A 144179-nucleotide genomic window follows, 5' to 3' on the forward strand; every position below is an offset into this window, starting at 1 on the left:
TTAAGTAGTCCAGTGTACCCAGGAATGCGCAAAACAAAACTATATGAAAATTGTGCAGTTCTCAAAGGTAAACCTTGATGTTCAAACAAAGCACAGTGTGTTGGGTACAATGAACTATTGATAATAATACATTTATATTGTATCAGTGAGTTTATGATTGTTTAGTGTGTGTGTGTGTGTGTGTGTGTGTGTGTGTGTGTGTGTGTGTGTGTGTGTGTGTGTGTGTGTGTGTGTGTGTGTGTGTGTGTGTGTGTGTGTGTGTGTGTGTGTGTGTGTGTTTAAAATTTTAACCCTAATTGGATGGAGGCCTCCTGTGTTTTCTGTCTGTCTCTGCCTGCACTGTAAATTATTTGTTATCATTGACTTCTTGAAGAAAAAAAAGGTGTATACTTTCCCTGAGGGGTCTTGCAGCAGTACAAATCCATGGTAGATATCACCTGCAATAAAAAAATAAAGTCAGGGGGTAAAGGGGATGAATTAACTTGAGTGTAGCCGAAAAGAAAATATTGAATCTATCAACATTTTCAGAATCATACAAACTTGAATATTTTTCCAAAAATGTTCCACTATGTTATTCTATGTTAGAGTCAATAGTCCAGTGCAACACTGAGGGTACTTTAGATGTACAGTAGACCACCCAGCTGCCAGATAGCCTGGTCCTTCTTCAAATGCTGGATGAAATGATGGAAATACCTGACTGAAAAGCTGATAATTATTATGTTCACTTAATGTGGAGAAATGAATAAAAAAACTAAAGTAGGACTGTTTCAAAACACTCCCCCTTCTGCCTTCCTCTCTACCTCCCCCCTACCTGAACCAGGCTCTGCTTTTTGCTCTCAACTCAAACCAAGGTTTGTTTGTACCCCCTCCAAAAAAAAAAAATCTATCTCTCTGTTGAGCCTATCCTTTCCTCTCTTATATTCTCTGTTCCCCCCGCCTCTCTCTCTAACTGAACCAGGCGCTGCTTCTCACCGACTACCAAAATCAAGGTTTGTATATCCTCCCAATCTACTTCTGTCTATCCTATCCTTTCCTCTCCTCTATCCCTCCACCCCAACCGGTCTGCAGAAAAGCCGCCACTCTGGTTTCTGCAAAGGTTTCTTCCTGTTAAAAGAGAGTTTTTTCCCCCTTTCCACAGGCGCAAATAAATGTGCTTGCTCATGTGGATTTGTTGGATTTTTCTATTTTCTGTGTTAAAAGCGCCTCGAAGTGATTGTGTTGTATTTGGTGCTATATAAATAAAGTTGAATTGAATTGAATGCATTTTATGCACGTAATGTGCATTTAAAAATGTTAACTGTTTTAATACAACACAAAAGCAGAACAGACAGCGTCACGAAACTGAAAGTGAAACAGAACATTTGTTCTCAACTACTGTCACATTTCAGTGGAAGTACTGTAAAATATTCATAAATACAAACTACACTTTCAAATAATTAGCTACTCAAAGTATCAGCTATTCATTAACTGCAGCCATTTGAATAATTAATGGCATTCATTTAACCAAAAACATGTATTTCTCAAGCAATGCAGAGCTTACAAATTAGTGGATAGTGCGCTGTTTCGTGAACAATTGTAACTACCAAGCAGAGTTTTACAACGTATTGGCCACACACTCCAGATTAGATTAAATGAATATTCATAGAAAGTTTGGGCTTCTTTTAAAAACTTTAAGATTTGTTGCTTCTGTTTGGAATTACAACAGGTGGAAAGGGTCCCCCCCCATTCGACCATCCATCCATCCATCCATCCATCCATCCATCCATCCATCCATCCATCCATCCATCCATTCATCTAACCATCCATCCATTGATAGCTTGTTAAAAGGTGACCGCACGCGATACTGGTGAAATAAATTAAACATCAATGGCACACACTTTAATATGTGCCACTTTAAGGATTTATTCACATAAAATACCTTTATTTATTTTTTTGGTCTAATAAACGACAAAAAAAGAGAAATTATAAATACAAATAAACAAAACACTGCTGGACCCCAAACGCTTTTATTGTCGTTTGTCGGTGAGACGGTATATTATTGTGAAGTGACGCACACGGATGTTGTGTCCCCCCTTCTCCAGTGCGCGTTGACACCGGATCATCCAGCAGATCCCCACAGAGCAGCCTCGACTGCCGTATTCAGACATCCAGCTCCCCTCAGTTCCTGTTTCCGCCGCAGCCTTCCTTCCACTCAGTTTTTCTGGAGCAACACACCGGGCTGCCGCCGCTGCGTCAGACGCAGCCTCCTGCAGCCGCGCGCGGACGCACGCCTCGGGGAAGCCGGCGCCGCCGCCTCAAGGTGGGTGATGACTACAACCGCTTTCTTTTGGCATGGCGGAAATGTGGAAGCGGGCACACTGGGGTGGGGGGGTGGGTGAGAGGGGCTCCCAAGCCCCCGCTACATCCCGGCCTGTTGACTGCGTCGCTGGTGAGATGACGGCGAGCACATAGCGGTCACGGTCGGTGGGAATATCCGGCCCCGTTATACGAGCGTCTCCTCTCAGGGATGCTCCGGCTGCTCCTCGGTGCGTTGCATTCGTTACCCCGCGCGTCCCTCCTTTTGTTGCTGTATGCGGGTTGAATGAGAGGTGGTGGTGGTGGGGGAGGCAAGTGCTCAAAACAAATGGCTCGTGAGTAGTTGGCTTGAAACCTGTTTTCGTGCGCTGTTAAGTGTGAGTGAACGTGCTGTTTAATTGAAATGCATCAACAGAGCTAGGAGCGATGTAGCCGCCGACATGCTAGCTGTCTGCCTGTTGTTGTGCGTCCGTCGGTGGCCGTGCGCGAGTTCATGCCCGCGAGGGGGATGCGTTTGACCTCCAGCCGCGCGACGCACGGCAAGAAAGGAAGACGCACGACGTTGTGGAGGGTCTTGACAAGTGCGTTTTTTCCATGTGACGGACAAAACCAGCTGTGTGGTGTGTGTGTGTGTGTGTGTGTGTGTGTGTGTGTGTGTGTGTGTGTGTGTGTGTGTGTGTGTGTGTGTGTGTGTGTGTGTTATAATAATAATCATCACCATAGCCTGAGTGAGTTTGTTTTCAGCATGTGGAAGTGTGGTTAGCGTGGCAATAAGGCCTGTAATGTGTGCCTCATCATGTCAGAGGCAGCCAGAGGGGTGACTTGTGTGTTTCCTCGTCCCCTCCTGTCTGCCTCTTGTCTCCTTTGCTCTCCTCCCTCACACAGACACTTTATTAAGGTGATGGTGATACAGGGCAGCTCTGGTTGGTGGTTTACTCCCCCCCAACCCCCACCCCACAACCACCCTGCTTTGTTCCACGGGTCAAAGTGTCCTTGAGCAAGAGGTTGCGCACCTTGCTATTAGTGTATGTGTGAATATGAAAGGGTCAAACGGTGTTGATGGTTAGCACTTTTGCCTGACCGTGCGATAACTCCCAGTTACATTTTCTCCAGGTACTTTTGGTTTTTCCACACTTCAACGTGTGTTTGAGGCTACTTGGTGACTCTAAAGTGGCCGAACGCGACTGTGACCGTCTCTGTGTTACCTCTGTGTTGGACCGACAACCTGACCGTCGTCTACTCTGTTTTTTTGCCGACAGTCAGCTGAGACCGGCTCAAGCATCCCGTGACTCTAAATTGAATATAGTGGTTTACCCCCTTTTATTGGGTAACTCATTTTGCATATGGGCTGCCTTTGCTTGGTTTGTAGAGCAGGTTGTCTCTCAATCGGAAAGTTCCAAGTTCAAACCAACCCATCTGTCTATAAGTTGAAGTGTTCTTGAGCATGCTCTAAATTGCTCCCAATGGATTTGAGCACCTGGCGTAACAACTGCCTCCACTGGTGTGTTGTGAATGGCTGACTGTTGCATATGAGTGAAATCCTTTTATTATTTATCTTACCCGTTTCTTCCAAACTGCACCTGTTAGCTTGATCACAAATACATAAAACGTGTTTAACTGTTCTGCTAATCATCTAAACAGGATGATAGGGTCGCTGTTATGTTTCATCCTCTTGCTCTGGCAAAGCATCTTCTCCATACCATCATTTCACCCAATGCATGCATTTAATTTGACGGTATGGAAAACCGTGATGGAGCAAAGCATTGTTCACTTTACTCCTGTGCAGGTTTTGAAACGCATGCACATTTTTTAGTAAATCATACATTTAGCAAATGATTTATCATAGTAGGACTTATGTTTCCCCGACAGGACTGTAGCCAATCTACTAAAGAAATCTATCAAGGAACCAAATCACATTTAGAGGCTGTTTATACTAAAAGTTAGTATTGATGTGTGATTTTTGGCAAGATAAGGCTTCACATAATTTTCTAACATTTATGATTTCCAGGTCAGTGTTTAGTACGGACTCCAAATGATTGAAATAGCTTTAGAATATATATTGAATCCCCGATAAAGGGTTAAATCCAAAAGTAGGTAAAGCAGTCACAGTCAGTTTGTTTTAAGTGTGTGGAGGTGTGGTTAACATGTAAATAAGACCTCTAATGTGTGCTTCATCACAACCAAGACAGTCAGGGGGAGCCAGAGGGGTGACTTATGTTTCCCTCTCCTCTCCTCTCGTCTCTCGTCTCTCGTCTCTCACACGGACACTTTACAAAGCTGATGGCAACCCAGATGACATGGCAGCACATGCACAAAGAATGTGGTTTTGTGTTCACTGAAGCTCAACTGATTGAGTCTGGCATCAGCACTGGTAAAAAAAAGGCCTGAGGTTCAACTCCCAGCAGGGGCACCTATTAGAAGATATATGCCTTCATAGGGACATGGAGGAACCACCACTAACCAAATGCCTCAGAGATTAATGTACGGCTCAAACTCTCAGTATATGTATGGGTGTAACATTTTTTATGATCTGTGGAGTGAAGCTAAAATCAAAGCTATTGGAGAAACTTTATGTGATAAGACTGTTTTTAAAATTATTTAATATGGCAAGTTCAGAGGAAAATAAATACAATATCTTATTGAGCTGCTATGAAATCGATGTGATATGGGCGAAGTATGGCTTTTTTTTAATGCTTAATGTCTGGGGCTGATATTAGAAGGTGTAATTCAACTCAGTAAAGCACACTGTCATTGCTCTTTCTTTGACGGCTTATTGTCTGCCTATAAATTATTAGCTTATACTGTTGTCTTATGCCACTATTATACCAGAGTTTCGATCCATTTGCAGCCAATATCCATTGTGCTCTCATTTGAATTGTAGGTGCTGACGGCGGAGAAACGCGACACCTATGGACAACTAATGCATCATTAATGTTATCTAATAAAGTCAGCCTTGGTAACTGGGAGCAGATTGATTGAGTTAGTCGCCCTAATCCATTCATGAATAAGTAAACAGCCATGTGTGTATATATATTGTGGCGACAGCAGTCTATGCCATGGCAGGGGAGCTCGGGCTTGGATTCCAGTGGAAGCGACTTTGCTCCTTCAGACAGACGCATGGTTAAATCTGAACTGCTTCAAGCTGTCAGGGGCCAATTATTTTACATAAAGCAAAAGTGACTCATGCCTTGGCAACAATTTGCTTTGATCTGGGCTTTGCCATTTTTGGACTGAATAGGCATAGCCATGGGTGGATCCATTTATATTGGCCAACAGCAAATCATTTACATTAGAGTAGATTATTCAAGGCTGTGTAATTTTTGATGAAGCACTTAAATCAAACTGTAGTGGTGACACGCAACCTTTCAAATTTGCTTAGCAGGTTGAAAGTTCTCTTTTTTTAATGGAATGATATTTCTGTGTTGTAGCAGGATTGGATAACTGTTGTATTTACCGCCATGTCGCTACTAAAACACATGATACTGCATTTATAATAGAGGAGAGCATGCTTTCTAGATAAGTAGTACTCCCTCCCTCTCCTTCTGTCCCTCCCTTCCTGCTTCGGCTGATCTATTTTCTCTTGCCCCCCTTCTTTCCCTCTCTCTGTCTCTGTCCCTGTCCCTGTCTCTGTCTCTGTCTCTCTCTCTCTCTCTGCCCTTTGCGCTTCCACCTTCCCATTCCTCATGCCACTGTCTGTCTTCATTTTTGACTAATGAGTTCATTAAACATATTAGTGTTGCTCTGCCACAGAGGTTAAATGTGGTGCAGTGAGCAAAAATGGGCGGTGACTCACTTAAGTTTTATCTGTATTTAACATTTATGCATTTGCCACGTGAACAACGTGGTTACTCTTTCTGGTTTCGTGCAGGGAGCTACTTGGCTACTGCCAAGTGGAGTTTTATTTAAAGTAGCATTCGGATTTGTTTTCCATTTCAATTCTGTCTGCAATACCAGCCTGTCACCTGCACAGCAAGCACCTCTGTTTGCATGAAAAGCCATTCTAATTTCAAGCATCACAGTATTTTGGCACAGTGTACAGTGTGTGTATAATGCTTGATATTGGCTTCAGTGTGCTCTGTATACATCCCCTTTCCCCCTGGTTGTCCCAGATATATCCTCCCCCTCTCCCCCCCAAAAATGTCAGACAGATGAGAAAAGAAGGTTGAATAGAGCTATTGAGGAAACCAACACATTTTGAAGACATGTTCCCAGTTTTGACAAAAAAAAAAACAACCCCAAAAAAACAAACAAAAACAAAGAACGACGAAGTGAAAAGGCAATGCAATACACGGCAATGCTTGTAGCGAGTTGCAGCAACAATGTTCGGCTCATCTGGAAGCATTGTTTTGTTGGTTGCTGTTAATCTCTGTGCCCGGTATCCCGGGGTTTTTGACAATGTACTGTGAATAGAGCAGAACCCATAGAACCCTTGAAAAGAAGATTTTTAGCTTTGTTGTTTGTACTTTGAGGAAAGGGAAGACTGAAATGGTTATGTAAAGATATGCAGGCACACACCCTATTTCCAGTCTTATTAGAGACTCGGGCTGTCAACACGAGAAAGGACGAAGAAGAGCTGGTTGGTGAAAACGGTTCATCGAGCAATCATTGTATGACCAGTGTTGGCATTTGGCTGGCATTTTTCACGTGAGACTGGTAGTGTTTGTTTTATGTCTCCTTTATACTCGGGGCTTGTGAAAGCACCTATGTAGACATGTGAAAACTGTTATAAACCAGTTAAGATTGTAATGAACTTGCGTAGAACAGAATGCCTACGTAATGTCTTGTGCAGAAGTGGAGGGACCGGCGCGAGAACCGACTGCGTGTCAAGAGAGTGGCGCACATGTCGTCTGTACTTTTTCCGTGCACCTGCAGAATGCAGTCTTTCTAAAGGGCAAAATCTGTAGGAAGAGACCTTTCTACATCACTCCTCTCCTGCTGTCATCATGCTGGAGGGCCATTATTATCTGTATTGTAAGACAGAGTGTCTGTCTAGTGATTGTACGAGCCAATCACAGGGCGAGAGAGGGGCAGGTTTCCATGGAGAAAAGCGGACCAGCCCGTGAGGCTGCCGAAGCTCAGTTTGAGCACACTAGCCTGATCCAGGCTGATAGTGTTCTCCAGCAGCAGAGAAAGAAAAGGGCTCCATAAGGCTCGTCCGGCTGTCTGCCTGTTGAAATGTCTCGCTGTTTGTCTACCTGTCTTACTCGGTTGAATGTCTAAAGACAGGGAGGAATCAGGGGCATTCTCAATAGGAATTCAGCCAGACAGGCACAATAGGCGCTTGGCCCGACAGCCATGTGGCTTCAGATTGGATTTGTGTAGTAGCTGGATCACATAAAGCCTTTGCTGCCACCGTGCTCAGTGGGTTTGGGGGATGTTTTTAATGTGTATTGGGTGTAGGTCGAGGGGTATCCCTGAGCGTACCCCTTCCCAATCCTGTTGTTGTGACCCGTCAGAAATCCTGACCTGGACTCCCCCAGCTTTTTTCGGTCCTGCAGGGAGGCTGCCCAGCCTGTAGGATGTGTACACGTATGTGCACACTCGTCCGTGCGAGCTTGCTCTTGCTGTATCTTGGGGAGTTATTGCTGCTGCACTCTGAGCAGGGAAGTGGATCTTACGACATTTCTTCTTGGCTCATTGGAGCTGTCCAGAAATAGGCATGTACCGATCCACGTGCAACATTTAAATTCCCTCCTTCCTGTTTTTTTTTTTTTTCTTTCTTTCCAGTATAGCAGCACTAAGCTACCGCTTGTTGCACAATCTCCTGTGTGCCTCTGCATTAATTTGTGTGTCTTTCTATTTTTCTCTTTCTATATACATCTATATATACATGTGTGTATTTATTAAAGTTTTGTATTTCTAAAGCATAACATGACAGCGAGAAGAATGCAAGATTGGAGCACTCTTCCTGCAAGAGGAACTGAATTCTTATGACAGTTAGAATTTTTAGCTCCTCAGAAGTTGCTCAGGGATTCACTATTGGACACAAACAGCCCCTCCAAACCACCCACCTCCCCAAAATCCCCTGGTGCTTAGTGCCCATGGCCCCTCAAACAGCCTTGTTAGCCCCTCTGAGTCTGCAGCTCAGACCTGGATCAGAGCAGGCATGGAGGGCTGGAGGGATTCAGGGACGCTGCTAAAAATTCTCAGTCGCCTGACAAGATACTGTGCTGTGTGGATCTAATGCACCCTACAGCGTATGACTTAAAACAGGATCTAAACCTACTTTGGTCTCTGAGGAGTCTCTTTCTAGTATGGGAAGCCTCCTGAAAGCATATCCACGGACGGGTGGGACAGAGATATTGGAGTGTAGAAGAAGCAGATGGATGTGGAGGGAAAATTAGAAGAAAAGAGAGAGGTAGTAATTGGGACAGCTGCGCAGCTTGAGGCACAGGCACTCAGATCACCCACACCGCTCCCACCCTTCCCTCTAAACCCCCCACTATTCTCCCCAACCCAAAAAAGATGAAAAAGTGAGCCAAAAAGCCAGATGCTGGACATTAGGATCACAGTGACAATGGCCCAAATTCATACTGCAGCCAGAACGCAGAATGCACAGGCCCAGAAAGACACGCGCACAGAAACGGAACACAACAAGACTATGAGCTCTTCTGACAGAATGGGTGCATTTCCCACACTCGGGTAAAAAGGTTGTGTGACAGGCTTGCCTCTGCATTGGTATTTGTGAATATTATTCAGTTTTCAACCACAAATGAAAATTCCCAGCAGCCATTACACACACGCACACGCACACGCACACACACACACACACACACACACACAGGAGTGCTGCTGAATGTCCTCTGTTTAGCCCGTGGTATCTAATCCAGTACAGACCAGTGCTGGGTGGCCTGCCTGTGACCCCCCACACAGGCCCAGAGAGGGCTCTTCCCCAGACCTCTGAGAAAGTGTTACCTGGACTGTGATTAAAGGCGTGCATTATCTCCCTTACTGGGAGGTGAAGGGGGTATTATTGTCACCGGTGCCAGCTCCTCTTCCTACAGGGGTTGTTTGGCCTGGCCGGGGCAGTGTTAGCTCAACTATTGATCCTCAAGGGGTAAATTTATCTCAGTGACCTCCACTGAGAGGCCAGATCGAGAGGGCAACTGCTCTACTTTGACACGTAGCTGGAGGGGATTCAGTGTTTCGCTTAGCGCTTAAGCCCCTTCTATGTCAGTGCCAGGTTCAGGAGAGGTGAGGTGGATGTGGCCATCTCCATTTCTATCAGAGAATTCACTGTAAGTGTCTTTGCAGTGTGTATTACGACGGCTGTTGGTGTAGGGCGGCGGGTGAGGGGATTGTGAGGGATCGGGGAGGCTTGGCCTGATTGGATTTGCGTTATAGGAGCTCTGTCACCTGGCGCAGCATGATGTTCTGGTAGACAGCAGGGTAGCAATCAGACAGCAGTCACACTGTGAATATGCTGCAAAATCTGCATCAAGGCACTACAGATAGAAGCATTCACCGTAAAGAGAAATGTCTCAATAAACGTCCTGATACCACGTACCCAATCCGGTATGAAGCCGACTAAATGAAGATGCTATCGGATCAGATGTTTCTCTTTTTGACAAGCCCGTTTGACGAAGCCAGTTGTAAATTTCAGGTATCAACCCCTCTGCTTCAAACAACACTAAACGATGACTTGCAGAAATCCTTTGATGAGTAGCCTCTGAGGACTGGAGTACAATGCAAGCGAAATTCATTTTGTTTTCTGACTGAAGTCCAACAAACTCTGGGATGCCTGCTATCTTTTTCCACCCACATATAGACCGATTAACCCAGCTGAATAAAACAGCTCGTTCCATCGAGCTTGTCAGGCCTTTTCTCTCGGGGTTGTTGAAAAGCACTCTGGGAAATATAGGAAATCACTTGGTGGAGTTGAACTTGATGAGGAACTCTGAAAGAAAGCGGGTCCAACAAAATAGTAATTATAAAAAAAAATCACAGAATAACTCCTGGAATGTATTGTTCATCACATATTGATAATTTTCAACCGCGTGAGAGGATCCGAGGGTGGATTATCTCACAGCTCCACTTTAGATGCATTTAATTGAGGACATCAGCAAACGATCACGGCGATATTTTACAGAGAGGGACTTGAATATTAACTTGGTATCTGGGAAGCATGCTGTTCATTTTTAACTATCAACATATATGATTGGCTTAAGTTCCTTGACCTTTTCATACAAACTCTGATCTCCCAACTTAATTTTCTTTCACACGCCTCAGAATTAGTTTTGATTCAATTTATAGACTGAACTTTTCTCTTTGCGTTATACTCAACAAATGAGCAATGCTGTTGCGACCTTGGGATGTAAAATTGTGTTAGTCGTCATGAGATTCTAAAGTATAAAAACATTTTCATTTCGTAAAATTGCTTTCCAAGGATTTTTTTTTTTTCCCCTAAGGCAAATGCAGAAAGAATTAAAAGTGACATCTTATTTATAATGGATGGACTAAATAAAGCAGAATCTTAACACTGTTGTGTCGTAGGAATTAGGCTGCAATCATCCAAATAAGTAACCTCAAAAGAAGTTAAAAAGTTGATGGTTTTTAGGGACGAGTATTTGTTTGGATGTCTGGAATAAGGGTGATGTTAACACAAGCTCATTCGACTTTGATGTTTTATTCATCAACATAAAATATGTCAGTAAATACCCCAGTCATGGCTTTTCAGGCTTTTATGTCTCCAAAGGAAGTTGGTAACAAGTGGCTGAATTAGACTACGGAGGCTATCAAGGACATGACCAAGAATCTAGTTGTCCTCCTTTACGGTCTTGTATTTATAGTTGCACTCCGTCAAACTTGAAACACTTTTCAGCCTGTAAAAATTTCAGGCTCACAGATAAGAAACATTTAATGAAAGAGATAAGCACGCCAACAAGTCTGAAGCATGATAGTGGTGTCGCTCCATTCACTGCTGCTCTTCAAATTAATTCTAGAGTCAATTGTTCAGAAATAGGATTATGTAACTCATATTGACACAATGTTCTCTGAAATAACAGCCTTTTGCATTTCACTTGATCCTAACATTGCAAGACATGGTGATTTAGCACATTGAGTTGTGAACCAAAATGTAAAATTGATACATTTTAGTCGGCCACTTTCATGCCAATTTTTTGCCATTTTTACGCAAACGTCCCGACGACTGATTGAGCCTTCTGTTTCCATGACGACTGCCATTTTTCCATGACTATGGGAGCACCATGTTAGTGTGGTGATCAACCATGCAAAGGGAAATATCAATGAAGCACCAAATTCTCGTTTGGCTCAGAGTTGTTGCTATTTTGTGATGATATGCTCTTGGAATAATCCACCATGCATCATGGTCCCATAGTCTTTGAGTGTTTTTATAATCATTATACAAATAATATGTATTATTGTGATTGTGATTATTATTTTTATTTTAACTTCGACTTGTGGAGATTCTGAAGTAGTAGGGTGCACACCAACTACCCCAACAGCTTTTGTTTTGCAATCTATATATTGTCCATGCGAATACGAATAGAATTGCAATACGTTGTGCTGCCCTATTGCACTCGCTCTGAAAAATCAATGTGCTTTGTTGAGTTAACCAGAATGACACTAACTTTAGACACCATCCCCGGACCACTGAATATACTCAACACAACTCTGTGTCTGGTAGCTGAAAATATTGTGTTGTCATTCACAATCTCTTCCTCCCAGACCGATGATCTCTAAATGAACTAAGAGAGCCTCCCCAGCTAATAACCCTGAATCACATGTGTGATATCACCAACAGTTGTTATAATAGATCATGCATTTTTGTGCTTCAACCTAATATTTGCAGTGCTTCGACATTGTTTTTGCGAATATTGAGTTTGATGGCTATTTTTGTTTTCATGTTTTTTTTTTTTGTTCGCTATACATCTCACACAGAGGGAAATGTTTGTATGTTTATTATGCAAACTGAACGATCAGGAGGGGTGTGAAGCAGCAGATTACACAGGGATCCTAACAGGGGTTGGTATTAATATATACCGTGCAATTTGCTTATCTAAAGACAAAAGAAAGTAATGTTGAGCTCAATCTGCAAAATGGGTACAAAGTTGCACGTCAGCATGTTTTGACATGTCTTGCAGCAGTGGTGCATTTGCACAATTGTTTGAAGTTATTTTAATTTAATAGATGTGACTTGAAACACTTCCAGATACTTTTCCTTTTGGAATATAGACGGAAATATCTCTCATCTGAGTGCCGCATTATGTCCAACCTCTTGTTGCTTAATGGCAGCGCTGCACATTTAAGAGATCTGAGTGCCAGAAAAGTCTCATTCCCAATGTTTAAGTTATTGACTGAGGTATAAAATGAATTTATATTGTTCAGGGTGCAGGCTTGGCATTAAAGATATTGCATTCTTTGATACTGCAATATCGATACGAATCCCCATCCCTTTTACAGTGCAGATAGCAGCGTTTTGCTCGTTGCCAGTGCTGTTCTTATAAATAATTAGCATGTCTTGTGGAAAGTAGCATGTATTACCCTCAAAACAACACAGACCTCATTGGCTGTGGGCGGTTTTCCATCACAAGGGGACAAATTGATTTCAGTTCCACATTCTGAAAATTAATAATTGCAGATGTGAAAATGCTTCTTGTGACTACAGTAACCATAATGGTGAAGATAAATTGACCTACATATTATGTGCAGAACTGTGTTAAAGTTGAACATTGTGTTGTTTAGATGTCATCCTTGCTGTCATGTTACACATTACAACAGTTGCTTCTTAAACAATGTGAAAGTAATGAACTTTTTTCAGTGTCTGCTGAGTGCAGTGCACAAGTCTGCAAAATCTGAGTGTGATTTTCCCCATTTTATGTGTGCAAAGCTTTAACCGTCGGCCACAGAATATATTCTCTTTCCACATTGAGCTACTCACTAGTACAGCTGAGGGTTAAGTGTTGTGTAGTGCACATTCAGAACCGTGGCTGAAAAAGGGACTTGAAAAGGTGAAACAGTATGGGTGCTTAGTTCGGTCTATCAAGCACCCTATTACACGCGTATACAGCTATGAAATCATTTTCACCACCTTTTTTCATCGCGCTATTAGGTCATCTATCTGATATCTCTCCGATAACTGCTCAGATGCATTTGTTTCCCTTCCGTACAGAACAGCAAACGATCAGCAAAACCGTGTTTGAGAAACCGTAACATCAGCTGTTGTGTTTTCAATGAACACATGGTTTATTCAGTTCCCACAGCCGGGTTACTGTCCAGTTACTGCTGACAGGATGTGGCATGCGTACTAATCATTACGATTCGCTCCAGGACTTCCACAGCATGACCATCTAAACACATAGACAATAATTATCAAGTGTGTCACACATTTGTAACATGCCCTCTCGATATTGCCACAAAAAAAAAAAAATCTGAAGTTTTCATGGACAGAGGAGGCACACTTACTCATTGCATATTCCTTACAATTCTTTAGCTATTTAATTCAGGTCGATTTAGTCACGAGATGTTTAAGGCCTATTTTACTGTAATTCATGACAAGTTTGAACAACGAAAAAAATATATCCATATTTGTGTTCTCTCTGTTTTTTGTTATTGGGTCTAAAATCTGGAAGAATACACTTGCAGGGTCTGCAATTCCTGGAAAACAGAGATACTGTGAGTTTGTGTTTCTGTGAGAAACACAGTTTACCTCTGATACCCTGAAAAAGGCTAAAATGCCTTGTGATACTCGATGTTTTCCTCCCCTCTCATCCTTTGGCTTGTCCTTCCTCAGGTTCCCGTCTGCTTAATTTTTTTTTTTCCTTTGGCTTTTGCTGGAGAGTAGGTCATGGGGTTAAAAAAAATCACATTGCAGCGGTAACATTTTGCTCTTCTACTTCAGCGGGGTAAGACTGTGAACCCTGCAGGACCTCTTGTCAAAATCCAACACCTGAGCTTAGCTTCCAGCCGGGTTCACGGGGCGTCCTTGCCTCTCCACATCAGCACTTTCTGCTTCGCGTGTCTTGCTCGCCCCTCAGTCCTCCTTCAGCATTTGCGAGAGTGGCAGCTGTGGCATTCACCTATGGCCAAACCCTTGGTGAAACAGCGTGAGACCATTTCCATCTGACGTGCCTGTCATGTAGCCCTGGGAGTATTACATCGTGTGGCGTTACCCCCTCTTTGTTCGTTCTTTTCATGCCGTCATTGCACCACCACCCTCGCCGCAGCCCTATTGCTCCTTGCTGCCACTGCAATCAATGCAGAATGGACATTAAAGGGCTCCTTTGGCAACACGTTCCTCAGTTTTAGCTGTGGTCTGGGAGAGCAATAACAACATGCCAGTCAGATATAAGAGTCCCCTAATAGGACTTGGATGAGATGACGCAGCAGTCCAAGGCCCATTTTGCTGTTGGAGCGAGCAGACAGATGGGCGTAGAAGAGGAATGGGAGCAAATGATGGAAGTGCATTCACCCCCCCCCTAAACATTCCTTATGGAAACAGCTGGAAGATTTGTCAGGGGATGTGGGAAACTGGGTGGAGGTAGTCTAAATCGGTGGCGTGTATTCTGTCTGTCTGTGTCGGAGGCCCACAGCTAGTTTTGACAAGTACGGAGGAGAAGCTTGTGTGATGCCAGCCACACTACCGAGTTTTCAAATATGCATCCGTAAAATAGCTGTGTGACAAGCTGCTCCAGAAACCGAAAACAGACGGGGGGAAGAAAAAAAAAACCAAAAAGTTTCCGTTGATCCCGTGACAACAGAATTTAATTTGGCACTTCCAAAGAGCTTTAAACACACGGCGAGGGCTTTGCCTCCTCACTTTGATTTGCGGAGTAAATGAAGGATTATTATAGATGTTATAGTGTTATGGCCGTCTGCCAACTCTTGATGTTGAAACAAAAAAGTAAAATAGTGCAACCACCCAAAGATCTGTGCTGTCACTTTGGAAAGTGAATGAGACAAGTCATCATCCTGTGTTCCACACAACAAAGACACAATATAGAACATGCTATCGGGGCCAAGGGAGCCACTTTAAAAACTACACTTGCTATGGCGTTAAGGAGGGGCCAAACCATGATTAAACTTTGTTCTGCTTAGTATTAATATACCTCTCAATAAAACGTACTCTGTCACATCGTTTTCACAACTTTTAGTTTGAACTCTCACTCTGCATCAGTCAGTTTCTTGTATTTCTCAGTTTGGTGTTAAAAGAACAATAAAATTAAATCTTGAAATGCAGCATTATGTTGTCCATGAACTGAGTCCAGAACTTTACCTTTGACTTCAGTAGCTAAATACTAAGATGTCTGTTGGTCCATCCATTTTCTATACCTCTTTTTCCAACTTAGGGCACTGGAGTCAATCCTCGCTGGCACTGGACTAAGAAAAAACACAATTCGGGTGACATTTTAAAGTCTGAAAGTAAATTAAAACATGTTTTTAAACTGTGGTATTTCACCAGTATAAACAAAACCACACTCAAAGAAAACAACTGGGGGGGGGACATTCTTAACATGAGGGAAGAATGCAAACATTAAACCTCTGTTCACATCTGGCTACAGCCTTACTTTCTGTATCACTTTTTTTGTATTTTAACCAGAAGCTGAAATTCATCATATGGTAACTATTGTTAACTCTACTTGCTAACCACAAACTACATAATTAAACAAAAGTAAAGTATCTGCTGTGAAGATCAAGGTAAAGCAGTGGTATTGCTTGCATCACGTTCAGTAAATTCATTATTATTATTTTTTTTTAAAGGGCTGGTAAAGTGGCACACATTAAAAAACTCAGACTGCTGCAAAGAGCTAATGCATAAAGTGCACTTGTTTCTGCTAAACGTACTATTGATATTATTGAGCCTTCAGCACTGATTCAGCCTTGACTAAGTACTTAATAAGTACGCAAATGTCCACTTTTTGTTAAAAACCCTACATTCTGCCTCAGGCTGTCTCTCTTTTTTTTTCTATAAGGTGACATTTTTGCAAAGTGACCTCACGAGTTTGATTTGCCAACACATTAGAGACAGGTGAGCGGAAGAAATAAGGATCATTCTTAAAAGGAAAGCAATGTTATTTTTCCCTCGATTCATAACTTGCCATTGACCTGACGCCGGGCAGAGTGTGTGTCTGCTCAGATGGCTGGGTGGCGTCTCCAGTTGTGAGTTGATGACACACTTGCCATCGAACGAATTCATCAGAGTGGTTAAATCTTTGCTGCATGGAGAGGTTCCGCCGTGGCCAAGGTCAAGTTGTAAAGGTGTCATGTCGTATGATGGCTTACCCCTTTTGTTTGAATGTTGACATAACCACTTGATTGAAATTACAACCCAAAAAAAAGGCCCTCTGTGCTTTGCCTCTTCTCCGTTCACGGCGGCATCATCCGTCTCACTCGGTCTTTGCTCTCCTCTGGCAATTGGTGCCCTAATTGAGGCACTCTTGAGCCATGTTTATCACCGTGGCAACGTTGCCTTGCAGATAATCATTGTCTTGTGGATTAGCATAACAACAGAGAAGAGGCTTTGCTTTAATTCCACTAACACTGGACCAAGCTCCTTTGTGTCGGTTCGCCTGCCGGGCTTGTCTTAACTGGGATTAGGATCATGGGCCCCCACATTGCGCTATTTCCCCTTCCTTCACTCTTGTGTGAACCCTCCGCCTGCCCTTGGATGATTCTCACAGGCCAAATGAAATACTCATGATTTTCACCCGATCATTGTATTATGAGCCCAACCCGAGGGTTAAATTCTTTCCACTTGCCGCTTTCAGACTTCACATAGCTCTTTGCAGGGCACTCACTAAAATACATGGGAATCAAAGTATTCTATTCTCAGGTGTTGTTGGATCATATTTCAAGAACCAAAATCACACGTTTCATATATTATACAGCTTTGAAACGATGTATATGGTATAAATTTCTTCTTGGATATTTTTCATCATTTTGTCAAACTATACTTGACTGAGTACTTCGGTTCAACTTTAGTATTTACTGTACGTACTTAATGACAATGAAAAGTCGTTGTCATTGATATACACTGTCTGTCAATCACTTCCATTTAGCGACATATAGAAGTAAATAGATTGTTGTCATCGGAAAACTCGCAAGATAGCATTCATGTCGCACTGAGTTGAGCATTGAAGAAAGAATACAAAGCTGAATGAAATAACTTGTGTTAAGAAAATAAATGGCTCAAGAGGGAGAGAAGTTCAAATCCTGTGTAATGTTCCACCTCTAGACACCTGACTAATTGCTGCATGCAGTGGGCGAGCTATTCGGACAGCCAGCCAGTTTCGTAAAGTTAAAAAAAAAAAAAAAAAAGGAAAAGAATCATTGGACACGGTTCTCGGAAGATAGGAGGCTTTTTATGCATTCAGATGATCCAAGAGCACTTATTTAAATGCACACTGATGCTTTCATCTTTATTGCAAATCATAAACTAAGAGGTTCCCTAAAACTTGGAAGAATATTCCACACTACTTGGTGAAATCGTGTGCACGTAGCATTACCATAGCAGCGTTGGACGAGCAGGCAAGAGCTGCCTGGCTGGTTTTATGAGAGGTGAGTCACAATCGGTAGCAAGTGGGCGGTTGGTGGCGGGAGGAGGGAAGAGGAGGCAGGCGTGTAGCAGTGGCGTGCTACGCTGTCCTATCCTGATCCGTCAGTGCAGTGCAGAAGGGGCTCCCATGGGAGACTGGGTGTAACCACTTGTCTTTTCCTGCAAGAGGAGGGGAACTGGCGAGCATACAGGCGGAGGGGGGGGGGGGGGAGACATGGGGTGGGAGAAGGGGGCAGTAGAGGGCCAGTGGCTGACCCTGCAAGCACACAAGATTAAGAGGAATAATGAAAAGGGGTCTTGGCAGTGCTTCGCTAATACGCGTGGTAATTTACAGACACTCGGAAAAGAAATGTCAGTAACGTGTGGGTGGGTACATTAAAAATGTGTGTGTAAGAGAGGGAGATATACAGAGAGTGACACACACACACACACACACACACACACACGTACACACAACATCAACAATCTCCATGGAGGATTCCTGTGGTAAAGCATTCTCCCCCTCTCAAGCAAACAAGTGGTGAGGCGTGGAAAAGGAATTTCAGGCCCTTTTAAAAAGATGACCGCACCATTGCGAGGGGGCTCCTTTGAACGATTAGCAGAGTCTATATGCTTCTGCCACACGCAGACAAGAACATGCACACACACACACACACACACGCACACGCCTCTTTGTCCCATTTATTTTGTGGGATGGTGGTTTTACACTTATTCCTGTGGCTAACATTATCTAAGTATGTTATCCTCTGCCAGGAGTTTTTTTCCACGCTGATTTGCTGTGTTAAAGACTACCAACCCACCAGCCAGAAGTGTTTAATTCAGTTTAACTTGCCCTGTCACTACTTGGCAGCGTAACATAGCCAGCAGCTCTGGATAACATTTCTCGGATTTAATCTAAGGGGCTTGCCGTGGACTCTTTGTCATCATCCTACGACCCGTGTTTGAATGTGATTTTTATGTTGTCATTTCAAATTTTTTTTTTTTTTTATCAAGTGTAATGATATGATGGACTCCAAATACTCGACACTGCAGGCCGTTTGTGTTCTCCTCACATGCAGTTGCTGTTTACAAGCGGGCTCGTGGTGTGAGACAGGCTGCTGGAGCAGGTGACATCTGTGACCCAGCACAACAGTGCTGGGCGCTGGACACATGCTCCCTTCCTCATAGGCTAGTGGCACCCTTTTTGCCTCATTGGGCACATGCCCGCACACAATTTTAGTTAAATTGAATGTCGTTTTTTGCATACCTTTTAGGATACAAAGGGCCTGATTTACATTGATCCCAAATGAAGCGTGCTAAATTTGCAAGGGTGCGCAAAGAGCTTGTGTCTTCGGTTTGCGTGTGTTTTTTTTGGACGATCAACTCAAAATAATACTGTGATTAACAATGTTGCCAAATGAGAGTATTTTAATAAAGGCTGGTTTTGTTTGGGGTTTTGCATCCGTCATGCTCACTCGAGATCTACAAGTGTAGGAATAGATTTGTTTTGATGAAGTTATCTTATGTTGTTGGAATTTCACAAACTAATGGATATTTACCAAAAAAATAAATTGATTTAAAAAGGAGCATGTCAATACTGATGTATCCGCTCCAGCACTCCATAACCCTGAACTGGATAAGTGGGACAGAAGATGGATGGATGGATAAATACTGATATATTATTTTTTATCACTTGTGGAGTTTGCATCTTCAAACTAGGTTTCCGACAGGTTTCCTATGACAAATCTACTTGATAACCCCAAGTTGCTTGATGTGGGAGTGTGTAGTGTTCTCTCTCTCCGTACACCCTGCTTCTACCCTTCCCTAGCTATGATCGTTTCCAGCACCCTGCAAGCCTGAGTTGAATGACATGGATGGGATGGATGGAGAAAATCGCACATATTTATTCATTTGTTCAAAGTACAAACTTTAGTCTTCAGAATGAAGCTTAAGTTGTTGTTATTCACCTGCCTGAGCATATGTTACTATGATGTTGACCGCTCAGTGCTTTCTTTACATGTGTGAAGTCAATGACTGTAGATTCTTCAGTTAAAATGAACTTCAAACTCCTGTTTTTTTATTTTTTTATTATTATTTTATTTTAAGCACAGGCATGTTGCCTGAAATTCAGCCACCAATGCAGCCTCTTTATCTCTGTCCTACTACATTTAAAACTGCTCAGCATGTGGTGCGTGATTCATTTCCAGCTGATGAGAAAACGCCTCGTAAGACAATACCAGCAGACTTTCCTCCTTAAGGCTGAGCTGATTTGAAATTGGTTAACTCCAAACGCAATCATCAATATTATGTGTTGCACATGACATTGTGCACGAGGATTGATGTTGTAGCATCTACTTCAATTATTTGCGCAGTCTGTTCGACACGCCCAATATTTCATTTTTAGTGAAGCCAACTGAATAAATGGATAAGCTCTCAATTTACACCTTTCAGTTTGTTCAGCAGGCATCTGTTTTTGTCTTTTTTTTTTCTTTTTAACGCACACTAGCCTTAAGTAAATCAGGCCCACGAATGGGCCGCTCTCCCCTCGGACAGTCTTTTTTTTCCCCCCTATTACAGTCACTCTAGAGATTTTATTCTTGTCTTCATGTTCGACGGTTGACCTACACTCTCCGAGCTGCTAACAGTTACTCTGAACGTGACAGACTGCCAAACATCAGGATCATCAGCTTACAGAAAGTGACCTCTTGTTATGCACAGCTAAGAGGAGCTGATACGAGCTCAGCGTTTCTTTCTCACACAAAACACGGAGCGAAACGCCTCGTCTCACAAACCCGGGAACGGCGGCTTCTCTGTGCTCCTTGCCGATAAAATAACGGCACACACATTCAGACTACCGCACCTACTGCATGTGCATTCCCCCAAATTGGAACTTTTTGGCAGCTGAACAAAAATGCCAATCAGATGATTGATCGTGCTTGCAGAGCTATTAACCCATTACATTTGCCGAGACTTTAGCGGCTTGATAATTGAAGTGTTAATTAAAAGAAGGGCCCTGGTTTCCCACTTTGGGGTCTCCCTTCTCACTAAGACAAAGACGTTTATGTTCAGTAAAAAGCGGGAAATCAGCACTGCATTCATTCTTTCTGTTCACAATTTCTCAATCCCAAACATCAGCCGTGGGAGGAGCTTACCAAAGCCCTTAAAATAATTTTATTTGCTGCACAGTAATCAAATGCAATCACTCTTTGTGGTTAATATCTTCCACCAGGTATTAACGGCTTCATTGCTATTGGTTTGGAAGGAACCATCAGCAACCCATAATCACAGACGTGTTTTGTTGACCGAGGGTCTCGCACAGGGCGGGCACAACTGATCATTTAGTCAATGGTGCACTTTATTCTGAGACAACTCCCATTCGTATATCACGTTCAACAAAGCACAATCAGATGGAAACGGTTATCTTGAGGCTTTGCAATTAAACTGTCTGTCAGGCTGTGGCGAGCGAATTACAACCACACGTTCACAAAATGGTCCAATAATAGTATATTTGGCCTTTTTGGGCAGATTATTGATTGCACTTTGTACAGGGGGCTAAATTATCATACAAATACGATAATTACACACCTACAGCTGGCAATGCAACTCAGAATGGACCACATGCAGGCTTTTGTCATTAGAAGCGCTCCAGTCTTGCAAACAGTCAAGAAGTATTACTTTTTAATTTTCTTTTTATGCAGCGCTACCCCTACACGTCGCCTATTCCTTCTCCTCCCCTCTCCCTGAAGGAATTGGTTTTTTTTTTCTCTCTCTCTCTCTTGGTTTCTCGTTCCTTTCTGATAAAGCAGACTCCCTCTCTCTGATGTCTCTTATCTCCTCTCATCTCCTGCAGCAAAGACAGTCTGTTTGTTTTAGGCTTCCTTCTCTTTTTTTTTTTCTCTCATTTTTTCCCATCCACACTTGTCAGGTGACGCCCAGCGCCTCAACCCAGTACGTAATAGATCAGAATTGTCAGAATTGCTAAATGCTGTGCCGGCCGGGCTCCTGACCCCCGCTGTTTTATCAAATCATATCATCTAATGTAGCCGGATCCACACCTTCTCCTTCCGAGAGAGGTATAGATTTGTTGCTTTGTATCTTTGGCAGTGCGCTGCAGTGCTCTGCTTGCTTACTGCCGCTGACAGTGCGTCCAGTGCAGGCTTCGCTTGGCTGCATCAGGGTAATGCTGCTGGCTAGCGCAGATCCAGCAAACAAACAACATATATTATATTGGAGGCAAGGAGAGTGGTTATATAGCCAAGGGGCCACTGTGGGTTTGTTTGTATGCACACAAGCGTGATTTTATACATTATTGTGTTAGTGTGTGTATTGACCTACCGTGCAGGCTGCACTACAAGAGGCAATTGAGCCAGACTGTCTCAGACCTGCTGCAAGCGGGCTTAGGGCAGTGCTGCAATAACATCAAAGTCAAACTTGCCAGAAGTAGGAACCGGTCAAACAGAAGCAAAGCTGAAACATTTGTGTCCACTTTTTACGTGCAGCATGGATTTTTTTTTTTTGTTTGTTTGTTTGTTTGTAGTCTATCGGCCAGGATCGGGCAATTCATTCTTCCAATTGGGCAACATGAAAAACAAAGGCTGCCGAAGCACAAATTGACTTCAGGTCTGTTCATTAAAAAATAACAAATTTTGTGTTTGTTTGTTTTTACACAGTTCTTGCTCTGCAGCAGTTTTGAATTTTCTCTGCTTGTGTGTCTGGCGATTCAACTGTCAACCGTATTTTTCCATGGAAAAAGTTTGTTGCTTTAACTTTGGCTTTGAGTTCATTAAAAAAGGACTTAAAATGTACTGAGATGTGGATTTTCTCTCAACATGGATACATTCTGCTTTAATCAGTTATATTTATTTTTTTAAGATAACAAGTTTGAGGGATAACAATTATTAGCTCTGCTGGGCGAGGTTTCTCCAAGCACACACTACATACACTGAAAGAAATACAAAGTACAAACATTAAAAATAGGCCTGCTCAAAAGCTAAAAAAATATATTTATCGTAGGAATGCCCACTCTGTTGATCGTGTGAGGAGATGATTTACTGTTCTAAAATGTTTTTGGCTAAAATGTTTTCATGGTACTGGATTTTTGTTCGCCGTATTGTTTGAGTTCAGAGCTGTGGCCAAATCCGATACATAATATATGTTTAAAATATTCTAAAGTTTGTTAGCCAAGTGTCTGCACCCCTTGATTCAGGCCCTGTTTACACAAAAAAGTTTCAGAAAAGTTCAAACGCAACAACGTTTTGAAAACAATGTCCGTTTACACGGAAACATCCAAAACGCTGAAAATGATGAGGATAATTTTCATGTTGGGCCACGACTGGGTGCTGTTTTTTTTGGTTTTTTTGGGGGGTAGAGAACAATATACGTTAACAATGGGAGTACATGGACTATGGACGGATGACCAAATTCAATTTCAGTTAGTCCTCAAGCTTAGTTTTTAGTCTCTTAAATGTAACACGGTATATATTTCCACTCATTTGTGTCATAGCCGATTTACAAATAAATAAATCCTCGTAGTTTTCTGACATGAATTTGGAATAAGTATAGAAGTGGAGATAAAGGCTGGACTTTGAAAATTGCTAATGAATTTAGCAGCTTTCAATTACATTTTGTTGAGCTTTGCAATGTTGGTCAGGAAAAAAAAATGCAATAAGAAGACATTTCCTGAAGCTCTGAAGAATAACCTTCTTATTTGTCTTTTCAGCACTACTGCTGAGCTGGATAAAGCTCAAGTGCAGTTCCTTTTTTTTTTTTTTTTTCCATTTTTACTTTAGTTGCAGCATTGGAGAGAATTGTGGGGGGGAAAGCAGAGCTGCATGAGTCGCTGTGTGGAGTAAGGGTTGGCCGTGAAGGTGAAGATGCCCTTTTAACGAGCTAAGCAAATAATGCCTCCTAATAATTAGTGGGGGGAAAAAAGCTGACTGCAGGATGTTTGGAAATACGATGAAAGCTCTGGACCTGTAAAGCTTTGCAAAGCAAAGCAACATTTTTCAATTATTAATAATGAGGACATATAGACTATATCCAGTCAGTAATTCAGTGTAGGACATAGTAGGTAAATCAAAAGGCTCCACGCAAGTTACTCTAAACATGTTCCATATTTTATGTGTTTAAATGTTTAATCTTATACTTAAAACAATTATTTTCTCTCTCATTTTCCTGCTTTGCCCTTGACTGCGGGATACAAGCTGAATGTTAAAATACCTCATTTGTTGGTGAATGTTACCACGATGTACACTTCATGTTTTGTTTTCTGTGATCTTCAGTGGATAGTTAAAGTTTTGAGATATCCAGCCAGCCCTGCTTTCATATAAATGACGTGCACACTGAAGACTCCGACAGACTGAATGATTTTACTTTTATAAGTTTATTATTATAACAGTTGCTTTGACTGCACAATGTTGCTTTCCACTAAGAGGTGACAACAAATCCAATATATTTCAATATTCACCAGAAGCTTTTTTTTAAAGTTTTTCCTTCATTGTCCCCCGTCGATGCCTTCGGGAAAAGAACCTGACAGCAGTTGTGACACCATTTATATACTAGAAAAACTTGGACTACTGTTTAAGGCGGTGCCAAGTTCCACTCAGTTCTGCCCAATATCATCTCTTCTTAAAAAGATATTTATTGTATTTCCTCCACATGAGTCAAGTTCATGTACTTATTTTCATGTTTCGACTGATAATCGGGATTGAAATTACAATCTTCCAGCACAGAAAAAGTTCCGCCCACAATCATCATCATATGTACCCTGAAACTAAAGCCGATAAGCCGACATTTTCAAAAACGAAAAGCAAATAAATTTGAACAAGTATCTAATATCAGCTAATTTGAACTTGATTCTTAATTCTTCAATAACCCTCACAAGCTGATCAGGGCTGCATGGGGTCCACTGTGGTCTGCTCAGATGGCCTCTTCTGTCTGCAAGAATCCACTGAACGCACTTGGCCATATCCGCTTTCAATCCAATTCCATTTCATGGCCCCCTGAGTTCTAAAATGTATTTGGAAATGTCTTCATTTTGTCAAACGAAAGTTTTGTTTTGTCAACCTGGACTTCGCCCACTTCCAGCGACACTCGCACTTCTTCCGTAATCTTATTTGTCATTCCTTCCTGGGTTTTCACTGGCACGTGAACATGAAAAGCTGCAGCCATGTGATTAATATCAAAGGAACAGCAGTTCTGTTGAGAGATGCCCCCGTCAATATGATCTGACACACTTACAATATCTAATTTTCTCTCCATCTGTCACTGCCCCTCATGCTTCTTTTATTTCTCACTCCACTTTCTTTCCAATAGGCTGTTATATAAACACAGCCGGCTGACAGATATGTAGAGTTTTATTAAATCTTTGCGCCCTCTCGATAACTCCAATACTCCTTGTTCTCAATCCATCTGTCTTTCTTGCATCCAAGCGCCTGCAGACAGACGTTGGCTTGAGCTCAGGTGTGTGCATGAGGCGGCAGTCTGCGATCGCTGTTCGGTCCTCGGCTCCCACCAGCCCTCCAGATGGCCGCGGTGTCGGCGCCGCACCTTTCGCTCGCACGACACCCGGTTACATCCGTCCAACTCCCGCCCACATCCCCCTCTCTCCCTTTAACCAAGCGCGTCATTACCAATGAAATGAGATATGTCCCACACAGTATTTCTCATTAGCGTCAGTCTTGTCGCGATTACAATTTTTGGATCTCTGGCTTCCTCTTCCAAAGTGAATCGCAAAAGAGGAAGAAGAAGAAGAAGAAAAAAAAAACGCTCTGAAAAGGTCATGGCTCCAATAACACTTGCATTACAGAGAGCAGATTTTTGGTCCAAGGCCAACATGCCGCAAGCCAGTAGACTCGCGATAAAGTAGCTCTTTATGCCACTACCCATTGCAGTTTACTCCAGATTCCACTTAACTGTATGAACAGATATCTTTTGTAGTCTTGGATTACATGAAAGTAGTAGACTGTGGGATGACCTATAAGGAAACTTAACTGAATGGCCTTTCTCCTGAAAACACACAGTCCACTGTGAAAAACGTATTAACAGATTTTCTCTGTTCATTTTTGCCATTATCAATCAAATGTTGCATGTTCCTCACTAACAATTTAACCTTTGTGTCTTCACACATTTAAAATAACAGTATTGCAAAGTATCAGCGTGCTCTTTGGCAAACTTGGTCTGTGCCGATTGATCCTTTTTGAAAGCAGTAGTTTCTTCATATGTATACTATAGCTATTTACTGTGTAGCATATGGCAAACTCATAAGCATAGATCCCAACCTATTACAATAATTAATTCTAGCCTTTAGCTCATGTCTCTGCATGTAGTTGCCCCTCTCGGCAAACTGTTTCCTGCCTTTAGAGTAACCTCTTAAGAGCTTGCTCCTAGAAGAAACAGCTAACATTAGAGTCCTCTCAATTTGTGCATAGCGTTTCAAAATGTGAATAAGGGTAGTGAAGTAAAAAAAAAGAAAAAAGAAAGAAAAAGTTTGAGTGGTTTCTATTGGTGAAATTAGTTCTCCACCTGGCTCACATCTCCTTCCTCTGATTGAACCTCCTGACTCCAATTAGCTCTTTTCAGAGTCGTTAGCCGGAGGGTTCAGTTTATGTGTCCCATCAGCATGTCGTGTTGAAAGCTTAATGGCTGCGTTAGATAAATACATGGAACGTTATCATTGTCTGTGCGCAAGTACGATCTGCGTTTGTGTAATTTGGACTTAAATGCAGATCGAACCCTGAAACTACATTTTATGAAACGGGACAAGATTCATTGAAATCATTGATTATTGAAAAGTTCTCTCTAATTAATATAGCCCACTGATAGATACAGGCACAGAATGCAATGCTTTTTAGTATGTAAACATGGCTCACACTACCGGTTTTTACATGTTTTATTCACTCAGGCATGCAGACATAATTAAATCTTAAATTTACCTGTCGATCCTATCGATAGTAACGATATGAATTTGTTTGTTACACTGACGATGTTCCTTACAATAGGTGACACCCTGGTTTATTTAGCGATTAATCCCTTCACACCTCATCCAGCCCAGATGCAAAACAGGAAACCACTACGATCAGCCTCTGAGTGCAGGAGGTTTTGTTGCGGAAAGACCCACCAGACACTTAGTGTATTTATGTGGCGAGAGAAGAAAAAATGAAAGAGCTTTCATACACTGTTTATAGATTGAATTGTGCTGGATGTGTCAGAAACATAAAATAGAAAAAAAAAACCACCTGTATTTTTTTTTTTTTTTTTTTTAACATATCATTAAATTATTCAGTGAAAGTCTGCAGAGGACGTGTGCTCTTGCTTTTGCGATGCCCTGTTTCACATTCAAGCAGCAGCTCCAAATCGCTGGGGGAGCCCCGCATTTGTTTCCATCTCCGGCACAGAGCGGGCCGGACAGCCTTTTGCTTTGCTCGTGGGTACAGGCGGGTGATGGGGGCAGCGGCGAAAAGGTTACTCGGCCCCAGTCGCGGTCTTCCCGGTCACACTGTCATCTCTTTGACTTGTTGCTGGATTTCATTTTTCTACAGGTCACTTGCTCAGGTTGGAATTCTTTTTTCTACCATCATGCCTTTCACTCATTATTGCTACAAGGCTCAGCTATTCAAACGACGTATTGCCGTTTGGCTCTCCGCACTCAGCAGCACACTTTTTCATCACCGTGCCCCATTCGCTACATGCTCCTCTGTGTTAATACATTCCTCCTTTCACCCCCTGGTGAATTCCTCTGTGCTGTATATATAAACTCCCATTTGTTGTCCCTATCATGATCATCTCTCCCGCTGCCCCTCTCCGCCTCCTCTTTTTCCTTCCCCTCCCTTCCAATCTTTTTTCCCCTCTTCACCATGTGCTCTGCGTATCCCTCCTTCCCTCGCTGCCCCTCCGCCCTCTCTTGGCATCGCTGTCTCTCCCTGCCTGCCTCCATCTTCACTGCAGGGTTGAATCATCCCCGTTTCTGCTTGCCTTGTCACGTTTGGCCTCCGTGCGCGTCCGTCCAGGCCTCATCACGCGGTGATGGCGCGAGCTGGGCTGACATCTCGCCGCAGTGCTACGGGCTTCTGATGTCTGTGACGCTCGCACTGACCTGTCCCTCACTCCAAAGCACTGACATCATCAAAACGGGACCCATTTCTGCCCTCAGGGTTATTAATCGCAGTGCATGGTATGAGCCATTTTCATCTTTGCCATTTCTAGATTAAAACAGGAAAGAGACGAGGCAGCTTCATATCTTTACCCCCTCCCCCCCCCCCCCCCCCCCCCACTACAATCAAAGACGTGCTCTGGCAGGCTGCAGATTTTTAGACCTTTTCATGTAGTTCCTATCCTCCTGCCGTCTCCTCGCTTGCCATTCTCTGGCTGTTGTCGACGAGAGGGACCACATCAGCACTATTCTCTTCAGAGCTTTTTCCCTCACAAGGGAGTCACTACTTCCCCGCGCACTCCCGCTTCAAACGACACACCTCAGATCATACCCGTGCATATGCTCGCATGCACACGAACACTCGGAATGGATGAACAGCCATCTCGGATGCAAAAGTGCACACAAATGAAAGACCCAGCATCCTCCTTGGTGGAAAATTGAGTCACGGCCCTTCTGCTCACGTAAACTGACAGGCAAGCCAAGCGAAAAATGGAATCAAAATGTCCCTATATTGGGGGGGGGGGGGGGGGGGGGAGCAGTGGCTCGGTGTGATTCCATAACAAGCACATGCAAATGAAGTCAAACCAACCTAAGGCTCATTAAATGAAATGCTGGAGTGAGGACAAAGCTACGATACCACTGTAATCTTGCACATTCATACTCGGCGCTCCTCCCCAATGTGGAGTGGAGGGATGCGGCGATGCTGGCCGACGCCATGTGACCGTGCTTCGTGGCTACATGAGGTTGTGCAGACTCTGAGCGTGGCGCCATATAAGGTGATTGCATATTCGGATTTGTAATTTGACTTATGTCAAACTCATTTTGACCCTGAGTGTGAACTTGAGCTTACTCCTCGCGGCTGAGATATTGTTGCATTTTCATGTCTGATGCACTCTCCACTTACGGTCTCGGGAGCAACATTCCCATGCCCACAAATATGCTTTGGTGTGAAATAAAATGCATGAACAGTAACTCACTCACATTTTCCGGCACATAAGAAAAAAAAAAAAAAAAAGCAACATTCTGAAAACTAGTGAGCAGGAAGAAGAATATCATTTGACATTTTTAAAGGCCCTTAAAGTTCAGGTCACAGCATAAAACGCACAAGGTGACATTTAATATTTTGTGTAATTTCTGCAAGGAGGTTAAATACAGCTGCAGATGGCTTAAATTGCTCTTTTACTTAAGAATTGCTGGTTAGGAAAATCACTTAATGTTTAAAGTCCTATACTATTTTAGTATTACGGTAGGTAATCCATAATTGAACTTGATGATACATTGTAGACAAACCACAAATGCCCATTAAATTATAACAGAAATATACTGATTACAATGCGATGCAACAGAAATTTCTGGCACCGATTCTCATGTCATAATTTATCATTATGGAATGAAGCTCCGATTTTTTTATTGGCACAAAACGTTTATTGAAAAGGGTCTTGTAACCAAATAAAAATTAGAGTTACTGACCAAAACATTGTGTGACGTGGTGAATTAATTTCCATCGTCATAAAACACTTGACAAGACGTTCTTTGTTGGCACATTGCTGCTTTTCAGCGTACGCAACGACCACCTGTGGATCATTGGAATAGTCTGAACCAGTTGGCAAGGACGATGTGTTTAGATTTTTCCGTGCCTTCATAAGATATATACAGACAATGAAACTAATTACAAAGTGTCTTCCAGACGCATCTGGCTCTGGCCCGAACGGAATCTGACGGTGCCAATATCCATCTGGTGGATCAGTTTGGCTGTGTTTATCTTTGTGTCTTTTGAGAGAATGAGAATTGTCTTAATATTTCAAAAACCAGAAAAAACTACACTTTCCCATACAATAGATGGTCAAATCTCTTACTGAGCCGTTGTCCATTGACACAAACCATATGTGGTTTACCTGTGCTCGATGATACCTTGTTTTTTAGTGTTGTCAGTATTGGAAATACAAAATCTTCCCTTAGGACTATTAAAGCCTCTACATAAACTTAATGCCAGAGACTTTGGAAGAACCTTGCGCATCAGTAATCAACAGCTAAGAACTAGCACATCATAGAAGAATCGGGTTGTTTGCTTCCTAAGAATAATAAATAAAGAGCTGCACAGAAAGTGAGCGTAGCAGCCGATAATGTAACGACCAATGAATAATGTTCGATAAAGTAAAGTTTTTTCATTATTAGCTGGTTATTACATTATTTTTTAGTGGCATGAAACCAATCCTCTGAAAATGTCATTACCCTGGTCAATGGTGTTCTAATACATTATTGGGGGAATACATAATTTTTCTGTACAGTTTTTGTGCAGTTGGCTTCTCAGTAGTAAGTGACACATTTCATAGTCATATTCATTAATTGAGGTTGCCCACTATGCGGTACTCTGTCTGCTACGGTTATGAATGTATTTTTAATATTACACGGATTGCAAATTATTGTTCATGAGACTTAAAATGTTCAAAGCTATTGGCCATTATCACATTAATGGTCGCAGATAGCTCCCTTAAGTCGCAGTTATAAGCTAAAAAGGTCAGAGCATGTTGGACAAGGACTGATTAACATTTTTTATGATACAGATATAGCGCAATACTCCAAAACTATGATGTTGCACTCACCAACGACTGCAATAAATATGACCTCATTAGGCCGAGTTGCCGGAAGATGGAGCCAATTCCAGGCAAGGTTAATGTACGCCCTGGACAACAGGCAAAGCTTCAGTTAACTATTAATCCTTTAACAAACGTGTCCTGAGCGTTGTAGGAAAAATCATTACAAACAAAATCATGCAAATTTCGTCCAACATGGCCTCCAGCAAGCATGTTCCAATGAGCAACATGATTGCTGTAAGCAAACAACGCTGCAACAAAAGAATAAATAGAATCATCCAGGTCTGAAGGCAAAAACACAATCAGTCCTAAAGGGATGCGTATGCTTTTTTGCTTCGAGACGACATATTTTTAGACTGGTGCATTGTATTGCATTCTTTACACTGTCACTCTCTCTCGCTTTAGATTCTGCAGCTTTACATTGTTCCATCCCTTTACTCCCATCTTGTCACTGCTGACAGGATGAGTACTGCCTGCAAGCTTCTCCTGAACTTGACATTCTCACGGAAAAGGGGGCAAGAACACTCGCTCTTTGCATATTTTGTGGTTTGTTTTTATTCTGCAGCCATAAAATCTAAATTATTCAGTAATTGTACTAGTACTTAGAGTATTTTTTTTTTATGTCTGACTGAGTTTGATATCAATAGTGAATAATGTGAAATGGTTTTTAATTGTAAAACCGGTCCTCGAAGGCACTTTGGAGGTAAACCAATGTGCCGTGCCTTGTTTCCCGAATTGCCTTTATTTTTCACAAACCTTTGCGGTGCTGTTTTGAAATGTATTCCTGATAATCAATACCTGTGCTCCGATTGGCCCTGGATTTGACCCGTATACTAAGGATAACAAACACTTGAGAGCGGGTTGGCGAGAGACACAGTCGGGATTAGACGCCTCTGCCTATCTTTGTGATCCTGAGCCGGCCGAGCGGTTCGTTGGAACGGCGGAGTAAGAGGAGAGCTCATTTAGATCAGGCCAAGCTGATCTAAATGAGCTGATGCCCAAAGTGATGGGCTTGAGGATCTCTAAACCAGACTGAGGCTGTGACAGAACGATTTTATTAGTGCCAGAGCCTCTGCTATAGAGTCCAATCAAGGTTCCCCACATATTGGCACCCACGAAGACCAACTCACTCTCTCTCTCTCTCTCTCTCACTCTTTCACCCTCTTTTGCTAACACACACACATACACACACTCACTCGTGCAACCATCCCAGCAATGAGACAGGCGGGCTAAAGCGTAGGCACTGATGGCTTCACTGCCTCAATTGATAGGTGCTTAGAGAGGAGTGAAAAAGGAGCGCTTGAAGTTACCGGGCCAGCGAGACCGAGCGTGAGAGTGATGGAGCGGCGGGTCGTCTCTGTCGATGACTCTCTGATAGCCGGAGCTTAGCGCCACTTCTGCTCAACATGCAAAGCCATTACATTAACCCACATGCTGCCCAGCTGTTTCCATTAAATGCTTCAGCCCTGAGAATCTCTTTAGCTGTCACCCTAATAAAGCTCTCTCACTTCCAGATGCTGGATTATACCGGTAAAAAGTGGCATCATATTTTAGGAACATTAGGCATTTCGCCAGTGTTGGTATCCCTGCGAGTCACTTGGAGGGCAACGATGAAATTAGTTTATAGTCATGAATTGCCAACATTAGAGGAAACCAATATTCCATAAATATCTATCTCTACAAGGAACTGGCATGGCTTTCTGGTGACAGAATGTGATCGTGAATCTACAGTTGCTGCTGTGTGACAGACTTGGCAAGGCACAGAGCAGTGTCTGTCACAGTCCTGTGTCTGTTTGTGCCATCGTTTAAATGTTTACCTCCCAAATACCCATCTGAAATGTAATCAGCAATGTGTGCATTGATTGTAAGCCTGTTTGGTGGTGTGATTGACTCAAACGTTGGACAAACAGCAGAGTGCCTGCAAGCCCTTCCCTTAGATAAAAAAAGGACAAATGCTGAATGGAGCTGTGTCTCCCTGATCTGTCCTTGACCTCACGAGTTGGGCAGACGGTGAGAAAACAGTATCGCGCAGAGTAGCGATGGATTGCTTTGTGAATTAGGTGCGTGATAAAGGCATTAAAAGCCAAGAGAAATTCTGTAACAGCTACTTGAGTTAAATAGTTTTTTGATTACGCTCCTCATTCCTGCAACATTAAAGTCATTTTCTTGCATTTGTCCTCTTTAATGAGGTGTTAGGTGCTCGGTTTACTTGTTTTTCACTGTCAGCGCGGACCATATCAGATGCATAATTACATTTCTGCATGAATGTGGCCTGACAGGAGAGGGAGTTATCGGTAACCACAAAATGTTTTGCTTGAGAGGAATTAAGGGAAATATCAAATGTAAAACAAGCTTGAGGGCCGTGGCTCAGTTGGTAGAGCAGGATGTCTTCCTGGCAAGACACTGAACCACATATTACTCCCAATGGAGGTCGAACACCTTACAACACAGCTGTAGCCTTTGGCGTGTGAGCAACACTGTAAACCACTTTAAGACTTCTGAAGGGGTGATAATGCATTGTAGAGAAGAAAAGTCCATTCACCCCTTTTTTTTTTTTTTTAAATAAAAGGTGACATCCACCAGCAAGTTTCTGACTGGAAAGTCAAGGTTTGAATCCCCCGAATTCCACTAAGGGTTGCTTCAGGAAGTGCATCTGGTGTCAAACTCTGTCAAAGATTGAGATTGCGATCCACTATGGTGACCCCCCCCCCAAGAGCAGGACCCTAAAAACGTATTACCAGGATCATCTGAAGCATTTGAAATAAAAGAAAGAAATTGATCAATAAAACTGACTTCTTTCATTCCATTACATGCATGGGAAATAATTTTCAATTAATCATGACGGCAATGTGATGAAACGATTTAAATTAATCTGAAGTTACTCTTTTCCTGTGTGTTTTCACTTCATTTTATCTGTACAATTGTTATTGATCTGATATCAAGCTTTCTTTGTCCTTGTGACTTTTTTCTGTTTTGTTTTTTTTGCTATCAATCCTTGACATGTCTTCAAAAGGCTACTGAAAATAATGGGTCTCAGATTTTATTCTACATAGCATGTTTTTTCGGTGGACGGTCGGCGAGTGATCATGTGATCAATCAGTCTCATTAAATGAGCTGTTCCATGTGTAGTTGCTTGTGTGTGTGTGTGTGTGTGTGTGTGTGTGTGTGTGTGTGTGTGTGTGTGTGTGTGTGTGTGTGTGTGTGTGTGTGTGTGTGTGTGTGTGTGTGTGTGTGTGTGTGTGTGTGTGTGTGTGTGTGTGTGTGTGTGTGTGTGTGTGTGTGTGTGTGTGTGTGTGTGTGTGTGTGTGTGTGTGTGTGTGTGTGTGTTTGCATGTGCGAGCGAGCATGGAGTGGCTGCCGGACATGTAACATCCAACGTAGCCGTTTGATTTAGAGCTGCCTTCAGAGCGTGGGGCTTTGAGCAGTTAGGAATGAAAGCAGATCAGGTTTTGCTCCATCAGTAGTGCGGTGGCAAGCGGGGTAATGAATTCCAGGAGGCTGAGCATGCTAACGAGTTCATTATTCCAGCTTGGTTTGGAAGTAATTACCATTTTGCATCCAAAGCCATTCAAGACAGGGCTGCTCTTGTCAAATTAAGGCACGTGTGACTTCAGATAAATATTTGCATAAGCATGAATGCGCAACGTGCGTCTTTGCGGCAACCGGGAAATGCTGTGGCCATGCTGGATTTTCTTCTTTTTTTTTTTTTTTTACTTTAATGGGATTGCTGATATACAAATGGATGTTGCACCTGAGCTCCTGAGGGTTAATGATCTGCTGAAGTAAGCATCTCCAGACGCTTGGACATGAACTTAAGATCCCCTTGCTGCTGCTTACGTGCTATAAATTTTCTTCCTCAGGCTTTTGGTCTGTCATGTTCACATCATCGCTTGAGATTGACTACTGTATGATCCTAATAAGCAGCCGTGCATGAAGCCCACATCAGATAAGCAGACTCATTTAGGTCTCAGAAGAATATTAATTATTAAAAAAAAAAAGGAAGAAGAAAGAACATACGCCTCTGGTTGTCTATGTTCTCAGGGTTCACAGTCACATTGGTGGTGAGTCTGAATGCATCCACCATAAACTTCAGAAGTCTCGAATGCTTCATTAAATCTTTTTTTTTTTTTTACAGACCAAGTCCAATCAATTTCACGTAAAAGATGAATTCAAATACATCCCAACAGGCATATGGAAGCTGATTGATTCTCTAAAATGTCAGCATTTTCACTTTCTTTTGCAAAAATGTGAAGCCTTTATCGATGCTTTATTGCTAAAACGGGTGTGTTTGAACATTTATCATGATTTTCACACTACTCTCAATTTCAGTTCCCCTGTGAGTCCCTCGTCACTGTGGGATGCCCAAGAGATTCAGCCAAAAATGTTTGATGGCTTGTTCTTTTCACATTTGTAATTCATAACACTAAATTAATCATTTGTGTCTTTTAACTCGTAATGGATTCCTTCAAATGAATGATTTGTAACCTGAAATTGGTAGCATTTTGGTGTCTCAAACGCATTATTAAGCGTAACGTATAAGCATATTTAATTATGCATGACACAAAGCAGTATTGCACCAAAGAACTGTGATTGTGTTTGATTATTTCGCGGTACGATCCCATCTATCTTCCGTCGATGTGGTCAGGTGGGGGTTATGGGCCGTGGATCCACAATGATGACTCGTGGACTTTGGGACTCACAAGGTGAAATTTTAGGTGTTTGTGTTGCTTTTTTTTAATGTGCTTGTAGCACTTTGAGATTTTTTTTTAATGAAAAGTGCATTAGAACTCAAATGTAGTATTATTATTATTAGTAGTAGTAGTAGTAGTAGTATAGTAGAATATATTAGTAGTAGTATAATATTAGCAGGTAACATGTGAAGCATCCTGAGCCTATATGTCGGTTCTGCAGTCAGGGCTCCACAAGCAGAAAAACATGTCAGTTCAGCATCTGTTGAGAATTGTATATTGCTCCACTTGACTGTGTTTATTGTCAACATTGACTGGATACTCCCATAAAAATGGCAACAGTACAATTTGTCAATTTACAGATATATGTGCAATGTCGCTGTCTGTAGCACGAGATACATTCTGTCTGCAATGAGACACAAACGTAGCCTGGAAATGATGCATCATCACAATGTTGGCTATGTGTATTGTGAGTCCCCACCCAGTGGCATTTCTCACAGAGGCCCTTTGTTGTCTTGAATAAATAGACACATTACGAGGCGTCCAGAGCGGAGCCCACGCTCCTGGCTCGCCACAGGCACACGTTCAGTCTTCAAGGAAAAATATGCTCACTGCCTTAGCATTTAGACTGGCACTCCGCAAGTCAGTTGAAAAATGACTCAAACTTTAATGTCAATGTAAAAACCTGAAGTGATTCTGGGAATCAAAACCACCAGTATGATAAACATTAATGCATTTGAAGCGGTGAAATACGGCCCAGTATTTTACAACCACTGCTTAGAAATGAATCCAATTGAGTGGAGTAGCATAGGCAGTGGAACAAGTGGTTGCAACGTAAAAGTAGGGGAAAAAAAACAATCATCTGAAGGATGATTTGCGTAATAAACCAACTTAATCATCATTAATAATATTGTTCATGAGCTGTATAGGTTTTAACTTTACACACATGACTATTTGGACTCACGATTGCTCAAACTCATGGGAACTTTCCGACGGTAATTTTTCGAGTTTCCGGCTCTGTGAACTATACGTGAAAGGATTGCTATTGCAACAACACATCATCAGGGGAAAAAGTGACTTGTCTCACAGTGGTCTGAATCCATCCCGGGTTCCGTATTCATGGGTGAACATTCCAACGCTTCATGAATTCTGCTTCACAATGATGGGAAGAACTGACATTGAAGGATCAAAGAGTGACGCCGCTGTGAACCACAAGCCAGTTATCTCTGTGGTGACTGGCTTGACTCTACTCTAGACCCCAAAAGTCAAAAGGATCGTGAGGCTCCGCTTTCAGTCTGTATTCATACTGAAAATCAAGATCAAAAAAAGCTTTTGCCCTTCTGCTCTACGAGAGGCTTCTGTCCTCCCTGAGCAAGGTGAGCTCGAGGTGCGTTACCGTTTGACTGGCGTACCGCCTCACTCAAGCTCCCCATCTGCCACTGTCCCCAATTTGTCTTGTTTATTTTGGCCTGAAAGATGTAAAGGTCACTTTAAAATGGCTGTGGCTTTAATCACACACTTAGCAGGTCATCTGTACTGTTCTGTTTACACCCAGCACATTAACTTGGTTGAAGTGGTTATTAACACACTTCTAATTAATACAGCTGCCCTGAAATGGCCCTGGTGTCTCTGCAGCTGTTGAGCAGTGTCGACATGACGCAGGCCGGCGCTTTTTCATGTGAAGTGCATACTGTTGTTTGTGCACAACTGGGATTTGTAAAACTTCACATCACAAAGATATCTTTTTTTACCCCCTCTCTTCCAGCTATGTGAAACTTGGAAAGAAATAATATTTTAGTTGATTTCTGCAGGGTGAATTTTTTTTTTAGTTGCCTGGCAACAGTTTTTGACATCCGACAGGAAATCTCAAGTAAAGGAGATGGTGGGGAAAAAAGGCAGTGGGTTTGGTGTGTGCCTGTTTCAAAACACAAACATGAGTGGATCAGAATAAGTTGTATGAACAAAATGGCTATTTCCCCAGGCCTGAAGTGGCCATGTTGTTTGGACAAATTGGCCTACATGCAGGACACTTGTTTACAAAACCAATGCCATTTGAGTAGCTTGGCCCCACTATTATTCCGGCGCAACATATTCAAACACCCAAAAGTCCTTTTCTTAAAGTTGTAACTTTTCATTTTTCCGGTGATGCTTCTTCAGTACATTTAGCTGCTTTGATTGATTTTTATCTTCAGCCCATATACCTTTGGTACGAAAGCTGTGTTAAACTCCCCCAGCAGCTTCTGCTGTCCATGTTTACAATCTCCCACCTCGCCTGTTTTTCTCTCTCCCTTCATCTTCCTTGGCTTGTTGTAGCCATTACCTCTCTCAGCCCTCTGGCACTCATGAAGAACTTCATGACACTGATGCAGAATTTTCTGAACATGGTTCCCCATCCGAGCCTATTTTCTTTGTCTGATCGGGAGTTTGGGTATTTATAATCTCGAGGCACCGGCTAATGGTATTTGCAGAGCAAAATAAGATTAGCGCGTGTTTTCCGTAATGGCTTTGACTGCGTGGCATTGCTCGCGGCCCTGTCTTGAATGGTGGAAGGATGGCTCTAATTTGGGCTAATGGGTGACTCAGCCGTCATCATCATCATGTCCCTCAGTCGGCTGTGGATGTCTGGTGAGCCATGGGTGCAGACGAGCCACCTTTATGCACAGGGAACAACACGATACATCAAGTCAGTGACACATGGAGCCAACGCTGACATTTGTGGAGTCGGAGCCACTGAGGGTGCGGGGGGGTGGGTAGGTGGGGGTGAAGCTTGCTCAGCTATAGGTGAACAAACACAGAGGAAGAGGTTAATCAGTGGCCAAGATAATCGAATCATTTTGTCATCAGATTAGATTAAAGCTTTGAACTCTCCCTCGGGCAATCATCGGGGGAGATAGCTACAGCGCTGCAGGTATCAAATAACTGTGAAAGGATTACGCGTGGTAAGTGACTGCTTTAGCTCAAACCAAACTCTAAAATAGAGGCATCGGGAGAATCACTGTGGACAGTACAAAACAAAGCAATTGCAGGTTTGACAGGGATAGTGGCCTTGTGTGCTTGATGCAGATTGTGGAGGGTGGGGGTGGTGGGGGGGTGTCCAACATCATGCTTGTCCCTGGTGGGGCATCTGAGGGAGGCCAGGCATGAATACTGCAGCACCTAGTTTACATTCCACAGGGTTTGCTAAGCCTCACCAACCTATGCTCTGCGTACACACACACGCACGCACGCACGCACGCACGCACGCACGCACGCACGCACGCACGCACGCACGCACGCACGCACGCACGCACGCACGCACGCACGCACGCACGCACACACACACACACACACACACACACACACACACACACACACACACACATATAAAATGCCTGCATTATCTGTGTAACATTTGTCTTTTGTCCTCCATCTCCCTTCCAATCGCCCAAATTCTTCTCATTCATTCGTTCTTCCTACTTGTTCCACATTAACATTGTAGGCAGATAGCAAACTATAGTGCGCTACCTAACCACCACCCCCTTCTATCTCAGTGTCGCCATGGCAACAGCGTCACTTTACTTCATTGCGATGGAGTGTGGAGGAAGGGCAGGTGATGGGAGGTTGCAGCATGGGGGAGTCGATCCCCGGAGAGAAGCACACCAGTTTACAACTGTACCGAGCAGTGAGGCCAGCCCAAACCCCGACCCCCCCAGAGACCCATTACCGGGGGTCAGAACTCTGGTCTCCAGGCGGCTGCGTTGTGCAGGGCTCCGTGTGCAACCCGCAAAAATCAGCCGCGTGACCTGACTACATATTGGGCTGGTGTGGTGAGTCGTGGGCATGTCTGGAGTGGAAGGCGGTGACTACTGTCGTCTGTGTATCATCAGTATATGAGCCACCGAAATAACAAGCAGGTTCACTCCAGCTGTCTGCAGCTTCTGTATTTCTCCACATATCGATTCAAACTGTGCAGCTGTTTCAGGTAAATGACCAGCACCTCAAAGACATTTTGGTTATACGTTAGATTTGATTGCCGTGATGCTCAAGAAGAGTATTTATGGCTGGCATTCCTTTAAGGATTTGATTACATTTTCTTAAACTTTCTTTTGATCCATTAAAGTGTCTTATTGAACTGCAGTAATCATGATAAATTGTGCTGAAAATGAAAGATGCAGTGGGTGGACATAATCACATCAACCCTTGTTGCTGTGATACGCTTGAATAAATACCCTGGCAATGAATGCTACTGTAACTTTAGTTTTGTTTTGTTGTCACAATGTCACATCCTCTGGCATATTGTATGGTGTTAGAGCAGTGTTTTAATGTAAACGTTCCCAACTTGACAATATAATCCTGCACAAAGACAGTTAAGTGCAGCTTCTCCAATTTCTATTAAACACCACTCTGACACTGCGAACAGAGAATGCTATGTAACTATTAAGTAATGTGTTTTTAGTAGGGATGCACCGATACACTTTTTTTTCCGAAAATCAGTGGTGTATGAGTGCTTGCATTTGAGTGCTCACCGATACTGAGTGCTTAGGCCGTGACACACATTTATTTTGTGTCTGTGTGAGTGTCTGTTTGTACATAAAAGTAGCTGGCAAATAAATGCAACGCAAGTGTTAAGAAACGGAAACGAAAGTCCCGTATCCTGCTTTCCACCGGCTGTGAGGCAAGGGAGTTAACTGGCCCGGAGTAGAAGTTGGTCTCCCCTGCGTCTTCCGACGGTCTGGAGACCAGAGCAGGAAGGGTTAACACTCTGTCATAAACTGAGCACTAACTTTAAAAAAAGTGCTTTCAATAAAACTGTGTCAGAAACTGCAGGGTTTCCTCTACATTCATTTAGGAGTGGCAGGCCACCCGGAGTGGGGTGCGCTTGGCGGAACAGAGCTTTGAGGAAGCTGCGCGCTCCTCACTTGCCACCCACGCCTTGCAGTGAAGTGCCGTAAACCACGTGCTGCTGTAAAGTGGTATCGGCGTCATGGTATTGGTGGCAATTTTATGAGTACGAGTACTCGTGCTTGGTATTGAACTGATACTGGTATCGATATCAATGCTTCCCCAGTTTTTAGGATGATGATGCTTTTTTTTTTTAGTCTGTTCTTCAGGACCCTGGAGAACACTCGCAAAGCATAAAAAATGTCAGCACACCTTTAAACATTAGCCTGTCTATTAAGGAATACTTTGAAGCTGCTAATCACAGTCTTCAAATACTGAATGCTGCTGAATCTGAGGCACTTTGCATTGTTCTGTACTCTGAATGTCAGCATAATTTTAACAGACTGCTGACTCATGGTTGCATGGACGAGGGGTTCTCCACCTTTTAGTGTTTTCCCTTGCACAAAGTGGCCCGGATCCCATTTAAATACAGCATTAACACTCATTTCAACTGATCAGGGTCTTAGTTGGATTATTCAATAACTAAATCAAGTCCAATTAGGTTAACAAGTTAAAAGCGTGCATAATTAATGATACAATACACTGTGATGATCTCGAAAACTACACTTGCCAAAATCAACACATGCTACAACACCACTTCCCACAATGCACTCGTCATTGAAAGTGGCAGGCTAAGTAGCACTCTGCCTTGCAAAGCCCTACTTTTTGTCAGGGTTATACTTTCACCTTTGAGGAGAGGGTGGCATCACTTTCATTGTCTTTTTTTTATTTTTTTTTAATTCTCCATCACTTAAGTTAAATGTTTACATCTGGCTTCTTCTGCTGCTGCTTATTGAAGCATGTTTAACAACTGAGTGTTGCGTAACTGCCCCAACTGGTTGGAAGCAACATTGCAGCCCTTATGGCCCACTGGAGTAGAGCCCCCCAGTTGAGAATCACTGGCCTAAACATCCAGGCGAGACAGCTGTACCAGGGTGTGCCACCATGTTGAGGTCAAGCAAAGTTGAGATAGATATTTTACACAGCATTGCTGAGGAAATGTACAAATATTCGGGTGCTGGTTTCACCTCCTGTTTGGAGACTGCTCCTGATTTGGCACTATTATCAGTTCAGTGCCAGTTTGTTTTAATCACAGCCTCCACAAGATGCTGTGACGTTCCTGACTGTGTGGTATGTTTGTTTCACAAAGCTGGCAATGATGAGTTGGGAATAGTGAAGTACATTTGCATGACCAAGTTGTGTAATGCCAGTGTCATTAGATTAGAATAGAGTGAGGGACTTTCATGCCTGAGCAAAGATGTTCTGACTCAATGAAATGTCAACAAAAGCTCTGCCAAAATACAGCCTCCTTCAGTAAAGGCACACAAGAGGAAATTGATGAAAACAGGTGTCAGGCAAGTGGTGGGCTGAGGAGTTAAGAGTATTTTACAAACCATTAATAAACACATCCCACGCCTCAATCCCCCTTCATTGAAAGTGACAGCCAACTATTGAGAAATGCTTCACATAGCAGATGTTAGAAGGCTTTTTAACACAAGCAAGTGTGTCTGTGTTTGTGTGATGTACATTTTTATGGGCATGCATGAATCTGATGTACGAGTCCCTCTTTTACACTGCCTCGCCTCAGTCCCTGATGGAAGCACTGGAATCAAATCAAATCGATTCAGACTCATTTATGCCCCCACCCTCTAAGGAGCTTCCCTGATGTCCAAAGCAAAAAATATAAGATGACATTATGGTAGTGTGTAGACATAAGCCAGTGGGAAGCAGACTAATTTAGAATGCATGCACATTATACAAACGCTCAAGACACGCTCTACATAAAGATAATTCAAAGCTGTGGCATGTGACAGGTCTTGTACATAATGTCCCTAGCTCTCTACCCCTGTAGTCCCACAGTGCCTAGTTGAAAGGACCTGTAACCCAGCGTGTACAACTTTTTCTCTCCCCCCCCCCCCCCCCCCCAGGAGACAGCCTGTAATGAGAAAGCACCATTATGGGTCCAGCAGGAGCTTGCGCCTCTGTGCTGCCTCTGCTACTACCACAGTTACCCATGAGGTCTTTCTCTTTGTTAGTTAAGGGGAAGAGCATCCGCAGACGTCCCTTGCTCTCTGCTTGTTAGCCAGCAGTAATGACTAGGCTGTAGGGAGCCAGGCAACCAGGCCAAGATGCTGGCAGCCCGTTCTCCTCTGCTGGCCCTCAGCTCACCGACAGGAAGGGGAACAGAAGCAGACACCACAGAGGACACACTGGGAGGATCAGATCCGACAGACTGAGGGAGAAATAGGGGAGAGTTGTGGGGAGGAGATTTTTTTTTTTTTTTTTTTGTACCTCCAGACAGACTGAAACCAAACCAGACTATTACCGACACGCACACAAGCACACAGATCCAGCCAGATCTTTGCCTCTTCACAGACATGGCTTTTCAGTGTCGTTAGCCAAGCAAAGCTAAATCAATCTGTACTATTTCTATGTACAAAGTGAGTCTCGTAGGTTTCTGTGATTTTGAGGATTGTCCTATTTAAAGGGATGTGATGAGAATTAGGAACTCGTAACTAGCAATTTTGTAGAACAATCAAATAAGGCAAACTATAATCTCAAAATACCCCCAAAAAAACAACGTCTGCCTGTGGTGTTTCAGAGCATGAAGGCAATTTGAAAGCGCATTTCACAGTTAAGTTCTTTCTATGATCTCATGAACAGCAGTTTCCAGATGGTGTACGTTTACCCATGATAACTGATCTATACACAGTTGTATCCTGTTTGCTGTGACAGAGAGATATTATGTCATTTTATTGTGTTTGCATTCCACTTCAGCTGATCAGTGATTATAAGTTTCACACACGTTATATGGCAGTGCAGCAGTAATAACATTATAAGAGTGTCCGTCCCTGTGTCTATTGCAGGGGTGGGCAATCCTGGTCCTCGAGGGCCGCAGCCCTGCACGTTTTAGATGTCTCCTCACATCAATACAGCTGACAGCAATTAGTGGCTCCTTGTCAAGCTTTCTGCAGAGCCTCATCATGATAACAGGTGTGTTTGAGCAGGGAAACATCTAAAACATGCGGGGCTGCGGCCCTCGAGGACCAGGATTGCCCACCCCTGGTCTATTGCATGATCACTGGAAAAGCAGCAAAAGTATTTTATTTAAAACAATTGTAGTATTTGAATTCAATGTTGCAATGAATGGAATGGAGCTGAATCTCGAGCTATGAAATGTAGTTGGGTCTTGTATTTTAGTTTGCACCATTTACGATAAAACTGCCGATGCAGCTTGAGGGGTGGATTAGCTGTTGAGGGAGGAGGGATCCCGTTGCTTAGCTTGGCTCGTATCGATAGGTAGTGGCAGGAAAGGAGTCAAGATCCAGGGCAAAAGACCTGGGAGGAATATACAAAGACCCTCTCAGGCAGGACTTATTTTAACACGTTGTACATCAAATAAAGCAACATGCTGTGAGTGTGGTAGCGAGGCTTCTTATCTTTATTATTATCATTATTTCACAATCTTGTGCCTCACCTCAGGGCTATAGTCTCTATCTTCTCTTATGGTGGATTGCAGATTGAATGCCACATTGTGTAAAGCTTCATAAATAACATCTGCAGCAGTGGCGACCAGGCACTCCCTCAGTGCCTTGTTTTCCTGCCAAGTCCGCCTGTGCTCTCTCTCATCTGCTCAGGCCATCATCTCTGCTTCCCCTTCCTTGCCTTTTCTTCTGCCTTCGGGAAGACTAATCTTTCATATGGACTGTTCACTTTGCACAAGTTTGCCTGGTTCTCCATTGCGGATGTACTTGAATGGAACTGAGCTGAACTGACTGCAATTCCAAAGCACAATAGGCGGTGCATTATTGATCATGTTTGAGATCTAACCTTGGTGCGCAGACGCACCTTTCTCCCCGCACCCCTCTACCACCGCATAATTTCTGCAGAAAACAAACAAAAAAAAAATCTAATGGAAAGTTGGCGAACTGTAACAGATTCCCAATAACTTCTTGATTCAGCATTCAAGTTCAGCTCCTTTTTGTTTACCCAGTGGTGGATTCCTGCTCTGTGCCTGTCAGAGGTCAGCAAAGCAGGCAGCGAGAAATTGAGAGAAAGTCTGTACCAGAGCGTAAAGGGAGCACTCCGTTATAAATAGATGTCATCAATCAGGGGAATGTCCTTCTTTTGGCATGCGTCAGTCCTAGAGGGAGAAATGCATATTCGATCTCAAACAATGAGTGTCAGTCACACCGCTTTCACCAGACACATGACAGATGTGCACAGGGCCTTGTTACACACTCAAAGAATAGGAGCTGCAAGCAAGTATTGCGACTGTGTGAAAGTCCAATCAGTGCACAGGGGATATGAATAAGCAACAGACATGCACCCTTCCAGGAGAAAGATTGATGGACTTCCCCGTGTTATGTAGACGAGCATCAGCACTGATGTTTAAGACAAGTGACATGATGCACATGTAACATAAATATGGCACTCCCATCACGTCTGATGTGCAACACGGCTGATTTGTCGCTTCCCCCGATTGCCACCAAGAAGAGCGTCAAGAGTCCCCGTCCCTGTGGGTTATCTCCCGTCTCATCCCCGCGACTGTAAGAGAGGCAGCGTGTTGTTGGTGTATTATTGAAAGAAGGATGCAGCTGCTCCCAGTTGGATCACAGTGTTCTGCCAGCAGTGGAAGAAGTGTTTAGTCTCTCTCTTCACTTTCGGCTCTTACAAAGTCACGTTGTGTAAACTCCTGCTCTGGCTTTGCCGTGTACTAATAAGGCCTCAGCGGTGCCTGCACTGGATAGAGAGGGGTTGGATTAAAAAAAAAAAAAAAAAAGTGCTTCTGTTTGCAGCAACGCATGAATTTGTTTCCGTATTCTCCTGCGGGAGAGACAGAGTAGTAAAAGGAAAGGATTGTGTCTGTAGGTGTGATTTCATCAGCTCAGCAGAGCCTGGCGTATGGTATTGAGGTTTTTGTTTTTTTCATTCCTCTGTTTGTTAATGTGATTTAAGCAACAAGTCCTGCTCAGTGGAGAGCAGAGGGGAGAAGGTGGCATTTTCTAACAGTTTGTTAATAGGGGTCAGGGTAGACGGTAGTTTCTTTTAATCACATTTCGAAAATGTCATTTCCAAGAGGTCAGGAAGGGATTTTTTATATTGACTCTTGTCTTTTTTTTTCTTCTTTTTTTTTAACTGTCCTCGAGAGGAATGCAGAGTTTAGCTATTTAGGGCCATGCACGAAAGAATACACTGAAAAGCTGGTTATGAAAAGCCACAGAAGAAATGTTTTCACTGAAGCCTGTAATTGTCAACAACAACAACCACCAATGGTATATCCAGTTCAAGTCTGGACTGAGCGTAGTAAATGTGAAGAGTGTCTCCAGTAGAGAAGAAACGGTTTTTGTCTGACAGGATTGTTTTATTGTAACACCAGAATAAACTATTCTTGAACCAGTCAAAGGAAATCATGCCAAGAGGCACTGCACTTCGGTAAAAAACAACCCATCCGCATGAGGAACCACACATGGAAACTGTTACACAATCTGTACATTAACTACAAAAGACTTACAAACAGGTCACATGGAGTGGAAGAAGCAATCAAACGGAAGCTGATGGGCTGTGCAGACACACACGCCAGACGCAGAGCCGGATTGGAAGAGACAGAGGAGAAGTCACACGGACGAGTGTGGACCCGAAGCAGAAAACACAACCTGACGGGGACGAGGACTTCTGTCAATACGGCTTGTGTTGTTATGTGTGCAGGGTGCTGTGGTGGAAAGACGGTGGGGGTGGCTCTGGCATCCGCATAACCTTGTTTTAAAGAAAACTGGATGGAAACCGATATCAATTGAGGGAAAACATTGGTTTGACTCTCCACAAATTGAATCTTCCCTTGGATATCGTTTCGGAGCTATCACACATTCTTCTCACTCATTCTTCTCACTCCTCTGTAATCGGCGGCTGTACACTGTTAACTCTAAGCCTCCCGAATCCCAATATTGCTCAGTAATTTCTCATCATTAAGTGAGGGTAAAAGTATTTTAACATTTTCAAACAATCTTGACCTAAAGCAAAGCAATTAAATAGAAAATTCTGTGCAAGCTTACTCAAAGTCTGTTCAAGGCGGGTCCCAATGGGTTTGGGTTTAAATGTCAAGCTTGGGGAGGGGGTGAAAAAAAAAAAAATCTGTGAAGATGAGGAAGAGGAAATGCAGTGAAGAGGAAGTCTGCAACTGGAATAAAGCAGGAGGGAGTGAAGCAGAGTTAAAACGAGGACAGTAGCACGGCCACAAAGATGCAGTCAGGCAGGGGCAAGGCTCAAAAACACCCACCTCAACTTGTCAATTATTAATTCCGTAGTCTGCTTGAACACTTATTCATGCCGGTTGACAGTCCACTGCAAGGCCAATAAGGAAAGACCAATACATGCAGCTGTGAGCAATTTTGAGCTCTCATTTCATCTTGCATGCATGTCTTCTGAGGGATGGAGGAAACCTGGTTGACATTTAACGAGAACTTGTCACCGAAAAAAGCCAGAAAGGAAAGTTGCTTGGATGCCTTGCTTGGAGGTGACATCTGGACTCGCATACAACTTGATACTTTAACCACAGTTCAGCTCAGGATGTCGCTCACAGCTGTGTTGTGTACGGAAGTTGCACACAAGTATCACTGTAGTATCCTTCAACTCTCAGGCCATTTGGAAAACAAGGAGCCTCTTGTCTGCTGCTTGAATAAGACACTGTGAAGCTCATGGAAATTGCATATTCTTTCTTTATGAGTCGAGACCTATGAAGAATTGGACACAATGTTTTTGAACATTAATCAAAACCAGTACAGAAATTAAAGTTCTCAACTACGAGTTCTTTTACAAACCTCTTCACAGAGCGAAGCTACAACATTTGCAGCATGAGATTGCATATTACTCTCCTTATACAGTGGAGTATACCTCATAACCCTCGATATACCGAGTGACCTTCTATAGCTGCAAACACTCCACTCTGTTATTTAGCCTTTAGATTTTCAGTCAAACTCGTATACCTTACAGTTTGAGTGCTTCCCGGGCTTTTGTGCATCAAATCTTAAAATTACCACAATGTAACGTGGCAGTTTGAAGAACTAACGCGACGTAATCAAATGTGCAACATTGAATCTGGTTTCATGAATGTCCGTGGGTGTTTCATGCAAAAGTTTTAGAAACACACAAACCAATTAATGGCCACAAAAACAAACTGCCGAATAAAGCTGAAATTGCCCTGTGGTGAAAGAGTCGGCATCCAGAGGGAGCGAGCAGTCAGCCAGCAGAAAGCAACACATATCACAGAAAACTCGTCACATGACGCATGGTCTTCCAGAACTGCAAACAATCCATTTTGTTATTCAGCAAATGTGCATCGACTGGAAAGTCCAGCTTGTACACCTTCTCGATTTTTGTTTCTGAAATTGAACGATTTTGTACGCTTAACCTTAAAATGACCCTGGAAAGGCTTGTTCAGGTGTGCAATACTTAATTTGGCCTCATGGAATGAAGTTCTTGCTTGGATGCCTTCACTCTTTATGCTTCTTCGGTTTTTTTATCACTCCCTTAATAGACATCCCTGAAGCTTGTTTTCGGACGCCGGTGAGACTAAGCATTCCAAGTCTGATTGAAATCACTGTAATGTTAGTTGGGATTTACTGTACATCAGTGTAGTTCAGAATTGAGAGCTTTTCAGATTAGAGGTGAAACTTCTTCAAAGCTCGTCGTCCAGTTTTGAGAAAAAGAATCTGTATTAGTAGTATAAAACAAATGAATGCCCTCACAGTTGATAATTGACCTCATATTCAACATTTGGCTGCTCCAGCAGTCACTCTAATCGGTCACACCCACCCCTCTGCTCACAGTCATGCACACACTCACAAATCATTTGCGGTCCGATGCAAAGTGTTCGCACACTGTTGGGGTCAAATTGGGGTTCAGTGTCTTGCCTTGATTCGGGCCGAGACGTGGGATCAAACCGCCAACGTTGGGATTGAAAACTGACCCGCTCTACCTACAACTGTGCAAGAATTTCTTTGAAGTACTTGACATTTGTAAATGTTTAAATCTGCGCTTTTGTTTTTAGGGGAAAGCATTTGTTTGGGGGGGGGGCTTGGGAAAAAAAGTCAAGTAAGTTATCCCACCGTCACAATTCTTTTCCAGTTTTCAGATGTTTTCCTCTCCCGTCCAGGACAAAGCCCGACTTTGCGGCGAAAGATAAGATGGAAAAATACGCCACTTGTCACTGCTGAAGTGTTTTTGCAGCGCGGGGATTTAGGGTCACAGAGCAAAGCAGCTAAGAGTTGAAGACATGGGAATGGAGGTAATGTAGCAGAGAGCGATGAATCGGTGGGAGCTGTGTGTTACTGCTGTTTATAGAACTCCTTCTCTGTATTAGTCAGGACTTGGGCCCCTCTGGGAGCACTCTTCATCTCCCTGGCTGTCTTTGTGTCTGCAGTCCCCATCTTTCTTCTGATTACGACCTCCCTGGGTCCCACTTTTCCTACCACACTCCCTTTTGTATCTTCCCTCTCTATCTTTCTTCGTAATGCTTTTTATTTTGCTGTCCTTTCTTGCTCGAGCTGTTTTACTTCTCATTCTTACTTGTTTGAAGTCTCTCCTCCTTTGTCTATTTTTGTCCTTTCCACGCTCTTCCTGGCTTGGAGGAAACTCTTTGACTTGTGGGTGTGGGTCTGCACTCGCCCCTGAGCCAGGGTTTAATAGGAGTTAAGCGCTGACCGTAAATTCGGCCGCAGAAGATGAGCGAGCTACAAAACGTTCAGGGGTGGCATGTACTGCTTATTGTGCTGGAAATGTGGCTTATTGCACAGGAGACCACAGAGCCGCCTCCTTGTTGTCGTCAATCTTGACTTTTATTGGGAGATTGCAGGAGAAGATCAGAACAAATTTTCTCACTGTCCTCCTGTGTGACCGGCGTCCCTCTCACCACTGGTTTCAACCTCAGACATACATTCTTCTCTCCAGTTCCCGCTGCAGCGCAATTACATATTGTCTCACTTTACTTTCCCTTTCACCCGAGCTGTGCTTACACATGAGGCCATTTCACTGTCACTTTTGATAGTTAATCACAAGGAGTTTCATTGGTTCTCTTACTTCTTGGTTTATGACCAGAAAAGCCCTGTTTGAATATCGTCTTCTTGTTCTTCCTGTCCTTCCTGTCCTTCGTGTTCTTGTTCTTCTTCATCTTCATCTTCTTCATCCTCATTTCAAATTCCACTGTGATTGTGTATGGCAAGAATTGTGATCACAATACGAGCTTGCCCAGTTCCAAGTATCATTTCAAAGCTTTGATTGTAATCTGAGCAAAATCCATATCCAGTGGATCCAGGCGTATCACATTGTGCGTCACCACGTATTCAGATGATAAAAATCACAGTTTAGCAGTGTAACTGTAGCTCTCTCTCTCTCTCTCTCTCTCTCTCTCTCTCTCTCTCTCTCTCTCTCTCCCCCTCCCTCCCCCCTACTCAGGCCACTGATTTTCTTCTATTATCCCCTCCTTTCACTGTCTTTTCTCATGTGTATTCAGCTACTCATTAGACCACTTTAAAGTGACTGAATGAAGGCTGGCATCCTCTGCATGGGGTCACGACAGCCCCCCCAACGGCCTCCAGCTCTTTAGCCCGTCCCAGCCACCCCAGGCTGTGAAAGGTCAGCTGTCATTGGGACTCATTATGGGGAACAGACAGTGGAAGTGTGTGTGTGTGTGTGTGTGTGTGTGTGTGTGTGTGTGTGTGTGTGTGTGTGTGTGTGTGTGTGTGTGTGTGTGTGTGTGTGTGTGTGTGTGTGTGTGTGTGTGTGTGTGTGTGTGTGTGTGTGTGTGTGTGCGCGCAATATAGCTCAAGGTAAAAGGATAATGCAGACCTTGAACTTCACTGTAATGTTGGTTGCAAATAATTATGGCTGCGGTTCAGCATCCAGGAGCTCTCCTTCAAGGAGGACTGTCTCGGTGACAAATTTGCAATTTCTCTGTAAATCAGCCATCTCTCAATAAACACACCCGCAAACTCGCACTAATACTCAAAATCCTCTCGGCTCCAGGCATGATGCATGCGGCTGCATGAGTGGCATTGACTCCTGCCCCTTTACCGTCTCTCTCAAGCACACAACACATCATTGCAGAGCCGGTTCATCACCCTCCCTGACACAGTGAATTTACAGTCCTGTCCTTGACCACGCTGGAGCCCACGAGATCCACCTTCACTCCCCAGGAGACAGATTGGCTTAGCAGGTGGGGCCCAGGTCCAAATGTTTTATTTGGATGAAAAATGTCATAAAACAGTGCAACGATTGGCGCATTTTACTGCCAATCATATGTCCCTCCCTTCCAATTAAAATCTTGTTTGCATAAAAGCTACCGAAAACGAGCCGCACTTGACCAACCCTGCTGGGCCAACGAGGTGTGTGTGTGTGTGTGTGTGTGTGTGACTGTGTGTGTGTGCGTTTGCGTGCAGGTGCCCATCGTTGTGTCACTGTGTGTGTGCGTGTGTCCTGTCAGCGAATTCTCCACAGCGATAACCTTGAAGGCTGTGTGCTTAGCTGTGATACTGAATGCCAAGCTGCAGCGGGCTCGGCGGTCACATGGCTGGAACTTCTCAGACCTTTAGCCACTTCAGGGAGACTTAATCCCAAAGTTGAGATGAAGTGGGCAGCCTTCAGTGCTTGTGTGGGGGCACTGCTCGAGATAGTTGGTGCTCTAAAAACGAATTGGTGTCTGTCAGTGAATACCACAGACATTTTTGAATAGAGGATATAAAATGTTTTACTCTGTGCTCACCTAAATTCCTACTAAACCTACTAAGTTCTGATATTGCTTTTTCAAGCTGATAATATTGGAAGATTTTTTTTAGACATAGTGGCAGAACCAATGACTGTTAGTTGGGCATGTGGCAAAAAGTGTAATCTGGCCTTTATTGTGATTACTTTTTTTTTTCGTGCAATTTTTAAGTATCATATGTTCTCCAAGTTGCCTTTCAGTTGAATACAGTCAATAGCTTTATTCATCCATCTTTTTTTTATAGCTTTATCTTTTATAGCAAAGCCGTAATGGCTCAGACGAGGGCACCTTGGAAGGGTTCCCCGTCCATCACAAAAAAAAATGCAGAAAGACTCTCCCAACAGTTTTTGGACAGTGGGATAAAACCAGAGCTGGTGCAAATCAACATTTGCGCACATTTGGAAAACATGCAAACAAATATCATCACTGAACTCGTACCATGGACATTTCCGTGAGGCGAGAACACGACCCGACTCTCCACCTTGTTTAGTGACTCAGTAATCTGAATATGGGAGGGAAATAGATTACAGCACAAGACAATTGCTTCTTCTGGGATTTCTTATATATGCTAGCATGAAGGCTTTCATACTGCACTTGTCTCGTAGTAATTAGCATTTATGCAATAGTAAAAGATATTTTGGTCATGCAGAGGTGCTGGATTTCCACTTGTTTGAAAGGCTTGATGTACTTGAAATGCAAATTACATATTTATCTGAGACCTAACAACTGTTATTTATCTATTCTTCTCTTTCAACAATGTCTCTCTGTGCAAAGAGCCATAATTTACCTCAGTGCAGCCTCGCGACTTCAGTCAATGTGAGACTATAAGATCGTTTTTACCACATTTCAGTTATCTATCTCATTACATGATTGTCTAAGTGCTGTTTTGAAAGACCACTGCAATAATTAGAATCATGGTTCACGCCAAGTCCTGGTTTTTTTTTTCTTCTTTTTGAAGAGGATTTCATCAATTTAACTTGTGCAAAATTGCTTTCTCCATATATGGTCACGTAAATTTATCACAATCGATCTTTATAAACCAGCCATGTGTAATTTTTCTGTAATGGTTGAATTTAAAGTTACTGAGGGCACGACCTAGTCTAGTTTATATCAGCTACGTGCCTTTCCTTGTGTATCTGTACATTTACCATTGGCATCAGGCCATTTTCTCTTTCGGCTCTGTTCCCCCCCTTTGTCACCATGCCAGGCTTACTCTCTACCTTTTAGTCTAACTTAATGGACTCCTGCACATTCCGCTTGGAAATGTTGTGGGGTAAACAGCAGCTCATGAAATATTCACCATTCTTGTGTGTGTGTGTGTGTGTCTGTGTGTGTGTGTGTGTGTGTGTGTGTGCGTGCGTGCGTGTGCGCGTGCGCGTGTGCGTGCAGTCAGCTGGGTGACTCTCACCCACACCCACTCACACATGCATATGAACACACCAGGGGCACCCCGAAATGCTAACAGTGTCTCCGCATCTCGGCTAGAAGCCAGCAGAGCACAGAGGGTGGGAGTACTTTGCTGCTGAGTGAGTCAGACATTTACAGTGTTCATATTAGTGGGGAAAAAAAAACAAAAAAAACTTGCAGTCAGACTTGAGCATAATGTTTTTCTTGCCAATGACAGTAAAAAAATTGGAATGGACATTTAAGGTTGCAATCTTCTCGTCACAACGTGTGTCGTTTCCCCTGTTGCTGCTGCTTTTTTTGGAGTAAAAAAATATCACAATGCATTTTCAAATGCTATTGTCTTCCCGAGTTTTCTTTTTTTATTTGGTTGCTTTGTTTCATACACGATTTAAAATGCATCACTCCAAAGCACTAGTGCAATCCATCCCATGGGAACAGGAGACCCGGGGGATAGAAGGTCGCCAGATTGAACCTTCAGAGCAGCTGAGAAAATAACCAGAAAAGCTGCTTGCAGTGGCCATTTGCAGGAAAAACTGAGAAAATAAAAGGCTGCAACAAAGGCTTTCTCTCAAGAACAGCTTGCTCAGCAACTCTCCATGGATAAATAATGGTTAAAAATTGCTAGCAGTGTTGGTGTTGATGTTTCTCTTGCTGCATTTCTAAAGTCCAAACACCTGCAAGATGAAGCCCGCATTGTGCCGGTGAGCATTTAAGGAGAATTAAACGTCTCAAACCTGTGATATGCTTGGATGCAAAATTCAAAATTGCATTGAACTCCTTGACAGTATCAGAACTCATCCAGTATATCCGGTATTCAATCATAGAACAGATTTAACTTCATCTGTCAAGCAGATATTTCTGCATCTCAGCTATGAATGTAAAAGCAGTTTTTCTTAATTTTTTCCACTTAGCCTATGCATTTGTCCCTGATCCCTTTTCTGGCTTCTTGCTTTCTGGAAACATGTCATATGCTAAAATAGCCTGACACGTACAGCTTCTTCATGCATATTTCCCCTTAAAGTGGTTGGTTCCCACCAACACAGACAAATACAATCTGCACTTACATACATGAGAAGTGACAGTTTGGAGCTTCAGTATCTCACAAAACTGAGATAATTAACCAAATAGTGAATTATATCTTTTCATGAGACAACATTGAATCAATGGCACTTTGATACAATGTAAAGTAGTTGACTGTACCGGTGTATGATCATGTAACTTTCCTGTCCCCTCAGAGTCACTCAACAGACAGCCTTTAATGTCTAAACCACTGGTGTGAAAATGTCCAAATTGAGCCCAATTTGCCATTTTCCCTCCTTGGTGTCATGCGAGTCATTAGTGGTACAAGGTACCAGGTGTGAATGGGGAGCAGGTGTGTTAAATCCGGTGTTATCGCTCTCACCCTATTATGCTGGCCACGAGAAGTTCAACATGGCACCTAATGGCAACGAATTCTCTGGGGACCTGGAAACAAAGAATCGTGCTTCATGAAGATGACTGAGGTGCAGCACGGTGGCCAAGAACATACAACAGGGTGATCCGCTTCCTTCAGAAACTGGGCCGCAAAGAAGTTTTCCCAACATGATAATGACCCCAAATCCCCCTCCAAGACGCCCACTGCCTTGCTAAAGAAGCTGAGGTTGAAGGTGATAGGAGTGGCCACTCATGTCTCCAGACCTAAAGCCTATTGAGCATTTGCGAAGCGTTCTCAAATGGAACTTGAAGGTGCACAAGGTCTCTAACGTCCACCAGCTCTGTGATGTCATCCTGGAGGAGTGAAAGAGGAATCCCGTGGCAATCTCGGAAGCTCTGGAGAACTCCGGGCCCACGTTTCTATTTAGGAGCGTACTCACTTCTCTCGCCAGTGGTTTAGACATCAATGGCTGTGTCGAGTTATTTTGAGGGGACAGTAAGTTTACATATATACAAGTTGTGCACCGACTACTTCACATTGTATCAAAGTGTCATTTCTTTGGTATTGTTCCATGAAAAGATATTGAATATTTGCCGAAATGTGAGCGGTGTGCTCACTTTGGTGAGATGCTGCATTTGACATCGGTGGCAGTCGTTTCCAGTCGTTCTCGAACTGCAGTGGCGGAGACGCTGTAATGGAAACCTCGCCCAGCTGATTTCCATGCATAATTCACAGCAGTGGACCTCATTGTGGCACTTATTGTCTGGAGACCGGAAGCGGCTGATAGATGACCTCTGCCACGGCCTAAAGAATCACCAGCACGACTGGAAACGGGTCACCCCTGCTGACCCCCTCAGGCTCCTGCATGTATCTGTGGCACAGGGACAGTTTGTGACGGTGCCGGCAGTCCAGCCCGCAGTACCACATGTGCCACACCGGCGTTTACCGTGAAGGGCATAGACAATGTTTTCACACGGCAAATATGTAGTTGGTGCAGACAAGAGGCCAACTTCTTTTTTTTTTTTTTTTTTTCTTCTCATTCATAAAATAGCGCAACTGCACATTCAAAGGGAAGGAGTCAGATATTACATTTTGTCCAAGAGTCTAAGACCTGGCAATCATGTTTCCATTTTTACTTGGAGGATGAAGGAGGATGGGCTGCGGGCAGAAAGTGGAATAAGAAGCACTATATGGCTGACGTCTTTAAAACCCTACCCTCAGCATATCTGTCAAACAGTTCAACTTAGAACTGATTTGGCCACTGCAGGGAACCTTTATTTATTCAAGTGACATTATTCTAATTTCTATTATTTATGTAGCTGTCTGTTTGACTCAGAGGTAGATGTGAGAGGTTTGAGAAAATCCTAAATTCTTCTGGGATTGGCTCAGTTCAGTTATATTTCTGGTAAAATATCACAGTCCCTGATCCTCATCAGTGGGATAGATTCTTGTGGAATGTCATAGTGTTGTCACATTTTCTCTTTAATCCCGCTTCATTCTGCGGACACAACAGTGAGTGGATGTCTATTCACTCTTTTGATCATAAGACATCTTATCCCCAGTTGTCTCTAACTGCGTTATGTCCATTGCCTCTTTGTCCTAGCCATGGTTACGCTGAAATACAATTTTTAAAGCTATTGACCGGATTGATACTATTCATATCGTGCAATACAAACAATCATACTGGACTATTTTTCCCTCATGATTTTGCTGTCAATGTATCATTGACACTTTTATTGAACCACACACAGTGTACTCTTACTAATGTAACCTGATTATCTCGCACTTCTCTACAACCTGGATTCAAGCTGTAACTTGCACAAAAAGGTTAATTTTCTTCTACTATTATTGGTGCGAGACTGTATAACAATTTAGTCTAAAGTGTGAGGTCCGTAAATCCTGCTGCGAGTTCCCAAAATGAATTATACTTTTGGCCTTTAGCGTAGCTAATGTGTTCCGTGTGCTTTGTTTTCATGTAATATATGCAATATATCAGACCAGCAGAGATGGGCACTCCGGGTCCTTTTGGGCTGCAGCCCTGCATGGTTTCCACCTGCCCATGCTTTAATACATCTGATTGAAATGAGTGGCTAATTATCAGGCTTTCAGCAGAGCTTTAATGTGGCATATTAGATTAAGGTGTATTTGAGCAGAAAGACATTAAGAATATGCAGAACTGTGGTCCTCTAGGAACAGAAGTGCCGTTCTCTGCTCTATAGTGTCAGACTGTTTATACAATTTTTTTTTTTTTTTTACAATATGTAGCCCAGGTGGGCTGAAGCTGTTAAGTTATAACATGAAAACCTTTTAATAATGGTACATTCATATACGTCTCTCTGTGTAATTGAAGAGCTGAAAAATACAATGACACGTCATAGAAAAACCCTTGTGTTGTGGCATCGAATGACTCAACTTCTAGATTTAGTTGGAAAAGTGCCTGGAAAATCTGAAAACCTTGTTATGAATGTATTTCTCTTCAGACTAATGTTTGCAAAAGGCTGACACTTCTCAGGCTGCACAATTTCTGCAACCTTAGCATGCATGCTATAAATATAGGTTTGTCACTATGTCTAGGTGTTGACCTCATGTGCGAAGCGATGAGTATTTGGTTTGTCCAAAAGTAGATTCCACAAATTCACAATTTTAAATAATCACATTTGTTGACAACGTGGTGATTTTATTGCACTATTTACAGTTACTAATCATTCAGTTATGTTTTTCTTTACATCAATATCTTTTTTTCTGTAGCATTAATAAGAAAACCCCGTTGGTCTTTTATCAACGCGTTGAACAACAGTCAACTGACCTTTTGACGCTTCACTTTGGCAAACGTTTATGAGGGGGACGGTGTAACGGTTGAGGGTCGAGCTATTGCCATTACTTCAGGTTTGTTTAGCAAAAGGACAAGAATGTGAGTGCAAAGTGTAAACTGCGCAAGCAGCTGCGTCTGTGTGCTCTTGCAATCGTCAGAAGTCGTCTGTTAATGTTTTTTTTTCTAAATTTCCTTTTCATCAGATACAAAATTCTGCTAATTATTGTTACCTGTGAGTTGCATGAAAACATATAATGTCAATTGTGTTAAATCTTTGAGTATTAACTCCACGGTATCACAGCTGTTATATGGACTTTATAATTTTTTTTAAATAATTTGCCTTTCTTACGGTATTTTTTTTTCTCCTCTGTAAATCTGAAAAAAATGCCCCACTTTTTCAAAGTTCTGTTAATATTCCACGAGTAGACCCTTATGTTAGTTTAACTTGGTGTACAAGAAGAATGAGCTTCATATTTTCTCATGTCCAACTTGGCACCAGTTGGCTGTCCCATCCAGCGGCTTTATATTTAGTGTTTTGGTCTACTGCACACAAACCTCATTATGGTTCCTCCAACACAGTGACAAGGGCGCATGCAGTCTGGCTTTTAGTAAAGTCCCAGTCGTGCATTAGCTGGTGAAGTGCTATCCTCTCGCACTTCTTACTTTTCATAATAAAACACAGCTCAGCACATCCTTGTGCTGCATGCATAAGTAGGCGCCACCCTGGTGTCAGCCTAGGTTTGTCACAACAGGAACACTCCGCTCGAAAGGGATGTCTGCACAGATTTAAGTAATCCCACATCGTTCAGTATGGGATGAAGTCGAATCATTTGCACTTTCATTGTTTTGGGGATCTCAGCTGCTGCATCCTGGGCATCCTGGGAAACCTGTTCCAGTGAAGCATGAACAGCCTCTGTGGTATTGCAGCATGGCACCATCTATGTCCTACATATCAACTATGCTGCTATGGTAAACATGGTGGGATACTGGTAACCTAATTCTGTGCTGCCAGGCAAACCCCAGCAGGAACATTTTTTTCTCTGTCTTGAACGCTTGCGGGAAGAAACACCAGAGACACTGCGACATGTCAATCAAACCCATCCCAACCAGCGCCATGTGCAGAAACTCTGAGACGCTTGGCGTCGTTCCAGCATGCAGTGGTACACACTTGCAGATGATGGCACGCACACATACGCATTGACGACACACACGCATATATCTGCCAGTCTTCATCCCATCACAGGAGTAGTCTCGGTTGCGCGGCAGGCCTTTGTTGGGGGAGTTGACAGTGAAGGTTGCTTCATAAACCCGGCACGCGTCCATCACCATCTCCCCCACTGCTCCAGGATGAAGGGAAGTGATGATCCAGGGATTTTTACTTCCTTCTGCTCCATTAACTCACTGTATCACCTTGACAATGTTGCATCCTGTCGCACAAGCTTCCGGGATGGTGGCGGTGGGCGCTGGGGGAAGAGGGTAAATGCTCGGGGAGAACTTTGTGGGATTTAACTGGCTCCAAAAAAAATCCATTAACTGCCGGGCTTAGTCGAGCTGTAACTACCAGGGAGTTGGAAGTTGTTGGAAGTGGGCTGTCCTGGGCTGTGGATGGTGATGCTGTGTTGAGTTTTGAAGATATAAATCCTTGTGTACTAAATTCTGAAGGGCGTGTAAACAGGCGCTGAGAGACTTGAGTGTCCAGGACTCGTGTACGTGTGTGTGTGTGTATGTGTGTGTGTGTGTGTGTGTGTGTGTGCGCTCTGCTATAGCAGGACCAACAATGAAAGATGAACACCTCTGTCCTGCCTCGACAGCAATGCAGCACAGCGGAGGGAGTGCACATCACTATGTAAATGCAAATTGCAGCGTCATGCTGATCAGTCTTCTAGGTTGCTGAGACAGGGTTGTTTCGGGGCCACTCAGCAGCGTCTTGGCTGTCGGTGCGTCTGCCCTCCTTTGTGCTCTTTGTTTCTGCACTCTCCTTATATGTCTCTTGCTCTGCTCTCCTCTTCAGCAGTATTTTGATTGTCAAGATGGCTTGCTTGGCTAGCACTTCAAGTGTTTCTTTTTTTTTTCTTTTTCTTTTTTCCTTTTTATATACAGTAGTTCATTTCTGACCAACATTCTGACAGTATTTGCAAATCAAACTTGCAACAGACTCAACTAACTCCCACGTCTTCATTTCTTTCCACAGGATGCACGTTGAATGAAAGAATCCTCTGGGACTGGAAGTACACAAACGGCAGAGTTGGATAAACTCGTCAACACAAGCCTGCATGAAGGAGAGACGAGTCCAGTGAGGGAGGCAAAACACAGGCCGTTGAGGGTGGTCGCCATGCTTTAGCACGCAGGGACGCCTGGTTGATCCACTGGAGAAACCCCCCCACCCCCACCCCCCCACCCCCCCTCCGCCTGGAGCACACCTTCATCGGCAACATCGACGCATCACTCCCTCATCTGTCATTCAACCATCCCCGCAGAGATGCCGATGCCAAGGCTGGCGCTGTGGCACTTGTGGTGACGGGGCACAGAGTGTGCGTGCGCATCCGGCAGGGAGGTCGGTGGCTGTACGGGCACACCAAGAGGCACTTTTGGGTCGGCGTGGTTGAGCCATGCGGCCGTGGGCTGGTTCATGGCGTTGGATTACCCTGGTGCTGTTGGCCTGGGGCACGCTCCTCTTCTACATTGGCGGTCACTTGGTGAGGGACAGCGAGCATCCGGAGCGGTCCAGCCGGGAACTCTCCAAAATCCTGGCGAAGCTGGAACGACTCAAGCAACAGAATGAAGACCTGCGACGCATGGCAGAATCACTCAGGTAACAACACACTGGATGTTTTAACGAATTGACTTACTTTTGTGCTGCAGTGACAACTAAACTATCTGGGTTTTTTTTTTATCATTGTATCACCAACAGTCTTTCTTTGTTATAGTCTGCTTTATTACGAGGCATATTCTTATCTTGGCTCTGGAGTTACGACCACAAGACTTAAGGGGCTTTTGTGATCATCCTCTTGAGTGAGATAGCAAAAATAATTTGCACTTCTGAGTTTTATTAGAATATTGGAATATTCTATCACTGTTATTGTACACCTTAGTGTCCAAGTGAGAGATTGTTTCTCCACACATCAGTGTTTATATTGTCAGAGAAATTAAACTTAAAAGTCAGCTAATTCAGCCTGAAAGAAAATAAAGACCAAACATCAAAAGGAGCTGGTGCGTCATTGGTATGAGCTGACACCTCCACAGTATGAACAAATCTGTGGACTCTTTATGAGCACACTTGTCTACTTTGCTCCATTGTGAGCGAGTGTCCCCATAGAGATAAAGCCCAGCAAAATGCTACAAATCCAACAATCCCTCAGGACAACGCGAGTGATCCTCCATAGCTGCAAATAATCCACTTTGTGTCACAATGAAGGAATCACCATCAGGAGAGTAGTATGGGCAGCTTCCAGCCTATTTCATACCTCTGGTCTGTCCTCATGCAAGCAGAGCAATAGTATACTGCCATGATCAGTTCTACCGCAAAATATGCTGCATTCTGTTCTATTTTGTCTGGATAATTCATCGCCTTTATGTTGAACATTGCCAGTGAAGGCGTTCCTAAAGTGTGTCCTGATGTTTTTAATCCCTGCACATATTCGCAGTCTTTTCCTGGAAAGCATCGTTATTTCTGTTGTCTTCCAAGTTCTGTCATCTCTGTTCATATTGCTGGTCACATGAGCTGACCCTGCTCAAACCTGCCCCCCACTGGTCATCAGTGAAATTATTCTGTTTGCTCCATATCTGGAAACTCCCTGGAAACGTAATAACTATACACGTAATGAGTGCAGAAAATGGGCATCGGCTCCGTCTGTATCCCTCTGAAATTTGCATTGAGCATATTTGGGCTTTAAGACTGTTGTTGGTATAGTCTCAGCCTTTGAAGATACATGAGAGAGCATTCATTCATAGTTGCATGACCATTTCTGAATATTTCCTTATGAATGAGTTCATCGAGGGTGCTGCTACTTGATGTGCTTCAATGTTATAGGTCATCCTGAGGCTAGTTGTTGTTCCATCCAAATGTGAGTGTGTCAGTAAAATATATATTCGTTTTTCATTAACTGTTAAAGCGTTTTTGCAGTTGAGAAACGACTTGCCTGCCTGAAGGAGACAACTTCTACATTTAAAACAGTTGTTTGATGTAATGTCTGTTTCTTAAGTCCAGATTTCAGTATAGCCTCTATCCTGCTTTGTAGTCCAAGTCTTTTCCCAATGGCGAGAATGTGGCAATGAGATGACTGTTATTTTGCAAAATTTTAATCAGCATCTGATTTAATCACTATCATGAGTGTGTGGTGATTAGTTAAACAAATGCAAAGTTTCATTAGGTTATGCGAAGTTCCATTCGGTTTGTCAGCCTTCTTTTCCAGAAGCAGATCAAATGTGGCAGAGTCTGCATGTGACACAGACTTATGGTCTGTCACACACCTCACCAGATTTTGTTGTGTTATTTCTGAAGGCAATAGCAAACTGTACGGGCCCATTAACCACACAGCATCTTTCACACATTGGAGCCTTGTGTAATGGAGAGACAGATGGTTCTGCGCTTATCTCCACATAAACACATAAACACTGCCTGTAAATGTGTGTGTGTGAGTGTGCATGCATGTGCAGGGGGGGGGGGGTGTTGGTAGTGTGTTGTGGTGTGTGCCATATTAACAGGAAACTTCAGATGTTGCCATCCCTGCTCTGCTGTGATATTCCGATTCACTTTGATGCGCGGCCCCTCAGAGCGGAGAAACATAAAAAACGCACAGGCACACGTTGCTTCAGACAGCTGGTCCCTGATTAAATCCCTTGCTTTTGTAATTATTCAGAATTGGCTCAAAAACAAAGGTGGAATTCATGGCATAAAAAACAAGTGCAGTTTTCAGTCGACCAGTGTCCAGATGGGTCCCCGACACACTGCACGCTTGTTGCTTGTTATTGAGTTTGGTTGCCGATGTGGGACTGAGGCCTGCACAGTTGTTTACTGGGGCAGTGCTACAGTGCCTTCTCGAGTCCTTCTAAGCTCCAGCTAAGTATCCGGCGCAGCAAGCCAAAAGCAGACAACTGGCTCTCCGAGGTTAAGCTTCATGAGCTATCGACAGCGACAGGGGTTTGTTCGTCTTCTGTTCAATTCTGTATCTTTGTGCGCACATCTGTGGGTGCCTCGGTGCATCCGTGTGTGTCTTCTTTCCTGCAAGGAACATAAACCGGATTGAAAACCAGCCAGTGGGGTCTTAGTTCAAGAATACACGCCCATATTAAATCAATGGGTTTTTAGATTAAGACGAGCTGCATGAATCCTCTGCAGAAAATGAATGCAAGTTAGTGTGTTTGTGTGTGTGTGTGTGTGCGATACAGGTCCAGAGACTTACAACATCTCAACCTGTCATGCCTCTTATTCTGATATTAGAGCCCTAATGGACACAAACTGGCTGTTACTGAGGTCCCCGTTACTCCTGCTATGGGCCCTTCCTCGTCTGGTTGTTCTCTTCTCCTGTTCCTTGTTTCACTCTTTCCTCACCCCTCCGTCATCCTCCCCCTTCCGCCTCCTTCCACTACCAAACTGCTGACAGAGGCACGGCAGAGAGCCAGACTCCAGCCGGCAGGTTGTCACAGTATGACTGACTATGTAACAAGTCACAAGCTCACTGATCGACTAGCTCAAAGCATGCCTAACCCAATTCACCAGCTTACATGGAGTGCAGATTTAGACTGAGAACATGAATCTCCAAATGTTGTGCAAGGAGCACGACCACGAGACACGCTGAGATTGTATAAATGAAGAAGCACCTCAACATTCCCGTTGTGCATTTTTTTTTCTTCATACAAGACACCTCATACAAATTTAAACCCATAAAACTGACATTACTGCATATTGTGTTGATTTCATACACTGTAGAACGCTTCTGCATTGTAACTCACTTTATAGTTCTCGGTAGATTTTAAAGGTCTGCACGGCGCCGTAGTAGTTAGCATTCCTGTCTCACAGCGAGAATATCCCCAATTCAAGTCTGGGCTTTGGGGGGGGGCGGGGTTCTGTGCAGAGTTCGCATGTACTCCCTGTGTGCGTTTGTGTTTTAACAGTACTGTGGTCTAACAATCCAAAACATACGTTTGAGCTTAAATGCTGTTTGCCCAGCGATATACGCATTGACCCATAGTTAAGTGTTCTAGATCATATAAGGACAGATGAATGGACCTGGTTTGACCTGGTCAGTCTCGGTAGCACTCGGTCAGGGGTGTCCAGCGTGTCTGTATCAGCTTCATGATAGAGGGTTATCAAAAGGTGGAGTTATAATATTGATCTTCTTGATAACAAATCCAAAGATTTGCAGTGACTATGTTGTTACGTGCGTCATCATTTTTTCAACTAGTTTTGGTGAACTGTCAATTTTAGAGAGCACTTTCAACAATTCATCAATCAATCAACAGTTGGATTCAACAGGGTGTCACGTGGCCAGCCGACAGATCCGGTCCAGTGATTTGGCTATGCAAAGTGATCCGAAGTGGATTGAGTGACAGGCGGCACGCCAACCTACCAATCACCCAGAAGCATTAACGAGAGGTGAGCTCGGGGTCGAGTTGCTCACTCCGTCTGGCTCCGCCCTCTCTGCAGCTGTCGCTCACCTCGGGCAAGAAGCCACCGCTCCTGTGGAGACAATGACACGCGCCAGCCTGATGGTGTGACATCGGCGAGAGCGCGGGGTGAGAGTGACAGCTGGGCTGAGCGATGAGGACCTGATCGATCCCACAGGCATGCCAGCGGTGGGACGCGGGGGGGGCGGAGGGGACGATGCAGAGCAGCCGAAGAGGATGGGAGCATGATGGATGGTGCAAGGCCGGCACTAAGTAAAAAGCAGCAAGAAGGAAATGAAAAATGAGGAATGGGGAGATGAGAAGCGTTACAGAGACCACGGTCATTGCCTTAATCTGGTTTATATGTTATTTCTGGCCACCTCGGCGCCAATGCGATGAGATGTTTTCCGTTGTACAATACCAGCAAAACCTAAAGCGATAAAAAGCACTTTGTTTTGATTTTTTTTTTTTTTTTTTTTTTAACACTTTATTCATGGACCCTGAATGAATCTTGCAACTTCGAGCAGAGAGAGAGACTCATTTGCATCGGCGTACATTGTGGCCCAGATGGAGGACAGATAGTTAAGAGGGCAATATTGAGACAAATTGAATTCTATAATTCAGCGAAATTGCCTTGTAACGGTCTGGATCATTGACCATTAGCACTCTACTGCTCACCTTCTCTGTATCCTTGTGTTTCTTAGGTGGTACTCATGTCTGTTCAATAAATGTATTTCACGTGCGAGAGTCAAAGTTTAGGAATTCACACTTTTGGGGTTTATTTGCCTTATTTGCTATTACTTTGTAACTCTTTTTCCCCGGTTACTAATTGCAGTATCTAAACTGATTGTGTCAATCATGCAGTACAGTTTTGACATTGTGTCTGGCCTTGTGTCAGATATTGACATTAAATACAATACTGTTTAGTGTGTACACTCAAGTTCAAGCTATTCCAGGGTGAGCTTTGTGAGCCAAATTTGTGCTTGGGGCATAATTAAAGTTTAGATGTGGCTGAAATGGTTATTTCATGTAGAGACATATCATTTGGGTGTATATAATAAGGGCTCACAATCAGTCTATACAGATGGCATGCTGAGAACTTCAGTGCATCCTTACAGCGGACCAAAGAAACAAATTATAAATACTTGCGTTTCTGTGATTTAGTAGTGTTTTAACTTTCATAAATATTTTTGTGAAATGTGTTTCCATTCGTACTTACTGTAGGTAGAATCACTAGATTTTCAAATCAACATTCAAAAGGCCTTTTCTGAATTTTATCTAATAATTTAAACATTTCTGCTTTATACCTGCTGTTGTTTTCAAAAGAATTCAAGTGTTTTTATTTCTTTTGTTCTCTTAGAACATGGATATATTTCCCCAGGTAAGTGTAGTCACGTCCTTTCTATTGACAGGGCAATTAATTGTGATTTTAAAGTAACTAACTCTTTGTAGTTTGTTTTTTGGGTTTTGTTTTTTTTTTAAATTCACTTTGCTTTTTTTTTTTACTGCTGAAGAGAGAGAGTGAATTTATTAAAATGTTGGAGAAAGAGCTGACAGGCAGGAGGAGAACAGAAAGAAGCTCACAAAAGATTCACATTTATAGTGAAGGAGAACATGGAGATGGCCAGTGTAACTGAAGACCCCCCCCCCCCCAACTGTTCTTTTACTAGACTATGTTGAAAGGTACTTTTAGTTGTAATTGAGGACAATGTAATCAGTGTAACGGGAGCTTTAATTTTATACAGATTGTCACGTCTCTTTCCTCCTCTAATCCTTACTTATAGAAGTAGTTTAATGGGACAATGCTGTGATCTTCTTGTGTGTAAAATAGTAATGGTAATGTTGCTTCATTCGGTGATCGTATAAGTACAGCGCAGTGTTGCTGAACTGATCCTGCCCTGCGCACACACACACACACACACACACACACACGCACACACACACACACTGCTGTCTGTGATTGGGACATCTCTGTCCGAGCCGAAGTCACCAAAGCGTTGCAGTATGTGGGGCAAGAATGCAGCATTCACAATCAAGTTTACTGGGAATCATGGTGTTTGAGTCAGTAGATTTAACATGGACATAGCAACGGGAAGGAAAACTGATTAGATCCAAGGGGTTAAATAATGCCACTGAGATGAGATCGAAGGTACACCTTAAATAAAATACGCTCAATTAACATAGTTAATTGAATGTTTTTGGATAGTTTTGTTCTCATCAAATCATTAACTATAAAGCCTCACTTATGTTGAACACTATGGGATTGTGTTCATGGCGCCACCACACATTTGTATTGTTCACTAGCCTTTCCGTTCTGCTGCATTCCTATGGTTTATTAGCTTGACTTATTTGAGTCAAGTGGTTGTCATCAGTGAGATCCCAGGAAAGATACAAGCATGTCACGTCCAGTTTTTTAATGCACCGTGCAGCAGTCTCTCATGCACTCATACATACATTTGTTTTCTATAACGCATTATCTATTTCAGGGTCATCTAATCCCAGCTGCTTATGGATAAAGACACGGCATCCTGGCACAGACATAAAGACTTCATTAACACATGAATGCAATTTAAAGGGCATTTTTAACCTCCAACCAGGGGCAAGAGCAGGGATCACCTCCCTACCATGCATTCTTTTACCCATACATGCTCCTCCCTAATTTATAGATTAACTCACCTCAACTGCTGCTACGTATTTTCAGTGTTCTGCTCATTTTTATTATGGTGAAATAATTAAAGCACATAATAAATAAATATGGATAACATCACTGCAAACAACAACCTCAAATTGAACATACAAGCAACTTACTATATCAACACATGAGCAAGGTTTTAAATGAGTAATCTATTATTGCTGTACTGGATCACATTGGATGACAGAGGTGTACCTAAAAAGCTGGTATGTTTGTGTAACCTTCTCTTTTGTCCACCTCCCAGAATACCTCACATCTCCCTCCACATATATATATATATATATATATATATATATATATATATATATATATATATATATATATATATATATATATATATATATATGGGTTTTACAGGTCAGCATGTACAGGTTTTCTTTTGAAGTCAAGCTGAGTATATTAAATTTTACCGTGGAAAATCTGTGTGCCCTGCCGTGCCCCCCATGCCCCCACTGTTCAAACAACTCCGCCCCACTCTGATCATCCTGTGAACTCCATGCTTACCCACTGCATGGGTGGGAGCCAGCGCCCGCGACAGCTGGGGCAGCTTTTCAGAGGAAACTGGGTTGTATGCTGAACCTCACCTGCTTTCCGGCTCACTGCTCAGCGCCGATGGGGCTCACCCACCCCCCACCCCCCCCTGCTTTCATAGCTTGTCTTTCATTCTGCCGTTACCAACACGCACACCCACCCACCCCACCTCTGCACCCCGCTTCCCCTGATTCAGAGTTTTCCTCATCTGTTACTTCTCCTGTATCGTTTGATTAAGACGCTGTTGAATCCAGCTGCCTTGTCTCGTCTCGGCTGCAGGTCCTCCAGAGATATCATTGGGGATCGTTTGTGTTTGTGTGCTGTGTTTGCCTCTCTCCCGTGTGTGTCTGAGGGGTTTTGATACCACTGAGTGTTTGGATATATTTAATATCGACATATCTTGGTGGGAAATGCTTGTATTTTGCCTTCACTAACAGCTACAGTGGTGGTTTATGGTTTTATTTGAACATACTCACTAACCTTTATATCACATCCCTGCTCATTAGTGTGTGCTTGCTTGGCCTATTTTTTTCCTACTTCTTCAAGGAGATTTTGTGTTATGTTTAGAGTTGAAACTTCTTAAATCTCCCGGGAAATGAAATCACCTATAGTCCTACTTTCTGTACAATAATGTAACAAGGAAGTTAAGGTGTGACCTCCTGGGATAGCTTGTTGAATACAATTTGAAGAGACGTTGCTGTGAGATAATAAACTCGATAGCTGCAGAGAAAATTCACCGGGGTTTCATTTCAAAAGATCTGTGTCTGGCAGCTGTAATAGGTTGATCACAGGTTTCACCAGAAAAAGAAAAGCATGTAATTAGGAAGTGCATATAGATATCCAAGATGCCTCAAAAGATGTACAGAAGTTTATCTTTGTCCATCGCACAATTACATAATGTAAAAATTAGGAGATCCTCTTTTTTTTTTTTTTTTTTTTTCTCCTCGGTTTCCGAGGCTTTGAAGCACATTGCTCAGTTAGTGCTCAGTGAAGTGGGAGGCCGGGGGTTTCTCAGGGACTAGGGTTTGAACACTGAAGGGGGAGTTGCGCAGCAAGACAAGCTGTTGCAACTTTAAAAGTCTCATCTTTATGCCTGCCAGCAACTGATGTTCCTTGCTCAGAGAGCAAATTGAGTTTGCATGCCTTGATGACTCATTAACATGGCCTTTGCAGCACTTCACTAATGCCCCTGTGGATTCGAACATATTAAATTTTTGATACTTTAATGTGGAGGGATTGATTTGTGTGAAGTGAGAGGAATTGTTTTGTTTTTTTTATCCCCCCCTCGGCTGATTTGAACTCTGTGCTCATTCGTGTTTTTATTGCATGCATGCTGATGCAGTTGTTCAGAGTTCCCCGACATTGAGCTGTGGAAATGCAAATGTGTTGCTTTGCATTTATTAGTAGGAGATAATTAACCAAAACACTGAAAGCATGCAGTTGCAACAAAGCTCTCTCTACACGTATGCACTCCTTTACAGTGCATAAAGCGGATCAAAGTTGCAATATCCCAACGACTCCATTATGCTTTTTGCCACACACTTTTTGCTTAAGCATCATAACTTGATTTAGAAAAATCCCCAAAAAGCTCCAGAAACCAAAACGCAAAAGTTAGACCTCAAAAGCCTGAATCATCGTTAAGCTTGCATTACAATGTGTGCCATCTCAGTGCATGTTTTCCTGAACGATGAACCTCTTTTGTTGCCGTTTTCAACACCTAAATCCAAGCAGGAGACCCTCAACCCTGCAACCATAACGCAGCATGCACTATGTGCAATAATCCGAGGGAATTTCCACAATGGCTTCTTATAAATGGCCAAAGCACAGAGGAATAGTTTGTGTATAATCAGTTCACTGCACATGAAAAGCTTTGATTTTCAAATGCTAAGTTAATTATATCAGAGTATGTTGTGAAGCCCTGTGAAATCAGATTTGGTGTATTAGAGAGTTAAAATGCTGTCCTAAGTGAGCGTCGCTTTACAGCTTTAACAGTCGAGGATAATTTTCCTTCTATACGTTTATATCCCCCCCCGTACATCCATTCAGCTGTCTTCTATATTGGTTCATCCAACTCGGTGTAACACAAAGAGACAATCACACTCACCCTGACTCGTTGCACTCAAATATGCGTTAGGACTGTTGGAGAAAAAAACCTCATAGAAAAACACAGCAATTATGTGGAGAACATGCAGGTAGAGAACACGAACCAGGGCTATTCTCTCACTGTTGTCTCCATACCATGAGTTGGTTGATTCATGCTTGTATTTGCTTTCATTCCGAATAAAGAGATTTCGCCACGATCGGACCTTAGATTTTTCTCCAATTTACAGTCTGGTCAGGCTGCAATTTGTGGCTCGATAGTAAAGAACATAGGTTGGACTAAACAAACACAGAAAGTGATTTAGTCCTGTGCACATAATCCCGAACTCAGAATAAATACAGCGGAACAGGGCTCCGGGATGCCGCTCTGGTGTTTTCTGAGCAGAATGAAGTTGAATTTTCAGCGGTAAACAGAACAAGCTGTCAGCCTTCACAGCTCGGTTGCTCCTGCTACTCGCAAGTGAAGAAATGAAAATGGAGTTACCCCGGCGAGACACAGTTCATATCGCGCTAACTAGTGGCTGTTGGATGATAAACATCGTCGCCGAACTCCCCGACGTCATTAATGACTACTGACTCTGTGTTTTGGAGAGCTCCGTTCTCCATGTGTGTGTATGACCTGCAGCATTTCTGGACAAATGTATTCGATTCCAGTCGGTAGTGAAAAATTAGTTTCACAGTATTTGCAGAGCATCCGTCCTCTTTTTTTCAGATGGAAAATAATGAGGAAACTGTAAAAACAGCCAAGTTTGTGGGGTGTGCACCCAAAGAGATGTAGAAAAGGTTTAAAATATTGTTTTTGTGCATATTTGATTTTGGTAAACAGTAAATATATTTCATTGATGGCTGACATTCACAGTAACTCTTCCCAAAAACTAACTGGTAATTAACAACTTCATCAGAAATGATTTTTTTTTTCTTTTTCTTTCTTTTTTCTTAAGCAATTTTGGAAGATTAAGAAGCGTAACTACTGAGAAGCAAACATCCTTTCTCATATTTTATTCATTGTTTTAGTCGTTTTACTCTTACTCTCTATATGTGTGCAATCTGTCTGCATTAACTTTGTTTTTGGAAAATGTGGAAGGAGCGTCCTATGTCTCTATACTCTTTACTTTCAGTTCTTTGCTTTTGCAACTAAATAAAATGGACTTTCCTAAGTCTCACATATAAAGTAAAAAAAAAGGTTGAGTGTATTTTTTTATTTAATTGTGGTAATTGTGACCGAAAATATCTTGTGCTATGAATTTTTATATAGATTCTATTTTTGATTTTCATGACTTGATAACAAGAGAATAAGTGTTTTGCATCCGGTAAATAATAAGTCGGAAAAAATATTTCTATGGGCTGAATGTAGCTTATTTTCTTGTAATAATAATATAATCAAATGTGAGATGTGTTGCTGATGAATTAAAATGATTTGAGCTGCACCTTTATGGTAGAAAGTGAATCATCGACTCAGCAGTTTGCATCTCCAGGAAATCCTGTTTATCACATTGAAACTTTAAAGTTGACTGGCAGACAGTTTCACAGGTTCGTATTGTTGTAAAGTTGGCCGGTATATTTCTGCACATTGCTGCGCTCTCATGCTCACGCGTCTCATCTTCCCCTCGTGTGTCTCAGGATACCAGAAGGTCAGGCGGACGCTGGGTCCTTGGCAGCGGGGAGGCTGCGCTCCCTGGAGGATCAGCTCACCAGAGCCAAACAGAAGATCCACAGCTTCCAAAAACTCACTGGAGATGGTAAGCGGGGCAGGGCCGCCCAAAGAGGCTCCATCAAACAATTGGGCACGGAGCTTTAGGAATATGAAAGAATTGATTTTAAAGGTGCTCGGGCTGACAGAGTGCAGCTGTGAACTTTTTTCCTGTAGCGGAATTCTCAGTCTGTTCCGGCATTAAAGCTGCTGCAATGATGGCGAGGCCACATCATCAGATGGGCGGGGTTACGGGTGCACTTGCCTCTCTGAGCAGTGGTCAGTGGGGCAGGGAAACTGTCAGGTGAGCAGCGAAATGTGTGAATGAAGTCTAAGCGATGTGAATACCCCAGTGGTACAATGGTGGATTGAGAGGAGAGGGAGAAAAAAGAGAGATTGAGAGACAATAAAAGAGGGCATGCGAGTGTGGGGGGGCAGCGAAGGGTCAGCCTTTCCATCTTGCCGCGGGGAGAGAAAAAGTTAAAAATACCCTCCAGCTTTTTTTCCATAAGGGAGGACGTTTGGAGAGAAGAGAGAGAGGGATGGAAAGGTAAAAACGAGCGTTCCCTCTGCGCCGCCAACTTCTCCTGCTTGAGGCTGTCCTTCCCGTAATGTCAATGACCCCCCCCCCCCGGTTTATCTCTACAGAAGCCAGAGCAGCGGCATCAATGTGGGTTACTCCACATTGTTTGGCGTTTGTAGGGTACAGTTCCTTCCTGTTGGCAAAAAAACGATAGATGGAGAGAGAGAGCAGGAAAAACAGTGATCAAGTGTTCTTAATGAGGTCAAAGTAACACCCAGGGACAGCGCATGAAAGAAGAAAATTTTAATGGTTATATTCTGACTCCACGCTTTGCGCCAGAAGGATGTTTACACTCGCATAATCTGATGCTGAGACAGTCTCGAAGACCTCCAAACATTCCTCTTCACCTCGTTTCCTCTGGCTGTATTCCCATGGAGAGGCTTTGAAGTCGGCGTCATTGATTCTTTGTTTTAGATCATACCTGTGCCTGGATTGTCACACCGGCAGAGTATCTTTTGTTATGTTTTGTAAGCCGTTGAAGGTTTTTAGCTGTTCGCTCTCACTCGACCCGTCTTCCCCGCAGGTCCCGGGCCCACTCAGGAAGAGATGCGGAGGAGGGTGGAGAACGGCGTCAAGGAGTTCTGGTACTTTGTTCGCAGCGAGGTGAAGAAGTTGGCCAACGTTGAGGCCAGCGAGAGGCAGAAATACGCAGACACACTCCTGCAGGACCTCGGACACCAGGAGAGGTGGGCATGCATACACGGGATCCAACCTTTTCGCGGTTTGTCGTCTTGAGTGCCAGTTCAAAACGGGTTTGTTTGGTTCTCGTTGCATGAATCGTAGCACTTATACACAAATATGATTTAAGTTATTTAAAACCCAAAAAAATTCTCTTATCTGGTAATATCACGTGTGTGGATGGGGTTTTTTTCGACGACGTGCGATAAACCATGCACATTTTTACAAGAAATCCTGATAAGTGGAGTTTAAAGCTGATGGATTCTAATATATGTTTGAGTGAACAACAATCAGCCTCACAGGTCTGAGAGTTTTCCAGCCTGCGTCGTACAGGACCCAACCACATCGTTTGTACTTTCAAAATCAAGTTCGATTGTGGATCTCAACAGCTGTTCAAGAGTTTGAACAGAAAGAGAGGACGAGTTTCTGAAACAGAAGCAAACAAACTATACAGAGAAAGCATGGCGCCCCTGGTGGATGTAATTATTCCTGAACGGAGTTGATGTCGTATGTGGTGTGTTTGTGCTTCCTGGACTTAAATCCTGGACTTTTTTTTGTTTTCGTCGTCATCATGTTTGATTTTGGTGACCCAATCCAAGAACATCAAATAAAAAACAAACAAGAAGGAAAATGTTATGAATTGGCAACATGCCAATTCTGCATCATCTGTATCTTACTACATCATCTGTATCTGTTTTAGGTTAGCCTATAGAAGTTGTTTAATTCAGTTGAGCACATGGCGTCAATCATAGTTAGATAACTGCATGTGTGCTCAAATGTGATGAAATTTAATTATCTTTAATATCAAATATTAATAGACACTATAATTAAAAGGCCCATCTATGTCAGTGGTGCCCAACCACTGGTCTGCTGACCGATAGCGAATCATTTGGTCCCGGGCGGCAAAGAGAGAATAAAAAGTTTTATTTTGAAAATGTACATTTAAATTTCTGTTAGCCTGCATTGAGTTTTAGTTTGATTAATCATTGATCCCGGGCCACAGAGCATTTGTTATTACAGCTAATTGGAGGGATTTTTGTTCATAATTGGTATATGTTGTATATGTCATATTTGTATATGACACAGCTCTCTATTCAGATGTGAATCGAAAGCAGCACTCACTCAGAAGAACAAAGGGCAAAGTTCACAGACACACCTTCTGTATCATCTGGATGGCAGTTTTCCAGACAGCTGAATGAAAGCAGAGCCTGGTGTCACACAGGCAAGTGGCTCCATTGTAATCCTTCTGAAGTGCCTTTCAGGGCCCATTGTCTTAGCAACGCTGCTTAAGAAGCTTTCCAGAGCCCGGATCCTCACCCCAAACGCATAAGCATGCATGTTCACTGTATTGTCACGGACACATTCCGTTTCCCTCCTAAACCCGCCGGCAGATTTCTCAATCGGAGCCGCAGGCAAAAGGCCAAGGAAGTCAGCACGAGATAGGAGCTGCGATAGTAAGAGCAGGGAAATGTTTAACTTAAATAAATCACTTCCCCTTCATTTAAATTCTGCTCATGCAGGGCATGAGGTCCTTGTCTAGAAAATATTCAGATTTAAAAAAAAAAAAATGTAGCACATTAAAATAAAAATGGGAGAAATGAAAATGATCAATGCAATATGAAGTGCTTTCACAAAGTTTTATTAATAGCTGAGAGGAAGTTCTCCGTGAAAGTTCACAGTGATCTGACAGAAACCAGCAGCTCAAAGTGCAGATATCTGCAGCAAGAAATAAAGCAAATAAATTCCTGCGCCTCTACAAAGCGATGTGTCACAGTACTGGTACCACTTTCTTTCTTAGTAATGAGCGTCCATAAATATACAACATCCTGACTTATCTTGGTTCTTAGTCGCACTGAAAACTACTGAAATAAAGAAATGTCATACCATTTCAAAGTGAAAAACACTGGACATGCTTGAGAAAAGGCTAAAACTTTAAACATTTGATCGTGCGGCACAGGCTGATAGAGATTGAACAAAAGCAGCAGCAAAAGGAGATGTGGTTTTTCTAACTCTGACGCTGATTTACTCCAAGCGGTTGCAAGAATGAAATATGAATTTTGGGGACAGAGCCCATCTGGCAGTTCGTAGGACGACTGTTGACATAATTACTGCATGCTTGACAGACTGATTCGTGAGTAGTACCACTGAGTGCATGCTGCAAACATGTGCAATGTGTAACTTGAACTATATATAACCATGCTTCAGGAAATCCTGAGTCTGATTCAACCCTTCACTGAAAATTAAAAAAAAAAAAACGAGAATAGAGTCGATAGTAAGTCTGGTGCATTGTGTCATTAATCCTTATTATGCCACGTAGCACTACACTTTACGTCTTTAGGACAGTGCTTTCTGTCTTCCCTCCCTTTCATCGTTCCTTTGTTTCACCTGACCTTGTAATCCAAGGCTGAATCCTTGTAATTGCTTTCCTCTTGGTGCAGCATCAGCAGTGAAAGTGTTGTAGCTGCTGGTTCAACATCCCATCTGAGCCAATCAGAGGCTTTGGGGGGAAGCCCGCATGCTTCTGAATTGCAAACGCACACACACACACACACACACACACACACACACACACACGCACACACACACCCTTAATACATATGCAGGACTTCGTGTCAGCGTGGTGTTCCCCTGTCTCGCTGCCAGATCCCTCAGGGCTTGTCTGTTGATTCTTCCTTGTTAAGCATTGCGGCCAGCCAGGTTTGCTTTTGCTTCCCACAGAGGGCCGGTGATGGCTCCCATGCGCGCTTCTATAGACGAGAGGTTGACATCCATTCACACACTCTCGTTTCGGCTTCAAAATGGGACAATGAGTAATGATGCCGTCTTGGTTAGAGGGGAAAGGCTCGGTACACCGTGCCACGCTCTTGCAATGGGACGTTTCAATCGTTTTGTCTGTGAGTTTTTGTGTGTCTTCGCATGCGCTGCTGAATATATGTATAAGACCTCTCAGTCACACAGGATGTGACTGATTTAGGTCAAAGAAGTGAGTAATAAATTAAGCTTGCATAAGTGTGTGTGTGTGCGTGTGCGTGTGTGTGAAGTGTTTTGCGTCTGCCCCTTAGCTGTGGATATCGGAGTCCTCAGGCATGTTTTTGAGTGGATGGCCACGATTTTCGGCAAGTGTCTGACACTTACACAGATTCGCTGTCAGTAGAATGCAGATGGCAGACTTAATCCAAAAAACGGCTCAGCAACCAGAAAGCCACTGTTGTTGTCAGTCAGCATCACGGAAACAACTTTTCTTCTTCTATAGATGTTAAGAAAGCACACAGAGCTGAAAACACAGCATGTTGTGAACGTGATTTGCGAGGGGATTGTCCTCGTCAGGTCCTTCACATTTGGCTACTGTAAAGTTGCATTATCTCACCCCGACAGTTGTTCGGAGCACCTTTTTTTCCCCCACTTAATTTCAGTTTTATGGCACCATTATGCAGTCTTTTAAACTAGTTGGTGCCTGTGTTGCATTAAGAAAAGGAAGTAAATAAATTGATTATTAAATAGACAGAGCAATAAGAAAGAGAAAAGGTGTAAATAAGGAGGGAGGGTAATTGTATGAGCTAGGTTATATAGACTGTGCATTATAGTGTCTTCACGCAGCCTTAAAGCTTGTTTTAAAGGTCTATTAGCTGCTGCACTGTGCAGGAGGATTTCATAAATGTGGCAAATGACAGCAAATTTGATATATATAATGTTTTCCTCCACTGAATCTGACGCGACGACCACTAGACAAACGTCGATACAGAAGAATAACAACAACATCTACGTATTTAGCAATGTCTTCAGGAGATAAACAAATGAAATGAACCGGAAATCAAGCCACTGTTACAGTGACATTTCGTGACAGGTCGTTCACAAACCCCTCTCACTACAAATCCATAAAACAAATTTAAAAAGACACAGATTTTAAGCAACAATTAAATATATTAAAACCATGCAGTCTTAATATTTGTGTTGCGTTAGCTTAGTGCAGAGGTTTGCAACCTGCTGCTCTGAGGCCGCATGTGGCTCTTCGTCCAATTTTCAGAAAATTATTTGTAATGTACAAATAATACATTTGTATGTATTGTATTTGTAATACATATATGTAAAAAAGAAAACGTTTTTGTGTAGATTTTTATTTTATTTACACACTGTTCTGCTCTTTGATTTAAAGCAGCTTAAATTGTGTCATTAATTCAAAGGTGCATATTTGGAAATGTCAGATCAGACATAAAGGAAAAGTATTACAATTTTCCCCAAACTTGTTTAATAATTAAAAATCAGGAAGCGGCATTATGACCGAAGTGTTTGTTGTTTGTCACTGTGTGACACATCGGCCTAAAATATGGTCGAAAAGCTGTCGACCCCACACACACACACACACACACACACACACACACACACACACACACACAATAATTTCATTTTTCACAAGCAACATGTGTGTTACCAAGCACGTTCTATGTGCTTTTATTTGCACAACAACCATAAACCACCAACCGTATGTGGTCTGAAAAGCTGCTGTGGGAATAAAACCGTTCCGACAGCAAAGCATGAGTGAGGTGTTTATGTTGTGGATATACAAACGTATGTTTTCATGTGTGCCCGCTGGGGACAGTGAAAGACATTGTGTCTTCAGATTGTTGGTCCATATGTACCTACGTCCGTCCATCTGTCCTTCTCATTCTCATTAGTGTCATGTTTCTAGTACCCCTTCAAGTCATTTCTGCAGACTTGCAGTTGATAGTACTAACGAAAAAGACAACAGAAACCAAGCGTACCTTGTAAAGATCATTAAGTGGTATCCACTCTGACATGTATCTGAATGCTGGTGTTTGACACAGAGAGCAAAGAGAGATTCGGAGAGAACTAGTTTTAATACAATACAATAAAATAGAATATAATTCTAAGCGTTTACAGGTAACAATAAAGGGTAACAGCCTCATATAGAGAAGCTATGGCTTTTTGTACAAATGTAACAAATCACACATGACTTTCCTCATTTGTTGTAAATTGACCTCATTCTGAATTATTTTTATATTATAGTTATCTTGTAATTATTATTAATGATGTGGTGGTGGGGGGGGGGGGGGGGGGTTGCCATTCACAAACTCATTCTTACAATCACAAGGTGCTTATAAATTCTTGGAGGTCGAACTGCCTAAAAGATTGGGCTCCAGCTGTCTCACTTTTCAGTTTTGGAGGTTTTTCTAAATTGTGTGATTTTGTTTGCTGATCCTTCCTGTTCTATTGTGTAACTGAAGCTTTTGGGAGGAATCTCAATCATTTTTTGTTCATTATGATTTGGGAATGATCATTTATGCTTTCATGTCATGATTAGATGCTCATCAGATTACTGTAATTTTTTATTTTTTTGCATGAGTACATACAACTGAGTTTTTACACCTTCTTTAGTTTCCTTTTACACAAGAACTGACCACATCGCACATCCGCATCCTTGCTGCACTTCACCGACTCCCTGTGAGTTTCACTATCGATTTCAAGATGTTCCTGCTTGTTTAAATCTTTAAACGTTCAGGCTCCTTCTTATTTAAGTGTACTGTACTTTTAACTTGCTGCCTGCTCTCCTCTGGTAGCTTTGCCAAGATCTCAACTCATCACTGAGGGTGATCGTGACTCCGCTGTTGTGGAGCTTATTGCCAGTGGATTTCATGCAGGGAAAGTCAGTTTTATCCTTTAAATGTCTTCTTAAAACTCACTTTTATCATTTGGCTTTCATACTTTTTAACTGATATTTCATGTGTCAAACTGCTGTTTGATGTTGGATTGTATTGTTCTATTGTGGTAAACAGGTTTGGGGTTATTACAAAGCTCTTTGTTTCTTCAGCTTTTTAAAACGAATATCTAGTTGTAGCTTCTTTTTTTACAGTCTGTTATTGTGATATGGTGACTGTTCCTGTGTGTGTTTGGCCTGTGATGGACGGGAGAACTCTCCAGACTGACCTTCACCTACTGTCAGCTGAGACTTTGTTTTAACTCCAAATTGGATCAGGCAAGATGGAAGATGAATGGATGAAATGTAAAGAGAAAATGACCTTTTAAAATGTGTGTCTGCAGGTCTATCATGACAGACTTGTACTACCTCAGCCAGGCGGACGGAGTCGGTGAATGGAGAGTGAAAGAGGCTAAAGACCTGTCGGATCTGGTCCAGAATAGAATCACCTACCTACAGGTAACCACAGTCACACCTGCCGCTCTGCCAACTGGCACACGCACACACAGACACACACACACATTATCGTCTACACACCCACATGTCGACACAAGCTATATTATGAGCATCCGCGCCAATGTTTTCCATCACGCCAATAAATGCACATATGCGTTTTTGAGGACATCTTTCACACTTGCTTGTCTCATTTGCAGCATCCATAACTGTCAGCATCACTTCCATGCTTAGCAGGTGAGGGGTGTGATAGCAGACGGCGCCAACAGTCAAATCTGACAAGCAGGATCCTTGTTGTTTGTCAGCGGTTTAGTGTTGAGCGTGCGCGCACACACACACACACGAGCGGCAATGGAGACGGAAAAATGGCAGATCAGCAGCCGTGCAAATGCAGAATCGTAAAACTGTCTATGCAGTCGAAAGAGACACACACACACACACACACACACACACACACACACACACACACACACACACACACACACACACACACACACACACACACACACACACACACACACACACACACACACACACACACACACACACACACACACACACAAACTCAATGAGGCTTAGATGGATGCTCATATACTTCCAGCCTCACACACACACACACTTGAGTCTGAACTGGGGATGCATCCACCGGGTCTGGCGCTGCCGGGTTCTCGGGTGGGGCGGTGCGGTGCAGCACCGGGCCCTGCAGCATTAATGAGCCGGTGTGTTTGATGAAGAGGACCCAGTCAGTCTGGCTGGGCGGAGACAGCGCCACTAACAGCTGCTGTCACCACCGCTGAGGGATCACACCGCTCTACCAGCTGCCATCACTAATTCATCACACACACACACACACACACACACACACACACACACACACACACACACACACACACACACACACACACACACACACACACAGACACACACACACACACACACGGTCGTGTGCAAATGGTTTCACCTGCACCCACACAGCCAACCGGCATGCGCTCACACAAGTGCAAGATTGATGTTCATAAGCGAAGAGGTCTGCATGTGTGTGTATATATGTCTGTGTGTGTGTGTGTGTCTCTGGTTGTCTTAGTCATAGACACTTGTGCATGTGTGTGTGTATATATATATATATATATATATATATATATATATATATATATATGTACACATATAGAGACGGACTCTTCCCGTCTTTCCTGCTGTTGCTGCCACCCGCACCGTGCCTCCCCTCCATCTCTGCGTCTGCTCCATCTGTCCACTCACAACATTCAGATGGAGCTCTGTCTGACAAGCTTTCCATCTATTTTTGCTCTATGAGCATTTGTATAATAGTATTAATTAGTAATGAGGAAGATTTTGGTTTTCATCCCCGCTGTTTTTGCCCTGCAGTTTCCAGAGTTCACCCATCACTTGACTGATATTGACATATATGTGTCCAACGTAGGATTTTAATAGCAAACCCTAATAATTTTTAGGGTTTGGTATTAGGTACTAGGTACCGATACTCAATCCATCTATCTTCTAAACCCACATTATCCAAGTTAGGGTTAGGAGTAGGGTTAGGGGGGAACTGGAGCTTACCTTGTTAGCAGCTTGGTATGAACCAAGGTAGTTCACAGTGTTTACTTAAAAAAAAAAAAAACATTGCAGTAGTGGACTGAAAACAGCAGGGATGAAAATGCTCCAAGTGTCCATTTGTTTGACTTTTTTATTTATTTATTTATTTTTTTTATTTTTAATTCTTAGACTTAGACTTAGACTTAGACTTTCTTTATTGTCATTGCAGTTCATCACACAGTGAGGAACTGCAATGACAATAAAGCAACGACATTTCGTTGCCAGTTCATCACACAGTGAGGAACTGGCAACGAAATGTCGTTGCTTAGCAACCGGTAAAAAAAGGCAATAAAAAAACATATTTAAATATATATATTTATATTCTCATTAAGGCTTTGCTCCAAAAATAATTTTTCAGTAACCTTCACTTCAACTGTAACCTCTCTGCTCTGGTCTATCCTTGCTGTGTTTTTGTGGCAGTGCTTCATGTAGCTTTGGAGTTCCTTTTTTTTTTTTTTTTTTTCACCCGGCCAAATCTTCAATTTAAAAATAGATCACAATAATGTAGCTCTGAGTAAAGAGGATTGCCCTGTTAACATCTGAGTCACCGCGTCTCCTTCACTTCATTGTTTTTACTTTTGTTAATAATGTGTGGCCACACAGCAGGTTGCTCCTTTTCTTGAAAACTGCTTCAATGGGTCGTTACCAGACCTCCTGTGAGGTACCAGGAACTCGACCAACACTCAGCGTCCGCAGTAGCAGGTCACCATAGGAAAAGCATTTAACCGTCCAGTTATCACGTCTCTAATATTTCAGTCCTAATTGATTTGTCTTGCCATTACCATCAGTAACAGCAGGTCACTCATTCTGGTTTAATCATACAAGCCTCAGAGATCCATTCAGAGTAATGTGTATTGACCACTTCAAGTAGCAGACACGTCTTTAGCTCAAGCAAATGCCACAGAGGGAGAAGAAACATTGCACACACTCAGTGAATTGTGGCATAGGAGCATTCAACACACCACAGTTTTGACTGAAGATTTAAAAAACAACATTTTTTTAAACAGTCGACCTTGTCGTTTAGTAATCAAAATGTTTCCAAATTTTGGTCTTTAGACATTTAAATTATGCACATGGCTCTGTTTTTTTTTCACATTTCTGACTGTTATTACATGTGTCATGCAATTTGAATCGCACACAAAGAAAGAAGCCTCCTCTCGCCGTGATGAAAACTACTCATTAGAAAAGCAATTACACAATAGAAAAACATTAACTTGTAATTGCCGTGAAAAATTGCTGGTTGTGAAAAGTCCAGATAAATGAGGTTTGAAATTATAACAAATCTGAATAAAATATTGAAAAGAAATGTGTTCCTGCTTGGATTGTCTGATAAGAATTTATGAATATGCAGCTTTTTCAGTTTTGTTATTCGAGCGCGCACACTTATCAACCAATCGCTTGATGTGACACCCTGATGCACAGCCATGTGTGTTATGTGACATGTTTTCTGCCCTACAAAAGCCTTCCTTGAGGAAAAGGCAATAACTTTACGAAGCACAGTATGCTGCGCAGCTGAAACAATATTAAGCCTATTACTGTAAATCTGCCAACAGAGAGAACCAAGATGGGCAATAAAATCTGCTGGAGTCTTTAAACATCCCCCCAAAAAATGAATGAATGTGGACATTGCAGTGAATAATTTCCTCTGCTTGATAAACTGTGATCTCACATTCAGGGTTTTTTTTTTTTTTTTTTTATACTCTCCTCAATTTTGTCCCTAAATAAACACTATTACCGGCACTCTCTCCCAGCAGAATCGCTCTGTCACTACGCCTGTGTTTTACATTCCCAAAGAACATCATTTAAACAGGCACTTGACCTGCAGTACAAAGTGGCATTCCGACGGTGCCTTTGTTCAAGTATCTGCCGCCGTTACCCTTGAACCACGTCCCTCAGTGCTTCACTGTCGCTGCAGTTGCACCATCACTTACCCCGTGTCCGGGGGGGGTTAACCTCCATATCACACTGTTCATGTTGGAACTGTAACTAAGGTGCCGACCTTCACACAGAAAACAGGAATTATGTTGGTGGTGCTTGTCAGTGTAGATTATTAGTACCGTAGGGTAGTTTACACCTATGGGGCCATTCGGGAAGTGGCAGCCAGTAACTCGGAGGAAATACCTGTGTGGTTTGTTCTGTCAGCTGGATGACTGCTGAGCCTCTGTTCACGTTATTAAACAGCAGCGGTGGTAATCAGATTTCTGCACCTAAAGAATCTCCTCGCTTTTCCTTTCTTTCTCCTCTTCTCCTCTCCATTGTTTTTTTTTTTGTTTTTTTAAATCCTCTCTCCATGCCTTCCTTTTCATTTTCCCCCTCGCCCCTTTTTCTTCATTTCATCTCCACATCCTCTTGTTACTTTTCCTCTTCGCTTCCCCCGTCTTTCCTCCTCCTCCTTCCTCTCTTCTTCCTCTTCCTCTCCTGCGACTGTGTGATAGGCAGTGTTAGCCGGTGGGTGCCGGGCGGCCTGATTACCGTGAACCATCCACAGCTGCAGCAGCCTAATGAGGAAAACACTCCCATCAGCCAGTAATTGCTGTTTAGGAAGCCGGTTGGCACGAGCGTTACACAGTCGCTCAAACCGGCTGCCGAGCGAATCGGAACCTGCCCGGCAACTCATTGACAACGCAGCATGTGTCACTCTGTTGGTTTGCATGTCTTTTCTTTTTTTGTCTTTTCTTTTCTTTTCACACCGAGAAGAGTGTTTTTGTGTCTTCTCAGTGTCTCATTTGATATTCCTACCCTTAAACTTTCTCATTTTCCAGATGATGAAGGAGAAGCACACATGAAAAGAAAAGAAGGGAGATTATCAAAGATGACAACAGGGCGGAAGAAAACAAATATTGGGGGGGGGAAAGGACAAGAAAAAATTGACAGTAAAAGTCGTACATTTGAAGAAGAAAAAAACAGGAACAACAGAATTGATTAAGTGGAAGAAACAGAACAATAATGAATCAAAACAAAATACAAGACATTGATTCAGTAAAAAAGTTTGGGAATGTGGAGTAGTTCAGTCCCTTTGATATTTTAGGTCATAATCAAGTCTCTTGTTTATCGTTTTTTTGCATGTATATGAGCCATTTGTCCCAGTTTCTGGTGAAGAGGGATTCTTGTATTCTCAACTTGCATGAAAGCTTCTCCATAGTTAGAATGTCTTCTATTATCAATATTAAACAACACTTTTTAAAATTGAATATGACTTATATTAGTGATCAACAGCAGGAAAAAGTGTATCAAGTTATCATCTTTTAGTACACAAACAGCACTTGTTAATGCATCTATCTCTCTTCAACACCTTTATCCAATTGAGGGTTTCAATGAGCTAAATTCTCATTTGACTTGGAAAACTGATGTGTCTCCAAGTTCCTTGAGAACATGCAAACTCCAGACAATTGAACTGGTAAAATATATTTGTACCTTGTAGAAATTCACAGTTCCCTTACACTCCATAAAATTAATGAGATGTGGATTAAAGTAATACAAGTTTTATTTCTCAGAGAATGAGGCAGCAAGAGGTGAAAAGAAGAAGAAAAAGACAGTTGAGGAGATAAAAAGGCCATGTATAAAGAGTGAGCAGCAAACGAAAAGAAATTAAAGCGACGTGCGAGGGAGGCAAAGGAAAACACAGAAACAATATCAGCCATGTGTTATTACTAGTCAGAGAACAGGTCTTTGAGAGATCCATGGCGGAGGGTCGAGTAATAAAAAAAAAATGCTGAAACATTCCTCCTCTCTCTTCCCTAGAACCCCCCAGACTGCAGTAAGGCCAGGAAGCTGGTGTGTAACATCAACAAGGGCTGCGGTTACGGCTGCCAGCTCCACCATGTTGTCTACTGCTTCATGATCGCTTATGGCACCCAGCGCACGCTCATCCTGGAGTCCCACAACTGGCGCTACGCCCCCGGCGGATGGGAGACCGTCTTCCTGCCCGTCAGTAACACCTGCACCGACCGCTCCGGGGCCACCACTGGACACTGGTCAGGTGTGTGCACACTCCACGCCCGTTTATTGCTGACCCGCGAATGGCACGGACTGCGATTGGTTTCTCACTAATTAGAAACCCGACATGGTTTTATTTTAAGGGTATGGAAACGGAATCTGCCAGACTTTTTGTCTTTTGTGCTGCTACAGCAAAAAAAAAATAAAGTGTGAACTCCCTCGCTAAGCAGGAGTGTGCAATTTGTGTTAAAGCTTCTTGGCAGCCAGCGTAGCAGCAGCAGGTTAGTGTTCATGCGTTTCCCAGCCAAAAAAAAAAAACCCGGTGACTTCAAGTCTGTAAACAACCGTCTCTTCTGACCTACAGTGAGTGTAAACCTCCAGAGGGGACCGTTTCATTCATCACTTTCTGTAAATTTGTCATCTTTCGTTACAGGATGTGCACGGATTTCGGCAAATATTTAGTCTTGACACAAAAGACTATTTTCATGTTGCATTACCTGACTGAAGCGTCCTATATCGTCCTATTAACAGCTTGTTTAGTGCAAGGTAAACACTTTGCTGCCAAAAATCCATTTTGACATCAATATTTAATCTACTGTTGAATGTGAGAGCTTTTCTAAACAAATGTGTGTGTGTAGGGGGGGGGGGGACCTCTTCCGTGTTGCAATGCCAAGGTTCTGTAAAAATTGTAAATGATCAGTTGGGAAAATATGTCTTGTATCGAGCCACAGATCTGTTTTTTTTTTAACAAGAAAATCTGTGCTAGACGAGGTTTCAGAAGAGGAAACATCTGTGCAGGTTGTCTGTTGTGTAATTATCTTTTAAACTGAACATCATTGTTCATATTGTCTCTGGTTCCTGCAGCAACACCTGCACGGCTTCGTGGTATTTGCCAAAAAGGGCAATTGTTGGTGGAAGATTAAAAAAAAACAAAAAACATTTTAACAGTGGAAAAGTACAAATGTTGACCAGCAGTTTTGTTTCTGCTTCAGTCAGTCATCCTGCATCTTGTTCAATGTAATATACATTGCTGGTATATTTTTGTAAAGCTATTTATGACGCATTGACTAGGAATCCTTTTGACATTACTTATCAAACATAGCAGCATCTGCTCAATGGATCATTGAGACATTAGTGGCAGTCGCGCGGTGCAATATCTGGGGTCAATCTCATCGTTAATCACAATGATGTGCACATTTTAGGTTTTATTGACAGCTATCGACCAGATTGCTCTGAGATTATGTGCAGGACATAATTCCTCTTAATAGGGTGGCATAATAGAGCAACATTTAAAGGTTTCATTAAAAAGCCGATGAGTAAATGCTTTCAAAACAAAGCTAATTTCAGCTTGAATGGTGATGTTTTTTAATTGGTGATATTTGAATTTAATACCAGGTCTTTTCAAAGTGAACATCACTCACACACAAGTTAACGCAGATTGAAAAGAATAAAGTTTAGACTCTCAGCCAGTTTACTTACAATCCCACAGGTTTTTTGTGTTTTTTTAACATAAGGTCCGTGGATTGAGCTTTCATGGTGGTGCAGGATAGAGGGGGGAGCAGTCACTGTAATATTGATGCTCATGATATGTTGCCCTCATTGCCATTTCTTCAAATTGATCTAAATCATTGTGTGACTTGTTTTAAAAAAAAAAAAAACATTTACAGGACGTATCCCTGTAGAACAAATACTGGAGTTTCACCAATCATCCATGCTCTTCTTCACAGCCAAGAGATGACACACAGCCATCTAATATGTCAATGACGACCTTCATTTTTATTACTTTTGGGTGCCCCCTTTACCTGAAAGGTCTGCAACCCCCCCCTCTATCCTCTAACTCCAGGAACACCCCAGTTTTGACCAAAAGTTTAAAAAAAAAAAATAACTCATGCTGAAATAGTTTTTTGACATCAGTTGTGCTGCCTTATTTTCTGTCATGAACAAAATGCATAAAGAGTTTGAAGGATTATAGTGGTGATATTTTTACCTGCCGAGAACCCATCAGTGGCTTTTATGAGGCGAAACAATGAGAGATACTGCAGTGATACAGAGCTTCTGACACTGACCCCATCTTAGGTCTGTTTAGAGTCTTTTTGTCCTCTTTGGACAGGTTTTAATCAAACTGCACTAGAGTTTGCAAGCAAACCAAGACACAAGTTTCAAATGATCTCCACTTTCTTGTGTTCGTGATCAGATGGCAGCACTGTTATTTTTGACCAAACTGACACAACGATCACAAAGTATTCACCTGTAATCTCCGCTTATCTGACAAAAACGAACAAACAAAGATCACAGGTATTGCTGATAGCAGCTGATACCTGGTCCCGGGTAGCTACTGCCTGGCACGTTTTACATGTCTTTGAGCTTCAGTACACCAAATCCCTCAACATGATCCATCGTTTTAAATGAGCTAGGGATCAGGTGTGTTGGAGCAGGCAGACATCTGAAACATGCAAAGTGTCAGTTCCCCAGGACTATGACAGGGAAATACAGGATTAGACTAAAGATTGATGTCCTTGTGGGGAGGTGCATGAATCCTCCTTGTAATGCTGTGGTAATAAAGTCATGTATGAGTGGATGGAGTAGTGGTGATTGTGATTTCACCATGATTAATGGACAGTTATAGATTATCCTTTTTTCGTCGACAGGAAGCCGACAAATCTAAAGGATTCTTAAATAGGGATTAGCTATGAATTCCAGGTTTGACTATGCGACTGTGGCTTCTCCCTGGCTCTCTTTCTCATCGCTTCCTCTGTTCTGCATCCTTTCAGCGCTCTATTTTTCTCCTATCGCTTCATTTGACTCATGCTCTCCTGGGCTCTCCCCTCTTATCTTCTGTTCTCCCACTGCCTTCCCTCTCTTATTCTCCTGCCTTTCATGTGTCCTTTTCCTCTATCTGGTGCATTTCTCTGGTGTCTGCGTTACAAACAGCCTCCTATAGATCCCTATATGCCATCTGGCTGCCCACACCCTACAGCCAACTCACTACAAATGACACTCCCTTCCTCATTCAGGACTTGTCCTCACACAGTCCCGCAAATTGCAAGGGCAGTCGCTTCTGATGATGGAGCCAGCTAACTAGCTGAGCGTGGCTAAGCCTGTTGGCTTCTCGGCAATGCCTGTGGTCATGCCTGTGTTGTTAAAATGTGCAATAAGAACAGTCCTTCGGGCAGTGGACCACAAATGGGATACTAAAGCCTTGGATTAATAAGTGTATTTACATTGACTATCTCACTAATTAGGAGAATGTCTGCCAATGTCTGTGGAATTACAGTGTTTTAATGTAATGAACACCAATCTCTCCGAACCAGAGGTGGCAGTTCCTCCTGAATACCTGGATCGTATGGAGGTCAGAACATTTAGCATCCTGACACTTCTATTTTTTTTTAGTTCTCTTGCATTTAACCTTTTGAATTGCAGATGTCCCTTCTATCAATGTGTGTTAAATGACTCCAAATCCTCACGGATATCTACTATGAATTTCTGCTTTGGATGAGGAATTGTGTCATTTGTGCATATTTGGAAAATTGGCATTTTTAGCAATTTATGTAACAGTCCCCTCAAAATCCAATTTCTTCATGTATCTTTGCATGGTTAGCCCACTTTCTGTTAAGTGTGTCCCCTAAGACTTGAGACATTCATAGATCGGAGAAGATGCATTGTATATGCTCCAGTGACAGAGTATTTCTGTCAGGAAAACATATTGCTTTGGGGGAACATCAAAGATAGAGATGAAGTCATTATAGAACCTGCTGATTCTCTTGCCGCAAACGGGAAATAGGAAAAACAAAACATTACAAGAGGATCCACACGGCAATAATCATAACACATACAGTGTAGCCCTCTTTTTTTTTGCCCTACAGCAGAGGTACAACTGTTTGCATCTTCAAAAAAAAAATTATAAAAATGATTGAGAAGTCTGTTAAAGGAAACAGAAAAAGGCTGAATATATATCTTTAACCCTTTTACCAATCACATCTAACCTCTGGCAGTCATTGTACATTTTTGACAATTCTACTTCCATAACTCCACTAAATCTAGTCATAAAAGGGTGACGACTTAAAAAACTACAAATGTTGAAGTTCTATTCCCAGGATCAAAAAGGTAGCGCTGCTTAACTTAGGGCTAGGAAGGGAACATATATATATACCCTTCTGCTTTACACTTCCTCACATCAACATAGACAGGGTGGTGTTTCAGTGCTTTGTTTGAGCATCTTCCTCCCACTCACATTGATTTGAAAACTCCTCATATTTGATTATGTACACTGTGCACATGAAACAGCAACAGTGTGTTAAGTATTAAACATTTGCCTCGTGTTTCAAATGGACAACATTTAATTACACACAATGCATTATAGTGGTTCAGTGGTTAGCACTCTCGCTGCACAGCGAGAAACGAGCGGCTTGAAGTCCAGGCTTGAGGGATTTTATTGCATGGCATGTGTATTCCCACTGTGGATGCGCGTTACTCATGCACGGCAGTAATGGAGGTTCTTCTGTGGTATTGTGGCAGCTATATTCAGGAAATGTGGACAACAAAAGGTCTTTTGATATTTGGTTCACAATAGTTTGGCAGATTCACCAGGTGAAATGGGAGGATTAAACTCACAACCTTGTTCTACTCTACCAACTGAACCACACTGATTCACAATAAACAACTGTAGAAAAACCTTCGCTTTGATGATGAAGGTTTGAATTGATTCATGAGAGAAACTGAGATGGCAATTCAATGCCAAAACTGTTTTGACACTTGATTCAGCGAAGAACGAGTATCCTCTACTTATTTAGTCCAGTCGTCCACGTGGACTTGTTTTTTTTATTCAGTGGACATTGTTAAAGAGCTGAGCGCCATCGCGCGCCTGGCACAGGAGACTAACTTCTGAAAACACAAAGGGAAACCAGTCCTTTTGTGGAACAATGGTTTGTTGATCAAAGAGCTAATTTGCCAAAGACAGTGTATTCTTGTGAGGTTCTCTATGTTGAGATATAGCTGCCTTCTGAGCGAGCCTTGGAGACATAATGTTCCCTCCCATGTAAGAACGGGAACACGAGATGCACAAGTTCATAAACTGCTTCAAATGTATTATGAATCGAGGGGCTCTGTTGTTCTTTTTTTTTTTTGGGGGGGGGGGGGGGGGGGGGGGGGTCTGGTTGGTGTCGCTCAGTGTTCTTCGGTCTCATAGCTCCGTTAATCTCATGAAATATTTATCAGGCTCGGTATACATCATAGGCTTTAAAAAACAGTATAGGAATTCTGCGTCAGAGTCGACCCATTTGCTTTAAGTGGTGATGCACACACAGGAAATGCATTCAGAGGCTTTGGAGTTGCGATGAAATTTGGGAGAGCTTTGTGATCTAATTAAGTAGCTGTGGGAGGAAGACATAGAGCATATCTGCACACTCGTGCCAAGAAGTGCAGACCTCGAAATATGCCCGTTCCCCTTATGTGAATCGTGCCAATGCAGTTATATAAGCAAAGACGGGCCTGGGAATATTTTTTCTGTTCAATATTTAATGCCGCAACGAATTTATATTCAGTTCATGCTTCAGCATACACACACACACACAAATTCCAGCCTGTTTCTGTCCTTGTTTTTAACGTGTTTTTCTTCTACGTAGCCTCCGTGTAAAAGGCCACTTCTAATGACTCATTATGCCGTTTATTTGGAAGTGTGTTACAGAGGTTTTGTTTGCGGCTGTAACAAGCACTGTCTGTACCAGTTACAAAAGCCACTTTAGTATGACGCAAACACAGGTCTCAAACTTGTTTTTACGTAAGAAAAAGAATGAAAGAAAAAAAAAAAACTGTTCAGGGTTTAAGACTGAATGAGAGTGAAGATTGTGTCTGCCAGGCATATCCCTTCTGGTGAGATGAGATTAGCTGGGGCTCTTTGTGTGTGCGTGCGTGTGTGTGTGTGTGTGTGTGTGTGTGTGTGTGTGTGTGTGTGTGTGTGTGTGTGTGTGTGTGTGTGTGTGTGTGTGTGTGTGTGTGTGTGTGTGTGTGTGTGTGTGTGTGTGTGTGTGTGTGTGTGTGTGTGTGTGTGTGTGTGTGTGTGTGTGTGTGAATTCCTTTTATTGTTATTTTATTTGGATCCTCTTTAGTTATCATTGTCAAAACCACCATTTCTCCTTTCTGTAGCGAAGATCACAAATGTGGACACGCACACATGGACGCGTTTCCATTTTTGATGTGTTTGTTCGAGACATGTTGCAGTTGGCATGCGTACATATTGCTCTGCGTGCACACGGCGGGCCTTGAAGTGAAGTGAGGTGAGGTCTGGCAGTGTCAAAAGAGTTGACCTTCTCTATCAGCACAGCTCAACCTTCTGCCCAGGGCTTCTTCCAAGCGGGACTCTGCCCAACAATCCTCAGCCTCCCACCTTTCTCCCCAAACCTTTCCGATCCAGGTGCTCACCTCAGCCCCCCGGCCCTCCACAGCCTTGATAGAACGGAGCTTACCTTGGCCATTCAGCAAGGACAAGCCAAGAGCTGCTGTCAGTCACGAAAGCCAGACTCACTGGGATTTGGGTTTAATACTGGAAACGATACAGGAATTAATGTAATAGATGTGGGAATGATACTGAACCTTTGCGCTGCATCACAACGTATGTTTTTATTCAGGGTCAAATGGATCGCGCTGATAAACAGCTCCTACAGCACAAGAATGGGCTTATTTGACCATTGAGAGGGCCGCAATATGTCTGATGTCTTCTGTGACGACCGATCACTTCTACGAAGGAATGAATGAGAATCGTGGCGAGTAGTTTAGTAAAATAAATCTAGACACCTCTAAATCAACAACAAAATTTTAGAATAAGTTTAACCTTTTTTTGTATAAAAATTCCATAATAAATTGAAGAATAGAATGGTTTGGCCTTGTGCTGTCTTATCTAATATCATTACTTGTTTATTGGTCACTTGTTATAGTGATATATTTCCATTTTGAAAATACAAGCTATCTGCCATTCAACCAAAATGTATTAATCAGAATGAGGGAAGCTCTCGTTTATTTTTTTGTGGGGAGCAGGTGAACCAGCAATCATTTTGTAGGAGAGACACGTTTAATCAGTAAGGAAAATAGTCGTTTTTGTTTTTTTTTTTTTTATCCATTCTGAAACATTGGCTCAGACAAAGTTGCATAAAATCTGAGAGCTCATTCTAAATCTGAAACCAGATCTTTTTCTGCAAACATAACATCACGTGGCTCTGGCGACTGCAATGTATTGCTGTCCAAACAGGCTGGCTGAGGAACTTTTTGGGTGTTTCGCTCTGAAAACATGGCCGTTTGGGTAGAACTTCAGCTTGTGGCCGACAACGACAGGGAATCGATCTGTACTCGTGATGGGAATCGTCCAGGACGGCCAGTTCTTATGGCTTACTTCTCTGAAAAGAGCGCTTTCTGTTCCCAAGTAACTCCTCAAGTTTTATGTTGCTTGAACTAAATTATTGTCTCAAATACTGTAAAATCTCACTGAAACAAATTCCTAAAGTACAGAACTTGTATTACTGTGTTATAGATTGTGCCTTGGTTATATGGTTTAATAGATATTCAACATATAGAAAAGCTTGAAATATTCTACATAGTACAATGTAACATGAAATAATATGACATTGCATACATAAAGACATGTAAAGCTGCATGTAAACATAATACGTACAGTACAGCCTTATTGTATTATGTGCATATAAATATTAAAACTTTGTTTGATTTATTTGACTGCATTACAGAAAAAGGTCATATTTACAGTGAAAAGACAGAGAAGCTAAGAAAATATAAACCAGAAAACGTGAAAAGAGCGTGGGAGAGAAAAGATTTGCACAAAAAGATATCGGTGGAAAAGGAATAACTGCACAAAGATAAATGAACGAGATGAAGACTAAATAGATGGGTAGAATTTCCCTGAGTCCAGACTCCATAATCTCGTTTGCTTCACCTTCACAGGTCAGCAAAAGCATGTAAATTTTGAACTCATGCCAGTGAAGACGAGTCTTGTGTTTTCTCTATTTGCGTGATTGATAATCCCACATTTGCCTTGGAGCGCTTCACAATTTGCACAGACCAAACCTTCCGTCCTTCAACTCCTCTGAATACACACTAATAAAACTTAAAAAAAAAAAAAAAAAAGGGAAGCGCAGGTTCACCTCCAGAACAGCGGACCACCCTGCTCCCCACCATTACTGGACAGTCCCTGTCGACTCACATGCGATTTGTAACCAAGTGTGGCGATGTCAAACGTGCCGTTCTTTTCTATTTCCTCATTTTACATTTTTGTAAGTGCGCAATCTTAAAGTGCTCCATCTTTTTTTTTTTTTTTTTGCCCGTTCAGGGGAGGCACACGATAAGGACGTCCAAGTTGTGGAGTTGCCCATCGTAGACAGTCTCCATCCTCGCCCCCCCTACCTGCCCCTGGCCATCCCGGAGGACTTGGCCCCTCGCCTGCAGCGTCTGCACGGCGACCCGTCCGTCTGGTGGGTGTCCCAGTTTGTCAAGTACCTGGTACGCCCTCAGGCGTGGCTGGAGAAGGAGATCCAACAAACCACCGCCAAGCTGGGCTTTAAGCATCCCATCATCGGGTAAGGATGCTCGAGCTTTGTGTTTTTCTGTGCATGTCGTGTTGCTTTCTTTCTTTCTCTGTCGCTATAAGCACTCGAGTAAGAATGGCTTTCTCTTCTACAGCGTATTCTGCGATAAAAGTTTGCACAGTGGTTCACAATCAAAGCAAAGGAGATGGGAAAACACAGACATAGCCATAAGGGATGCGGTGGAATACAAACAACTTTCGGATGAGGTTAATATGAGGTTAATACAATGGTATTAAACCTAACTTAATTTGATAGTACTGTTTTGTTTGTGTTTATTTTTCTACCTTCATCTATCCTTGGAAGGCTTTTCCATTTTCATTACGGCTCCGCTCACGCTCACACTGCTCATATTCATGCAAATCAACTTGTTTAAAGAAATTTCATCATTCTGGACTCTGAGGTTCGTTTTTCTAATAGTGCTGGTATTGTGTGCCTGATTCTGTCTTCTCTTTGTTGTCCCCATTAGCATCTCCACAACAAATACTCATCCAATGTTACGGTCTTTTGCATAGAGCCGTTATATAACTAAATGCATCACTGTAGGGAATTCAGAATTTGTCAATACAACCCAGACAAGGGAAGGGAGGCTTTTCTACTACCTTTGTTGTGGTGCAAAAAAATGAATGGCATGACAGCACTTCTTTTATCCTCGGCAGCCTATTTTAAATGAAGAATGAGGCCGGCTGTAGTGTTAATATTGGTGTCAACAAATGTCATGAAAAGGCCACAAACAACAATCAGTTTATTCCAATGTGCTCACATGAATTATCTGTATTATCAAAGTCTGACATATCCTTTTCCTCCATGTCACTGATTTCCACTGTCATCCTGCCACCGTAAAAACACATCAAACAGCTTCACCGGGGTATCAGCTGACACTTCCTTTTATTGGAGACAACATAGGCGCTGCAGTTTTGTTTTTTTGTTTTTTTGTTATAGCTGGCTCGACTTACACAGTATAGGTGGTGCTATAAATATGAAAGTGTTAACCCTTTATTGGTCAAGCAGCCATATTTCTTAACATCTGCATTTCTTCCTGTCATTTTCAAACAATAGTCACTTAATGACGGTCACAGAAGTGTGGCTCTTGTCTTGAATGATTTCAGTTATCCCAGTTGAATAGATTACTAATTACACTTAAAAAAAAAAAAAAAAACTAATGTTTGAAGAGAACAATGCAGAATGTGGGGGGAAAAAACGTATTATTCATCTTGATAGTAGAAAACAAAAAAAAAAATTGTGCATCCTCTGTACAGGGCAAAACAAATCTATTTCATGAGCATCAGCAACATGAAAAGATCTACAAATATCCATATATGTGAATCACTGTTTATTTTTAAATACTTGTCATGAGTTTGAATCCAGGCCGGGAGTTTACACCTTCATCCCGTGAGCGTTTTCTCCAGGTGCATCTACTTCCTTTCTGCAGTCCAAAATATGCATGTGAGATTGTCACCTGCTCTTCATGCTTCATGTCGCACAACCCAAAACAGGATGAAGAAGGTTGAGAGGATAGATGGATGGAGTATATATATATAAGTTCTACATTTATTACTGTTTTTATATTGTGATTCAGGACCAGCTATAAAAATATTTCCAAAAATCTTCCCATATATTCCTGCTGTACCACAATCCAGCAGTACCTGGATGTTTTAAGAAGTTGTCTAACCATTTTTTTCCAACGAACAATAAAACTCACCTATTTTTAAACATGCGCGTCTCCAGGAGAGACAAACAGGCCCCAGTGTCAAAGATGGTTCATATTGGAGCTGACAATAGAAACGCCATAAAACAATTACAGTGTTTTCTTTTGAAGAAAGTATACCTTTTAAGTGCTTTTCTCGATTAAATAAAAAGCGGGTACCTCTCTGTCCAAATATAACTTTTTATGAATCATGGCATAAATGTTGCAGATGAGATCAGACCATTCCAAATGTGTTGTTACTGGGGCTGATTTCAGACTTTGAAAGCGTGTCAGCTTTCATTGGGGCTACTCGGTGTTGTGCCATCTCCAGAGACGCCCCTCTCTCTGTATGAAGCCGACTTGGGACTTGAAATTGTTCATCGCGAAATAAATGAACACCATTCACTTGTCTGGCCTTCTGGGACTTACGTGTTGGCAAAAAAAACACTGCGATCGACTTGTGACGGCAGCTTTCTAAGAAACAACTTGGACACGTTGAGCTGTTTATTTACTTGTTTGCTTCTCCCGCTCAGCAAAGCAACAATCACGTTCTGTCTGCCAGCCTCTCTCGACTCATAAATAATTCCCCCCGGATCAAATGTGACTTTGCAAATAATTTTCGTCAGTTGTTTTGAACCTACTTGGCTTTACGAACGGGAGGGTAGGGGATGTGGCATATTAAGGCAGGATAGATAATGTGTAGTAAAGCTGTCAGTGATGAGAAAGTGACATTCAGCCACTGCTGCTGCGATTGTCTAAGGTTTCTATGCGGTCCCGTGAGGCTGACTCCACCCGTCTGGTAAAGGAAGCACTTTAAAACAAACGCTGGGAGTTATTTTGTAATAGGTTTTGAAGTCAGCCTGGTTTAGTTCTGTCATCTCCTTCCCAAGTCACATCCATAAATCGGCGGTGCCTGCGCCACCTTCTTGCCCCTCATAGCTTCTCTGTTTCCCTCTGCATTTGGCTGCGAGTGTTCGTCACTGGCCTCCCTCACTTCTCCCGTCCGGCTTTGCTCAGATCTCGCTCCCTCTTGTTCGGCTTGCCTTCTATTGCTCTTTTCTCTTTGGTTCTTACCTCTCTGCCTTTCATCACCCCAGCGGCTGCCGTCTCGCTCTCCCAGCCCTCTTTTGTCACCCCCCCCCCCCCCCCCCCCCCCCCTATCTTTTCAGGGGTTTCTTTTTTTGTGACTCACCCAACTTATTCATCCTCACCATCTTACTTCCCCCTCATTTGTGACTGTTCCTCTGTCTTCATTTGTTCATTCTCCTCCAAGATTTTTTCCAGATTTTCTATATTTCACACTCGCCTCTCCGTCTTGTTCCCCAGGCATGCTCACAAATCTCCGGCTCTCATAGTTTTCACACATTTCCATCGTTGTACTTTGTTCTACCTCGCACTTCATTTCAATAACCCTTTCCCCAGTGATACTGTGAGGGAGAAAGGGGTGTGGGTGGGGGGAGGGAAGCTCAAAGTTTTTACCCCCCCCCTTTCTTTTTTTTTCCCTTTTCGCCTTCCTTCCCAGCGCTTGATTCAGCCACTCCACTCTGCACTGATGTTGCAACAAAGTGCCTCTGTGCTTCTGTCAGCACTGTGGGGGGGGGAAGGCGGCGGCGAGAGTCGGGCTGGAGGAAGGGGTGAATGCGAGACGCAAAAGCCGAGTTGAAAGAGATTCACAGTGTTGGTGCAAGGGGAAGGCAATAGGGCGGCGGCGGTGGGAAAGTCGGGGGGAGAAGAACCGAGCGGGTGGGAGAAAGGCAGCTTGTCTCCCGAGCGCCCAACAACTGCCAGCCGACCCCCACACGCTTCAGTCACCGCCGCCCTCTCCACGCTGCTCCCTGTGGACTCGAGTCGCAGGAAGGCTGCAAGCCAGCGACTAAAAGCAGCTATCAGCACAGCCCCATCGTGACACAATTTAATGCCGCCTAATGGCAGGAAGGATTGTCGGCGGGAAAGAGATAGCAGGGCCAATGCTTCTATTAGAGACACAGTCACCATGGCAATATGGTTACCAAGAAGTGTAATTGTCGTGTTCACGTGTTAAGATTTTATTTGTCAGGTGTATTCAACATGATTGGAGCTCACAAATTATGCTTTGGGTGTTAAAGCAATCACATACTATTGCACATTTTCCCCCGAAAACACTTGCCTGCTTTGAGTAACTGTGGTGAATAATCATCAGTCCTGTTCCCACTATTTTCCATTTTTGCTGCTTTAAAAAGTGTTTTAATCAGAATCTGTTGCCAGATGACGAGGGTTATTCATGAAGTGGAATTTTACTGATAAAACTTTGCTTCCCTTGTATTGTTCTAAAAATGTAATCTTGCTCTGACTGAAACAAATAATTGACCTCTTCGGAGAAGCAGCTTTAATTACAGAATTGACACACAATTATGAAATAAGGGAGTCTAATTTATCCATAGTTGCTTGATTGAATATGATGCAGATTCAGAGTGACAATAGGACTAAGCTTGCTGTGGTGAGAACAACAATAGTGAAACAAACTATTAAAGCTGCCGGCCTCGGAGCCAAGGCAATATGCGAAAAGCATCTGAAAACCCCAATCGAGCATTGTCCCTCTCAGTGACAGGCCCCTTTCACCTCTGAGATAAAGACATTAACTGCAATTTCCAGTAAAAGTTAATACTCGCACTGTTTCAATAGGACAAGAGGCCATCGAGAGTCACACCTAGTTATACCATGAGTGTGATTGTGTGAAGATAAGCATGATATATTCTGCAGAAACTTTGTGCTCTCAGACTGTGGTCCGCATTTATCTCAAGAGCAACAACATGGCGGGTTGGTTTCCAGTTTGTACTTTATTTTTCTTTAGGAACATTTTGGCTTGTACATAATAGAGTCTAGAACAAAAGTGGAGCAATTCAGCGATCACCTGGAGAGAAGTGTCTCAAAAGCAGGTCAAATTAATCAGCCACACAGGACGAGTGAAGAGGCTCATTTTAATCGGATGGTGATCAATGCAGCTGAGATGACACGAGAGCTGTCCAACTGCTGAAATATCCCGCGCCACTGAGCGAACCTTAAGAAGATGGAGGGCAGAAAAAGAGTCAGAAAATCACAATCAGAGGAGATTGTATAGTCCTCACAGTGGTTTACATAAATTGAAGAGGGAATGATTACTGACTGAGGAAGGTAAAGGACAGAATGAACGTAACCTGAGGTGGTGTTCAGCTGAAGGCACAGAAAGTCTCCGAAGAGCTCAACACCCCTGAAACTGGGTTTCAAGCCAGTCTGTGCTGGAGTAGAAGATTCTAGTGACGCAACAGCCTTTATTGAGAGGAACAACTGTGGTCCAGCTCAGACTACGGTACACAGAGAAGCGTCGGACTTTTGGATAGTCTGCACATGAAGACTGGAGGATTTGAGAGGATCTTCATGGCTTTAATATGTTTGTGAGGCTGAATGGAGGCCGATCATGATGAGCTTTGAATGTTCAACAGAGGGAATTGATTGGATTGTTTGACTGTGTAACTGAAAAATTATTTTTTTGTCAATAGGTTTTGTTGAAGTGGTGGTCCATAAAACTAATCAAGCCTTAAAACTTAATTACATTTTTTTAGTCATTGTGCACTCGCTGCTTCTATGTAAAATGTCGAATGAATGAATGAAAAAAAAAAAAAAAACAGATTACTCTTTTGTGATTTATCACTTTAGGAATACGTATTGTATTTTTGCATGTATGTATTTTACATTTTAGTGATTCCACCTGTAATATTGTAAACAATACGGTGTCTCACAGTAGTTCCAAGGTGTGCAAATATCCAAAATGAGGGTAAGAAATGTACTTCTTTGTGCGTTTCCAGGAGAAATAACAATAAGCAAATGCCAAAACCCAATCGCCAAAAAAAAGACTTGTTAAAAACGTGTTGGTTTTTATTTAATGATTAATACATAGTTTTAACTTGAAGTGCACTTCAACCATGTCGGCTTCATATCATGACTTTCAAAGCACCAAATGACTCGGCAGATTTCTTATTGTTCATGTTAAAATATCTTCTTGATGAGTCTGTTCAGGCTGACGGTGACGACACACATGAAGTATAAATATGGATAAACATGGTGCCGATTGGATGATTCGATCAATGGATAGATCCGACCGTTGAATCCAGTCGGCTGCGGGTTGGAAGTGGAGATCAGAGATCATGTCTCCTCCTCATCTGATCCCTCATTGATATGAAATTTAGTACATGTTTTCAGGAATAGTTCACACAATCGTATCAATTTTACTACTGTTCATGATTTAAGCGGTATCTTTGTATCTCTCTAACTGGATCCTGAGTTGGCAAAGAAAAAAAGAAGATCTTAAGTGAAAGCAAACATGCAGAGGTCAGTCAGAACAGCTCGCTGTTTGTGTTTGATCTATGATTCATGCGATGTAATCGTCACAGTCAGAAAATATCAATCAAGCTGAGTATCTATGTGAGACTTTCTTTCTTCTTTCTCCTCCACATTGTCAAAACACCGAATGAGAGAATATTTTTGTTGTCTTAGAGGGACTCGTACGTCTATTCTGGGCTCATGAAAGCTGCAGAAACTGATTGTTGGTCCGACGACTTAGTAAGGTAGTCACTCTGTCGAGATTTATAATTGCAAAATATATCCAAAGCACTTGTTGCTTAAGCTGTGATTTAAATGTCATTTGTCAGAACTCACATGGCCGGTCCTCGGAGCTGGTGCTGCAGTTGTCCTCATCGCCAGCCGATCGGCAGCCGGATCACCGAGGTCATTCTCGAATCAAAAATGTTTTCGGAATCTTTGTTATTGTCACAACGTGTTGGAATCAGCACTTGCTGCATCTAGTGTGGGTGTGTTTGATGTCTTTAATGTATGCTTTTACACCCACCATGAGAATTCCCCTGCCTTGCCAATACTGTATGAAAGGAGAGAAATGAATTGAATTATTGTGGCGGTGGCGTTCGAGAGTGCTGGCGGGATCGGAGGAGGAAGGAGGAGATGGCTAAAAGCAAAGCGATAGCTCACTGTGGCCTCTGATGCTCTGACAGAGAGAGAAAGGGGCCGGACAAAAAGAGGGCTCACGCCAACAAACAAACAAAAAATCCGACAGACATGAAAGAAGCAAGTAAGCAGGGGAGAGTGGAGCCCTGAACAAAGGCTGGAAAAGCCTGATGTGGAGACCTCAGTCCAATCAGAGACACGGGGAACCAATGAAACACCCCAACGCATGTCACCCACTCCTCCTGGCGGTTCTCACTTCCATTCTGCGGCTTTGATTTTACTCGTAAATAAAGACAAGCCGCCTCGATAGTCACAGATTGATCTCTGGCTGTAAAAGCGCCTGTTTACTCTTTTACTTTCTTTTTCCGAGCCTTAAACGTTTTCTTTTCCACGTCGTTTTGAAGAACGAGGTGGCGCTAACCTTGAGGTTGGAGAGGCTGCTTATCTTCTGAATTCTGAATAAGAAGAAATTGGTCAAATTCATCTGAGTTCCTTTAAAATAAAGAAAATAAATAAATATAAAAAGACCCTGCACTTGTATGTAGAGAGTCTGGAAAACCTCCAATGTAGAACTCTATCAATCTGGACAAAAGGAATATGTTCACCTTATTTTTTTCTCAAGAAGTCAAAGCCAATAAAGGGTTTGTTATGGAAGGGTTTTTTTTCCCCTCTCAGATTCAGAAGGTAGAATGCGGATGTGACTGGGTAGTTTTGTAATTGAATAGTTCTGAATGGAATAAAATCAGCTTGAGGGCTGCTTGTGTGTCAGAGGAATTCCCGTTCTCCCTCATCCTTGGTTCTGTTTTCACGCTGTGCTCTTTTTCTCACATGTTCAGCCGGTGACAGCACTTTCTTTGTCCTTTTTCATACTGGAAGCAATGACAAGGACACTGAAGGGAAAAAAACCCCAAACAAACAGTTGGCTTGGTTATTTCTTTCTTTCTCACTGCATTTTGTAAACTTCATCTCTTTATGTGGCAGTGGTTGACTGTTCCTTTAACTTTTTTTTTTTTCCTTCCGTCCCATTATTTTTGGGGGATTTTTTGTTTGTGTTCACGCCAACAATGGAAAACTTCCCCCAAATATGCCATTAAAGTTAAAGCGCTGCTTCTTTTTGTACTTTGTCAACAGAAGAAAAGTACCTTCAACAGCATGCAGTTGAAACCAGACTCTGTCGATGTGAATGAAAAGAAATCGATTCAATTTATTTCATCCTCACAAATTTTCTTTTTTTTTTTTTACTTCTCACTGCTTTCATTGACTTATCAGCAGTCACTCATCATGTTTCTCTTATTTATGAGCAATTTATAAATCATGCATTGTTACTATTCAACAACTCTGAGGTTACAGAACTTTTTCTTTTGACGAATGTGTTAAAAAACACAACTATTTGGATTTTTCTCCAATTAATATCTCTTGGGGTGTTTTAATTTGGGCAAAATAGTTCTTATATGGCTTAGCCATTATATAAAGCAGTTTTGTTTTCCAGCCAATATAATTTCATTATATCACACATAGAATGATAAATAAAGTCTAACCAACTTTAACTTTGTTGTGTTAAACAGGAGATGTCTGTGAAACTAGTTTAATTGGGTATAACTGAAAAAGATGTGAAAGGAACTAGTAACTTATTGTAATTATGCAGTATATAGCAGTGCATCAAGAATGGTAGCGTTTGCACATTAATGATATACTTTTTTAAAAGTCCTTTTAAGGTTTAATGTCATGAAGGTACTGCATCTCACAATTTTACAAAATGCCACAAGATCAGATGTATTTACTTTTTTTCAATGGGATCCATAACTGTCACAATTTAAGTGTAAAAATGCACATTTCTACTCAGATTAACCAAAAAAAACTGAAACTTTAAAAAGTTTGTTTCAGTCACATCTTTACACTCTCAAACACGCACTTTGAGCCGATCGCAGCCGACGTGCGGTGAACGGCAGAGCGCGCTCCGAACACGTCCCCTGACCTTCGCTGGAAAACAATTTTACACGCACACGATTACATCCCGACGAATCAAATCAGAACCACGGATCAATTAACCAAGCATGTCTTTGTGTTGTGGGGAAACGGCTTGAGGGAAGTCATGCGGTCACACGGGCATAAACAGGATACACACGAGGGGAACCTCGGACACGGCGGTGCGAACCACTTCCCCACCGCGCACGGTGACATTCTGTCAATCACTTCTGTCTTTCTTCATTATGCCACCCACTTTATCCGAGCTGATATAGAGTAATGGATAGAACTATGCTCTTGTTTTGAAAACTTGAGTCCTCCTGCCATGATTGTTTTTTTGTTTTGTTTTTTTTTCACCCTTGTGTTTGAGATTGCAAATGCCAAAAATGGTAAACAACAGTTTTTCACACAACGCGTGTTTAAAGTGTGCGGTTCGATGCTAAAGTGTGTAACACCGGCTGTTCATTGTCGTGTGTGCAGAGTCCACGTGAGGAGGACCGATAAAGTGGGAACGGAAGCGGCTTTCCATCCGATCGAGGAGTACATGGTGCACGTGGAGGAACAGTTCCAACATCTGGCGAGGCGCGTCCACGTCGACAAGAAGCGGGTTTACCTGGCCACCGACGACCCGTCCCTGCTGCAAGAGGCCAAGACAAAGTCAGTGTCACAGCTGTGTCTTTCTGTTGAAAAAATTTTTTTTTTTTTTTTTTTTCACCGTCTTCAGCTTGTGAATGTATTTGAGCTCCGGCGCTTTCTGTCCCGTCCAGGTACCCGGACTACGAGTTCATCAGCGATAACTCCATCTCGTGGTCGGCGGGCCTCCACAACCGCTACACCGAGAACTCGCTGAGAGGAGTCATCCTGGATATACACTTCCTGTCACAGACCGACTTCCTCGTCTGCACCTTCTCCTCGCAGGTCAGCTCATACCGCACGGTTCACCGTCGCCGAGAGCGCCAAGGTTTATTCTGATGTTTTTCACTCGAATACTGAAGGCTGGCATCGATTTGACGTTGGGATGAAAGCAGCTCAAACTAACACACGGAGCGCAGAACTGACTGGAATTTAAATTCCAGCTTCCTTGTAGAACAAGAAAGAAAGAAAGCGGTGATTGAACACAATAAAGGAATCCATTCGGATGTGTCACTGACTAAAGTCCCAACACTGTCAAAGGCACTTTGACTTCCATATTGTTATTTGATTTGATATATATTTATTTATTTGGGGTGTAACGGTTTAAGGATTTCGAAACCCTTGTCTGCAAACCTCTCAAAATCACACACTTTCATGGTTGAAACATTTCATTTTCCCAGCTAATATGAAGAGAGATGGGCATGATGATCAAAGCATTTTGTTGTTTAGTAAAACTGTGGCGTTCAATGGCTGCTGTACGTGACACTGGGAACGCTTCAAATATACAAGCACATATTGACATCGTAGATAGACGACTCAGCTCAGTGGACCAGTAAGTAAGGCACAGTTTAACAAGGAGGTCCACTTCCTGTCCACACATCTTCTACAGAATCCGGATATATTCTTCATACATATCCAAATACCAATAAAGTAAATAAAAGATAGATATATATACATAGGCCTGAAATGGTCTGCGTTTTCCACATCTTATCTTTTTCTTTACATTAGGTTCAGTTCTCACAGTGTGCATTTTAAAAGAATACATATTACATTTTAACTCTACCTCATTCCCTTTTCTTTGTGATTTCATGTGAATCCTCAAATGGGTCATGCAGGTATGTACAAGAAAGGGATCTGTTTGTTGTGTCACTAACTGAAATCCTGATATTGTCAACTTGTGTTTTGCCGACCTGATTTACATTCATTTATATCTATAGCTGATAATTTAGTCGCTGAAGCGTCTCTCCTCTATAATGCTGTGCTCAAAATACACAAGCCACAGTTTGATACAAGTCCTACAGTAAACTTTTTCAGGGCTTTTGGCCTCCTCGTCCACCGCCAGGTCATGTGTTTTACCATGAATCTGTGACGGACGAACAAACAGACAACAATAAGATGAACGCATTGATTACGCGTGACAAACAAGGTTATAGCAAACAACATGTTCTCACGTTGGTAAAGTCATGAATGTGGAAGCTGTCGAAGTGACGCTCATTAACTGATGTTTCCACTTGGTCACGAGTTCCATCAAAACCTTTGGAAAAACAACAGAATCATGTGACTGTCAGATGCCTAATTTTCACTTGCGTGTCTCTGCATGAAATGCCGGTCCCATGGTACAGTGGCATTTGTCTTCCACTTTGGCCTGCTGTTTTATAGCTGGTTCTGACATAAAGGGAATAGGCTTCCTGCCAGCCCTGCTGAAAGTGTGCGAGCTCCGTAGTTTCTTCTCACATTTTGGCCTTATTAGCCCACTTCAAGGATTTAACTGTCCATTACAGCATTTTATCTGTTTTATCAGGACTCAGGCGAAATGTGCATTGCTGCCAGAGAAGAGTCCTTTTGTCCTTGTTCAGGAACTCTGCAGAATTATCGAGACATTTATAGATCCTACACTGAAAATAATCCCTGGCTGCGGTTCTGTGTGCCTCAGGTCTGCCGTGTGGCCTATGAGATTATGCAGACGCTGCATCCAGACGCGTCCTCCTTCTTCTACTCCCTGGATGACATCTACTACTTTGGAGGCCAAAACGCCCACAATCAGATCGCCATCTACCCGCACCAGCCGCGCAACAGCGAGGACATTCCCCTGGAGCCCGGCGACGTGATCGGCGTGGCCGGAAACCACTGGGACGGCTACTCCAAAGGCATCAACCGCAAACTGGGCCGCACCGGCCTTTACCCCTCCTACAAGGTGAAGGAGAAAATAGAGACGGTGAAGTACCCGATGTACCCCGAGGCAGACAAACTGCTCAACTCTCAAAAGAAGTAAAAGAAGAAAGGAAAAAAAAAAAGAATTTTAAGGAAGAAAAAAAAAAGAGAGAAGGAGTGAGGAAAAACACATAGGCTCCGATTCCAGGGAAGGAGGCTGCTTTTGTACAGAAGAGTGAGGCGCACTTGATGCGCTAAGCTGAGAAGAAAAGAAGAAGCCTGTACCCAGGGGGGATAGGAATGAGAATGCACTCTGTTTGTGTGTGTGTGTGCGTGTGTGTGCGCGTGCGTGTGTGTGTGCGTGTGTAAAATGCCTGTGCATATGTTGGGTTATGGAAGAATTGCACCCTACCACTACTCCCCTGCCTGACGTCGTGTCGGGTCTGTAGAGATGTAGACGTGAACACTGATTTTAAATAGGAGAAGAAGAAGAAGAAGAAAAGAAAAAAAACGAAACAATTAAAATCAACACAACTGACCGAGCTCTCTCTCTCTTTCTCTCTCTCTGTCTCCTGAGATGACACTGGGACTACTGTAAGACTGGCACACCCCAGAGTGAGCTTTGGAATCAATGACTGGAAAAAAAATGACAAACTGGGAAGAAAAGAAAAAAAAAAAGTGTTTTCATTTTTATTTAATTCCTTTTGGTGGTTTAAACTCTAATCTTGCCTTCTTCTTTTTTCTTTTCCTGCTCTTTTTGTTTACTGAATGTACTGTACCCTCCTTTTGCCATGATCACCCCCCCTCTCCTCCTCCTCCTCCTCCTCTTCCTCCCCCCACTCCTCTCACTGTGCTTCCTCCACCTCGTCTCTTCATGTGCAATTAATTTTACAAAACCATATTGTGCTTTTATCAAGTGTTTTTTTAATGGTCTTATTTTTGTGCGTATGGGGTTAGTGCATTGTATACTGTACAGTGTCTGCAAGAGGATGGACGTGCGCGTGTGTGTGCGTGCGTGCGCGTGTGAGATCAAGCGTGCCTGCGTGTGGTGTTTTCAGGCTCCGGGGCCATGTCACAACCAGGTGCCTGGTTATTGGTGGGCAGTGTGTTTTTAATTTTCTAGCTTTCCTCCTGAATGAATAGCGTTTTTGTGTGGCCGGCGGGAGACTGGCGGCGACGGCTGTCCTCAGCCTATCAGCACTTCGGAACAATGGTGAACTCCAGTCACTTAGCTGGTGACCTCTAGTGAACAATGGTAAGATTATGTGGAGTCTTGGTGAACTCATGGTGCACACACACACACACATACACAGACACTCGAGCCGTCCCGAGGTTCACCAAAAGAAGCACTCCACGGAGATAATGTCCATTTCGGCATCTTTGCTGTCTCGTCTGTCCGTCAGTTTGTTCGTTTCCTTTGGGGTTTTTTTTTTTTTGTTTGTTTGTTTTTTTTACTTTTTAACATTGCTGTTTTAAAACGAATGAGGAAAATATGCCAACGCTTAAAAATGATAATGCTATGTCATATCGAACTCAGAGTCCCCCCCCCCCCCCCCCCCCGATCATGAAGGCTTTTTTTCATAACTTATGTTCTTGGGCATTGTCTTTGATAACCACAGATCGAATAAACTTGAGAAACCAACACAGCATTTTTCTCCTTCAGTCTGATTCTGTTCACCATCTGCTCCTCTCCGCCTCTCTTAACAGGCGGCACCTGCTCATTCAATCAGGCTAAACATGCTTCAAATACATTACACGCAATCCAAACTGAGAATCAAGACTGGGTTTTTTTTTTTCCCCCCCGTCTGTGAAGAGTTCATTTCCTGAAGGGTATCCATCTATTTTTGAAAAGTAAAAGTCATTACCTGAAGTTCATCTTTTGATATCTTCAGAAAAGCGCGGGACTCTGCCTCTTAAATTGAGATCGTTTTGGCATCTCAGGATTAGAGCTGCCACTGCTACTTCAAAAAGTAGCAGTGGTTTGTTTTATAAATCATTCAGCGAGGAGGAAAGTGAATTTCGCTTTGGAGCCGTTTCAAAGTGAAACACCCTAAATCTGTATTTGATTTACATTTCAAGCCGAGGGTCCCGATCGGTCCCTTCATCAGAGACGTCACCGTCCTTCGTTTGAATGTGGTTTGTGACAGCGACATGATATTTCTGCTCCAAATACCAAACGCCTTCTCTCCCGGCGCAGCCACCATGTAGGTACATCTTCAGACTTCCTGCTCCTGTCCTGCTGTCCTACTTCCAAGACTTCCTCTCACGTCTAAATCGTTTATGATCTTGTTCTGCGTGTCTTATTTATGGGCTGACTTGTTACTCTCTTACTCTGGGGGCTCTGGGAGTTTCATTACAGATCCCCTCTTTAATTTCAATGCTGATGTGCACGCTTCATTGGACACCCATAAGGAAAACCACAGCACTGGTGGAGGAGATGAGCTTTTTGGTGTTAGCAAGGGAAAATAATAGTTTTATTGCTCTCTCTCTCTCTCTCTTTCCCTCTCTCTCTCTCTCTCCCCCCCTCCCCCACGCTTGACAACAATCCGCAACCAATTTAGCCCACGTTGACAAAGCATTCACAATGCACATGCAGCGTACAGCAGTTCATTGAACATCTCTTTTCACTGGAAAAGAGTCCCTCGTGGGCTTTATAAACGCACACACTAACTGGAGGGCACTTTAATTAAAATACACTCGTTGCTGTCACAGTGGCCTGTAACAGTCGTTTAAGAGAGACATTAGTTCAGTTAATTATTCTGTTAATTGGCCCCCGCTCCTGATAGAGAGCATTCAGGTTTTTTTTTTTATTTCTTAGCGGGTGGGTGTTTTTCATTCTCTTTCTCTGTGTTGCAAACTGTTGCACTGATTGTGGTGAGCACAGCCAGGCCATTTGTGGGCCTCACATGTAACTGGGTGTTATGCTAGAAAACCATCCGGTCTGAGGGTCTCTTCTTTTTTTCTTCTTTTTTTTTCAAATACAAGAGTCAACACATTGAATTCTCCCACAGACTCAGATCATCAGAACATGCTGATGTTTAAGCAGGCGATGCGTAACGTTCCACCGTCTTCCTTTAGCTTGTCAAAGTGGCATTTTCTAATTAGCATTGAGCACAAAAGCACAGCCGAGGCAGGGAGTTGGTGGGGCACTCGATGAGGAATGTGGAGTCAGAAGTCGCTCGTGGGAGTCGGGCGTACTTCAGGTCACCTGCGAGGGAGAGATAAGGAGGGAGGGATTCTTAGAGCAAGACTCAGACAGACGGATGCTAATTACCCCGGATGCTTTGTACTGTCTGATACCTCTCCAACCATACAACAGAAAACTTTCTTAATAGTATAACAGATCTGAAGAATCACTTTTGAGAGCAATTATCTGCTGAATACATTTCAATATTACGGTTTAAAAATTGCTTTGTTCAAGTTATAGTTCAGTTATCTTGATGTGTGGGAAGTAATTATAAAAAAACATGTGATTTGAATTTTTGTCACACCAAATTTCTTCATTTTCGCTCCCTGTGAAGCATTGTGGAGCTTCCTCATCATCGACCAATAGAAATTCATATTCATTGCGATAAGATACTGATAATGTCAATCAATTCTGACACAAAGACTTATTATTGGAAATCCATAATCAAACAGAAAGCATTCCACTGACACTGTTTCACAATTATTCACCAAGCCTTTATTGGAGATCCGCATCTGTATTGGACAGTCGAATAATTATTAATAATATAATAATTATTTCTACATTTAATTCTTGTTTTGAATAATTAAAACTATCCCAATTACGATCTCATATCATGATCATTGAAACAGAACAATGGTGGGGAGCACTGTCACCTCACAACTTGTATGTTTCTTCTGGATATTAAAAGATGCATGTCAGTGCACTGGTGACTCCAAAGCATGAGTGTCCCAAACCTTTTTTTTTAGCTGGGCCATACACAGGAAAATATGGGCAGCAGGTGGGATTATGTGCGTTCACTCGTCATGTTACTCGTCTGCCATTTTGGTTTGATGAGCTTTATTGTGAAGCCACCTTGGTTTCTCAAGCTTCTGTAGAAACAAGTACAATTCAGTCCAGTTATTTTGGAAACTCTTTTTTTTTTTTTTTTTGAGGATTTCTCGACTCCAATTATAGCTATCTCTGTACATTCACCATCGGTTCCTTCGGGAAATACAAAGATGAATCGAAGCATTAAGTCGAGACATGATCCTGACTTACCTCCATGAATGCTGCTCTTGAGGTTCAGTATAGCGCCGTTGCATTTCTATTGGTGATCATGAGTCGTTGCAGCCGTCATTCCGATCTGCAAACCATGAAATGCCATAGGATCATCTTTTTTGCCACAACAAGCGATATTGTAATGATCGATCAACCTTTACTCTGTTACTGCCCGAAGTCATGTAAATACCCACCTTCAAATAAAAGTAGGGGTGGCAACGAGTTTGTCTTTACGTTTGACCCGTGGTGGCCTGGCAACCATCCTGATTTATGGAGCACATTCTCCCCAGCTACTTGCAACTCGACCCTGGGTCGAGCAGGTGTAAAAGAGGAAAGGATGGATTGATGAAACATGCCTTTGATCCAAAAGAGAGTGAGACAGAAAGAGCGAGTGACTTGTCAAAAATGCCAGCAGCCTATTACTGAATAATGAAAGCGTTCGGCTGCCCTGGTACATGTAGACTCGCTCAGTGTGTGAACAGCATTGTTTGATTGGGACTCGGCTTTTGTTTAGAAATGTTTTCAGAATATGCAGCCGCAGCATGCTGAGGGGTGACTGATGCACTCTCCTGAGGACGGAGGATGTGGAAGACAGGCCCCATTATTGATTTATTGTTTATAACGTGGGCTCGCAGGCTGGGCGACAGTGAACATTTTTCCTTTGGGTTTATTTGAAAAGAGCGTGTCAAGCCCAGATTAAAAAAATCTCTTCTGCCAAGCAGGAACCATGCTGGTAGCTGTCGTCCTGCCACGTGATCCGCGAGGGACTTTAAATATCTAATTAAATTTCATACCAATAGTTAGTCGGGATGTTTCCCTCTGAACCACAGTGCTAATAGAAGGAGAGCGGATTGGGAATTTGCACGTCTGCACAGAATTTCACAGCAATCCATGCAATAGTCGGTGAGATATTTACGTCTGTACCGACGTGATTGATGCCCGGCTGACCTTGCCATGTATGCAGGCACGTAGATGCACTTGAATATGATGAGGTCAGACAGTTGCAGCCTCATATCACCTTCAACTGAGCAGATCTTGAGGACTTTCCTTCCCTCTCGTTCACTACAATCACATCAGCAGGGTGTCACTTCACAGGATGATGAGAGACCAATCACTCAATGGGTATATGGAAATTAGATTTGCATTAAAGCACATTCAAACAAAAAAAAAGTGAGCTTTTCCTTATTGCTGTTAGAACATAAACCAAGCTTTCATTGCCGCCATGTAACTCTGATGGAATTCATATAGTAAAGAGATAAGTGGCTATGCTATCGCCTCATGTGCAATTCCGATCTTGTAAAGGGAAACGGAATTAATTCTGACTGACTCATGAAAAAAAAGGGACAAGGAAATGTAAATGATTATTGTAGTCCAGGCCAGCTCCAATCAGTACTGTGTTGGCACAGTATTAACAAGTGAAGACTGCCCCATGGTACCTAGCCCACATCAAAGCTGAGAGGAGAAAACTCAAACAAGAAGCTGTTAGGCTTTAAAGACGATTGTAGGCGTCAATCTCACTCCTCGTCACCTTAAATCAACTCGAGGATCGGAATCGGAGGGTCTGGATTTTATTAGCTCAGTATTTTTAATCCCGTCTGCTATCTGGACTCGCTGTAAGCCTCATTCTATAAAGCTGGTTCTTGGCACCGAGCAGGGGCCAAGTTAAGCAGGCGAGAAACACATCATCACTCAGAGGAACAAAGACATTTTGTTTGGCACATATACTCTTCTTAACTCTGATCCCTGCTGCAAATCCAGAAAATCGTCCATTCTAAAAGAGTGCTGACGCCCCGGAGCTCCGGGGTCTGTTTGGTAAGCAGACACCTCTGCAAACCCAAGCACTTATTTCTTTACTGCATTTTATAAACAAAATACCAATTGGAGGTGTCAGAGTGCGGGGATGGAGGCTCCAAACGGAGGCCAGAGTTAAAAAGTAGATGTTTGTGATGGTACAGTACAGAATATTTCAGAAAAGAAAAGGATGGCAAATACCAAGGTCAGCAGTAGGATGTGAACAGAAGTTACAGAAGAGATGTCATGCAGGACTTTGACCGGAAAGATAATCTATGGATTGCTGCTGGAAATCAACAATAAACTACACAAGACTAAATGGGTGGAACAAGCAAGGGCACATTGAGAGACTGAGACTAAAGATGGACAACAGCAACAATATGTTTTGTCAGAATTTTATAATGATGCACATTTTAACAAAGACTAATGGAAAGGCTGTATAAAATACCGTAATGATAAGAGACTCCAGCATTGCACTAAAGCATTTAGAAATTCTTCTCTCGCTCTTCGTCTGCATATAAATGCTACAACGGCTTTATTTTTGCTTTGCCTGATGCATTTAGTTCCCGAAGTAATTTGTTACCTCTGACTCAGTGGAAGGCAACATCGTGTCGTCAAATTTACTTTCGTACCAAGTTTATGAGATCCATGCTGCACAGCATAGCAGATGATAAACTTTTAAGACTGTTAAAATCATACAATATGAAGAAGCCTCAATACACACCCAGGGATTGAGACGTTGATGGGACCTTGTTGGAAACAGTCTGTGGAGCAACTGGCCACTTGTGGCAGTTGTTGAAGGAGCAGGTTCCTAAAACAAGGCGACACTTTGTCACAACAAACAAATAAACAAAAACAGGCTACAAGAGAAAAACAAGATGCCAGTGATGTAACAACAGAGCAGCATTGGTCAGGTATGCTGGTGGGGAAAGACATTGGTGAACGGTGTAATAAATTGGTGTGTAAGCACTTCACCTCAATGCAACAACACTCTGTGCAAACATGCAAACTCCACACAGGTATGGAGTCTTCATGTTCTCACTGTGCAAATATAGGCTTATTACAGAAACTGCAATTTCCACCTCCAATTCAAAAAACAGGTTATTGGTGACACTAAAATATCCAGCAGTGTTAAATATGTGTGACACTTTCTGTTTTTGGCCTGTGATGGACTGGTGACCAATTCTGGGTTGATCCTCCATTCGCCCATAATCAGCCGGCTCTCGCCTCTGCTGAGTGACAGCAGTGAAGTCAGATGGATGGACATTACTTTTTTCATCAGTTATAATGACCTCTTTGGTCGAGGCAAATTTATCCAGGTCCAAAAAGATAAATTGCTGGAATCTGCATCTTTTTTCCATAATGGTGGCATTAAGGCGGATCAGGCCAAATGTGTTGGACATTAGTTGAGAAAGTGGAAAAATTATGCCGCTGTTAAAGAATTTTTGATATATCCACTTTTTTTTTATATAAATGACTAAAACATTTAATTTTAATACATGGAATAATTATTTGATCAAAATTCATGTCACATCATATGCAAATATCTTTCTACCTTATCTCTTTTATTTAGTTGCCCCTCATGCTGCACTGTGTTCAATCTTTACCTTTAGGTTGAAGGAGAACGATTCAAATGTATTTTCTTCTTTCAACAGGAGGGACGTCCGGTGGGAAAACTAGCCGTGTCTACAACGCATTTTGTAACTTGGTGTGGCGACCCACGTAGAAGAGAACAGCTGTACACACAGTCCTATTAATTTGATAGGTTTTCAGAGAGCTTTAATTGTTGAGAGACATTTAAATCAATAGAGACCCAAATGAGGAAACGGCCATTAGGGGTAATTGAGTGAGCTTAAATGTTACAGTGTTCGCAATGAGGAAAAGCTGATAAGTTGAAGAAATATGTGACTCCATCATGACATCATCATTTAAAGTGAGTGATTATGCCATTAGATCTACTAGAGTATCCTCCAGAGACGCTGCAGCAACTCGGGCTGGATGTGATGCAGGGAGGGATTTTCTGATGAGATCACTGGATGCTTTTTCTGATGAAACATGGAGGTGAGCGGGTTTGAGGTGATCCAGCACTGAAGTGACGGCTGACGGCAGCAGAGTATTTCCTGTTTTTCTCTCTCTCTTTCTTTTCAGATTGTATTGATTACTTTTAATGCTCTTCTCGTGGCTCCAGGCTCCAGACTGTATTTCAGAGTTGATCTCGCTCTGGACCAACCTATGAAGTGCCTGAAGTCCTCAGACCCAAAACCTGAGGTCCGTCTGTTTGTGTCGATATTCGAGATCGGAGGCAAGCACAGCTGAGGACTGCGCTCGCAGTGTAGACTTTTCCTCATTATTTAAATTTAACGGCAACAAAATAATTAACAAACTTCAAGGCAATATTTGATAGTTTCATGACAAAAGTGAAAAATACCTTGAATTAAGGAGGGCCGAGTAGCAAAAAGATAGTAAATTAATTTAATTCTGGTACAAAGAGGTACATTATGAATATGGTCGCTAATTTTTACAACTAAATGTTCTGAAGACAAACAACCTGACTTTGCCGTAAAAGTTTCCTTCCAGACCCAAGTTGGCAAAAGCTCGTCGCTTCTTTGGCCGCGCGGTTTCTGCAGCTCTGAGCAGTTTGTTTGGACAAACTCACCTTGAATGGCTTTTATCCTCCTATCCATCCATGTATCCGCCCATCCATCTTCTCTATTGCTTTTTTCCAGTTCAGGGTCGCGGGGGGCTGGAGCTGATCCCAGCTGACAATGCACAAAGGCAGGATACACGACGGACAGGATCGCCAGTCCATCACCGAGCAAACGCAGAAAGACGCTCACATTCAGAGTCATCAGAAGAGTTGAGAAAACCCACTTATTGCACAGAGAGAACATGAAAACAGAAACCCCCACCCCACCTCGTACCAGTATTCCGGCTGTGAGGCCATGCTGGATCATGTTATTGTTTAGAGTGTTATTGTTCAGTTCGGGTTTCACTCAAGGTTGATAAATCCAATGCTTCATTTGCTGATCAGTTTTGGCTCTCAGTGATCTGTTATGTGAGAATTGCAGGTATTTTTTATTTGAGATCTTGTCATCTTCTTTGTAATGTTTGCATTTTGGCCGGTTGTCCCCGTGTAGATCCCCTGGAGGCGCTACAACAGGCCCCCATGGCTTATGTTTGATGCCACTGCAGTGAGCCCATGAGATGAGTTGGGAACCAGATAGAGGCGGAAAAAAAGGACTGCAAATCAATAGTACAAGCATAAATATTCCTGATTGTATTTCAGCTCTGTGCTCTGCTATACATTGCATTTCTTTTTTCTTTTTCAGAAAATGATGAGAACTTGATGTGTCTATACATACTATAAATTACATTTTCATATTCCCAGAGCCTGCAGTCTATAAAAGTTTCCTGTCACCCTGCAAGCCTAACAGTGGGTGGTGGAGGATTTAAAGCACCTACTGTTCCCATTCAGCTGTTGTTGAGAGCAGTGCACTGATTTTTACTGAAAAGCAGCCGTCAAAAAAAAACAAAAAACCCTTAACGACGAGTTGTTGACAGTTTCATGGAGAACACAGCTGGTCTGAGAGCCGGCTGATGTCACAGATAATTGAGCCGCAGTCGCTCGGCTCTGTGTAGCTTCCTTTGTTGTGCATCAGACAAAGTTCATTGTGCCACCAGCCCGATGAAGACCTCGCATGGAATCAGCAGTGATGTCATAATAAGGGTATATTAATGTAAGATAATGGTGTCAGTGAATGTATTATTACCAATTGTGTGTAATTGTGGTTTTGAGAGTAATTGTGGTTTATTACAGCTTCTGTCTGACAGTGTTTTCACAGACTCAGTCTTCAGTTATTTCGGTAATAACAACACCGCAGTGATCAAGTTAACATTACAGATGTGCGAATGCACTTGAACACATCCAGGAGACAAACAAAGTCTGTCAGTGATCTCACTGCCTGCTTCAGACAGAGACGGACTTAATTCATGTTTAGCAGTCTCGCTGTGCAGAATGTTGTTAGTTTTGTAATGAGCAATTATAGAGGTATGCAGGAGGAAGTCGTAAAATCTAAAAATAGGTTGGCTTTTTTTCTTCTCTACTTTTTGCCACCAGGAGTGCCTCAAAGTGGAGCAGTGTTCTTCTTTTGATTTGGTAAAGTAAATAAAAGGTGGGCTGCACAGTGGTTAGCAGGGTGCAGAGTGATAATGTCCCTGGTTTGAACCCAGGTTGGACTGAGCCTTTCTGCATGTTCTGCCTTTGCATGTCTGCGATTTCTCTGTGTGTTCTGTTGTGAGTGACTGGCTTTAGTGAATCACGAGTTTTAATCGAAAGCTATAGAAAATATATGGTTGTGAACTGTGCGGCTACTGTTATTGCTGGTTGTGTATTTAGTAATTACTGAATTCCAGTAGAAGAAGTTGTAAAATCTAATCATAGGTTGGCGTTCTACACCGTCGGTTCTCAAGAAGGAAACATAGCCATGTTGTAGTAATGCTTGAAGGTGGAGTCGTGGTTAGCCCTAATGAGGTCAATTGTTCATGAATGCTCGTCTGTGTCAATGATTGTTTCAGTAATAGCCATGGATGTCTCACAGGAGACACTAAAATAAATCCTTGGGAACATCACACTGTCACGATAACTCCTGGACATCCCAAACATACACTTCCCCACTTGAACATTCAACCTTTTCCAGTTTATTCAAGGTCAACTCTGAAGCTTGTTGAGCGTGACAAAGAACTTCAAAGTTTGATGTAGTTTGTTTTTAGCCAAAAATTGGATTTTTGCTCTTGGCGACTGTCCATTCATCATCTATCTTCCAAACACGCTTCATCCAAGTCGGGGTCGCAGGGTCTGGAGACGCCTTGGCAGTTGCAATCAGCCTCGGCAATTTTTCGTTCAGTCCAAAGCGTGGTCGCTTCCTGATGTAGGACCATTGATTTAAAAAGTTTATTGCGGACATGTGGGCAACAAAACGATAAATAAATAAGGTAAATACACAAACAAACAAAAAACATAACAGATAAAGCAAGTAAAAATAAGATGACTAAATAAATAATGGGCCAACATACTTGAAAAGGAAAGCAAAACGTATTTACGTCATTCATTCCACTGGAGTTTGTTCTGTACATATTCACCCGTGTCAACAGCCCGTCTTCCTCCCTGTACTTTGTGAACACCATTGTTTTGTACAGTTGTTTTTTTGTTTTTGTTTTTTTTAACTGGGTCGTATTTGGCCGCCTCCAATCCGTTCCACAATCTCACTCCACATATAGAAAGACAAAATGACTTTAGTGTTGTGGGAAACCTTTGTTTGTTTCAACTTGAAATCCCCTTTCCAGTTATAACCCCCAACTCTGCTAAAAAATATATATTTTGGGAATATTTGTAGGAAGTTGGTTGTTTATTGCTTTATACATGATTTGTGGTGTTCGAAAATTTACCAGGTCAGTGAATTTTAGTATTTTTGATTTTAAGAAGAGTGGATTTATGTGATTTATTTATTTTTGTAGACCTGGTAGTCGCTGTAGTGAACCCAAACCTCTGCCCAGTAAATTAGATGCCAGTCAACACTATAAAATGTGCAGTGATTTGTGGTCAAGAATGTTTCACTTAATTGATTACTGAGATGTTTCTTGAATATCTTGTTTTATGTGAGATTTCCTATTCATTTGATCAATTATAACACTGAGAAAGTTACATTCATGTACTCTCTCAATTTCCACATTTTACCATTGCCAAGTACCATGAATTTAGTTCTATTTAAGTTTAATGATAATTTGTTGATGTGAAATCACTTTTTTAGATTGCACATTTCAACACTGATTGTTCTCAATAGCGTCTATAAATAATAATCTATAAAACAACCCCTCCTCCTCCTCCTCTTCCTCCACGAAAAAACCCATTGTACGTTAAGGTGGAAACGACTCACGGTTTTCCTGGGCGGTCGTCAAACTACTGACCCAAGCTGGAGTATTGAGGCTCGGGTGCAGAAGATGTGTAGTGGCGCTGGAATTCGTCCCAATTCAGTTCACACGTCTGTTCGCTCACGCTCCAGAATCATTGTGCATAACTGAGATGTTGTTGGACTGCTTTATTCCTGCTTTGTTTGTTCACAGCAGTGCGATGTCAAGCAGTTGAAGGACTCTTCCGTGAGATTTGGTTCAACTTTATTAGTCTGTGATGCTCTGTGGTCTCACATTAACCACATGAACCACCTGCTCAGTTTGGCTTCAAACGCAGTCTCTCAGTTAACCTGAACAATTGCTTTCAGTAACAATTTTTTTTAAATGCAAAGCTTGGAACACAGTGGCTTTCTGTCAAAGGAACCAGGGTCACGCTATCTTTCATTTCGCTATTAAAAAAAAAAAGCATAATCCCCGTGGCACTATAATCATTAACCTTTAGTTTTTCCAATAATGGTTCAGATCAGAAGTGCAGCCCTGAAGTGAAGGCCACTGATCCTTGATAGCCCAGACTAAGGGCTACAAGGCCACTAGTGAATGACTTGGCAAGGAAAGCTAAATGCTAATTAAATAACTCTGCATTACTATTAAGGGTACTACTTAAAGGTAATTAACTTGACACTAATGGAGTCTGTCTGCACGGCACTTTCCCTCATCACTCTTTGTTACGCCCCTAACAACAATATATTTTTAACTGCATGGTCATCAAGGTAAATTGTCATTGCCACCCTTCAGCCTGTGGCCATTTATAAAATCTGTGTTTGACGACTGGCAGGTTTTTTTGTACAGAACCTCTATGAAATATTCCATGCAGGATGAATAGAAAGCGATCAAGCCCGAACTGTAATGTATGCCACATATACCTTAAAACAAACCAATGAGAGACCTCTTCTAACTTTATCTTCAATTGATAACACTCTGGAATTAATTGCCTTTGCCTCTGAGCTGAGATAGTCTAGTCAAAGTCTTGGGTTCCTTACTTTCTCCTCACTTTGAACTACTGCCGTCAGGCTCACAGCTGCCACAAATGGCTTCAGGTTGAGCAATGATATAATACCCATCGAAAATATGCAGAAATTGTATTCGGGAGACACTATATTTCTGCAAGGGGAAGTCTTTTATAGTACAACTGTGCCGGGACAGTGATGTCATGTCTTTCAGCAAACTAATGGGCAGTGTGTCAATAGGACGTCTGTTCAGCTACACGGCGCAAAGAATAATGTTTCCTCTGGAACATCGGGTATCCCTCGGCACGTCCGTGTGAAACCCGCTGCAGCAGCAATGGAGAGAATGGCAAGTCCACAGTCTCCGCCCCGCCTCCCACTGCCGCTGCTGCCTGCGGGGTTCAGCCCGCTGTGATGACCATTAGCGTCTGGCTGAGGCTGCAGGAGATAACAGGTGATTTAAGGCCCTGTACCCCAACACAGCCAGAGAGAAATGGACGGCTGCTGCTTATCTCTCCCTCCGCCATACTCCACACACTTTTACATTAGGCTCGCCTATTCAAAGCCATCTGTCTTCCCAGTCAGGGTTTGATAAAACCCCCTGCGTGCTTCACGAAGGGGGAGGAGCAGGAGGGCCGAGGAGACACACGCCGCCACTCTGCCTGCATACTTATACCCACAGCAAGTCAGAGGAGCACGGAGGAAGTCGACAACACCGCACTGGCTGAATACTTTATCCATGCTGACTTAAGAGCCTGGGGTGACACAGTGGGACTCAACAACAATAGCTGAGCACAGCACACAAATAGATACTGTACCTGGTCGTAAAAGAAAGACCTGAGTGTGTAACATCACCCCTGGACTAATTGCAAATCAATGGTCTCGGCGAGATGAATGTGGTGGGGATAATAATCGCCTTGGGCTGCAGTTCATCAAGCATTCATGAACAGTGCTGTACACTAATCACAGTTGGCGCCCCTATGAGGACGGCAAAGATGATATCATGCCTCAAAAGAAAGAAAACATTACATGTCAATAACAGCTTTCAGTCTTAGACAATGACAGAAATATCACTCCAACTGATTGTGCAGAAGGCTTTGGCATGTCTATAGTCTGCTGATTAAATCTTAATGTCATAACATATTGAGCAGCCTCCAGGAGGAAACGGGGATTACTCCATCCTTCTTGGATGTGCATATGTGTGGATATATCTGCTTTCTTTAGGGCATGCGAGAAAAATGCCTGTTATCTTAAGGAAAACACACTGAAGATCTGCAGGAGATTGGCTGTGAAGAATTCAGATGTGTAGCGGGAGTTGTATAATTGCCTCGTGTTTGCTGATGTTCCCGCCGTGGAGACTAAGTGGGCAGTGGCTGGCTTCCTTTGGTCCTTGCTCTGTAATTATGGTGTCATTGTGTGACAGCAGAATAGCCTCGGCAACAACTTAAGGACAGAAACTTCCCTTGTATCTGGACAAACTGAGACAAGAGTGGATTCTCTTTCATGCTGGACCACAAGAACGGGTCAAACTATAAACATCTGCTACGGACTAAACTTACATCAATCGTTATCTGAATGCTGCAAAATTCACATATATACTGGACATTCATTTGATTTAAATTCTTCATGTCCACTTGATCAGGCTAAAATGCCAGTGTGTTTGAAAACTGCCAACTAAATCCAAAAGAGAGCTGCACCTCAAGGGGTCTCAGTTTACTTCCAAAGTAGCTCTTGAGCCTTTTGATAGAAATACAAATGCAGGGGAAAAAAGAAAATCTGTCTAAGTGCAGGATTGTGCCAGGCACCGGGTGTGCCATCTCCACGAAGAATATCTCTATTTGTCTGAGCAACACCGGAATTCCTGCAGTTCTGCATTGCATTAAAAAAAAGCATAATCATCACAATAATCAAAATGCATTTAGTGCAGCAGACAGCGTGATGGCATAAGATTGAACAGCTCTGTCGCATTATATAGATAAAAAGAAAGTCAGCCTATGTACCATCTGTCAGACAAAATATAATCTTTTAAAACACTTTCCCGCTCAGGCTGAAGTCATAAAAATAAATACACTGACAGATTGCAGCTAGTTCAATACTAAACGAAAACATTATCCAATAATAATAATCATTTCATTAATATTTTATACAACTTTTCTTCAATGCAGGGTGGTTGGGTGCTTCCAGAGCAATAGACGACCCCGGGCTAAAGAACACCCTGCATAGGTCACCAGTCAATCAAAGATAGACAGCAATGTGTAGCTCCACACAGATACGACCAGTCCACACTCAGACTCACCATTCGCTCTGAGTCAAGAGCCACTGCAACAATGTCAACACTATAAATGGATGTCGACGGATTAATTCTTGCTATAGGCTTGTCCGCTATTATCAGATCTGTCATGTCAGGAACCCGTGTTGTCAGCTCTCCCACTTTGAGCTTGAGACACATGCATTTTTCTTTGGGGGTCTTATTGTTTATATCAGTGATATGGACCACATGTCATCCGTATCTATAAGGCTCACTTCAAGCCACTACATAATAGACCCATGAGGGGGATTCCTGATATATTGTGGTTGTTGCAGACATTGTAAAGTGAAGGGGTCCCAGCATGGTCATTGATATGGACCAATGTCTGTTCTATCCAGAGGCCCCCTTCCAGTTAAGGGTCCTAGGAAAGTGCTGTAGCCAAATTCAATGGTTTTTTACCTGCAGGAGTGAAATTGTTTAAAAACCAATGGTATGAAATCAGCCGTCTCTTGCTCAAATGAGCCTGAAAAAAATCACTTGACCATCAAGAAGCTGCCTGGTTACCTGTGTTGTCTTATTGTCTTAAAAAAAACTGTAGTGGATCATCTTTATTCAGCATGAGGCTAAAATATGCAGCCACACTTGGCTTTTTGTAAGGATGTTGTGAGGTGTTACAATGCACTACACTAAATACAATAATTAGTTATCATGTCTGACTCCTAACCTGGAACTAATCACGGTGGCGCTTCAAGCCAAATGCTAAAATCAGCATGCTAAAATGCTCACATTAACAAAGGTCGCATGCTGAATTTTACCATTAGCATAATTTTGGTTTAGTTTTTCAGCACTTGAACATTTGTAGGAAGCACCAAATGCACAATAATGCATAACTGAACATCGAGGAGAGAAATTTCTGTGTGCGATGGGAATGTTATTAGTTTTGTTTGTGTGCAGCCATAAATCAGAGTATTGAACGCATCAAAATTTCATGACGGTGCAAAGGAAAGTGAGGAAGCCAGTGTTGTTACAATTCAATCTGATGGAGATGTGAATATGTATATCAAAAGGCTCTGGAATCAATCCTGCTGTTGCTGAGACATTTTAGCGTGAACTTAATTGGACGATCGACCATCTGACTCTGCCTAATGCTTGCAAGCCCGAGCAAAAAACATTAGAGAGCAGCCAGAGTCTCAATGCATCTATTCTTTCTGCCTCACTCCCCGTCTACTGCATCCGGTTCTGTGCCAAACAAATAATGCAAAAAGCCAAATCCCACATGCACTCCATGATGTATGATAATTGAAGTAGTCCTCTGGTGTTGAAGGCATCCATTAACACCCGGATAGAGATGCACCTCTATGCTTGTGGCAGTTCAGTGGAAAGGGAGTGACTTTAGCCAGTTGGCCGCTGAAGGGAACAATGCAGATTGTCTCTTTATCAAAGCACCTGTTGGTGGGTGTGCTACGCTTGGCATCAAATTAACATTTTGTCCTCAAAGTTAATGTGTCAGGAACAGAAAGAGAACACAAGATTTGAAAGAGTTTATCAAAGGAACTGAATCAGGTCAACCGGACATTTAGCTCATTGTCCAAGTGGCTTCATCAGCTGATGTTGTTTCCCTTGAATAGGCTGCCTGGTCTGTATCCAGTTGCAGAACAAGGTAACGCTGGCTCTGATATGAGGTGAGGAGTCAGAATACATGCTGTACAGGCGCAGACCAGTCAAATGGGCCCATACTGACTGCTGTCCACCACCGAAATCAACACCGAATTCAACGTTTCTGACATCATGTGACACCAGAATGCATTACGGAAGGAGTGCAAGCCAGTGTCTTGAGAGGAGCTTTGAGTCTTCCACGTTTAATGTTACTTCAGCACGCTCCACCTAATTAGAAATATACATGATGTTTATTGAAGGCAGTGGCCCCATTGAACAGGATAATGTCGCCCCGAAAGCAAACATGCTTCAGTAATTTACACATTATAAAGTGAACTGATGATTTGGCATCTGAATTCCTTGGCTTCAACCAGACACCACAGCGCAGAGGTCAACTGGAGTTCCAGATATATAAAATATCAGAGGGTATAATGTTATGGTATGATCAGTGTATGTATCCCCCATTTTGACCCACCCCCACCAAAAAAGAATAAAACCTCATGGACCTGATTTCTGGTTAAATCCTTCCATGTCAGCTTGACTGCACAGTTTAATCATATGTTAATTGAGGCCCATGTATCCGACACCGTCCTGCAATTATCCAGTTAATATTGGGGGAAGCAGGTGTTAAAAGAGCCTTGGATGAAAGGTATTACCTGTAAGCCTTATTATGAATAAGCCCTAATGCTCCCATCCATGTTAGTCATCAGAGTAATTCTACAGGGATATTTTCTCCATCACTTACTTTTGTTTCTCTTTTAGGGGGATTAAAGCAGAATGCTTTTAGCTGTTTTGGGGTTTTTTTTCTCCAGACTGTAACTCTTTGATTCACCAGATTACTAAAAACCTGATACAGGAACAGGTTTATTTTTTATGTTTCAAAGCACAATATTTTTGTCTTGTCTACAGCCTCTCTATCCCTATAAAGTGGGTTTGAGAGGAGTGTCGGGGCTTTTGAAGCTTGGCTCGGTGAAGGTTTTATGATTCCAAGTGGAGCTTTTTCTTCTTCTTCTTTTTTTTTTTTTTTTTTCAAATCTTTGCTCCCCGCCCTCGTGCATATGGGTAAAGTCATGGAGTCCATGGCTGCGATTAGACATGCAGTTAGATTATTGCTTTGAGCTGCAGTCCCCCTGTGATAAAGATGGCGTTGCCCTTGACCCGAGTGTCGTCCTGGGTGAGGCGCACGCTGCAGGATTTACTCAGCCTGTGTTTGTGTTTACATATGTGACGATGAACTTGCCTTTTGGGAAGACTGCAGGTGCACATCAGCGCTCGGATGAGCCCTCGCACACATTTGTAGCTTTCATCCTCTTTGTGAGCGAGAAAGATTTCATATCGCCTCTTTTATCGCCGTCTTTTATCCCAGTCACATGACCCCCCCCCCAGAGTTGTCTATTGTTAGTGCTGCACGTTGTGCATTGGATCATATTTCAATGTGGCTTTGGTGGCAGTATTTCCAAGATCGATGGGCGATTTTGTTGCCTTTGTGGACACTTGTGAAAGGACGTATAACATGCACCTTTCTGCTTTGTTCCAGCTGTGGTGAAATTTAACTCTTGACACACATTCCGGTGAGTGTCAAATCACAGCTCAGCGAGTAGCCTTCCTCACAAACCAAAGCCTTTTCAAAAAAGATGCAAGCCTGCAGCACCCCCCCCCCCCCCCCCAACCACTGCATTAACCAACACGAGTCAATTGAATGCCGTTTCACTTTGCATGTTGATTTGAGGAGCGCGCAGACAATGAATGAACCGCCGTATTCTTACTCCCGTGCCCTCTGTTCAAAGCAACGAGACCTCGCCTGTCGCCCTCTCTCAGCATGAGGGAGGGTTGAAATTACGAGCAAGTATTTATTAGGATGCCTGAGCACGCTGTTCATCAGCTGCACAGTGGGGGTTATTTCATTCCCAAGTTTAGCGGAAAATTCAGGTTATTCATATCATCCCAGATGTTTGCCAATTTACTTAACATCCATAACATATCCGCAATAGCCCGAAGCAAACAAGCTCCCTGGCTAATCAGAGGTTACTCACTGAGAGGCTGCTTCGAATGCCGCCGCTTTCCGTGCAATATGACATAATTCTAATGTAACCCCGCCAAAGGGGAGCAGAGTAATGTTTCTGAGAGGAACAGACTCCACATAGCAAACACCTTTTACACTCTCAGCTCTTCAAAGGAGTGTTTCACCCAAATTACAACAGCCTATTTTCTCACCTTTAACAGCATTGCACCTCTGAGTGCAGTGCTCACAGTAATACAGAGAAACGGTCTTTATTTTTTTTTCTATTTTATTCAAACAATGGGCGAGTACAAGAACATACCTGTCACACAGACAAGACCTACAGCGCGTGGGGTGGGGGGTGGGGGGGGACTTGTCACCATTCGATAATGTACGTGACACCGAGATTACATTGTGACAGGAACATGCACGCTGTTTGCACATGATTGAACACTTTTGAGCATATTTGCTCCTCGTCAGCGACAGCGGGAAAACAGCTAACCATAATGTGACAGTACAACCAAAAATGGAATTCAAGCTGTGTGCACCAAATATTTAGAAGAAGCTTTCAGAAAACTGCAGCATGGCTCCAACTCTCAGTTGAAGACCTTTCAGTTTGATGTGGAACTTCAGTAAAGTGATCATTTTATGTACTTTTTGTTGTCGTTTCTTCATCTTCCAGCATTCAGTATATTATTCATGATAATTCAATAATAAAGGTATGGATTTGGGTCGATTGTTGCCGAGTTAATTAAACTGAAATGGCAATTAAACCAACTTCTGGCATGAAACAAAACAAATGTCATGAAAAGAGAAGATTAGATATGCACCTTTAGCGCTGATGACCCTATTTGCGATGTTAAATTAATTAATTATTTAAGTCCTGTTTACACATTTACTCCTGGAAATGGTAACCTTCCATTGTGCTTTGGCCGTTCATGTGCACCAAAAACCATTAAGAGCCACTGAAAACTGAAGATTTTCAAAAGTCTTCCAGAGCACAACATTTACAAAATGCATTATTCTGTAAATGGGGACAACTCAAATTTTCTGACATGTGGAATTTTGTGCATGTCACACTGTGTTTGTCGGATATAGTTCTCCTGGGAAAATATAAGATATGCAACAGAACATTTTCTTTTCATGTGTTTGGGAATTTGAATACATTTTCAATGTACACTCCAGAGCAGGGCTCTGCAACCTGCTGCTATGGAACTACATGTGGCTCTTTAGCCCTTTTGTTGTCACTCCCTGAAGCTTTCTCAAGATTATATGTAAATATACATTTGATCCTTTTTTCTTTTCATTTACACAACAGTCATTTTCATAAGTACTCTTATCATTAGCAAAAAAAAATTAAATAAAATAGAACAATAACTAAAATGGGGAAAACTACTCAAATAACTTTTTTAAAAAAGGCAAAAATTTCTAAAAGAAAAATGTTTGAAATAAAAGCATGCAAAACTGCTTAAAAATAGTTAAGACTGCTAAAATATCAAAAGTGTCTAACAAATAACTGTTGATCCTAAATGCTGTAGTGTAGACCTCTGCTCTCGTGAAGTGGTTTACACTCTCACCTCCCAGGTAAGATATTCCCGTTTCATTTCCAGGCTCTGGTGTTTTTTTGTTTTTCTATGTATGAAATACTACATTCCAAACTGTGTGTGCTGTGATCAATACCGTGACCTCAAAGTTTCTAAAGACTGTATGGAGGATGGATGGACGTTAAACAAGTCTTTCTTCATATTTATCATTGCAGGCATCCTAAATGAAGCAGCATTGAAAGGTGTAGTGATCTTTGTATCTCCTGTTGGTTCTTAAATATCACAACTGACACTATTAAATTGTTGTGTTATTTTTCATCCGTTGATTACAGAATTCTTTTCTTTTTTTAACACTCCACTGTAAAGCACCTTTTGTTTCCCCTGGGTGACAGTTTTGGGGATATAACTTATAAAGCAATCTATGGGCGTGATGCATGCTAATGACCACGTCTCACAAACGAGCATTGCCTCCTGAACAGGTGTCATTCATCAAGCTGAACTGAGTGTTTGTGTTGCTTGGAGGGTTTGTGAATGCAGCTCGACACACTCAAAGGAAACTTTAAGGCAAATGCTAAAGATAAGGTAAGAATGCACCACTGTTCTTGAATTGCATCCACTACATCATTTACTGGAGATAATCAGCGTTTTTTATTTTCTCATATGCAAATGCTCTCATGGAACTTTGGATTAAAGGAGGCAGAGCAGCATGAGACAGATAGTAGGAAAAGAAAGTGGTTTTTTTTTTTTTTTTTGCTGTTAAGGTTCAAAATCAAGTGTGTATATAATTAGTCTCTATCGAATGAGGACAATGCTTAAGGGTTTCACTTTGACTTTTGCCGATCAACATAAATATGAAGTTACACTGAGAGCACACCGTATTTGACAGTTCACCAAGGATAATGAGATGCAAAGCAGTAATGTGCAGGACCGTGTCTTCTGATTGTCACAGGATTAACTGAGTTGAGCTTTTATTCAACGAGCGCCTTTTTTTTTTTTTTTGCTGAACAGACATTCCTCTGCATACTTGCCTTTTTTTTTTTTTTTTTTTTTTTTTTTTAAAGCTCTGCTCCACTTCACAATCTGACTCTTATACAGTTGATATCCACCAGGGAGCTGCCTGCTGCAGCCTCAGTGCCCCACTGTGAGCCTTGGACAATATTGTGTTGGATTTAATAGTTTATTTCTTCCAAATCAATCACCATTTTATCTTTTTAACTGTTTCGGGTGTGTAGTGTCTACATGTTTGTCCACACATGCGCTTATAACCCTAGAACGCCTGATTCTTTCCTTTTTAAAATGGTCAAAACAAGAGTGAAGAGTAACTGAAGAAAAGCTGTTTGGCACTCGCAAGAAAGATTTGCAGATTTTTCTTAGGTGCTCAGCACTGCTGCTCATCACACAAATGCATGTTCTTTACATTGTTAAAAAAGGATCTAAAGTGATACATTACCATGAAACGTTGTTATACACAGAAATAATCGACCAAGCAGATATTTTTCTTATATTTTCTACCTACTTCATACATCAGATGTGTTCGTTTGCATATTTCCCTTGCCCAGGCACTTTTGTTCAGAAAGGTGTTTCATAAATTGATTGAAAATTTGATGCACAAAGGCCCTCTGACAGCAGAACCCTTTCTGCTCTTTTTATTTTAAATTTATTTGTAGGTTCTCCGGGCTGAAGATTGGTTCCTCTTCATTGTGCGACAGGACAAAATATTAAAGTAAGCTTCAGTCCCTCTCTGGATTAATAATGCAGTGACACTATTCAAAGTACATTGGCACCTCCATGTACAGGCTTTTCCTGCTGTGTTCCACGGTTTGCCACTCAGCTGACTTATGAGTTCATGACACAGAGGAGAAAACCCCGGCGGACGATCCCTGAAGACGTTCGGCTCCTCCAGTGTGTGCAGCAGGAGCAGCAGACAGAGCCTGCCACACGAAGGTGTCATGATCAATATTCTTGAGAGCGTCTGCCAGGCTCCTCTGAGATGAGGTAAAGACAGATCTTATCTACTCGGTGTGTGTGCATTTGGGGGAGGAAAAAAAAAAAGAAGTGAGGGTGGGGGTTGAGACGCAGGGAGTGAGTGAGCGAGAGAGCAGGAGAAAGACAGATGGAGCAAGAGCTAGATGGAGAGAGTTCGACACCGACTGAGCAGCCAGGCTCCGTTGGAGATAAATGTAGAGGGATGCACACTGAATAATTTATACACACCAAAAATAAAAATCAAAAAACCTTGTTCTTGCTCCTTACAGATAGATGAGTTTCCCGGGAATCCCAGGAGGGTTGCAGACAAAGTAGAGTGCGAGACTGTGCCGGGACGCAGCAGCACTTGGGTTTTACCTTTTATCCAGACGCCATTAGTGCTACATGACTCATAACTGGTTAATGAGCATTCATATTTCAACATGGGATATATTTTGATTAATTTGGCCTGTGTATTGGTGGAGGTTGCACTGTGCTGTAGTGGTTGGCGGGCTCACCTCACAGCAACAACATCCCTAGTTTGGCTCCAGCTGCGAGCCCTTCTGTTTGGGGTTTTTCATATTGTGCCCATGGGTGCCTGAGTTTTTTTTTTTTCTTCTCCAAGATATAGTACTTTCTTGCCACAGGCCAAAACATGTGCTGAACATGGTGAAATTAAATTGCCCGTAGGTGTGATTGTGAGTGCATGTGACTTTATGTCTTCCTGTGTTTGCCCTGTAATGGTGCACCTCTGGCCCCGCCTGCTACCATCAGTGGTATAGAGTGTTAAAGATGGATGGATTTGGAATTAACTGATGAAGAGGTTTTTGTTTCAGAAGTTCGCTTTACACCTGTGGGCTGATAAGAGGTGTCCAATTGTTGCTCACTGACGGTCACAAACAGAAAAATATACAAACTACTCCAAAGTACATTATTGTTTTCTGGACTTGCTGCAGTTTGGGCCCCTCCGCTGTATATGAACAGTATACACACAGCACTAAGTTCTGCTTTCAATCTGCTATAGTGCTAAATTAGAAATGCATTTTTATCCACATTGTAGATACCTAATTTAAATGTCAACAGCACTTTATTTACAGTCTGTAATTATGAACCATCTGTTTCAAATCTGGCTACAGTCTATTTATAGTTTATTGGATTTATTGTTGGCGAGCTCAGCATATGAGGGAGTCATATCTTAAATTAAAGACACTGAATAACCTTCTTAAATGCATGGTTTGTGTTTGTTTGCAAAGTAAATTGATATATCCCTTTACACTTTGCATAAATTTTACACTAGCCTCCTCAGACTGAGCCTTTTAAAAAGAAACCCTTTTTACCTCATGTAATATATATATATCTACTGCACTGCAAGCACAGGGAGGCCCCTGAGCTGCTGCAGGTCCCTCACTACATGTGCGCAAAGTGCAAATCGGATGTTTTGACCACCAGCAAACCTGATTGTCTCATGAATTCTTACTACAGGTGTGACCTTTCAGACAAGCCTACAAGAAGGGGATTAGAGAGCTGTGATTTATTTTTCCCACCTTCTATCGCAAAAGATGCATGTTTGACCCTGGAGAGACAATCAAACAAAAGTTCATGAAATGATCACACATTTGAGACGTTCTCATGTCATCTGGAGGACATCTGAAACAAAAAAACTGATCACTTATGACTTTGTATAAATTACAGCTATAATATGTATTCTGCTCATCTTTCAGTCATGCCTATTTCTGCAGTGAAATATAGTTAAAAATTTAGCCTGCACCGTCGCAAAATATACTTATTTACTTTTTGATTGGAAGATTAGTAATACTTGTGTACAAAGATCTGAACTGAAGTCGTAATAAAGACATGGTGCATTGAGAAGATGTGACAACTGAAAGAACAAAGCTGCCGCTGGTGAACAGTTTCTATTCCTTCCACATTATCCACACGGCAAACGTTCTGTGTGGATTCATAAGACCTTGTTTACTTTGTGAGTCCTGATGGCTTCATTTTACATTTGCTTTGAAAAGACGGTTAAATGTGGGGGGAAATAACTAATTCTGTCAGTAGGTTCAAAGAAAAGGACTTTGTACTTCTCGAGTATCCTAACAGTATTTTTTCTATGTTATGTTAACACAAATTGAGCAGTAGGAGTTGTATGAAAGTTTTTTTTATTTTTTTCTGGGGGTGTAAGAAAAGAGGCAGTGGAGCCCTTTTTGCTGGTTCAGAAATGTCACTCTCTGCCTCGGGTTAGAAACTTAAAATGTCACTCAAAGAGGCACCAAATCCAGGGATTGCCCCCCGACTACTGAAGAGCCAGGACTCCTCCTGGTGCGCTTCGCTGCTGTGTCACAGAAGCTGTGCAGTGACATGTGGGGGGGGGGGAGCTTGTGAGGTTGATAACATTTCTACTTACATGGTGGGATTTTACTGGCAACCCGATGACTCGTCTTTATTTGGACGTTTCACCTCCAGAGTTGAAATCTTTTCACGTTACTGCAGGTCTTGATGCTTAATTCGGATTTCTAGCCGAGATCCCACTTGTTTGGCCGATCATTCAAACTACAATATACATGTGGCCTCTATCACGCTGCAGTGTGAACGTGGCGTCTGTTCCTTCCAGATCAGTGGTTTTTAAAAGTGTGGGCGGGTGAGTTTGAACAATGGTCCATCTGTGTCTAAACCATAGTGCCAAGTCACAGATGTGACTGAACGTAAATGGAGCCTCCCTTTCATGAAAAATATCAAACTGCAACAAGATGGTTTTTGCCTGTAAATTGTAACGGCAGGTAATCAAAATCATTCAATAATATTTTGTATCGTGAAAAGGAGTCTCGGAAGGGAACGATAAGGGGTACCCCCCCACACGCGCGCGCGCACACACACACACACACACACACACACACGTTGAAATTCCTTGTTCGAACCTGTATTTTGTAAGAAAATGATAAATGGCCTCCACTCATAATATGATCGATCACGTTCACCTACCCACACACATCAATAGCGATGGTTGCATGCAAGATGCTTTCACACCAGGAAGAGCAACGTCTGGGCTCAGCGTCCTGCTCAAAAGACAGTCGGGCAGAGATTTGAGCTGGAAAATTAGACTGAAGGATAATTGTCCTTACCAGCTTACCTCAGCTCCCACTCAAAACCATGATTCTCATCTGCAATTATTTCTATTTTTTCTATATCTTTCTATATTTCCTCTGACATTTACAGTGTTTCCACAAGCAGCTCCAGCTGCGTTCATAATCTAGAGGTTAACATACAGATCAGACATAAAATTGATTTAAACAGTCTGTGATGATCCGTGATGATGCATTTTTCATGAGAACATGCTTGGATCATTTCGGTTTTTCTTCATCTGATAACAAGGAATTATTTCCATGTGGCAGCTTCGCATCAGGACTTATTTAATCTGAAATGCAAAGTTGGCACTTTCGGTCGCTAATTGAAAGTTTTTCTGTTTATGATCAAGCGATTATGAGTAAAGATTTGAATTATGTATGTGGAGTCACAGTTCAGGCTGCACATTTTAGAATATCACACTTCTTAGAACAAATGATGCATTCTTCAATTCCAGCTCTCCTCAGAAGTGTATCAAGTACAATATTTATGAGTAAAAACAATATTAGAGCAAAATAGATTTGGGTTGCATCGTCAATTTTAATGCAATACCGCCATAAGGCAATTATCAGGTTCCAAACAAAATGAGCTCATTTTTATTCCCACCACCATATTTTAATGTTTTCTGTGAACATTCAAGACAAATATCCATTTAAAAAAGATATTAATGCTAAATCATCTTAACCAACATTATTCAGGCACATTGTGCTGCATGTTCAACTCTCAAATGCAGATTCAGATGAATAAAAGCAAGCAGACCATGAAATGTAGCAATCAAAGCAAAAGCAGTGAAGAGAACAGGACAAGACCAGTCATCTCCTCCTACTGGGTCCCATCAGGATGCTATTTAATCACTCCACATGGAGTCAAATCACGGTGAAAACTGCATTTTTAACCTTTTATTGGTATCAGGGGCAAAAAAATAAATTAAAAAAATTCGGACACGGCTCTTTCCACAGGAGCTGTCGCGTAGGTTTAGCTACAGTGCTTCAGTACAATTCTGACTCTTTGGAGGCTTAATCATCATCTTCAAGTGAGATGTGAAAACAAAATCTGCCAGATAGTTTAAAACTGACAATATTGCAGACATGTTACCACTTATAGATTCTATACACACCACACGGTCGAACCATTCTGCAATAAAAATGTTCAATTTGCAACAAAGCTCATTTAAATTTTCAAGCTGCATTGGCTGTATATTTAAAACCACACTGCCACTTGTAATAGAAGGGCCGAAATGGTAAAGTTACTAACTATAGTCACTCGTATCACTGAGAGACACAATGCTTTACTAGACTTCTAATCAAGCTGTAAATGATTCCGAGCACTTTCATTAGATTCCATTGAGATCACAGATGTCAGAAGGGTCGCTTCACAATTGTCACATTACATCAGATTTGAAGGTCTTCATATTCCAGCAAGCCTTTTTCTTCTGTATCCAGCGCACCGTTGTACCAGAACTGTACAATCACAATAACGCCTGTTCTAATCTGTTGGATCAAGCTTTGTTTGTCTGAGCTGCACTCCGTCGCCCTTGATTGTGCAATCCATCCAATGCATGACTGAATGCTTACAATCAATACCAATTTATATATAAAAAGTGTGTAAAAACTGAGCATATTTGTGGGTTCAGACTTTGAGTTTAAAAGTTTTATGAAAGAATTGAGCCACTTTCATGTGACTGACTTGGTAAACATTTAATAAACCATATTTATGGAAGAGTAAATGTCCATATCTTGGATTTGCAGATTCATTATATTTTACTGCACGTTCCTGCTGCCTGAAGATGGGTTGCAATTTAGATGTGAGGCTGCCAGCCGAGACAGAATTACAATAAGTGATGAATGGATAAAGAGGTAAATATGGGAAACTTGTTACTTCTTTTTAATGGGATGGTAAATTGACGCAACGTCTGCTGAATTCACAAACCTGGTGGTGAGAAGAAGGGGGGCGTTGTTAGATAAGTGTAAATGCACCACAGTAGATGAAACAAAGTGAGCCTCGGGCGAGAATCACAGAACTTCAACTACATTGCACCCAAACGCTCACATATTTTGCCTCATGCCAAGCAATAATCTTTAGTTTTTCACGTCAGAAGATATTTACTGCTCGATCCATATAAAAGACATGATTCTTCTGATGCTAAGTGTATTGAATTCTTCCAATCTGTCTTTATGTTACCACCTGTCACTAATTTATGTTTACATCATCTGTCCTACAATTTATGAAAATGTGTGTTTTGAAAGACTTAATGCATTCACTCTCACTTTTTTTTTCCTCATCAAACTTTCTTTTCGAAAATTCAAAGGAAAAAAAAATCGAAGTGGGAAAAAGCGCCCCCCTGACCCACTGCCCGCTGCATATTACTTGTGCTAAGTCATTAAGCGTGCGTTAGCACTTGGTGTCAGGGTTCAAATTAATTGAACTTTTCTCCACAGTGTTTTAAACGGCAACTGATGATTGCCGAAGTGGTGCAGAAATGCCTTGAGCTCCTTCCACAGGCGGACTCAAAGAAGGTCGCCAGAGAGAGCAAGAAGAAGCATTAAGCCAGAATGACTATATAATTCACTTCCTGCCACATTATGAACACTTTCACGAGATAAATAGCACAGTTGTAACAATCTCGAATGCATATGGAACAAAATAACAAGGTTTAAAATTAACACTCTGTCATATTTATGCATCTTGTAATTTACTGTGCTATGTAAAGCTGCACATTAAATTTATGTTGACTCTGCATTTTTTTTCCACCCCAGATGTCAAAGAACAAATTAGATGTAAGCTCACGGTTTCAAAACATATTGCCAGTGGTGGTGGAAATAAAAACCCAAATTAATTCTTATTAGTATTATTAGTATTATTATTATTATGTTCACTGGAGGTGACCAGAATAAGAATTATGAAATGGATCAAAACTTGGATATATTCTTGTACCAGGATACTGATACAATTTTATTGGTGGGAAAATTATGCTATTCTTTACAGTTTATAGTTTGTGTAGAATTTGTATCCACTGCTACATTCAATAAGCCAAAAATGACTTTTGTTTTCCATTCGTTATAAAAGTCACATTGGGAGAAACTGTATTAATTCACAAACCATGTGTTTTTTGGGGAAGATTGCCGCCACTTTATGAGGCAGATCATTGACCAAAATGATCCTCTTTCACTGAGTTTGATGGCCAAATGATGCATCATTTTTTAAGGTATGCCAGGAGCAGCCTTTTGTGGTATTTATTGACCACAAAATGCTACTTAAAAAAAAAAAATCAATAATGCCAGTAGTTATGATGCATATACACACCAAAATGTACCTCATTGTTCCTGTTTAGCACATTTTATTGGTGAAGAAACATTTTTGTGGTATTTTATTAAGAATTGTTGCTTGTAATGGTAATTCACGTCTCATATATTAATATCTAAAGTAATTAACATACTATCTCAGTCCTTTTTATTTGCTGTCACCGACACATTGGGGAGACTTTATTGATCGAAAACGTTCAAGTAGCAGTTTATTGCTACTTTATGTGACATATCATTGACAAAAGAAATCCATTCATTTCTTTAATGGGAAGTGATTTGTTGTTTTTAAAGATGTGCAATGATGATGTTCAGAGAAGTCTTGTCCTCTTTGTCTTGTGACAAAATCTCTTTTTTGGCAAATTGCAGGAATTTGTAAAAGTCCCTGCTCACATGGAAAATGTATTAATATCCTCTTTGTCCCCTTTTTTCGTCTGGCTTGCTGAGATCCGCTGAGTGTGGGGCATCCATGTATTCTGCTGACAAGAGGGAATCCAATCTGACACTAAAGTGCTGATTTGGCAGAGCCGCTCACGGTCTGTATGACCCTGAAGTCTGGGAACAGTAGGGGGTCCATCTTTGGCAGGGGCACAGTCCTGAGGATTTCACTGCATTAAATGTGTGAACCCTATGGTGGGTTTTGGGGGCATAAACAAATTCAAACAAAGTCATGTTAAAGAGAGATGTCCTCCACGTGGAGCCAAAAAGCTGGTACCTTAAGCTTGAATCATAATTCAAGAAGACTACTTATTACAAACTGAATTATATCCACATTTCCATGGCATTGCAAAACTACAGCAATGTATGAGCTCTTTTCATTTTCACTTTTCGATCAATGCACTTTTAGTGCTTTGAAACACAAACTTGTCGTATGAGGGACATAATGATTCGCGCTTAATTGGAGATACGATTATTGGCTGACAGTACAAACACAAGAACTCGACTTATGATGAGCTGAATAAAGATGAGGATTGTCTTTAATATTTGATGGTTGCTGCTTAACTCCAGAACATTGATGATAACTCCATATCTATATGATTAACCCGACATCCATCTACTATACAGTATACAGAATAGTAACAACAGTACATATCCATGAAGAGAACCACAAAAGCATTGCTGAAGTTTGTCTCATAAAAACATAAAGGTATGTATTCAAATGTGATTAAGAAGATGTTGACCTTTTTAATGAATTTCGTTCCTCATTTGAGAATACAGTAACTACATTCCTGTACATCCATTTCTTAGGATAGCTACATACACTTAGTTGATTGTTGTGTTGTTCCAAATTCTAGGAAAAAAAAAATCTATTTTACTTTTGTATGGTACCCTCCCCCCCTGCCAGGTTCACTTAAACCGCTTAAGTTTTGACCTTGAGTTTTATGGACACGGGATGATATCCCAATTGCAGCAGGAAGGACATCCTGCATTAACAACTATCCAAGGCAGATGCTGATAAGACTTGGCTTGTAAAGAGCCTTTGAAATGTGTGTGTGAGACAATTGAACCTCCAGAGTGGAAACTGTTTTCAGGCTGAGCATAATTTCTGCCTCAAACTGAAAGAAAATCCACAAACATCCACAAATGCGCAGCGCTGCAAGTCGTGAACGTCGGCATTTGATGAGGGGTCACTCGCAGCGCCCATGACGGCAGACTGGTACAGTACATTAACTCGCACCTACAAGAGTCAGCACTGAGGAGAGAATGGTTATAAATAATTCCCTGAGCAATTACAGCACCCCTATGTGAACAGGTGTGATTATACGCTGTAGTGTTGGATGAATTATGGATCTTTTTGTGGCGTGCCATATAGGTTATAGCATTACCAGCTCTCTGCCTCGATGGCTACTCACAAAAGTGGCTGGGTATTACATTTGGGCTGAAGGAAAATGCTTGTGGCAATAAAAGATTAAATAAGAAAGTTATTTTCCAGAATATGTATTATTAATACTAATCTGCGGAGGCTGATATGAAACACATTATCTTCCCACTCTTCTGGCTGCTTTAATCTACCAGTCTATCCGGTTCTTGTGTTTTTAGCTTGGCTTAAATCATCAGCTTTTCCTTGCTCAGACTCTTAAATTCCTCTTTCAACGCGATTTCTCCCGAGTTCCTTTTGTGAGAGGAAAGTATTTTACTTTGTTTGACCATATCTCGGTGAGAGATAAGCCAAGTACAAACTGGAGAGTGACTCCAAATCCACAGGCAGGACCTTTCTAGAAATTCTGATGTCTGTGAAAGATGTTTGGAGCTTTTTATCCATTTGTCCTCTATACAGCTTTATAGTGTCATGGAGGGCGGGACTCGATCCTGACGGGCAAACAAAGGCCGTCACACACACAATTTAGACTCTCCAATCAGCATCAGTTGTGTGTTTTTGGATCATGGAAAGAAACTGGAGTCATCAGAGAAACCCAGCGGACAGAGAGAGAACATGCAAACTTCACACAGAAAAGCACAAAAGCTTGACCTGGGTTAGTGTGAGGCGTCAAAGCATCAGGTAAATTCAGTTCACCTCATCCAACTGCATGCTGTTACTAGTTATTCTGAGGAATACTTATACATGCCCTGCAAGAACTGAGACATTGGCTTGTTTTTTTTTCAAGGCCAAGAAAAAAGGGTTCTGACGAGGACATTTAAGATTTTTACAAGATACTCGAGATTGACATTCAGGGTTTTCATTCTTTGTAACTTTATTGCTTTATTACTCTTTGCAACATCCGCACATGGGGTAACAATTAATACAGGCCATTCGACTTAGTGTTCAGCTCTTTCAGGCAAGGCAACGCAAAGCAGGTGCATTCATAGAGTACCATTCAGACACAAGGCAATTCACAGTGCTTCAAAAAGAAATAAAATAAATACATTAAAGCAAGCAATAAAGAATCTTAATCTTAAGAAATTAAGAGTATGAAATACTTTAAAAAGTCTTTACACACTCATCCTATTCATTGGATCAACTTTAGTTTGCGTTTTTCCCATAATAGTGTTTGACCTCCCAAATCACACCCAAATATTTTGTCCTCTCGTCGGAGAACCACACACGTCAAACTTTTTTTTTGTGTACCTTTGCAAACAACGGATGCATTTTTTTTTCTTTTTTTTGTGAAGTTTGCATGGGTTTCCTTCCTGTACTCTGGTTTCCCCCCACAGTTCAAATACATGCATTTGAGGTAAAGTGGTGACCCTGAATTGCCTCGATCCCATAATTGTACATAATCTTATGTAAGTAGGTAGCCCAAATAGCGTCTCCTAAAAGTAGCTCAAGTCACCGGATTATTTAAATTTTTATTTAAGTGTATTTTCCTCGTGTCGTTGAATTAGCTTACCTGCTCTACCTGAATCATTTCAATGAGCGAGGCTGTGGATTTGCAAAATAATGTTTGATGATTGACAAAACGGGATGTGAGGGGAAACAAAATCCCTTCCAACTTTTTGATGGTGTGAAAGTTTCAAACAATCTGGATCAGTAAGCATCACTTTTCGCGTACCTGCTCACAACTCCTAGATGTATGAAGCCCGTGTCGAGGAATAGCAAGTAGGTTGGGTGCTTTTAAGACAAGTCCCCAGTGTAAGAAACTCATAAAGGGGAGGAGGAAAAAAAAAAAAAGTCAAATGGTTTATATTTTAAGACTCTGCCACATTTTCTTGCGTGCATGGCATTGCAATAAACACAATATTGACGTGAAGGTTGGAGGTCAGGTTATTGTTAATCACATTGGCTTACAGCTGCCATTTCCTTCCTGCAGTGCTCCACATATGTATTTTACTGTGCACATCCTTGAGGTGGAAAAGTCCCTTTTTAAAATCACGTTCACTACACACCTTCGCTTTATGTGTAATCATAACTTTTTTCTTCCTCCACACATAAACCAGTCCAGCTCGATGCTCCGTGCTCTCTGCTTCATCCACAAGTTATTCCACGTCCACGGAATCCTCCATTAAAAAAAAAATAAATAAAAAGCTAGTTTGTGGATTTGCATATTGGTTTGCATTTTGTTTTAGTTTTTTGAGTATCTGTGTTTTAAATGTGAAGTTTTACTCTCTTTTAGATACAAATTACACCATTAAATCTACTTTTTATACTTTCAAATCAAAAGTTGGAAAAGACTACACTAAATAATATATGTAAAGTAAATTCACTTGATTTTTTTCAGGTATTTTAGACAGTGTAACAATATGTCTGCTTAAGTACAAGTTTTAGGTCTTCAAGTCAGCTCTGGTTTTTCTTTGCCATTGCTCATTATGTCTCAGTCTGACAGTAACCCCCAGAGGAAGTTAGAAAAGTGCAACCGGGGGCTATCCCTGCTCAATTGAGCAGGTGTTGGAGTGGATGTTTTTTTAATATATCAATCTCTGTGCTACATTCTATGTCATTTCAGTATTTTATATCTTACAATCATGTCCTATCCTCCCCTCAAACAGTAAAAGCAAATAGTATTGATAAAGTTTTCTGAAAGACTAAGAAGAAAATTGTATTTGTCGGGAGGCGAATATGTTAAGAGTACTTGCTACAAAGTGTCGTTACCTTTTACCATCTTGAATGATCTTGAGTGCATAGTTGCCATAGTAACTGTAATAATGAATGACCTATCGATGATCAAACATCTAAACAGATTAAAAACTAATTGGTCATTTGTACATGAACCAGAGGACGGACAAGCCCCCCCCCCCCCCCCCCCCCCCCTTTTTTTTTTAAATTCACCTTTGTTTTATTGAACGATGCTACTGCTGCAGCTCTTCATGAGTCTGTTAGTGATTGAGGTCTCTATTAATGAGCTCAACTGATATTATTAGGCTCCGGCAGGCGTAACTAAATTTAACAAGTTTGTTGCATTTTGCAGACCGTGAAGACAAATCCAATTATGCAGGATAGACTGCCCTCCTGTCAAAAAGCATACCAAGTCTTGGCAACCTGGATCTTTCAGTATCCCTTCTGTATTAAATTTTTATTGAGCATCACTTTAAATATGAAGCTTTGCAACCATGACAAGGAAGGCACTCTGCAGAATGGTGACACACTACATCTGTGTTTTGCAGACGTTCTGACAGTTCGCCATTGTCATCACAATTTGGTACTGCTCAGACTTGCTCGAATCCTACAACTTCTCATTTTTTCCCACTCATGCCACTTTAACTGAGAGGCAAAATGTCTACTGCCTGATATTTCTCACTCATTAGCTGGAGAATTAAAGCGATCTATCCATTCCATATACTGCTCCATCATCTCAGATGGCTGTAGAAGAAGTGATGATCGGGCCACAGTCCATCACAGGGAAAACACAGACAAGCACTCACATTCACATCTATAGTCAACTATGATCCTGAATTAACTCCAAACCAATGTTTCTGTACTGTGGAAGAGAATGTGTAACTCTACCAAATTCAAACAAACGCTCACATCATTTGACATCAGGGCTTTGTTGGGTCCATACAGTCACTTCAAACTGTCTTTGTGCTTTATTTCACCCAGGGGACTTCTCCTTACCAATGCCATTTGCTGCAGAGTAAATTAGAAGACTATCAGATGATGGGTGTTTAGCATTTTCCCCCTGAAACTTTCTCTTGTTTTTGTTGAGGATTATACAGTAAATGGCTGTTTAGGTTGGTGGAGTTGTTCAAACCTGTACGCTTTGCTTTGCTGGTGTGTTTGTGTCCATGCAGTGTGTCTGTATCAGTGTACGTGTCATGCTGTCCTCCTTGTACTGTCACTCAACTGAAACTCTCACCAACCGATGCAAGTTTGCACCAGGAAATAATCTCCCCCAAAACTTGTGAACTTGTCACATCCGTATTTTTATATTTAGGCCGTCTTTGTAGCTGAGGCAGCAGTTAACTTCAAGAAAAGTTTGACAGTCTGCATTCGGCAAAGCACAACAACTGGAGATGAACCAAAATGAGGACTGCAGCCAAAATATCAGAACCTCCACCGAGTGATATTATTTTGAATCTAACATTAAAAAAAATAAAAAATTGTTATGAGCATCAGTCCTGATCAGCTCTTTATTATTTCAGATCCACCACATGGTTTTTACATTGTTTTTTGTAATTCTGTATGAATGTGAAAGTTGTCGAAGCTCATGTGAGAAAATTGGACTCTTTTCATGATAGATTCCCAATAAACATTTGCTATGTGTTGTGCTTCGACAAGACATCCAACCTCTCTCCTCAAAGCCATAATATCCCTCCCCACATCACACTGATCACTAAACAGTGTGCTGGCGAGGATACAGTGTGGGTATGGACCAGAAAAACACTACAAACACAACAAAGTAGCCATCAGATCTGTCCTATCAAGCAAGATGGAGGACAGAAAGCACTCATATGAAGAATATTAAGAATCGGAGCCAATTGAACCTCAAACAAACGTATGGTAGGGCTAATTACATACATTTAATGTGGACTTCAAGGTAATTTTGATGACGAAACCAAAGAAACTCAACATAATACAATATAGTTGATGAATTTTTTGTCTTTCATATGACTCCAAATTTAAAAAGAATTTGAAGCTGGAACTGAAATTAAAGAAAAAAAACCCACGGGAAGATTAGAACTGTCAACACACAAAAGACTTTCTGAGATCTCCAGGGGAAAAACAAAGTAATGGGACTTTTTGTGGAACATGCAAAAACGTACTTTAATAATACAGTGATTGACACTTAAGTCGCGCTCACATTTGAACTATTGTTATCTCAGTTTTAATCAGATTCTCACTCGTACATCCTGATTTGAACGACATGGAGCAACTTTTGCTTTAGTGCAAAATGTGTATCAAATTGTGCCATTTGTTCCCTCTATCCCCTCATAGTGAGAGATGATCGGTTCAGGGCCAATAAGACTCTTTTCTTCCGTCACACATGCAGGTTTTCTTCAGGTATTCTCTCCTTGAATCCACGCCAAACACATCATTCTTGGCCACCTTTCCAGGCTCCTCAGAAATTGTGAGTATTAATGATGGAATTTGGATCTGGAGGCGCTCCCAGCTGACTGAGTGTCCATCATCCAACTATACCCTCTCAAATGTATGTCCCAAGTTAACCTCAAGCTTATGTGACTGTGGAATACTTGGAGATAGACTATGCACCCACTGGGAGAACATGTAAACACTGCACAGGAAGCCTATTAACTCACTAAGTTAGTCAAACTAACTTATACTAATTAAGCCAACTACCCAGCTGGCTTGTTCTTACGTGACATATTTGAACTTGTGTCCCTCAAACTCAAGAGCCACATTTAATCCGACGGGCCATCACGGGGGTGGGTGTTGGATTCATGTAGATTTCCCAACAAAGCTCCACCCACCTGAAAAATCTAAAAACAAAGTGTCTCCGGAGAAATTAGCAGTTAGGTTGTGCTGACAGTAGTGCAGTCATGCAGGTCTCTGTCTCTTATGTATGTGAGCTGATTAAGAAAATGGGTTTTATGTGCCTTTAAGCTGAGCTCCACTTGGAGCAGCTGCAAAATTAATCTGTCATTTACACATTAAGTAAGCAATTATTTAATGCTCAAAAGGGAGCCATTCTTCACGAGGACTGCTTTAAGTGCAATACTCAAGCAGATACCTTTATGCTGTTGTATAGGAAAAACAATATGCAAAGCTTGTACTTGCGATATATCTACTCTGGCTTTGAAAAGATCATAATACTCATTTAGCATACAGGTGTGCCACTCAGGCTGAATGAGGTGTTAATTCACACTCTGAGCAGTTGAAAGGCATCAGTGTTCACTCCTCAGGTGTGCACACAGGTCTTTCCATGTGGCTCCCTTCCATCTACTGTACATTACATATGCTCCAACATGGGTTTAGGATGACACTGTTGTGGTCATAAATTGCTTATCTGCACCCCTTAAAGATCACACCCGCACGTACGCGGGCCCTCTTGATTGTCTTTGCCACCATAATCATCTAAACTGTATCTGTACTTTATATTTTCCCACTCCTAAACACCTCCCTCCTTCCATCTTTATCCTCGGAGATCACGCCAGGCTCTCAGGTGGTTGCCGGATTAAGCTTCCAATGCTGCCTTATGGGAAGGAAATCATGAGGAATATTGAAATAAAATCTGTAGGTGCTTCCAAGTAATTTCACATCACAGTGATTTATAATGAAGGTGTGAATAGAGACAGATAACTGGGGCTTTGCAGCAGAGGGTGTCCTGATTTGTTCAAGTGGAAAGAGGCAGTAGTGTCTCCTATGGTAATTAGGATTTCATAGGTATTTTAATAACACAATATTCCTCAGCATGGCAACAGGAAAAATTTCCAAAGGCTGCAGATTTATGCAGAGATGTAACGACCATCAGTGAAATATACAGCATATCTATAAAGTCACATTTTTAGTCCATCTGTTTGGTAAAGCAAAATGCTCCTAATGCTATGGTAACCGTTAGCCTCAGCAGCTGTTGCTATGGCAGAAATACCTCCTGGAGGCAGGAATCTGAGCTGTAGCAAAACTAAAGTGGTCAGAAAATACTGTGGCACGATTGCTAAATTTATCTAAGCACATTCTGATCGCGAACTAATGTGTACTCATACGTTAGACTCATCAGCATCAGCAGCAAAGTAGGTGTTTGAGTGCACTTTTGCCTTTTTTATGGCATTCGTTTTTAATGTTCACGTTGTTCTGCCTTTGATTTTAATTACACAGGTTTTAACCACTATATAGCACCTCTTAGACAGTAAAATGCAACTCAAAGTGCTTCAGAGGTGACACTATAAACACTTAATGGAAAAGTATTTGCACACGCATACACCCACATACAAATACATGGAAAAATGAGATGTGGAGATCAAAGTATGCATTTGGTCGAAGTTTATAAAAAAATAAATAAATCATCCCTCCATCGAACTGAATAAAATTAATCTCAAATGTATCTAATGTTAAAATATGATGGCACCTTAATAAACACCTCAATATAATGTTTAAGTGCTAAGAGTCTGAATCAATCCCAGCAGGGACAAACGGAGACAATTAGAAAGCGCTGACACACACACAGAACATGCAAACTAATAAATAGAAAACAGACGTTTTTAATTTTGATCAAACTTTTATGTGAATATTTCATCGTTTTCCTTGAACTGCTTCTCGTTTTTTCCTTTGTTGGTCTGGGTCACCTGCAATCCCCCAAAAAATATAGACCGGAGAGTGTAGTGAGCTGCTGCAACATCCCATTATGAAAAAGTCTGTCATTGCATGTGTGAGCCAACTTCTCATCAGTTTCTGATTTGTTTTGTTAATAAAAGCCGATGTTCTCTGGCTATGTAATTTAGCAATATCTACTATGTTTTATTTTGGTCCAGGACAGGGCTTTATCAATCTGTTAATGCAAAGGAAAGGCACATTTATTTATAGAGCACCATTCAGAAACAGGGGAATTCACAGTACCTTACAATGAAATTAAAGACATACATTAAAAAGCTAATATTCCTCAACATTTCCCAATAGTCTTTATTTTGCCTTTATTTTAACTAATTGAGATTAGAAACATGTTTTTCCAAGAGGGACTGAGACAAAACTGCTGCATGAAAACATAGCAACAATACACACAAGCAACAAAGATGAGAGGAGAAGAAAAGTAAGATTATTGACATGCCAATCTCAAAAACCTAAGAGGAACAAATAATAGTCCACTAATGGGAATATAAGTTGTCATTAATCAAGTTGTTACTCAGCGTATTACTCTATAAACAATTTGTTATTGCAAGATGATCTCAGCTGGAAGGTGGAACAGTGGTTTGTGATTTCAACTCACAAACCCACGTTCGAGCTGTTATGTGAATGTTCTATGCATACGTTTGTTTCCTCTGGGTTTTCCTCATGAGTGTGAGTGTATGTTTGTCTCCGTTTGTCCATTATGGGCTGCTGGAAAACGGAGTGTAGAAGATGGATGGATGATGATTCTACTCATATTGGATTGTTTATTCTACCGTGTAGCAATTAAACCAAACTTACCTGAACTCTAGAACACATCATAAAAGTTGAAGCAGCAGCTGTTTGGGACCACCGGTGCAAGAATTGACTTTTACGAAGGGAATCCCAGATGCTTGAAATAGTCTACTCTCATCTTGGATCTATATTTCATAACACGCTATGGCAGGCGGTTAAATGTTGGTGAATATTTCATCACCTACTGTCCTTGTGCAGAATATTGAACACGCACAGCTCTTAAAAAACGAGGGGGGATAGTGTTTTATTCTGATTGTAGGTGGCTTGCTTCCTACATCCTTGTGTTTACTTGTCACAGTGTCCTTGAGGAAGACGGTGAACCACATATTAATCTCACTATTTGATGAGCACCTTGCCTGACTGCTTTTGTTACCACTGGTGTGCCCACTCATCAATTCAGCCATTTATAGTACTTTATCCATCTTCGGTTTGCAGGTTGATGGAGCCAATTCCAACCAACTACCACCCTCATTTCTCCTCAGTTCATTTTGTGTAGGCTTCATTTGGCCATAGCTCATTTCGACACAAGTCCAGTAAAATCTGGAGATCAAGTCTTTAGAGGCTTCTGTATATTTATTCATCCATCCATTCGTCCATATTCTATACCAGTGTTTCTCACACTGTGCTGCATGTACTACCTGTAGTACACAAACTCCCCTCTTGTGCTGCCTTGAGGAGAATACCAAATATTTTTCTAAAATGAAAATAATCACAACATATCTAGTTAAACATATTTGCTGGTTTCAGCCTGATAACTTCATGCACTGAGTGTGTGCATACTTACACTCTGTGTAAATGCATAAACAGAGGTTTACTTGTCTGTCAACCACACTTTGTAATGCTTTGTACAGTGTGGCTGGCTGTAAAAAAAAATTATTGTCCTATTGAGATTAAACACTGTCCACATCTAACTGGTGAGCTCAGCTGGCTATGGGGCAGACACAGATTGTACCCTGGACAGATCACCAGGCCATCACAAGACAAACTCAGATAGACGGAAACTTCACACACACTCACATTCACACCAATGGGCAATTTAAAGTTATCTATTAACCTCAAGCACATGATGTGGGACTTTGGAATTGAACTGAACTACCTGGGAAACCAGAAAAATGTGTACACGTAAAACATCCAAACGGACAGAAAAACCCAGAGTCTGGACTCCGATGAGGGATATATGTTTGGTTTTCTCTGTAAAAGTGCCTTGAGATTACTGTGTTTTATTTGTCACTATATATTTAAAGTGGAATTGAGTATTGTCACTCTGAAGCAACGGTCTTAACGACCACACACAGAACAGTTTTGAGATCACAACAGTGATGAATGTGTTTTATCACCAACATGTCTGCTTCGTTAGCATTTTGCCTTTTTCATATTTGATAAAAAATATTAGTCTGAGGATGAATTGGATCATCAATTTCAACATATTTGATCACACTTTGCACATCGATGCCTGCTCCTGCGTGTGTTCTTGTCAGTCAACAGAAGCAGTGCACCACTTACATAATAGGTGCCTGCTGTTATAATAATCTTTTATAGCCTGAGAAGACATCCAGGACAAGATTGCCTCTAACCTCATCTCACATTAACCCAATTTACAGTGAAAGACAAACTGCCTGGCCAGACTTTGATCCCTCTACTTGGTGTGTTTCTCACTAACAGATAATGGAACTACAGAGGCCAGAGCAACAGATCAAATTATCTATTCCAGACACCGTAGATGCCGGCATGAAAACATTGTTTACTGTCGGACCCTGCTAAGTTATGTCTAAAGGGGATTATAAAACACCTTCATAAATTCCTAAATGAACAGCCGGGGCGCTATCACAGATGACCGATGCTTGGAGGAATGGAGGTTTCCTGCGCGCCGGTGCGTTTCATCCCGAGTAATGAAAATTGGGTCCCTCAACACAAAAATGACCCCAAAGATGAGACAAACCTTTATCTCCTCCTTTCATCCGACAAGGATTATTGATTCATGAATGTAAATGATCGTTCAGGGTTTGATGTGCCCTTGAAGGTAGTCTCTTTTCCTCTCCTCTGAATCTTTTATCGAGTCCATGTTAGCTGCACTTGGATAAAAAGATGCGTGACGCTGGGGCTTTGGGGATGTTGTATGTTTTTTATCTTGCAATATTCACACCCAGCCATATTATTTTAGCCCAGCTCGAGGAATTCCACATTTGCTTTAAATGACACTGAGCCAGTACCTCCGCTGCAGCTCCACAGTTGTGATAGACATCAATGAATGGGATTTATTTTTGTGCCGCCGTGGACTAATCTCCTAATAATGAGGTCCATCTGCAGCATTGACAATAAGTGCAGCACCTTCACTTTAATACTCAATCTCGGTTGACACAT

General features: G+C 42.1%; 1 protein-coding gene across 1 annotated transcript; it reads left to right on the plus strand.

Annotated features, from left to right (window-relative positions):
• Positions 1-2131: 2131 nt before the first annotated feature.
• On the plus strand, positions 2132-104655 carry fut8b (fucosyltransferase 8b (alpha (1,6) fucosyltransferase)). The gene is made up of 10 exons (XM_080514307.1): positions 2132-2299; positions 58721-59341; positions 70079-70197; positions 71255-71417; positions 77467-77581; positions 82928-83165; positions 91452-91698; positions 100811-100987; positions 101098-101248; positions 102897-104655. Exons 2-10 carry the CDS (start codon positions 59139-59141, stop codon positions 103233-103235), a joined length of 1752 nt encoding a protein of 583 aa, XP_080370433.1. The 5' UTR covers positions 2132-2299; positions 58721-59138; the 3' UTR covers positions 103236-104655.
• Positions 104656-144179: the final 39524 nt, after the last annotated feature.

This window comes from Blennius ocellaris, assembly GCF_963422515.1.
Source record: "Blennius ocellaris genome assembly, chromosome: 18".
NCBI lineage: Eukaryota > Metazoa > Chordata > Actinopteri > Blenniiformes > Blenniidae > Blennius > Blennius ocellaris.

Excerpts from the sequence above, each read along its gene's own strand:
- fut8b (XM_080514307.1), top strand. The coding sequence starts at position 59,139 with ATGCGGCCGTGGGCTGGTTCATGGCGTTGGATTACCCTGGTGCTGTTG. Across the intron at positions 83,166-91,451 it reads CACCACTGGACACTGGTCAG|GGGAGGCACACGATAAGGAC; the intron begins GTGTGTGCACAC and ends TTGCCCGTTCAG. Across the intron at positions 100,988-101,097 it reads CTGCAAGAGGCCAAGACAAA|GTACCCGGACTACGAGTTCA; the intron begins GTCAGTGTCACA and ends TGTCCCGTCCAG.